The sequence below is a fragment of the Passer domesticus genome, chromosome 1 (assembly GCF_036417665.1).
Source record: "Passer domesticus isolate bPasDom1 chromosome 1, bPasDom1.hap1, whole genome shotgun sequence".
Taxonomy (NCBI): domain Eukaryota; kingdom Metazoa; phylum Chordata; class Aves; order Passeriformes; family Passeridae; genus Passer; species Passer domesticus.
In genome coordinates, this window is record NC_087474.1 from 13,714,003 (window position 1) to 13,858,181 (window position 144,179).

The 144,179-nt window shown below is 41.8% G+C and overlaps 1 protein-coding gene and 1 long non-coding RNA gene across 8 annotated transcripts; one reads left to right on the top strand and one right to left on the bottom strand.

Annotated features, from left to right (window-relative positions):
• The first annotated feature begins 23,245 nt into the window (after nucleotides 1-23,245).
• On the top strand, nucleotides 23,246-97,974 carry ARHGAP12 (Rho GTPase activating protein 12). Of its 7 annotated transcripts, none has more exons than XM_064400519.1 (18): nucleotides 23,246-23,401; nucleotides 28,882-29,633; nucleotides 54,838-55,101; nucleotides 60,157-60,297; nucleotides 61,871-61,951; nucleotides 70,135-70,260; nucleotides 73,522-73,596; nucleotides 76,348-76,409; nucleotides 77,999-78,080; nucleotides 84,479-84,583; nucleotides 84,928-85,026; nucleotides 87,595-87,697; nucleotides 88,440-88,559; nucleotides 91,432-91,530; nucleotides 93,560-93,637; nucleotides 94,424-94,558; nucleotides 94,828-94,930; nucleotides 95,351-97,974. In XM_064400519.1, the coding sequence occupies exons 2-18, from the start codon at nucleotides 28,965-28,967 to the stop codon at nucleotides 95,523-95,525; spliced, it is 2,517 nt and encodes an 838-aa protein (XP_064256589.1). In that variant the 5' UTR covers nucleotides 23,246-23,401; nucleotides 28,882-28,964; the 3' UTR covers nucleotides 95,526-97,974. The 7 variants fall into 7 exon arrangements, with proteins under 7 accessions (XP_064256589.1, XP_064256656.1, XP_064256445.1 ...); XM_064400586.1 differs by having other exon boundaries at nucleotides 84,482-84,583; XM_064400375.1 differs by having other exon boundaries at nucleotides 23,270-23,401; nucleotides 88,443-88,559.
• Nucleotides 97,975-122,980: 25,006 nt separating this feature from the next.
• Nucleotides 122,981-136,099, bottom strand: LOC135287345 (uncharacterized). The gene is made up of 4 exons (XR_010351079.1): nucleotides 134,667-136,099; nucleotides 133,071-133,279; nucleotides 125,613-125,812; nucleotides 122,981-125,069 (listed from the first exon to the last, which is right to left on the bottom strand). It is a non-coding gene; the product is annotated as an uncharacterized LOC135287345 (long non-coding RNA).
• Between the last annotated feature and the right edge of the window lie 8,080 nt (nucleotides 136,100-144,179).

Genomic DNA, 144,179 nt, shown 5'->3' on the forward strand with positions numbered 1-144,179 from the left:
CCAAGGATCCACTGCTCCCTCCCTCGGCCCGGGCCTCTGCTCTGCCCTCAGTCCGGACCCCGGCTCAGCCGGGCCCGGATCCGCTCGGGACGCGGCCCCGGCGCGGTGCCCGTTCAGCGCCGGGCATTCCCGCGGGGCTCCCGGCACTCCCGCGGGGCTCCCGGGCATTCCCGGGAGCGCCTCTGTTCCCGGGTTCTGCCCCGCTCGGACCGGCCGGGCTCACGGCCTGGGGCTCCCCGTGCATTCCCGGGATGTTCTCGGTTCCCGGAGTCCGTCCCTCCCGGACCCGGCCGCGCTCCCGGCGCCGCTGCCCAGCCTGGGTCCCTCTTGTCCTGCCGGGAGCCGCGGCCGCTCTGCTCCTTCCCCCTGAGCTGCACAGGATTGAATCCTGCCCTTTAAAACGCTGGAAAAGACGCACGTTATGTTTCTGAATAAGTACCAGAATAACGTGATAGGCATTTTCCACTCTTTGTTTAAACTACTTTTTTTTTTTTTTTTTTTTTTTTTTTCAGAAAGATATTTGGAAATGTCGCAGAATTTGGTTTTTTTTTATTTGAACTGCAAAATGAATAGTGTGAATTAATGGCAGAAAGTCAGACCTGTGCAGTGGGTGAATCATTATCAAATCCACTCATAGGTGAAGCTTGAGACATTTTTGTATTTTTCTCTCATTTCCAGCTGACTTGTCTTCATTGATCCACAGACACTTGAGCAGCACAATAGAGGTGGGAAGAGTCATTCCTGATGAGAAATGGATTTTTTCCTCCTGCGCTCATTATTGTAGAGGACTGTCAGTTTCCCTTGGCAGCCTGTACAATGGGCTTGCTCTCTAATAAATGCAGATAGCATTAAATTAACGTTTCATTCCCACTGTGACAAACAGTGGCATCCAATTCCAGCACAGGATAATTCAATGACAATATGGCAGCAGACATGTACCTCGCCTGTTATGGGCTAATCAGTGATGCAGTGTTCAATTTGGACTCAAAGCATCCACATAACTTGGAGTGAGTTTATTAGCCTTTATTAGCTGGTGAAAATGAGCTGGGAAGTGCAAAATGAGAGAATATGACTAATAAAAAAAAAAAAAAGCATAAAAGCATGAGTAAAATCTAACAAAAATTTTATTTCTACTCTTCATCTAATACTAACTGGAACCTATGCAGGAGCTGTCGGGGAGGAGAACTGTTTCCAGAACTGACTGCAGCAGTGTAAGCACATGTGGACATGAGGAAAAGGATCCTTGGTTCATATGCTGGGCTGATGAAGCTGGTAGAAATTGCACTGCCAGCCTGGGAAAGAATGCAGTTTGGTTTTGTCGTGTCCTTGGTCAGAGCTTGGAAATGCAGGACAAAGCAAGGCTGTGGAGAAGGAGACCCAGAGGTATCTGGAAACAGTTGCACCAAAGATCTCCAGCAGGGCAGAGCAGATTCCCACTGCAGGGAGACTGCAGGGGCCAGTGAAGGGAGAGCAGAGCCCCCAGCACCCTGCCGTGGTGCTGGGGAGGGAGCTGCTGGTCCTCAGGCAAGACCTGGCTCGGAGCCTCCTCTCTGCCCCTCCCCTGCTGCCTTTGCTCCTTCCTGCAGGTGCTTGGCTGGTGGGCCCAACACTGAGTGCATCTTTCTTTTGGAGTCACAGCACATGTGGGAAAACCCTCCAGAGGGAAATGGATACTGAGCTTTTTTGAGATAACTTGCAAAAATAAGAGATTTTGCAAGGACAGGAAATTCAGCCTTCACTTTTACAGCATGCCCCGGGGTTTTGTTCTGCTCATCAGCAGTTCTGCAGGAGGGAAAGGACTGGTGGCAGCCGTGGAAAACACAGGGTTCCCCTTTCACTTGTGCTCATCTTTCTGGGCTGTGTGCTTCTGAAAGGCTATTTTGGTGCATGCATTCTCAGCAAGAGCAATGCTTCAGTTAGTGCTTGGCATTAAATCTTACGGGTGCTAGTTGCTTTTTAATTCTCATCAGATGAGATATTTAAAAGCATCTCATTCGTGTCCCCTAGAATTAGTATGAAGATTCTCATCACACTTGGATTTTTATTAATGGAAGCTTTTGGAGACACATCTGGCATATTTTATTGATCATAATCTCATGGCTGGAAGCTCATCTTGGTAGCTATAGCAACAGAATTATTTTTTTTCAAACATCAACATAGCTCCACAAAAAGTGGAGTAAGGAGGAGCAGATAATTTAAATTGCTAGACAGCTAATAACTCCTTCTTCTGTAATAACTCCTTCTTCTGTAACCTGGCCTGCTCTGTGGGACAGATCTTTCCTCTGCTTCCAACTCCAGTGCTTGGCTCTGAGAGCATTCCTAGCAGTGTTTCTTCATCCTGCCCTACAGCAGCATCCTGCTAGCACTTGAAAATGGTGATGCTGGGACAGCCAAGTAAAGCAGTGGGTGGATGCTGTTGCCTCCCTTGCTTTCCCTTAGGGCTTTCCAGTAAGGCAAGTGGAGAACCACCCTCAGCCTCCAGCCAGAGCAGAAAGTCAGATCCAGCTGTGGCTGCCTGACTTCTTCAGGCAGCACTGCAAGAAGCTGCATATGGATATAACCAGTACTTCCCAAAGATTTCCAGACATTCAAACCTTCACATCATCCTCTCAGCTATTGACAAAAATAGGCCTTTGGAAGTGCTGAAGAGCACAGCCCTAAGAAAATTGCAGAGGTGAAGGGCAGACACCTTCCCTGCAAATGCTTCCAGGTAGGGGCTGGAATATGTTCCCACCAGCTCCATGGCTGGTGAGCAGGGCAAAACACTTTGGTGTCCTTAACTTATTCCCCCAACTGGTGATTGCATTCCCCAAATCCCGCTCCCAGTGAGGGGAATTTCCCTGGGCCCCACAGCCTCAGGCAGGGCTGAGGCTCTTGGCAGCACCCTACAAAGGGCCTAGGTGAGGATGATGGTGGTGGTGATGATGATGATGGTGACGGAAGTCAAACTCACAGCTGGCAGGCAAATCGTTCAGAGCTCTGCTGCTGCAAATGTCTCCTATTTGAGAGAGACCCCCACGTCTGTGCAGCCCTGTCCTCAGCCCCAGCAGCAAGGCAGCGTGAGGCTGTCCCACGGAGCCGCAGAGATCACCCTCTCAACACCCGGGGGGGCTGAGTTGGGTTTGTTGGCCTTTGTTGGTTTCTCTGTTTTGGGGTTTTTTTTGTTGGATTCTTTTCCATCATCTGGGTTTTCTCCACCTTCTGTGTTGTGTTGGACCCCTGCTCCCGGGCCGCCCCGGCGTGTCCCCGCGCGGGCGCTGCGGCCGCTCATGCGAGCTAATGCAGCCCGGGTCACCGAGCGGGAACAAGGCGAGGATTGTCCCCCGGAGCTGGGCAGGGCAGGAGCGCCAGGCACGGGTGGGCAGGGCAGAGCGGGCACGGCTCGGGCTGAGCCGCGGTTCCCGTTCGCCGCCGGGAATGCCAAGGGCTGCTTGCTGCAGGGAAGCTGGAATCGATGCTGCTGAGCACAAGGGTGGCTTGGCACGGCTCGGCGCTGACTTGGTGAAACACGTTTCCCCTGAGCTGCACCCTGGGAGAGGAGATAAGCCTCGGGAATACAGGCAGCGAGGCGCTGGCAGGGCTTTGACACAGCAGGATGCTCGCTGCTGCTCTGGGTTTCTGCTGGAGCAGGGCACCTCCCTGCCGGGACAGGCCCTTCCTCGCTGCTCCAACACTTCGGAATCCGGGGAGGTGAGGCCAGGAGAAAGCACCAATCTGCCACACAGTTAAGGCTGGGCCCCGTGGGGCTTTGCTTCCTGCTCAGTCAAGTGCATCACTGGGAAGAGTCTGTGCTTTTACATGGTGAGGGCGAACGTGGAAGAATAAAGTAGGTCCATAAGAGCAGAGAAAACCAATGCCTGAAGAGAATTTCAAAGGCAAAATAGCTCATGTGGTTGGGGAAAGTCAAGGGGACTTCTTCAGAAAATGAGTGTGGTGTTGTACTTGAAAGGAATAAAGGGGTACAGAGTGTTTCTTTGCTCAATTTAATTTCTTCCGCTGCCTTTACATTTCCTGAATGCTATCCCAGGAAACATCTTTCACCTAACCCAGAGGTTTTGCTGCATTATCATAGCTGAGGGCCTCTGGCAGGTCAGTGCTGGAAGAGTTTGCCTGGTGCTGCTGCTAGCAGTGGGCAGCATCACTGACAGGATCATCAGCAGAGAATTGAGCACCCACTGGGAAGTTCTGAACTCATACAGACCTGAGATATTTTAGAAAATATTAATGAGGCCACCTTTTGTTTTAATTCCCTTTGAGTCTTTATAGCTGTGCAGATTGCATACCACCCACATCTAAGAGGAGCTTCAGACAAAATCATAACCCAAAATTTAGGTGCATCACAGCAGCCTGCCCTGATCCAGGAGGGTTCTAGTTCTGTTATCTCCTCCTGTTCCACACTTGCAGACATCAAAGTCCCTGCATGTCTGTCACCTCCTGGGACACCACAGCTGGGGGGAGGGGAGGAGCTGACCCCTGGCACCCAGATTAGGGCTCAGTGTCCCAGAATGTGCTGCAGGCAACGTTACAGGTTACTTTATCTGGTATTCAGCATTTTCAGGAGTGAGGACGGGAAAGGGCTTTTCAACATCTGCTGATGAATGGTGACCTCTAGGTCAGGGACTCACACTGACCAGAAATATTTATGGACTCCATACTGAAGTGGAGAACTTCCACCGGTGGAGCTGAGAGGGCAACAAGAGCTTGCCACTGCCCTTGGGCAGAGGAAGGACCAGACCAGGAGTTCCCATGTCTTGGCTGCTTTAACCACAAAAAACTCCTAAACCAGAGGGTGAGTGTAGCAGCAATGAAAACCAAACCCAGAAGCTAAATGAACTGAAACAGAAAGTCATGACTCATGTATGGTGTATGGGTCTGCACAGAATTTCCTACTCTCACTTCCTATATACCCTCAAAGAGCTGTAAAAACCCTCCTCCCTTTTTTTTTTTTTTTTTTTTTTTTTTTTAAGCTGAGTTTAGAAAGAATATTTGCAAAAAACTCTTGCTTAAGCTCTCATGAGGAGCAGGGCTGGGCTCTACCCTCAGCAGCTATTTCAGCTCCTGCCTGGGCCATACTGCTCTCCCTGCACTGGCTTTTCATCCTGTGGGTACTTACCTATCTCTTCTGCATTCCCTGAGTGGTTGTGATATTATGAATGCTAGTCAAAAATGAAATATCACAGGGTGCTATTGCAGCCTAAATCATCCCCGTGACTCTGGTCTGTGCTTGTAGTTAGTTGTGTGTGATTATTGGAGTACGAATGTTTTCTAGGCTTGGAGCTTGTAAATGCCAGCTGGAGAAGGAGAGCAGGGAAATTAATTTAGCTGAGGACTTGGGTTTACCTTCTGTACATGTGACTGATATGATCATTTGTGTTTGACTCAGTCAGCAGTCATTTAGTACACAGGCATTAACAAACACTCATTAAAGTCAGGTAGAAGCTGACTGCTGATTAATACACCAAATACCTCAGGCTTCTTGCAGCACTACAAAATGATTGCACTATTTATTCACGTATATATGTGTGTGTGTAAATATATATATAGAGAGATATATGTATACACTATGTGTATATACACAAAGATGTGTGTAGATGCATGCATGTGCACGTATGTTTGGAGACTGTTTTGTTCTGCTGATCCTTCAGTACAGATTCATCCCTGTGGGTGCTCTCCAGCTGAAATTACCTCACTCAGTTTACACCACGAGTGTGGGGTGAGGCAGGGCTGTTCTCACTGTCAGTGCAGCCCCAGCCCACGCAGCCTGAAGTCAGCAGCAGCCCCACCAGTGCCCGTGGCCAGAGTTCCTCCCACTCCAGGGAGCAGAGCAGCTGTGGATGAGCATCCCTCTGGAAGGTGGGAAGGAGCAGCTACTCTGCCCCAGCAGGGCATTGGCTGCATGGACCAGCCTGGGGCAGCCTGGGCCGGGTACTAAGTGCCAGAAGAGCTCACATTTTATTTAGTGTGTGTTTCCAAGGCAGAGCCTGAGCTGGCTGCAGCCCTGCACTGAGAGCTCTTTGCTGCCCACTCCACGGGGCACAGTGAGCCTTCACCAAGGAGCAAAACTGCCCTGAATTTGCAGTGTGACTCTTCAAAGTGTGGTCACACCACCAGTGCTGGCAGCAGCAACCCACCAGCTGCTCTGCAGGGCAGACCAAGGGGGCACCTGCACTTGGGCAGCAGGGCAGGGGGTAGGGAGCTGTTTTGTGCCACCTCTCCTCTGCACAAGCACCCCCAGAGCATCAGCAAAGTGGGAGATCTTGTCCTGCACTCTGATTTACTTGGAAAAAGACATGTCACTAAATATTGACTCATTCTGCAAAGAGACTAATACTTTCCAAACAGCTGCAGGTCTCTCCTACCCTCTGAAATATTCTTGTGGGGGAGTGACGTGGAATATGTTCCCCTCTGAAATATTAATTTCATTTGATGTGTGTTCTAATGCGTGTGCAATACTGTCAGTGAGATTACCCCAGACTGTCACGTGTTGAAGTCTCTGTGCAATTTGTTTCTATAATGGCACTTCTTACTGCTGAACATTTTAAACTTTTTTTATAAGCAGACAAATAAGTATTGGGAAAGTCTCTCTTGAAATAGGGAAAACAGCTCCTGGGGGAAAACAATTTTTATTGTTCTTGGTTTATGAAACACTTAGCAGAGGTCAGACTTCTTTTCTGTGTAAAGATTGCACATGTGGGTACAGAATGATTTTTTGAGTCTCGCAGTGTGCCAGTAGCAGCAGTAGAATGCCATTATTAAGCATTAAATAATTAATGTTAATAACTAAGATGCTGATGGAAGGGATGAGGTGGTAGGGCTGTGTTCAGACTACAGCTCCTTGCTCCTGGTCTGCCTCTCAAGCTGCTCCAAGGCAGGTGCACACAGCATCCATCTTTCCCCTGCCTGTGACTTCAGCTGCCCTGAGCGAGCTCTGCCCTGACCTTCCCTTGCAAAGAAGGGCAGGCTTTTACCCACAGGGAAAGGCAGATTAAATGGAAACAAAACCAAACCAAAGGCAAGCCCCAAACCCCAGGAGAGGGCAGTTGCTTTGAAGGGAAGCAGCCTGCTCCCCCGTGCCCGTGACTCACACCCTCGGTGCTGCCAGGATGTGCTGGGTGCCAGGGGCAGCCATGGACACCTCAGAGGGAATGGCAGGTTCGGGGACACAGGGCCCTTCCTGTCACAGACACAGGCAGGCACAGCCCGGGCTCAGCACAGGCAGGGGCACTGTGTGCTGCAGCCATGCCCTGGCTGGCTCAGCAGGGAGGAGCCGGCTGCCCTGAGGCACAGTGACTCCATCCTGCTGCCCCCGGTGCCCTGGAGCTGCCCCAGGCAGGTGGGGGTGCCCCAGCTGCCACCGTCCTTCCTGGAAGGAGCCTCTGCTGCTGCTCCTCCTTAAAAATTAGGAGATTAGCTTGTGTGAAGTATTATTCATGGTCATATTTCACTACATACACCTCCAAGCTGGCTGTGATGCCAGGAAAGATGTGAGGTTAACAAACCAGGGAGTCAAAATCTGCTCTTCCCACTTGGTGAAGGAGTGTATGAATGTCACCCTCACACTGTGACTTGGGAATGTACCTCCAGCTGGCCCTCAGCTTTTGCTGCCACTGCTTGCCTAAGATTCACTGCAATTTTATTATTTTTTAATGGCTGGCTTGAGAAGAGCAAATCTCTGATGTATTCCTACCAGCCCTGTGTATGTGAATAAGATGAAGTATAGAAGCACTCACCAGGACAACAGTAATTAGCTGCAACTCATGAATCAAAATGCATAATTAATGCTGTGTCACATACTGAGTATCAGTCATGCAATGAGGGGGTTGTGATGGCAATTAGAAATTCCTGAGCTTTAGGCCCATTGCTGTGTCAAAACTCCTGCTCCACTCATACAAATTGTCTGGGCAGTATCAAGCCTTTGTGCAGCATCAGGCTGAGGAGCTGCTTCCACCCCACAGGAGCCCTGTTGCAGCTCCATCTCTGAAGAAATGGCAATTTTTCTGTCCTGGAGCACAGCTCTGAGTGATGAGTAATGCTGGGCCCAGGTGAGAGCCAGCTCTCCCCCTGCAAAAGGGGAATATTGAAGGTCCTCCTACTCACTTTCCTTGAAGTCTCGTCCTACACAAACACCAAGAGCTCCCTTCCTCCCTCTCACATGAGCTTCTCCCATTCCATGGAGCGTGGGGAATGCTCATGCCACAGCCCAGGGCTTCAGCCTGACGTGTGAATAAAACTGGTCTGTGCCTGCCTCAGTGCCCTGGCACAGCAGAGCTGGGCTCTGAAACCAGTGGGTGATGCAGCCTGTCCATGGTGTCCCACCTCCAGTGCTCCACATCCAAAATACCTGTCCAAGAGCTCAGACACCTCGGCAATGACTCAGCTCACGTGTTACCTGTCAATAACATTTGTTGTTTCAAAAGACAACATCCTGGGCTGGTGTCACCGTGTTTGTCCTCTGGCCCTGTCAAATGCTTCCAGCACCACAGAGGCACTGTCAGGTGTGTTTGGTTTGGGGACCCAGCTGAGGATTTCCCAGTATTTGGGTTTTCTCAGTCGAGATGAATATTGGGGAATTTTCATGGTCACATCTGGACACATGGAAAGGAAGGACACGGGGGACAAAGAAGAGGTGTCCCCACTGAGGCTGAAATTTAAAATCAGACTGTTTGTAATATGCTCTTATTGAAAGAGGGAGGTTGGTGCTGGTGCAGACAGCGCAGAGTCCTGTGCCTGCCAGAGGGAGGAGGGAAGGGTGGAAGGGTGATCTCCCCAGCTTCCCCCTTAGCACCACTCCCACTCTTTCTTACTGGTTTTTAGGAAACAAATTTCGTTCTGCATCAAACACCTCTCGCCTCTGTACCCCACACTCCTCATGGCCTGTTCCTGTTTTCCCAAAAGCATTTTGAACTGAATGCTGCTTTCAAAGGTGTCCCCAAGCCCTCCTGGTACTGCTGGATCATCTTTTTTAGCCTTCCACCCTTTAATAGCCCTCTTGCAATATTAATGGTTCACAGTTCTTATAATATGAGCTTAATCTAACTCTGCATTTTTTACATAGTAATTGTTATTAAATCTCTGTGTCCTGATGAAATATTATGGAGGGGCTTCTACCAGCTGCTACAGTGGGCAGGCTGGATGCACAGATCACTGATTTCTTTTGTTTTGTGGAAGATGTACAGGACTGAAGAAGGACCACTTATTATTTTTACTGCAGACTTTCCACAGGTCACTAAACTGACACCTACAGTAAGCACACCACCATTATTATTCTGAACAGGGAGGCAGCCCCATCCCAGCATTATGAACTGGTTTGAGAAAATTACTGATTTTTTTTTCAGTTCAGCAGCTGAACCAAAATGTTAATAAAAGAAACAAAGAAGCAATTACCAGAGTGAGCAGTATGTAAAATTTGCAGGTGTTTCTTTTAGCTAAAAAAAACCTTGCCCACAAAAACCATTCCATCTAACCCACATTAAAACATTTTATTTCCTTGCATTTGTAAAAAAAAAAAAAAAAAAAGAAAAAGAAAAAAACAAGAGGCTCCATACACAGATCAGTTCCTACACATTCAGGATGCCAGCCAGCATCAGCTGAGAAATCCTCCCTCAGAGAGCAGCTGTGCCCCCTGCACTGGGTGAATGACAAGGATCTCACACCGACCCAAAACGCTGCTGCTGTGACCAATCGACCAATAAATAATATTTTAAATAATGTCTTGTTCAGGGACAATCTCCTGAAGAGCCAGGCACTCGCTGCTCCTGGGCTAAGTGCTCCCTGGAGGGTGGGGATTCATTGGGAAGGATGTGAGTCCCTGCTGCTTTTTGGGTGAGGGGTTTTCAGTGCAAACTGAAACTCTCCAAGGGCGTGGGGCCAGGAGCATCCTGCAGTGTCCTCTCTGTTTAGTGGGGTGAATTGTCACCAACAATTACTCACATCTTTGTTTGCTTGCTTGTTATTTTCCCCCACAGATTTGGGTCAAATTGATGAACAGCTTTGGGATAACTGAATTACTTTTTTAGGGAGAATTTGTAGTTTCCTTCTAAGAAACTGCTGAGTTCTCCCTCAGCAGATTAGTACTATTAGCAACTCTGAGAATCCTTTGGGCAGCTGGAGACCATGTAGAAGAGACAGAAGTAAGACTAAACATTTTCCAAGCAAAGATATAATTAGGGATTAGAGAGACTGATCCCACTGCATAGTGTAATTAGGAGATTATGGTGTGGCATTGACTGGGATTAGATTTGACAGAAAAATCTGTGCCTTACTATATAAAACCTTCCAGGTTTTGAAATGGAAACCTATTAACAAAAAAAAAATCTTCACTGTCTTAAATCCATGTTCTGCAGCAGCCTGGCTGCATGTTGAGGAGTGAAGGGAAACTTGTGTGGTCTCCTGGGCAGAGGTAAAGAAACCCCTGACAGGAGCTGACCACAGCTCTGCCCCTTCCCTGCACAGAAACTGGTCCCAGCTCAGCCTCCCCTGGTGTCCCCAGCACCCCAAGGAAAGCCAAGCCTTTCTTTGGGCACCTCCTGCGTGGCTGCACCATGGGGCAGAGACTCGAGGACCCCCTGGTTCTCCTCTGGCTTCTGGGCAGATTCCTGCTGGGATCTCCCCTGGGGTGTGGGAAGAGCCTTGAAATGCCTCTGCCACCTCCCCAGCCCTGGGCACTGCATGGGAGGACAGAACCACTCTGCTACTCAGCAAGAGGGGCCAGTGAAGGCACCCTGAGGGCTGGAGGGCAGGGAGAGAGGGAGGAGCTCAGCTGAGCACAGGCCTGGTGTTGCAGTGCTCTGCATCAGCCAAGCCAGCCCCTAAACTCAATGAGCACCAGGAAAATTGTGAGAACCAGCTACATGGATCACATTCCCTTATCTCCCACCCCAAAGCAGTTCTAAAATCAATAACTCAAAAAAATCCCTAAATTATACCACTAGATGAACCACCAGCAGCACAGGCTCGGTGTGCTCACAGTAAATTAATTCCTGTTAAAAGTCAATAAAATACTCCAGTGAAGCATCCCCCAAAAGAAGCAGTAAGACAAATTCTGCCGTTCTGATGCAGTATCTTTTGTGTTGCCCAGAGACACAGATTCCCTGGGGAGAAGAGGGAAATTGGGAACTGTAGTGCTCCCCTGCAACTCCCAGAACTTTGCCATGGGTTTCTTTATCACACATTACAGCTGCAGCACCAAGACTCCCCAAATCCCACAGCATTTTCTTCTCTCTTTTATGCAGTATTAATTCTTCAGCACAGGAGACACCTTTTTACTGTGTTATATCTATTACCAGCTATTCCTGGCAGAGAAGATTGTAAATGTGAACAATGAGTTCTCCACTTGCCTCATTATATTCCAACAGGAGTTGGACAATAAAACAACAACTTCATCCTGTGGTCAATTAAGAGGAATAAATCTGGAGATGAAATACATGTGACAAACCCCCAGTGTGAGAAGGCACTGCAGCCTCTGCAGATACATTTTTTATTTTATCAAAAATCAATGTATTGCAAAGTTTCAACAGCCTTCACTAGAAGATCTTGACCAAATCAAAGGCTTCTTTTACTTTGGGGAGCATTGATTTTAGCAAGGTCAGTTGCCTTTCTCTTGCTGTGCAATCACAGAATGAAAAATTGCAGAATTTACAGAAAATGGAGAGTCATCAGCACATCATCTTGTCAGAGTCTGATTTGTCTGGAGACAAGTGACTGTCAGATTTCCTCAGCCTAGGAAATTAATCTGAGCACTATCTGTCATCTAGTAATTGTGCTAAACTTTCCAGCACTTACATCAAGCCAAACATTTAGGATACAAAAATGAAGATTAAACATGTGATTTAAAATAAAACTTATTCCAGAGCAAGTGCTTGGATTTTCAAATATTTTAAATTACTGTTTTGAATTGTTTTGCAATTTTATCTCTCATGTGAACTAAATCTTCCCATACACTGTAGGCTTGTCTAGTAAATATGGTTGTTTCTCCCCTACATTGTATTTTCCTTGGTCAGGATTATTACCCACTGGAGTACCTTACTTAGCCGTTTTTGCTATCTGACAAGATAATTAAAAAGTTACTTGAAGTTGCAAATAAAGAAGTAAAAGATTTAGAACTATAAAAAGTAATCTGTATGCTTCTATAAAAGCATGTCTCTGGGGGATATAAAATGACTGCAATGTACAGTCAGGAATAAATGGTAACACAGCAAATCAGAGCTGCAATTTCAGCTCCCATTAAGAGATTAAATAATTTTCCTTTGACAGTGATTGCAGTTGAGCCTCACCATAGCTGAGCTTCACACCTGAAGGACGGGACGTCACCCAGAGGGACCTGGACAGGCTCGAGCAGTGGGGCCATGGGAACACCATGGGGGTTGGTAAGAACAAGCACCAGGGGCTGCCCTGGGCTGGGGCAGCCCCAGGTATCAGCACGGGCTGGAGAGATTGAGAGCAGCCCTGCTGAGAAGAGCTTGGGCTGGATGAGAGGCTGGACATGCCCAGCCATGGGCACCCACAGCCCAGAGAGCCAAACGTGTCCTGGGCTGCATCCAGAGCAGGGGGGCTCCAGGGGAGGGATCCTGCCCCTCTGTGAGACCCACCTGGAGCATGGCATCGGCTCCGGGTTTCCAGCATGGGAAGGACACTCTTGGAGCAAGTCCAGAGGAGGCCACCAAGATGATTAGAGGCAAGGAGCACCTCTCCTGTGAACAAAGGCTGGGAGAATTTGATTTGTTCAGCCTGGAAAAGTGAAGGCTTTGCAGTGACCCAATTTCAGCTTTTCAGTATCTGAAGGGAGCCCACAAGAAAGATGGAGAGGGACTTTTTACAAGAGCATGTGGTGACAGAACAAGGGGGAATTGATCCAAACCAAAAGAGAATAGATTTAGATTACATATTAGGAAGAAATTCTTTGCTGTGAGAGTGGCCAGGCTCTGGCACAGGTTGCCCAGAGAAGCTGTGGATGCCCCATCCCTGGAAGAGTTCCAGGCAAGGCTGGAGGGAGCTCTGAGCAACCCGTTTTAGTGGGAAGCATCTGCCCATGGCAGGGGCTGGAACTAGGTGATCTTTAAGGTGCCTTATAAGAACATATACTATGGAAGCATGAGAACTTGTTTTAAAAGTGTGTTGACAAGGTACAGTAGACTTTTCCTCCCACATTTGGCCCAGCAGGACCATTAGGTCATTTGTCAGAAGCTGGAGAAATGTTCAGGAGCTCCTGAAATAGGAATTTCATTCCTTTTTTCCAGAGAAGGTTTTTTTGTCTTTTGTAAGATCTTGAAGATCTTACTGTTCCTAAAATACCTGCTTACTTTGGGGAATTTTAAATGTGAGTCTTCTCACTTGTGTTTATTTATTGAACCCTTGGGAGAAAGGAGTCTTCTTGTATATCTAACAAAGTGCCCTGGAAAGATCTATATTTAAAGCAAACCTACTCACCTGCCTGACAGCTCACTTCTGTGGAATAATCTCATTGCCTGGGGTTCATCCAGAGCCCTGGGGGCAACTTCTTCCCCCAACACCCCAAAGATGCCACTTGCACTGCAGTGAACCCAGGCCACCCACCCAGCTTGGGGCCCTGGTGCTGGGATGGTTTTCCTGGCACTGGGATGGTTTTCCTGGTGCTGGGATGGTTTCCCTGGCAGTGCCCGCTGGTTTTCCAGCAGATGGCAATAACCCACAGTGGCTGAGTGGCAGGGTCTGTGCAGCTGGGCCAGGAGTGCCCCAGCAGCCCTGCAGATCCCTGCGGTGTGGGGAGAGGGAAAGGCAGGGAGGAGAGAGCAAGCAATGAATAATAGATGACTAAAATCTAGCCAGCGAGAAAGTGCATACACAGGAGAGGGATAGAGTGCATAATTCATCTATAACTGCTTGGAGGGGGGGTTAAATAAAGAAGAGAGCTGGGTTTTGTTTCCCTTTGTTTCTCTTTTGGGTTTTCCAGCAGTGCAAATGTGTTTTCATTCACCTGTCTTGGCCTTAGGGCTCAAAGGTGACCCAGCTACCATCCTGCCATCTGTCAGGTGATGGGGCTGGTCACACATGAGAGGCCAAGGTGTGACTGAAGCATGACCTAGAAATGAATGTAGCCTATAATACTGCAGGCCCAAAGCGGTGAGCGTTGAGGATACACCTTTAAAAAGAACAGGACAAAATGCTGATACCATCTTGTCAATGGCTATTTCACAGCTCCTGAAAATACCCCGAAGGAATTTCTATCTTGTGATTCATGGTTAATCATCCTGCTCACTTTGCAAGCCATAAAATGTAGTGAGGTTGACTTTTGTCACAGCAAATGAAAACTTGTTTAACTTTCTCGAGTTCCTGCAGAATAAACAAGGGAGCACAGACTGGCTAAATTGGAGTCTGTAAAGGATGTTTCCTTGGGAATTGAGTATGTTTGTGTCTGAAAGTGATGATTCTATGTGATAACTTACACCTTGCAGCTGTAAAGATTAAACACCACTAATTCTTTTTTGTGTTGCAGGAAGTCACATAAATATAGGCCCATGGTCTCAACTCAGAGTTCTGTTTGTGCCAGTATCCTGTCTCTGAAAGTCAAAAAAATTAAGCTCTTCTGGAGGAATAGCAAGTGAGACAACCTGCCCTGGTTTCTTAATCACCGGGGGCAGGGATAGAAGGCTGTGGTTTCTGCTGTAAAACCTGAGCATTTGTGACTGCTGCTGCTCCAGGGCTCCCTGTGTAAAGTGCCTTTTGTTTTCTCATCTTGCTACACTCTTGGCCTTGGTGAAAGGCTTTGGCAGTAAGTTCCATGTTCTAGTTTGTGTGAAAACCTTTATCAGTTTCTGCTTTGTAGCATTTCAGTATCTGGATGTTCCCTTCTTTTTTCTTTTCTTATTATGAATAAATGCACTTAGAAACTTTTGATTTGAGTTGTCCTTACCACGATGACTTTTTTTTTATAGTTTCCTGGTACTGATATTTTCCAAAGATGAAAGTTTTCAACGTCTTAAAAAAAAGGCACAATAAAGTGGGAAGGATGGGTAATGCCCACTCAGAAAACACGCAGAAAACTACAGCAGTACTCACATAAGAGAAAGCAACACTTCAGTTTCTATGTTTCTCCTGTCCTCTTTTGAGAAGCAAATGCAAAGGGCTTAGGAAGGTAATTGTTTTGTGGGGATATCTGATTGCAGGAGCAATAGCTGAAGACCTAGAACTGTTAGAAATTAGTAACTGTTTATTATTTCCTCATTGCTGCATTAGCAGAAGTGTTTTAACTTCTGCTGTCATGGCAGCTTCTCAGCCTCCACAGCAATAACCTGCCTCATGCTTATTGCTGCATTATGGTGTGTCCAGCACCTCGCTAAACACTCAATTTGTGGCATGCACAGAGTACCTGCTCCAGGCTACCAGCTCTGCCTTTCTGCTGCTGTTCTGTTAAGATGGAGCTGATGCAGTAAGTGCCAGATGGACTGGCACAGGAAACTGCACTTCGAGAGATTTGCTCAGAAGTGACTGTCCTGCCCTTTATTTTCTGACCAAGAGATGACTGTAGATACTGTGGTTCTTTTGAGGCTAACTTGTGGTTATTAATGCACAAAACAGTTTCCATTAAACAGGACTGGAAACGGGTGATATATTTCCCAGAGAATAGTAAATTAACAAGAAATTTGGTTTCAGTCATTCAAAAAATTCAGATTTGATCTGAATTCATTTGAACGATGCCGCCTAGAGAGAGCAAAGGAAAAGCGATGTCATTGTATTCCTATCACAGAGCTGGGGGAGGGGAATGCCTCTTTTGAACATTCAGGCTTGGCATGAAAAATGCAGGTTCAGTATCTGCTTGAGGGGATTTAAGCCCCCTCTACCACCTATTTCTAGTCCTTCATCGCTAACAGCCACACCATTTAGTATTCTGGGGTGCCTGCAATCCTGTTGCTGCTGTTCCACTTAGCATTAATAATTAAATCTTCAATGCAGAGGGACTGAGCTTGAGATATCTTCCATCCTCGAGGAGTGCTCCAGGCCGAGGAGCATTCACACCCTTTGTTTAAATGACTGCTCAGATATTTTCCATGCACCAAAACTGTGGCAGTCAGAGGGACCAAAGGTGGCCCATTTAGAGTGACTCTTGTGGTTAGCAGGCTAATCTGGAAGAGATTATAACCATTATTTTAAACGCAGTTTCTGCTTCATTTGAACTAAACTACAAGGTCATTGTTTTGGTATAAGAACTCTAACATTTAAATTTGTTTTGACCCTGGTCAGGACCTGCTTTTAATTTCGTAATTTTTTCCCCTCCCCCCACCCTCCTTGTTTTTTTTTGTCTTGGCAGGAAGCCCGAGAACTCTCCCTCCCTCTTCATTAATTGCAAACATAATGCTAACAAAACTCTGAGCCAGTGAACACTTCTCACTTGGCTTTGGAGTTTATTCATCCCTAAGGTAGAGCTATTATTTCATAATTGGAAGCACCTTCAAGGGACTCTTTTATCAGTACTTTAATAGATACTTACAGCTCTGCCACTGCTTCCTTGTGAATCTTTCTTGGTGTTAACAGCCTTTATCTTGGCTCAGCTGTTTGCAACTGCTCTGGGCTCCCCCCTTCCAGGACATAGTTTCATCCTGACCGAAACCAGCATCCTACACAGCCTCACTGTGTCGCTGCCGCAGGCACGTGCTCACCATATTCCTTCCCATCCTGCAGGAAGGGATCATGACCTCAGTTATGCAAAACAGCGGATGGACAGAGCATATTATGTACCGGTGAAGTCATGACCTGGTATGCACAAGGTCTCTAGACTTTCTAATTAGGGACTGAGCTAATTAGAACTGGCTAAAATGCCCATGTAGTGCACACGTTTTTATTTCATGGGCTTCAAAAGAGATATAAGCCTCTAAAAGGTTTAGCATTTATTAAATTGAAACTTGACTTTTCAAATGAAGTCTGTGATTACATGAATCAACAATTTTTATGAGAGTTTGGGGATTTCTTTCATGACTTTGATAAGGGCAAGGCGTTTTCACAAACATTTTAGGGAGTGCCAGCTCAGTGGATGGCTGAGGCTGGGGAAAAGGCATTAGACCACAGCTATGGCAGAGAGGTGCAGTGCAGTGTCACAGCCAACACAGCCTCTGGTTTCTCCCTTTCTTTATCACTGAGCAATTGTAGTGGCCAAACCATGATCTACATGAAACATTCCAGGGGATCCTTCACATCAGCTTGGCATGTAAAACTAGGCTGGCTGAGCCAAAATACAAAAAATTTCCATTCTTTCTAATGAAACTTCTATTTTACTATTTTAAAACCACATGACAAAATAACAGACCCAGCCAATCCCCTTTTATCACTTTCTCCCATGGTTTCCTCTCTAGTGAAAAGCTGGAATGACTCATTTCTGGCTAGAAGCAGGTGAGACAGCAGCAGCATTGACTGTGTCACCTATGGTGTCACTGCTAGGCCAGCCTTCGAGCAATGAAATTCTTTATAAGGGTTTCTGTTCACTTTTTGGTGGAAAGAGGAAGGAAAACCAGCAGAGAAACTTGCAAGAAAGCAAACATAAGACAAAATGTACACTTGGATTCCTTAAGATATCTCTGTTTGAAGGAGTGATGGATTGGAAAGGGTTTGGGCCCTGAACTCCAGTGACTCCTTGGGAATGGCTATGATATACTGAAATTACTAAGAACTCTGAGCCAGCACATAGTTTCCTTCATACCAGCCCACTCAGGGACTTGAAATAACTTTTTTTTTTTTTTTCAGAAGCAAAACTCAGAAATGAAAGATAGAAACTCAGCTTGTCATGGAAATGTCGTGACCTTCCACCTGACTCTTTCTGCAGTAGCTATTGGTACAGGAGGATTGGTTTTTTTTCTTTCATGAAGCAGAATGAAATTTAGAAGAGTTGGTGAGGGGCTATGATAGAACAGAGGAAGTGGAGAAGGAAGAATAAAAGGTGGCATCTGTACTAGTCAATTAAACACAGTCACAGGTGCTGGAACTTAATCATCCATACTGTGAAATTGTGAAAGCAGTCCTCCCCATGGCTTTGGTGAGAGGCTAGCTTGCCATCTCCCACACACGTTCAGCAATGGGACCATTCCCAGCCAAGATTCAGACTGTGATTTGCAAGAATGTTTACTCAGTCGAATATCACAGTTAGCAGATTAGGTATTTTTCTGAGTCACTGGAATGCACAGAGTGAAATCTCTTCCACCAGGATAGCTCTCTAGTTCAGTTTTCAAGAACAGCCCCATGATGACCAGGCAATGCCTTTAAGAGAAAACATCATGCTTATATAACAAAAGAATTTGGAGAACATCTGAAATAAAACATATGTGTCTATTTTTCTTATGATTTCAGGCAGCTGAAAATTAAAGTCTAAGTCACTCATTTTTCTCTCATGAATTTGTCTAATTCTTTATGAGCATGAAAACTTTTGGCATTCACCATTTCCAGTGGCAGTGATTTCCACAAGTACATGAACAGACTCTAGAGTGCAACTAATCTGATCACATATGGGTGCCTACCTTAAGATGAGATGAATTACTCCCCAGACTCCTTTGATTGTGATAAATAGAAGTCCACTGAGTCTGAAAGGAGATTTGTCATCCATCTTTAATGTAGATACGCACTAAGAGTTCCAAAAACTTGGGCAGGATGAACCTCTCCTCTGACTTTTAGCTCTGTTTGTGAAGCTGAGGGGGAACCTATCCAGGCTGTCAGTTTCTGCTGTTCCTCAGAAAAAACCACCCAGTATTGACCAGACAACCTCACATAACTTCACTCTGACCATCCTCTGGGAGCTTTGCTGGACCTTGATGTCCCACCAGTGACTGGGTTTTTTATCAAGTCACACCAGACCCTTGTACTGAAGTAAATCCTGAGCTTCTGTGATTTGAGGAATTAGAAACTCCTCTGTGAATCTTCTCTAAGCCTGAATTTGGTGCAGAATAATAAAATCTACTTCAACATGATTAAAACATTTATCACACTAGGTTTTATTTAATTCTTCTTGCAAAGCCATGTATTATTTAGATTCTGCTTATCAGTGGTTGATAAACAACACTTGCTTTTCATTAGAAAACGTACAAGGTACATAAAAATTGAAGACACTTTTGTGGGGCTATCCTTAATTCTCCAATGTATAAATGGACATTTACTTTGTGCCTTTGAATGTGAGCACTTTTTATCATAGGTTTATAAGAATAGATATTACTATTAGAAGGATTAATTGCCTGTTAGCTCCAATCATGATGAGATCAAGGCACGACTAGCTGTGCAGAGATGACTAAGATTTAACTTAGGCAGAGATCTTAGGTCAAGGTAGCACAAAGAAGTGTCCGCCTTCATCTACTGTAGGCTTTAGCTATTCAGTCAGAAAATTATTCATTACTTTTCTCCACTTTTAATTCTGTGCTGTGACTCAGAGGTATATTTTAGTGCTCCACACAGAAGTGGCACAGTTTGGAATACTGTGCTCGATAAGAGAAAGGTGATAAACAGTTTAACTACGCAGGTAAGTAGGGAACCAGCTCTTGGCAAGGGCAGAATCAAAAGATCTGTTCAACCAAAACAAATCTCACTTTGTTCTTTAGTAAAGCTGACAATCAGATAGCTGCAAAAAAATGTCCTTCACTTGCAAATTGAGGCTGCAAATACAAACAATACCTGTGCTTGAATTTTTGTTACAGCCTCCACTGGATGCTCCGAGAGAGATGTGATTATTGAAGATCACAGTGGTGATGAGGCTAACAAACAGAGCAGAGTGAAAAAGCATGTGTTGGCCACTGTCCTAATACAATTTGTAAAAACAATCTGCAGGCAAAATGGAAAACATTTTACAAATTCCTTGCTTATTTTTCACAGTAAAACAAATCATCTTCTCTGAACTGTGGATAAAAGTTCCTCCTTAAGGCAGAAAATTCCTTTGTAGTGTCATGGTGAAAGAAGTTCTTTACTGAATTCATGAGAAATCTGGGTTCCTTTTTCTATAGTCTTTACTTTAGTTGTTCCCTCATCAATTGATTTTCATTATAATGCACAGTTATATAAATAAAAATGGCTCATCTATTAGTTGAGTCAGGAGATTGGGAGTAAATTGACAAGTTCATGCAAAAAGCCCACAGCAGCTGCACTTTGTGAAAAAGTGCTTTTGTAGTACAGAGAAAGAACAGAAAGAAGGAATTGATTGTATGTCTATGTGTAGGTGGTAAGAGTATTTTTAGCTAGAGGTGAGAGGCTGGAAGCTGTCAAAAAACTGAGAGTAGGAGCAGAGTACACAGGAGATGCCCCAGGTAATGTGTTTTAGATTAGGCAAGCTGAGCCATTGTATAAAATACATTTGAAAGTAGGATTAAAAGTAAAATAAAATATATTCTATTTATATAAAAATATTTGCTGAAATAAGTGCCTTTGTCTAAATTCAGAATGTTTTTTCTAGAGCATATCACTGCTAAGGTTATAAGACCAAAAAGAGAAAAGATCTCTAAAAAGGAGTGAAAACTTGAGGAAACAACAAAATGAGCAAGGTGGATATTTGCAGTATCTGCCTGTTAGAAGTGACAAAGCTTTTTGTATTTGCCTTCTTGGTCATTTCCAAAAGAAAGAATCAACACAGTTCATAATGAGATTATGTTTGGTAAGGAGGGGTGGCAAACAATGAATAAACAACCCGGATTTAATACCAATCACGTTTTCAGCAGCACATTTCTGCTGGTTACCTAACACCAGTTCTGGCACTGTGAGTAACAGGATGGCAGCAGCCACTCTCAGATACGCATTTCTAATTAATTAAAACATGACACACTTCTAGAATTACTGTGACTGAGGCATAAAATAATGCACAGCTGAACTTGCAGAGATTTGATATAGACTCAGAAGAAAAAAAATAGAACAGAAAAATATGGCAATTTCACCTTCAAAATTAATAGGCTCAGCTTTTTATACATATAACACTAGTACTTGAGAACTTTGAATCTGGGAAGTGAAAGCAACATTTCAATGTCTAATTCAAACACCAGAAATGGATTTTTTTCAAGACTGGATTTTCAGAACTGTGAAGTTTGTTTTCTATGCATATGTGTTTTATCACAGATAGTAACTATCATCTTTTTTTTCCCCACAGTTGCAGCATTTATAAAGTCACTTTCTTATGTGGATTCCTCTCCACCTCTATATGGCTGACCGCTTCCTCAGACCTTGCGGGAGCTTAACCACCTTTAAGGGAACTCCCTTTTGGCAAACACAGCTAAAATTGGACAAAGGTTTGGAAGGTTTGGCATAATAGAACAGATAGACACTTCAAACACTGATGTTTCATAAAGAATCAGTTTACAAAGAGAGAGATTGATGTTGTTGTGTGCAAGGTATGACACAGAACAGCCAGAACACAATAGATACACAAACTGAGTCCTGCACTCTCTACTATAGCTTGCATGTACTACATAAAGCAATTATAGTTGGCAGTTCTTTCAATCTGGGATTTGCGAGGTCAGTACATGTACTGGATCTTTCCAACTAATATACACATGCAGTCCCTTCTGAGGTATGAGTATGGCAGCATTCCTACATCTCTGGGAAAAACAACTCACAGTGAGAAAAGGTTGTGAACTTTAGCTCTTTCTACTCCAGTGAAATGGCAGAGAAATCCTTATAGGCAGAATACGCAACAGATACTAAAATTGGAACTTGGGCTGGACAGTTTATTTGTAATGTGGAATCTTTCATGACTGCACTTGGGCAGGGACTCAAAATTACATATCTTCTGGCACCTTCAGCTCTATTATGCCTGCTGATCTTATGTGGGACCATTGGTTCAACCCTGACTCAGAGGGAAGAGTGCCTCAGACTGAATCACTAATGCCATATCCTGCAGCACTCTAGTGAAGCCTTGGCAGTAAGGAAGGATAATTACAGTGTGGTTACTGTGACTGATTTTTGGGATGCTTTTATATACACCTCAGGCGTGTCAGCAGGTAAAAGGCAGTCAGCTTGTTCAGAAGTACCCAAGTGTCCCAAGCACATTATTTTTTACCACAAAACAAAACTGGGCATGCAGGTAGAATCCTACTGGACAGAAACATGCAGGAATTACTCTATACCTTTTTCATGAATGTGTAATTTACAAAAGAGTGAGCATGAATTAAAAAACTACTGTCCTTTTACACATTTCTTTTGCCTTTTAAAGGTAAATAATGGACATCTATGTACAACATGCTGTTTCCCTTACAATAGAAATGCTGGTGCCTAGTCTGTTTTTTCCAGACCCTGTGAATAACTGCTGAATGCATGGGTGTGACAATGTTATCAGTCTTACAACACCAACAGAATTTTAATAATTATGTTTTGTGAACAGAGATCCCAAAGTCAAATGATCCTTGGTGTCAAGGGGACCTTCTCACCAGTATTCAGGCTTGAGAAGAAGAAGCTTTTAGGTGTATGCAGTGTTTTCTACTTGTCTTGCAAGTTTGTTGCATAACATGCATGAGATTTCAAGGAACTATCAATACTGAAAGTTCAAGATGGACTGCAATTCCATATGGAAATATGTCTACATGTTCAATTAAACGTATTGATGCTGATTTCATTTTTTCCTCAGTAAAAGTCTGTTTCTTTCTCTTACTGGCGCTTCTCAGGTCTTTTCCCATTGCTTGTCCTTCCCTCAGCAAACCAGTTCTTTCCACCTTTTGATGGTTTTACTGTCTCCTTCCTCCTTCTGTGTGTTAAAATAGTCAAAGAAGAAGCTAGACCAGCATTACCCTTCATTAGATTAATAGAGTGCAGACAGTTTACACATCTCCATGCCATTGTTTCAGGCTGCTTGCAGATTCATTCAGATACCGCCGTATCAGTTACAGTCTGTTCATGCTTTCAAGGTTATCTTTGCAACCAGGAGAACTAGATACTGCTTTTTCAAAGAGAAAGATAAGATTACTTACAATTTGAAAAAGCTGTGAAGGCCACCTAAATATTTTCAAACAATGTTTGAAAAGTTTTTTAATATAGTAAGAGACACCAAGCGAGTTAACTCGAAATAAACGTCAAGGACTATTCCTTATTATTTCTCTTTGGACAACTATTTAAAAAAAGGGGTTTCTTCAGGTATGGTCTGTTAAGCAGTCAGACCGACCCCTGTTTGCGGCGAGGAAGGTGCGTGGTTTTTGCTTTCCCTCTGTCCGTTTCACCGGGGCAGAAAGGCCAGGGTATTTCACGCAGCGCACCACCTGGGCGCTGCCGGCGCGGCTCCAGCAGCCGCGGAGCGCTCCGGGCGCGCTCCCCGATTTCCCACCGGGGGCCGGGCGGGCCCGGGCGCCGCCCCCGCCCCACCCCCGCCCGGGCCCGCCCCGGCACGTGACCCGCGGTGACGCCGCCGTGCCCCGGAGCCGACACTCGCCGGGGCCGCGGCGGGAGCGGAGCGGGAGCCGCCGCAGCCGGAGCGCGGCCCGGCCGGCAGGTGGGTGGGTGGCTGCGCCGCGGCCCCGGCCCGCCGGGGAGGGCAGGGCAGGGCAGGGCGGGGACGAGCGCGGCGCTGCCGCCGCCGGGACGGTCGGGCAGGGCTGGGTGGCCCCGCGGGGGCTCGTCCGCGCCCGGGCCGGCCCAGGGGCCGCAGCCCCCCGGCGCCGCCCTCCCGCCCCGCCGCTGCCGAGGCGCCTCACGGAGCGCTCCCCGCGCCCGCCGGGGGTCCGGGCGGCGCCGCCCCGCGCTGCCCCCGGTGGCGGCGGCGGCGGCTCCGTTCCGCGGGCGGCGCCGGGAGCGCCGAGCCGGCGGCGCCGGGAGGCAGCTCCGCACCTGGGCGCTGCCGCGGGCCGCGCTGCCGGGCGGCGGGGCCGGGCCGCCCGCGCTGCCGTGTGCGAGCGGCGCCCGCTCACCTGCGGGAGACAAAGGGAGGCAGCGGCGGCCCCGCCGCCCTTCCCGGGCGCGCCCGCCGGGCCGGGGGGATCCGCCGCCCTTGCGTGAACTTGGGGCGGCTGGGCCGGGCTGGTCGGGCCGTGCCGCGCTATTTATAGGCGGCCCTCGCAGTCAACAACTTAACAAAGCCCGCACCGAGGAGCGAGCGGGGCTGGCAGCGAGCGAGCGAGCGGGGGGAGGGGGGGCGCGGGCTGCAGCGGCGCTGAAAAGTTGTCCTGACACTTGTTTAAAATGCATCGCTTATTCAGTGCTCTGAGTCACGGGCAATTATTAAATGGTTGCTTATTATGCCTCTAGCGTTTAAAGACGGGTGAGCTCCGGGTAGGTAGTTTACTTGCGAGCAGTGCTCGGTTTCGAAGTGTGTTTGAGGAAAGAGTGAAGGGCTAAGGTTGTTTTCATACAGCTTGTAAGTCGTCTGTGTTCTGCTTATATCTGTCATTTCCATTTGCCTCTATTTGTATGCACCTTTTGCATGCTCTCAATGCAGAGGGTGGCTCTTGCAGGCGCTGGTGAGGGCTGGTCTGCAGGAAAATACTGGCTGAGGAGTCAGGTGTGCTGGACAAGCAGTGGTGCCCCTTGGCAGGAAAGGTATCAATGGGGTTGGAGTCTGACAAGGGACCAGTGTCCTAGGCAGTGGTCATGCAGACACAGCCTGAACCTCTAAGAAAACTGCTCAGGGAGAAGCAGAATAATGGAGGAATCTCTTGAGGTGTAGCCAGGGTATCTCATCTGGCCTGAACTGTTAAGAATTTATCTTAATTTAGCCTTCATAATTGAGTTTATTTCTGTATCAGCACTGCGGAAGGGTTCATTTCAGTAGTGGGTGAAGTTTGATGCTGAAAATGGAAAAAGATTACACAAGTCAACTGCTGCTGCTTTGTAGGACACTGCGAACAAGGTCACACAAAGAAATTTAAGGCGAACTGTTGGTACTCTGTAGCATTTTTAACAATTTATCATCTGCTTGTATTGGAAAGTAAGTAACAATTCCCTGTACCCAGTAGGGTAGGGTTTTTTTTGTTTTGTTTTTTTCCTCTCTCTAGAGGAAAAGAAAATAAATAGTGAAAAAAGTATTTTAGGTTATTTCCCAAGACTCAGTTATCTGGCTCTGGAAGATGAGAAGCAAATGCTCTGTGCCTGATCATTTCAAAAGAGAGGGTGGGGGTGAGTCTTGAATTCTAGGATAGTGCTGAGGGTAGGGCTGATCATGTCTTGTGATACATGAGCATACTATATGTGCATCACATATGATCACATTTATGATTCTGTGTCTTAGGACCGTGCTTCTTTCAAGTGTTTGCAGGATCAATCGAGGGAGCATCATTCTGTAGCTAAGGCTGGGCGCTGTAAGGAGGAGAGGGTGCAGCTGCAGGGCTTGGGTTGCTCCGGGAGAGGCTGAGCCCTGAGCGGACCCACAGCTCCCCGAACCCTGCCTGCCTGGGGGTGACTGCAGCTGTCACATCGGGTCTGGATAAAAACGGCCTCGTTTTGTGGGGACGCACATGAAAACGTAGCTAGAGGCAAGTGTTGGCATGCCGAACCCCTGGTGCCGCGTGTGCAGCCGCTTGTGGGGAGAGTTCCCTGGAGCTGATCGGGCGGTACCGGCCCGGGTGGGGCCGGTCCGGTGGGGCAGGGCCGGTCCGATGGGGCAGGGCCGGTCCGGTGGGGCAGGGCTGGCCCGGGCAGGGAGGGTCCGGTGGGGCAGGGCCGGTCCGGTGGGGCAGGGCCGGTCCGATGGGGCAGGGCCGGCCCGGGCAGGGAGGGTCCGGTGGGGCAGGGCCGGTCCGATGGGGCAGGGCTGGCCCGGGCAGGGGCGCGCCCGCGGGCGGAGGGGAGGGGGAAGGGAGGAGCTGACCTCTGCGAGCACCCAGGGTTGCCAGCCTTAGTCAGCCTTAGCTGAGTAAGAGATGGGAACGGTTCCATCGCAGCCGGAGTCCGAAGCGATCTCTCTGCCCCGGAGTCCAGTGAAAGCCCTGCTCGCCTCGCTCGCACCGCTGCCGCACCCGGGCTCCGCTCCCGTGGGACAGCGGGAATGCTCCGTGGTTTGTGTGTCCACGTGGGGATGTGACCCACCTTAGATCACTTGCCAGTTGCGATTGAGGTTTTCTTCACCAGGAGAAAAGCGAGGTCTGAGTCTCTTATTTTCACGAACACAGATTTTCTTAGCGAGGCCATTTGTTATTAATCTCTCAATGAGATACTGAGATTTTATTTAAGGTATTAAGGTATGAAAGCTTACAGATGTTTTCTGTGGAAGTAAATGGTTTTTCATACTTATCACCCTCTAACTAGAGTAGTTCAACCTTCTTTACCAACATGGATGCCATCGAGCATGACAGGTAAATGGTAAGGAGTAAAGAATAGTGTGAGGTTACAGGGACTGACCAGCTGTATCACTTCAGCTGTTGGCTGGTGGCACAGTGAAGTCAGTACTCCAAGGGTCAATATGGTGCATTCTCACCTGCCTTGTGAGCCCCTTACAGCAGAGGTTTGACCAAGGCTCCCGTGGCTCTTTGAACTGTGTTCCACGAGACAGCTTCATGAAAGGGCATTACAGTTATCTGTCCTCTGCGCTGCACAGACAGTACAGCCAGTCTGCCTTTTGTGACACAAGACCTGCAATAAAAGTATTAAAGCAAAACAAAAATTAATGCATTTGAATCTGCGAAATCAAGGTAGTTGTTTGCTGGTCTTCATGGTTAATTTCCCACCTCTGCCATACATATTTCTTGTTTTTTTGGGTTGAGAAGAAGAATTAGAGCCCTGCTCGTTCCTGATGATGTGATCTGTTTGTAAAACTGTTTTAGTATTCTGGCTGAACACAGCCTGTCTCTCTTTAATCATATGTTCAACATTACCAAATGTTTGCTATTGACTTGATAATTTTGCAGCTTGGATGAAAGACCAAAAATTGTGCTGCTTATTTTTGTTGTTTCTTTTTTGTTGTTATTTTTTGGAGAGGGATTAGGCTGCAAAACTGACTTCAAAAGTGGGTAGAGCTATTTTTGTAGCAGCTCTGTTTTATTTAACTTGTATTATTCAAAATTTTGGTTTTTTTTTTAAACATAACATGCAACCTGTTGAACCTTTCTGTCTTGAAAATACATTAAGCATTCATTCTCAATAAGTAGTCATATGGAACTGGCAAAAAAGGAATGAAAAATCCAAGCTTTTAAACATTTGTTAGTCCTGTGGGAAACCAGAGGCTTATGTTCTCTCTTTGGTTTCTGTGTGCGAGAAAGAGATTTTGAATGGATCTTTGTCCTGTGGTTCAGCTTTTTGAGGTAACAGAGCTTTGAGGTAGACTGCAGCTTGGTAAGACTTGCATTTTCCTGGTGTCTGACCTGGAAGCTGTGAAAGGGGTTGATAGCAGCTTTGAAGAGGTGTTGGAAGGAGTCAGGTTTGCTAAGAAGAAAAAAATAGTGTTTGCATGGCAGAGCTTCCAAAACTAGGAAGAGAGTGGGAATGGCTGCAATTTGTTCATATTTCTCTTCTGCTGCTGTTGCTAAACAACTGCAGAGCTGCACTTAAAAACACCTATTTATGTAGAATAGCAGGTAAGCAAGTTGTTTTGTACTGAGGCTGTAAATAGACTTTGAATGTCAACCTACCATTTCATGGTAGAGAGTAAACACCAGAATCCTGACATTCTTTTCTGCTGCTTTGTGTTCCTATTATCAGCTCTGTTGAATGTGGTACCATCATTCCTTCTGTCAAGTCTTTAATAAAATTGTAAATCTGACTTTGTGATTCTGTTTGGAGCCTTGCAAATGGTGGTGGCTTCCTGGTTAACTGTAGGAAATACTTCTTGGAAGTAAAAGAGGATGGTCTGTGGGAGACAGACAGATTAAAGATGGGCACTTCTGTGTTGGTGTAATACTTTAGCTTTTTACCTTCTACTTTATCTCCGAGTTATGAGCCAAATGTATTTCTTCAAGGCTCAGATCAAATAACAGAAATGGCAAAAGAAAATTGAATGATCCTTAGCGGTTTCTGCTTTAGATCTCCCCAGAAGTTCTCTTCTGTTGTTATTTCTGTCCTTGGTCCCATTTAGCAGCTGAGTTCACTCTGCATGTGTGTGCCTGCATGGAATTGCATTAGTTCCACTCTGTGGCAGGGTGAAGGCTACAAATCTCATCAGAAAGTCTTAACTTGCAGAGCTGCAAGTTTCTACATAACTTTTCTCATTTGTGAAATGTGCATTTAAAAAGAAAAAAATATGTGTTTGTTAATCTTCATAAGATTAAATATGGTGGCATTTTACTTGAATTCTCCTGCTTTCTGTGTGAATGATGGAGATCTTACATGCTTTGATTTTCAAAGTTAAAATTCCTACCATGTTAATTTACAATATTGTGTTCAGTGCAAGTAGACAAGACTAATGCTTACCTACCTATGAATTTGGACATTGATGCTACATGATTAAATAGAGAGAATTTGTTCTTGGGTGTGGATGTAGTGGCAGTTGTCTGGATTATAAAGATGCTGAAAAGTACCTTTCAGAATTTTCATGTATTATTCATTATTTCATTACCCATTTTGGTTCATAATCCTGTTTGACACTGTTGAGGTTTTTGTTTGCATTTTAAGATCTAGCCCTCAAACATTCGGTTAGATCAGGTTTTCTGTGAAGTGAATAAGTCTTCTTTGGAATATTTTGATTAAAACTAGTGTATTAACAGTTTATTTAAGAAATTAAGCCTATATGTAAGCAAGAGATTGACTCAGATCAGCCCCTCACCAAATCCCCAATGATCAATCAATGTTAATCAGTAATAGAAACAATACTAATTAATTAATGAAGCTAACGAGCCACTTGATAGCAGGAAGCTTGTTTGAATAGGACAGTTCAATCAGTGACCTAAGTTGTTCTACTGATTTTCTATTTCAACACTCAGAAGGATATCTGAAAATACTGCGTGTTTCCATCAATTAGTCTAAGTAGGCAGGATTTTTTAAAAATTATTTTTATCCAAAGTGCTTTTAAACAGCCACTTGATTACATATACTTTTTTTTTCTTACAGCTCTGAACATTAACAGGAAGATAACACTGAAACAGAATGTCGCTTACCTTTTGTCTGAAAAGGTGAATTCTTTTCAGATAGAAATGGCTGATAAGGGTGGGAAGATGCTTCCAGGACAGTGTTACATTCAAGTGGAGTACGACTATGAGTATGAGGCCAAGGACAAGAAAATTGTGATCAAGCAAGGGGAGAAATACATCTTAGTGAAAAAGACTAATGATGATTGGTGGCAAGTCAAAAGAGACGAAAATTCCAAACCCTTTTATGTGCCAGCTCAATATGTGAAGGAAATACCCCGGAAAGCACTGATGCCACCTGTGAAGCAGGCAAGCATGTTGCCAAATAACACCTTGAAGTTGACACATGGATTACAGAGATCAACAGAAAATGTGAATAAGTCACCAGAGCTTTCTAGTTTTGGAAAATCTTCTCCAGTTCAAGTGTCTTGCTTAGTTCGAGATGCCAATCAAAATCTGGGACCGAACAATAGCCCCTGTCAGACTTTTGGTTTGAGTCTGGACCTTACCCAGAACAATGGAAAACTTAACAATGAGTTGCAATCTCCCAAGGTTTCCAATCAGTTTAGAACCATTTCCATGGGTCATTTCCCATGCCCGGAGTTCTTGGAAATAGAGAAGACCAGCTTTTTGCATGAACAATCTTGTGATTCAGCAGGAGAAGGCTCAGAAAAAATTCACCAAGATTCGGAGTCTGGAGATGAGCTCAGTAGTAGTTCTACAGAACAAGTGCAGGTAAGCTAAAAAATGGCCCCCACGTCTGGTTTGGGTTTTTTTGTTATTGCCATAATTGTCTGCTACTCTTCTAAGACTTACTTCCAAAAATTTCCAGTTGTTCAAATAAAAATGTCTTCTCTCAGCGTGAAGTTGTTACTAAAATCAAAACAGTTCATGTGCTTAGTTCTTGCAGAATTTCTGTGCTATGGGAATTGATTCCATTTACATTATTCTGTGATTTAAAGTTAAAGAAAGAACAACAGTGTTTCCCTATTAAGATTGTTTTAATATGACATGGGATTTGGGTTGTATTTTCTTTCAGAGGAAGGGAGCCTACTGCTGTAACTCCTCATGACTTGGCCTGTTGAAATGTACAAGTTACTGTCAGTTTTCCCTAAGTGTGTATAGATAACATAAGAACTGTAAATTAATGTCTTAGTGGGTTTAATTACGCTTAAGACTTACATGGAGTTGAATTTCTGGCTTCATCATTTTATTTGTGGACTGTTTTAATGAGTCAGCCCTGCCAATTCTGCTTCTCACAACTTTACTCTGGATTAAAACTCAAAACATGTGAGTTTGTTAATTAGTATGGAAGAATCTCAGGAATGATGTACTCCTACTTCAGTCTAAAACTGAGCATTGACGGCCTTTGTCCTTGGTAAAGCAGTTTCTCTCACTTCTTAATTTTTTTTTTTAACAGGCATCCCCCGCCCCCATCAAAAGATTAGAACTCTGACTTAATCAGGTCACTTCTAGTACGGGTAACCAAGTTAATTAGTGTATTGTAATCCAGGTTTGCTCTTAAACCAGTGGTGTATGTGTGCATACACATAGTTACATATTTATATATGTGTGTATGTAGATAATTCCCCCACCTCACACTCGCCTTCCCCATCTTTCTTTAGGGACCTATTATTTTAAATTCTGTTAAAAACTCCCGACTCTTGAACTTAATCTGTAGTATGAAACTGGTTTTACTTGGATAAAAACTGATTGTTACACTAAATCCCACTTGGCAGCATGTGTTTAGAGTACCAGAATATCTCAAATCAAACTTGATGCTAAGTTTAGACATGAAAAGTTTTCCTATTGAGAGCTGTGAATCAGTACTTTGCTAATAAGAAACAATGAAGACTAAGCTGCTTAGGAACGAATCAGTATGGGAAGATCTTAAAGATAAAAGATTGATTAGGTGAATTACAGAGTCTTGAACTCTGTGTGTATATATATTTACTGAAATACTCACAATCTGTAGCTTTTCAATATCCTACTGTATTCTTGGCATCATTCTGGATATTCAGAGTTTCTATGGTTATGAGACATCATGTCTCTAATATGTGCATATTTTATGTTTGTTTTAACTTCATCACCCATCCCCCAAATATTATGGGATGAATAGGATTACTGAATTTAATTTATTTTCTTCAGTGATGTCTTTCTTATGCAGTGTGAGTCCATGAGCTTTCTTGCACTTTCTTTGCAGCACTGCCCTAGCTCAGTGTAGTTGATATGAGCTACTCAGAACTTGGCATGATAAAGTGATTACTAGATATTTATTTTAGAAGTGTGTGTTGGCATGTTTCTGCCATATTAATCAATTAGCAAACAAATGATGAAAATACTAAGGAATGTTTAGAAAGTATATCCTACTTTAAATAGTTTACCACATTAAAATTTATATGACAGGGTAGGACAGTTTCTTCTGTGTTGACTATAATTTGATGCATTTCCTTCTCTAAAGCAGATGGAATTAATATTGCATGGGTGTCTTTTGTCAATAATAAATATATGGCCTGCAGCTCAGTTTCCACTGGACTTTTTGCCTCTTGATGCAGTGACACTTAATCTTTTCACCATTTTCCCCTCTCCTCACTATACTTTATTCAACACTACAACTGATTTATAAATTTGTATTTGAGTGGGGCAGCAATGCCTGTATTGTAGACACTGTGTTATGGGAGGTCTGAAGTGGGGGGTGGTTTTCACAGTGTTTAAGAACAACAAATGCTAAAAATGCTACATTTTGGCTGTGGAAAACGCGTGGCAGTTTCACTTGCCATTCTGAGAATCTTGGGCAACAAGAGTGCAGATGCTTGCTATGCTTTGCAGTTTGCCTTATTTTGTAACTTAATCTCATGGTGCATAATTGCAAGCTCTTTAAATACAATGAAAATGTTTGACATTTAGTAGCCGTGGGGATTAAAGCAGTGGTAGAACTGATGTCACCGTTAGCTCAGTCTGGATGTTCAGAGTGCCAGCCTTCTCACTGGAACAGCTTGGCAGTTTTTTTAGAATTCTTTCAATAATGAGCATTGTTTAGTAGAAATCAGCTGTGTAGAAATTAATGGCTCAGAAAGCTGTTTTTATTGCTCTTAGTCTGTAGTGAGAACATCAAGTTCCTGGCTTTCACGCACAAACAGGATTTCACTTCACAAGACTGACTGCTTCTCCCTCCCCTGCCTGCTGTGGAGTTCAGTTTTATGCAGTCTGCATTATAATAAACTCTAAGCTACAGGTGTTTTCTCTTAAATTTGTAAGATTAGAAGCTAGAATTACCTTAATGCCCTCATGTAAGTAATTTTTGGTGGTGCTGAGGTGATAGCATTCATCTTTAGCCCGACCTTCAGTGTATTTTCACTGCCCTTGAGTACAAATATATGAGATACAGAGGAATGCTTCTCTTGTGAGTTCTTTCTAAGTGGTTACATTATTCCCTGAAGATTATCCTCCTCCTTCTTTCCAGTAATGAAGTGCTGGTTCTGCAACTGTAAGTCTTGAAGTCATAGGTTTGCTGGCTGTAGAAATACTGGAAGATCCAGAGCCTCCAAAGTAATGCATAAAGGAAGGATTTTTTAGCAGATGAAATATGTGGAGGATAGAGAGTGGGCAGTGTGAGCAGAAGTATTTGCTAATGAAGATGTAGCAAGGGGTTTGGTCGAGAGAAACATCAGGACTGGATAATGAACATTCTTGACATTGTATGCAAAGAAATAACAACTGTTGGTTGCCGCTCTGGTGGATAAGGCATTGTAAGAACCATACATTATTTTATGGACTTGAACTGTGGGAGGCTGGAGGTAATGAGAGGAAGTAGAGCTTGAGAGGAAACAAGCTTCAGTTTGACCAGATGTAAATCTCTGGTGTTGACAGTAACTGCAGGTCGAACTGGACCTGAATGAAATGGTTTGAGTGAATGCACAGCTGGGGGTGTAAGAATCACTGAGACAATGGTGGCACTCAAAGCTGTGAGAATCAATGAAGTTCAATACAATTTTAAGAAAATGGTGTCAGGTATCATGTCCTGATCCCAAGGAAAAGGGCAAAAATATTCCTCAGGAAGGCCAAGGATGTGGGGAAGGAGAGTTCTGAAAGAGTGGTTCTTTAAGAGATATGGACAGTACTTGAAAGAAGCAGATGGGATGTCTGAGCAGTATGCATTAGAAGCAGAGACCTGGGTAATTGTTCTGAAGTAAAAAAAAGCGCTTACACGTTCAGGCATGCCTAAACAGGCAGGAAAAGCTGAAGGAAAAGAAGACATTAAAAGTCTTTAAAAACCACCCTGGGCAATGCTTGCTTTCCTACCAAGTTTTGAGAGAGAAGATATACAGACAGGGAGAGAGTTGGATAAGTTCAGAGATCATGTCAAGAATGTTTAGGTGATATCTCTGAGGATGATGCTTTATGATAAAATTGCAGACAGCAATTAAAATCTGCTTTTGGCAATGCTAATGGATAACCTATGGGAAATAACTTTGTTTTTGATGCATGTTACCTCTTTTGTCATAGGAGACACAGAATGTATTTAAGAGTAAATACATGGCACTGTCTAAATGTTACTTTTTATGCTTATTAAAAGTTACTTTTAGCAACAGGTTGGTTTTAATCATTATAAATATAGACAGTGACCTATTTGCAAAGATTGTTCTGTCTTTCATCCTCTTTAGTAATTGACTATTGCATAAACTGTGAAGCACTAAAGGGGATTATCACTAGGATGGCTGTTTTGCTTTGATTAATTCTGAGTAGTAAATATCTTAAAGAGCTCTTTCTGTCTTGCCTTTGCAATTCCTGTGTGATTGCAGTAACTTTTTAGTCAGGAAAATAAAATATTTTCTGTTTCTGTGGATGTCAGCTTATCTTCTGGAGGTCTTGGCGTTCTTGACTTTGTCACTTAGTTAAAAGACTAGTGGCAGATTTTTAGTGTTAGACTGCCTTGCTGGTCAAACATTAAACCTCTTTAATAAATGGCTATCAGTGTTTTGTGGGGTACAGAATCAGTTTGTTTCTATGATAAGAAATTTCATGCTGTTTTTAAAATTTCATTCATTTGTCCAAAACATAAGTAATTTGACAATATGAAGGAAGCATGCAAGATTTTTTTTCTTAATAAAACTGAGCATGTTTGCAGATTCATGGTGATATGTGTAATGTAGTAGTTTGAATTATGTTTTAAGTACCATCCTTTAGTCTCTTACCTTCTCAAAAACAGCATTTGTTATTCTAATGATGTTAAATGCTGAAATAATATGCACATTATAATGAGGTGAATTGCTTTCAATGACAAGGAACTAAAAGCTTTATAATTTAAGGAGTTTTATAAAACATTAATTTTTTTTTCTGTGATTTTGGTAACTGCTGCTAGAGCATTGTAAACAGCTTGAAATGTTTGCTAAATTACATTAATAAGTCAAGGGTTCTGGACAGGTAATATTAGGGAATATTTTTCCTGGCTGGTTTTGTGTACGTGGGTTTTTTTTTTCCCTACACAGTGTTGACAGGTCTGGATAGTTTCACTTTACAGTGCTGCTGTTTGTGATCATCTCAGCCTCTGTAGTTTTAATATGTAAATCAGGTTGCTGATAGTTCTCCCTCTCAGTCCAGGTGAGTAAATCTGGATTTAGGTGCCCTAAAATGAGCAGCCCTTGTGTGCCCCTAACGCTGCCTACAGCCCATATCCCATATGCTGCTCTGCCCATCCCTGCTGCAAATCAGATTGAGCTTCCTTAAAAAAAGCAAACAGCAAGCACCAGTGTTATCTGTGTGAGGCAGTTGTCAGAAAATCACGACCTGTGAGACAAGTTGGTTTTAGTTGACTGGCTTGTTCTAATACTGGTGTTGGAATGCTCGGCTGAGTAAGCTGCAGATCTGCTTGGTACATGCAGCTTTGTGTTGTGCTTTCAGACTTGAAACAAACATCCAGTGCACTGTCAAAATTCTGCAAGTGCCAACACAGTCTTTTGACTCTTGCACCCCTATTCACCCTAATTTCATGCAGAAAATGATGAAATGGAACTTTGAAGGCACTGATTTAAATTAATAAACCTTTGGCTTTTATCCTGGTAGAATAACTTCCTAGTGCAAATGAAGCTCAAGCTGCCCTGTGTAAGGAATACTAGTCATAATATGGAATTGATTTTTCTGTTTTTACCTAGAAAAGTGTAAATTCTACTGTGGAATTGTGAGTTTTGGTGCATGCTACCCCACCTGCCTTTTCTTTTGAATTTGTGCCAAGTGCCAGCCTCAGCAGGGCGATGACAGAGTTTTTAGGGATGGTGGAGTAAATGCTTTAACAGGAATGCAGCCCTAGGAAAAGGAATGGGAGTTTTGTCTCCCTGCTCCCTAAGTTGAAAGCAGCTGGAGATACTGGGGACTTCCTTTTTCTCATTGGCAGTGCTTCTGTCATTTGAAGTAGGGAACCACCAGACACAGAAAGGACTGTAATAGGTAAAATTCTGCTTGAGACTGTTTTGAGACTATTTGGTCATATCTTGTTCTCTCACGTAGCTCTGGGTACAAACAATTGCTTTTGCTATGTCTTTACCTGGTTACAATCTAGGCAGTTGTTTAATATTGCAGGGCTTGCCTATAGAACAAAGGTGCTGTTATGCTGTAGAATCCTAAAGAAAGTATCATTTGTTTCACAGCAGTGTGACAAAACATCAGGGAACGTGTGACTCTGTAGAATAAAATGCAAAACGCTTTTTTCCTTTTTTTTCGGCCAGCTCTCTGGAATAGTAGACATTTGTGCTTAAAAAAAAAGCAAGCAAAATCTGTGCATATCTAGTACCCAAACAGCTGATCTGTCTCTGACATGCCTTGCCAGGTATGTTTGATTTAAAAATGGTAGAGACAAATGGCTTTTGCTGTTATGTGGAGTTTGTTCTAAAGCTAAGGACGATACTTCTGGACAAAACAGTCGTTCATGATAGTAAGAACTGAGGATTTTCAAATGACTTCTGTGATCATGAGTAACTGGACAACATACTGTTAGAATATTTGTATCAATTTTGAATTTTGCCTATCTTAAAAGGTCTTCTGATCTAGTTCTTGGGAAAGACAGATTTCTAGTAGATTGTAGTTCTGTTCTGGTAGGTATGAAAGTGCTAGGTTAGTGCAGAGAGGCATTCAAACAAGCACAGAGAATGTCAGTAATGGGAAATGGTGCAGAATGAAAATGCAGAATGCAAATTTCATGGTGTCTCTGTATTCTAAATAACATGCAGTTCCTGGCCCCTCTCATCTTGAAAAAGAGGTAATTTTGGTATATTTTCCCCCCATCTTTTGATAGTTTGTCCTATCTTTGTAAACTCTTTTGACAGAGATTTGGAGCTTGTGTATAATGGTGTAAAGACTGGCATAGGTGTTTAGAGTCTGTATTTTAATACATTCTAGTTTTCCATCTGATAAGTTTTGTAAATGAAAGCTAGAAGTTGGGGAGCTGTCTGAATGAATTTAGGTTATTGCTTATGTTGAGTTTTGATGTTAAATTATCTGGCTTCACCTTCTGCTTATAATCAAAATCATGATTAGAAACTTGGACTCCTATTTTAAATCTGAAATTACGTATTGCATTTTGAATTTAAATACTGTAGTTTTAATTATTCCCTTTTAAAATAGTTTACCTAAGGCTTCTGGATGATCTTTAGATCATCTAGTTAAATTAAGTAACTTCCTTGTATTTTGTTTAAATGCAGTGCTGAAGAGCAGAGTTTTATGTCTGTTTTCTGCTGATGTGTAGTGTACACAGTTGCCGTCTTTTGCTTTTGTGGACTGTTGTTCAGCTGAATCACTTTGCTGCTCTAGTCACCACCTGGCTCTACAAATATTTATTTCCAGGGCTGCAGGGAGGTGGTGGTGCTGGCCTGGGCAGTGTTGTGACGAGTGTGTCACTACCTGTAAGGAGCTCCTTGATGGCAGCCTGGGTAGTCACAGTCTAGTGCAAAGTCAGCAGATGTGAAGGACTCGAGGACACAGTTGCCTTTTTACTGTCACTGATGTGATGGGACTCGGGCAACAAGTGTGCTTATGCAATACTGTAATAAAATGTTATGTCTGATAAAAACAGAAATACAGTTAGCAAACTTTCTGGACTCTCAGCTGGTTGTTCAACAAACATGTCTAGTAATATTGCATGCTCATTTGTTTTCTAGAGAGCTTGAAAGATCACCAGGATATTGTTTGGAAAATGATTAATGGTACAACAGAATGTTACACTGTTGCACATAACTATTGTTTGTCTTTTAAGTATTTAGAAGAAGCTTTATCCTGTACTAAAGTGTTTGAACAGTAAATTAAGTTCTTGAGTGACTTTGATTTGACTGTTTTTCCTACTGAAATTGAATGCAGGTGCTTCCCTCCTTCCCCCAGCTCCCACCACTGAAGATCTATCAACATGCTTGGGCACTATCCTTATCAATTCTTGGGCAGCTTCATCCAACTGGAAAAGCTAATAGGTGTTTGTCATGCATAACTGCGTGGTGCTTTAGGCACGGGGGACTGTGTGTGTGTATACCTATATGCCCATGCTCTCTGTATATATGAGATGTATTGCTTTCATTCTTCCTGCCTTTGCCAGCCTGAAGGGTCGTGCTTACGTGGCTGCCTGAGGAGACACAGGGTGAGGGATGCTCAACTTGAGATAGTTTTTCTTTTCATGCTTCAGTCTCAAAGAGAGCCCTGTCTTGGTGTTTCACAAGGTTGTGTGTTGTGTTCCACCAAGGTGTAAATTTTATTTTTAAGTTTTGCTTACTTTTCAGTTAATTATTTATATAAAGACTGTACTGCATCCATTTTTGCTTTTTGCTAGTTCATAAGTTGCTACTGTAACTATCATTTGAGCAAAACTTAGATATGTACTTAGGCTTGTGGTCTCCAAATCCTCAGTGTTATGCTAAAAATCTAGCTCTAAATTCTTTTTCTTCTTTTCTTGTTTTGTAAATCTTTAAAGCCTCAGCAGATTGTGTCCAAACCTAAGAAGTGATGATTCCCTGTGCAGCATTGTGAGGGCTGTAGAACAGCTCTTTCCAGCTGCTGCAGGTCTTTGGTGTGCTGTTTATAAAAACAATTGAAGTGAATGTTGTGCTGAGATGGTGCTACACTGACAAATTCTTTCTTTGCAATCAGTTTTCTGAGGAAAGTAGCTTGAGGGGCTGTATTTAAATTCTGTGCCCATAGATGGTCTCAGGAATTGTGTGTGCTTAACCTGCTCTCATGTCATTACTGTCTATCCCTAAACTGCTGCTTTGCTGCTCAAAGTATTGTGTTAAATGGTGATTTGAGCCCCGAGCCAGCCTTCTGTGTTGTCCTTGGTATGGATGGATCTGCTTGAGTGCAGCCTCAGAATTATAAAGTAAATAAATTCCACAAGTACTGACTCTTTTTAGATCTTCTTAACTGCCATCTGAAACAAAAATCGCTGATTTATATTCATTGAAGTAAAGTGGAAGTTGCAGAGTTATTTTAACATTTTCATGTTGAAACACAAAATTCAATGAAAAAGGTATACTTCTCTTTCTAGATACTGATTTGCAGAAATAGCTGTTATTGGAAATGAAACACATTCTTGCTAGTGTAAGGAAAATAAAGGGGAAGAAAAACTGCAGAAATGCATGGCTGAGTGTTTCATGCTTTCTGTCCTGACACTGGGTGCCAACAAACTGTCTGCAAGTAGAGAGAAACAGACCAAGAAATACAGTCAAACAACAAATACTTCTATTTTCAGTAGTTGTAGAGAGAAAAAAAGATGTAACCTGGTTGAGGTTCCCATGAGAGTTTTATTGCTTTACTTAATTCTGCTGTAAGCAGCACATGTAGTCTATTGCTGAGTATTTTGGGAATTTTAAGAAAAGTCTGTACAGTTGTGTACTTGGCTTTAGCATTTTAAAAAGCCCTCAAAGTTGATATTAAAAAAATCTTTAACTTCTTTAAGTTAGGCACAGAGGGTTGAATATATTCCTAAAAATGGTCTTCCTGCTATTCAGTATACTTTTGCAAAGCAGAATCCCAGTGTTAAAACTGGAGTGATCACAGCCTGTTCTAGCTCAGTTAAAAGCTGAAAATTAAAAATATCTTAGAAACACCATGGCATAATTAGGTTCAGGCTTCTTTTTGTGTGGTCTTAAACAGCTACTGAGGGAAATATTCCTGCTCTGCTCAAAATTTGAAACACCTCATATAACTATATAAATATGCTAACTGGTAACGCTTATTTTGCTCATCCTATTATGTCTTTTAAGGCAAAATTTTAAACGGAATTCTTGACCTAATGTTCTCTGTATGTCTTCTCTGGCAAGAGACTTGGCTTTCTACGTTATCCTTCATTAGCAGAAAGAAATGTTATACGTGATGTAATAGGAGGCGTTCTTTGTCCCAAGTCATTAAAATACATGAGACTGAGGGGTTCAAGCAGCCTAACAAAACCTCAGAGTTTTGCTTGTGTGCTGCAGCACGTACATTGTCTTGAGAATAGAGGCAGTGTCTTGGGAATTTAGAAGGCCTTGTGACATTTTGTCTTAATTCTTTATATCTCTCTCCCCTCCAGTATAAGTGACAGATGCCAATATATGTGGGATTTTTATGGTTTATTTAGAAACTTCAACACGCAAGCTAAACAGCTGAGTGCTTATGTATACTGGAGGTGACAATATATAAAGAGCTTGTTAAGAGCCCAGCTTATAATGGGAATTAATTTTAAAATTCTCTCTAGTGGAGCTGTGAACTTCATTTCCATAAATGCCAAAATCAGAGGTATTTTTCCTGGTCAGAGGAGTTTTAAACACAAAACACATGCAAAGTACTGGAAAAACAAAAAATATGTTCATTTTAATGTTAAGTATTTTTCCCACCTATTGCTTTTTGCCTTAAGGTTTGTTTGCTTCAGGCAAATGGAGCAAATTGCGTGTCCCATTCCAATATACTGGGAGACAGGGAGGATTCCAAAGAAATGCAGTGTCCTAAACCACCAAATACTCCTTTGAAAATGGAATTGTAATCTCCTCTTTAAGTCCTTATACAGTGACTTTGTCTTGCACCTTGTAAAAAAAGCCTTGCTGTCTGTCATAGAACCCACTAATTATATTCAGTGTTACACAGTAAACATGTGAGAGGATACTGGGTCTGAATACAGATTTAATAAAGAGACTAGTGGGTTTTAAAGACAAGAAAGTCTAATATGGTGACCATTTTTTGAAATCTGCCAGGTGAAAATTAATTTAGATTTCTAAAATAAGGGAATTTTAGATTATCTATTTTAATAATAAGATAAATGAGTGAGAACATGCCGTCTTAATTTTAATTTAACCATTTAAAAGATTGCTTGTTAGCTGAAATTGTTTAAATATGTTAAAAATTTTGAATAGTGTGGGAAAAATGGCTTTTGTGTAATCTCTAAGCTTCAGTCTGTATTGAAGGAAGGTTTATGTGGAGAAAGAAGCCTATGAAAAGCCATCAAAACGATATCAAGCAGCTTCTTGGTCTGAATCTTCTTCATGTTGAAGGATCTCATATTAATGCATTATGCTAAGCGTATCAATAAAGGCATGATTTATGACAAGTGACTTTTTAAAAAATTGATACTTGTAACTTCTTGCAGCTACCAGATGCATTTTGTCATGGTATGCCAGCCAGTATGGCCCAAAGCTCTGCACTGCTGTGGCAACAGGAGGCATAAACCTTCATTTTCTGCTCAAAATACACGAATCTATATGCTAAAATGGAGAGTATGTGTTCTTAGCAGAGTTTAGCAGTTTAGCATTTCCCTGCATTCCTCTGAGGGGATTTATGGCTGCGAGGCTCATCTTGAGGCTTCACTGGAGGTTTTGTTATGATTTCTGTACTGTTGCTGTGCCAGATCGTTTGCCTGTCCTCTAATCCCCATTTCAGTGGCAATCTGAAATGCACAGCCAAGCTTCCAGTAAGTGTTATTTGGGAGATAGAGCTAATCACCCTCCGTACTCAATTACTGCTCTTGTGAAGACAAAAGCATTTGGAGCAATGTGAGCCTGAAGCCTATTCAGGCTCTTAAATTTTCCCAATAAGCTTTTTATCTTTAATATAGCTGTTGTACTAAATGTGGCTGAACAGCAGAATCTTCAGAGTCATCCAGCAGAATAAGCTGATGCTGCCTGCAGTGTTGCAGAAGGCTCTCTGGGCAGTGGACTGGTCAGCTTTCAGCACTGTTACTCTACAGACCCCCGTGGGACCTGGAATCCAGGGCTCCTACAATGCCTGCAGTTGCATAATTCACCTTTTTATGTGAGCTCAGTGGAAATCTCACTGGAAAACAACATAGAAATCAACAGCAAAGTATTGGTGTATCCAGTAATTCAAAATACATTAATTATTAATTAATTGTTCTCTTGAGCCTCCCAGAAAGTTCAGCTTCCATTCCACCTGTGTTTTCTGCAGATGAGCACCAGCTTTCTGTCAGCTTGCAAGAACAGCTTCATGTGTGGAGCATTACTATATACTCAAGCAAACGTACATGTCCTTTAAAGCACTTTTCCCCCCTGAGAGCCTGGCAGACAGTGCTGCCATACTTTATTGCACTTGCAGTTCCAGTGAGAACGTTCTCTAAAGGATGGTGGCTCCAGCTGATCCGCTGAATGCTGAGCACGGAGTTGTAATTCAGCAGCACGGGGGAGGGCTGTGCTCGCTGCACAGGGCACCGCTTACTGCCTGTTGCTTAATCAGCATGAAACTATTAGCAAATTCTTGCCATCTCAGCTATAATGGGCTGCTAATAGGTTTGCTTTATTGCATAGGACAGTCAAAAAAGCCTGGAATGTTTTAGTAATTTTGAATAAGCATAACATTCCTCTTAATGAAGTTTGACAAGGTTTTCAGAACTCCCTCACGCTGTATAACAAGAGTACCATTGCACATTCCGGTGTACTGGTAATTTATTTGTGTCTTTTGCAACACAGCTTTTCTTACATGAAAGCTTTTACATTAGAATTTAAAATTATGTTATTTTACAAAATAGATTCCTTGCAACAAAAGCATTTGTATGTTTTTAGTCCGTTTAAACATACTCTCTAAATTTAGTCACGGGTTTACACTTGCCAGAAGATTTTGTAAATCCTACTTCAGTGAAAAAAAAGATCACAGAAATTACTTGGGGTTTTAAAAATTAATTTACATTCTATCTCACCCACCCCTCAGTATTTTGGAACATGCTTTGCAATCTGGAGCACTCACTGCTTAGGGGATATGTGTGTGCTAGTGTGGCCTCTTTCACTTGGATCATCAGGAGTAAGTTTCAGAGAGGATTGGTGAATAGCTGAATCGGACTTTCTTTTTCCTCCCTGTTTTTGTTTAGGGGCAGGTTTTTTTAGGGCAGTTTAATAAGTCCTTCATTTTACTGATAAATTGGAATGAATTTCTGATACCTAGGGCTTGGATTATTTTCAGTTTTTTCTTGTCAGCATTGAAAAATGGTGTTGCACGGCAGAAGGAATTCAATTATGTCAGTTCATTTTACTTTTAGTAAGTTGTGAATTTGTCTTGCAGTCATGGGAGAAGTGAGAAGGGTCACTGTGTTTCCCCACTCCCAGTGTGGTACCAGACAGAGAGCCCAGGCAGTCTGCAGGATGGGCAGGGATGTGACAAAGAACTCTGCTTCCTATTTTTATTCCTGGCTCTGGTTCACTTACAGCTGCTCTCACTCATTTCTCTTACTTGTGAGAGTCTTATCTCATTCCTGGAGCCCAGAATTCAAAAAAGGTTTTTATGGTCTTAATCCAGCAGTGCTGCTCATGGTCAGAATGGCTCTACTTTGGTTGCAGTGCCATCCCTGGGAAGACCAGACGCAGTCTTTATGATCAGTGCATCTTTAGCAGACCCTCTCTGGACTGGTGTAACTGTGACAGCAGGCTTTGGGAGATGGAGTCTACTTCAAATATCGAAACTCTTGACCCCCTTCCATCACACACCCCCTCCCCCTTTCTGGCAGGCCGTGCCTCTTTGTTTCAGCTCTTCCTAAGAGGCCTTTCAACCTCAAACTTTGTTGGAGAAGGACCTGCAAACGAGCAGGGGGATTTCTGTTAAACATTTGATTGCAGTAGATGTTCGTACTTGTCTGAGTAAATGAAATCCACCCAGAAAACTAGAGTAAGACTTTTTGTGTGTGTCCTGTTACTTACAGAGTTGGCATCTACAGCAAACACAGCATTTTATCTTGCATAGATAGTACCAAGCCTTTTAATTGCTCAGCAGTCCATGTAGAACATAAGGGACCATTGGGACATGTTCTGACACCTGTTTTGCAATGCATACCAATGGACATAATGCAGTGATTTTCTGTGTGGAAGATGTAACTGGGTTACATTTAAGGAATATTGTTGGAAGAGGAGAGATACTCAGATTTAGTTTTGGCTTTGGAGGGTGGAGCTTCTGGGGGAATTGTTGATGTGCCCATTCACTACTATTTTTTGAGTATTGTGGCATATATTCTTTCTCCCCCCCCTTTTTTAAAAACAAGTTTCTAGACCGTGTGACACTCTGCTTTAGTCCCTTCACCAATTTTTTGTGTAAGATAGAATAGACATGCTATAGGCACTATGCATTAATGCTGTTTTGTGGTTCTTTCTTGGTTACTGTAGCATACAATCAACGGAATTTCTTTTATCCTCATGGCCATGTAGAAGTTATGTTAGTACTGTGAAAATTACAATTAACTGCTTCTGAAAGGATGAATACTGGATTTTAGATTGCACTGCATTTACTCAGAAGCATAAAGAAGTTAAGCAAAAGCCCCAAAGCCCAGTTCATTTAGTTTGCAGGACCTCTATTTTGTATTACAAAATGCAGTTTGTTTCATCACTTGTGTATTTGCAACTTCTCAGGGAAGAAAAATGACTTTAAGTTTCCTGTCAGTGCTGCAGCTGTGAAAGCAAACCAGGGGGAAATGGGTCCAGTAAAACTACTCTTAATTAAACATGTGTGGTTTGCCAGCTCATAACATTTTAGGGTTGTTTTTGCAAATTGTACCTGGAATTGACTAAACAGCTGCAGTTCTGAGGATGGTGAAGTTGATAATTCACAGTCAGGGAAGTACAGTTGAAGCATAAGTATTCCCACTTGTTGGCACATTTCAGGGTATTGCCTTGGGTGACTTAAATTCTGTGCTGGTCAGCTTTTTAGAGGGGAGATGATTTTACTGCCTTTTTGATCATCTCTGGACATGGAGGTAGGTTTGTCCATTCTTGAACTTGCTTGTTCTGAAAAAATGCCTATTAATCCTACAAAGTACAGCATTGGGTATATTTTCTTTTCTGGTTTGTTTTGTATCTTACTAATTTTTGGGGGTTAACCACCTCAGTGAACTGAAAATGGCAGTATGTCTCTTTTTTTTTTTTTCTGAAATCTGAAAAACTTAATTGTCCATAACTCATTCCTCACATTTGTGGGAATGTCTGAAATTGGAAGGATGACTAGACCCAGTGGTAGCCTCTTGTTTTGTCCCTGCTAGTTTTGCTACAGGTTGAAGAAAATTGTCCTTAAATTTTTCTTTTTTGGGAAGGTGTGCAGAGAGAGGGGAGAGAAAATGTCCTCTCCTTACTGGTATGAATTTATGACACTTCTGGGTATTAACTTATTTTGAGTGTTGAGATACCCTGGTGGTTTGCAGAGGAGAGGAGAATATAGCATCTTCCCTGGCTTAAATTGATTTAAGATATTCCCAACATTCCTGACCCAGGTTTTCCTACTAAAAATTAATATTAGTAATAATTTTTAATTTTTCAAGATGCTGTGAGGAAAATGTTTTATTTTATACTTCATATGTAAAGTATTGAACGTGTTAGATTTAATGTTAAAACAGTTTTTCTCAAAATGCTGACAAAAACCATGTTCTTCAGAATTCAGTTTTTTCATTCCAAGTGTGGGACTTCAGCTAGTAAACAAAATATCTTTCTCTTCTCACTCTTAGCTTTTATCCTACTGCTGCGTTCTGTACTCTGAAGTGACAGGAAGAGCTGTCCTTAGTTACTTAAAAATACTTGTGATTCTCTGCCTGAGCTACTTGGGGTACTTATTTCCTTCTTTGATGGCATGAGGTCTCTTCAGCTTTATTTTTTGAATGCTTTGATCACCGTGGTCCTGTATTGCTCTTTCTTACTGCCTGCTGGTTTTTCTTAAGAAAAAACAAGGACTTAAACCCAGAATTTCATTGTGTATACTTGTACCATAAATCAGCTCCTTACTATATACTTTAATATTCTTCATTTGTTTCAGACTTCAGATGTGAATGTGCTGCTTTTCAGGATGAGGGTTAGGGATTTGTAATGTAGCCTTGTTTACAAAGCCTTATGGGAGTAAGGAAAATAGAGAACAACCCCATTGTGGTTCTTTCTCACTGCATAGGGACAGAAATAAGAATACCAAAAGTGCTATTGAAGGTTGTGGGCTAAACTGCACTTAAGCTTTCAAGGAAAGTTCCTTATTTTGTGGATCAGGCTGTTGCAAAATTTAATTGCTTGTTTGCTCCATATGTAACTTTTCCTCCCTTCAATCTAGCCATTTTTTTTTACCTGTCCCTGGGAGAAATAGTTCTTTTATTACTAGTGTTTCTGAAACTGATTCTGTTTTAGATACTTGAAGATAATTCCTTCTCTCAGCCACCTTTGGAATTTAATTAGGCAGCTAAACCTCCTTAAGAGCTAACACAGAGGTTCTGAAGGAGAAGGTCCTGCTCTCCTGTCACCTCAGTCAGACACTTCAGAGATGTCTCTGGCTGACCTTGCGGTGACCTGCAAACACCTAAGGAGTCTAAATATGGGAGGGCTTTTTGTTTGTTTGTGGGGGTTTTGTTTGTTTTGTTTTTGAAGTCTCAGTGGGGTTAATTTATTGCCATTCTGGTTTTTTCCATCCCTTTGCTACAGGGTCACATCAGCATTAGGGGTGCAGAGGGCAAGGGAGATGGAGTTGCTCCTTTTGGTACCTGGTAGCCAGTAGACCAGCATAGCTAGGTCTTAAAAATGTATCATTAATCTTTGATTTTCTGAAAAAAAAGAAAAAAAAAATTGTGATTTTTCTTGTTTTTAAACTTGCCTGAGTCCGTTGAACTATGTGCTTTATTGATTTGGTTACCTGAACTGAATTAGCAAAAGCATTTGCTGAACTTCTGCACAAGCAGAATTGTCAGTGTGACTTCTGCATTTCTGCACGAAGGAAATTCTTTGCTTGTGTGCATGGGTAGTTAGGGTAACTAACTAATTTAAGGTTACTTTGGCAAGCTACTTTTCTCTTGGCTTCCCTTTTTTCTAAGATTAGCAAACCAATATTTTCAAAAGGAAAAAGTGGAAAAAAGTGGTTTTGGTTTTTTTTTTTAATAGTAGACATTCTTATGTGTTGGAAAGGATACCTCTTGTGTGTACAGACTTAAGAACATTCTGAGATTCTTATTTTCCTAATCCAAGTTTGTTTTATATTAGAGTATGAATGCATTACTTGATGAATAGTTTTTATCATAATTTCTCTAGACTTTGGGTGTATAATTTGTGTTTGGTTTGTAACGGTATAGACTTAGTGGGTAAAATGTTCAAATCATGTATTTTGAAATTGTTTAGCCAGTCATGATCCCTAGAACATGCCTTTCCAGGTGTTCATGTGTATAAATTGAGTACTCTTGAAACTTGTTTCCCAAGATTTTAGTGCAATGTTTGTGGAAGTCAATGTGAGTAGGTACAGCTGCATCAGCTGTTTCTGAGGTTTATTCCCGAGTGGGCCATCTAATCAAGCAAATTGCCCTCTGGAGTTTTGGGGCACATGAGAGGTGTAGTTGCTTGTGAATGGTAATTGCAGGTAATAAACTCGGGGAATGCTTGGAGAGGCAGATGTGGAGGGTGACAAGGTAAAAAGTGACTGGAGCCTACCAGTTACCCAGCAGAATGTATTACTGTTAATATATTAGTGAGGCAAACAAACAGATGCCATTCTAGTATTTGCTTTGATGCTTTGCTTCCTAGGCCAGTTAACTGTGTTCTTCACTGGGGTTTGCCACCTTAATTAATCCTGTAAGATATTTCCAGTATCCCAGTAAGTGTGCTCATACATCAGCTTTGTTCATACTGTTTGAATACTGGTGATGTTCTGCAGCTGCATATGTTGTTAAAAACTTCTAAGTGTTGCAGTTCATAAGCTCAAGAAGATATTTTGAGATTATTCTAACACCTAACCAAGAAATACTACCATAAAAAATGCTTGCTGGATTTGCTGCCACGAGCAACATTTGGTGAAACAGTTTCACACGGGTGAAATCTGCTTTTGCAGCAGAGTAAAAGGACAGCAGCTGTAAACTGAGTGGGAGTTCTGCATTTTCTTGTCAAGTGTTTGGAATGAAATACCCTTTCTAAGAGAACACATATTTGATGACTGCTCTGTTTGAGAACTATCTCTTGCAAATTGTTATTTCCCCTATTTTTTTAAGAATCCCCAACTATCTATTGTGAAGGTGAGCCATTATAATACACATACAGAGTTTCTTAATTGTTCTGGACTTTCCCTTCTCTTTCTAATAGGAGAATATTACAGTTTTTGCTCTACTGAATGATGGGGTTTTGGTAACTTGTGTGGTCATATTTAGACTTCATTCTGTTCATTCAAGTGGTTCTCAAGCTATCATTTAGGTTTTTGGGGTTGCTCAGTACAACTTCAGTAAGTTGGGAATTTTATCAGAGGTGGTGTTTACTTTTCCATCTGCAGTTTCATGGGTTTCTGGATTTACGCTGCTTTGTGTAAGCACTGGACCCTCAAAAGTACACTTAAAGGCTATGGAATTTGTACTTTTGAAAATGTAAAGTGTAGAAAAAATTGCTATTCAGTTTGAAGTGACTGTAATGAAAACTTTTCCATGACCTTTAGGCTGTTATGAGTTCAAATAATACCATTGTACACTATTCCCACAATAATATTTCATAGGAGCTAATTTCTTAGACATGCTGTGTTTCTGTAATGGACACAACAAAGAAGTGTTCCATGAAGATTTTAATAATCTGCCTTTAAGAATACTTTCACCTCTCTGAAGCAAATGAGATGTACAGCTATACATTAAACCAGTTAAAACAGTAAATGCTTTGATAAGTGAGGAGTCTCCACTACTTCTGAAACTTCAAGAGATAATTCTGCTGTAACAGTTCTGAAACTACTGAAGTGCTTGTTGTGTTCTTGTGATACCTGCCATCTGAAAAGCAGTACCTATTGGCCTATTACAGAATAATTTTCCACTGGAGAAAGCAAGCTTGGCTTTTCTTGTGCTTTCTTAGTGTACTGTTTTAGTTTTTATAGAATATATCCTTGAGAGAGATCACAGATGATTCCCAACAGCTTTATTATTCACAAATCTGCGTTCGGACATGTACTGTGGGCTACACAGCAATTACACAATACACTGACAGCAATTGAGCTAAAATGCAGAAACAACTTGAAATTACCTTCCCTAAAAGTGGAGGAAAAAATAAATATGTAAATCTCCTTCTGTATGGCACATCCAGGTTGTTCAAGATGTGGGCTAAATTTCTGAATTAGGTTGCAGATACTTTCAACACACATAATAAAGTTATCAGCATTTGATCTAGTGAACATGAGGAAAAGGAATGAGGGAAATTTGCTGTCTGACTTTTGAATATTGTCAAATTTGGCTCCTCTTTCCTAGCTGGGGTAAGCTTGCTGTGTAAGCATGTATGACGTAAAGTGTTTCATATGGTATTGAAATTTTCTGCTATAGGAAAAGCAGCTTTGTCTATATCCTTGGACAAAAGCTTTTTTATGGAAGGGAGAAGCTAGATTGTGCAAGTGGCAAAGTACAAGTACTGTAAACACTGTCATCTTTGTGCATGTTTGACAAAGGATCCCATTGTAAGATCTTATTTCCGTTTTTTAAAATATTTGACATCACTGTTGCTGTCCTTCAGTATACTTTCTTTTATTGCTATAAACTTCCTGCGTTCATATGTCATAGTTTGCTCATGCAGTGAGCAACTGCAGGAATGTGAATGGGAAGCTTGCAGAGTATGCATGGAAAAAAAAGGATTTTCCATCAATTTTCTTTGATCGGTCACTTAGATTGGATGATCTGGGAGTGGTCTCTGGTACTCCAAGACCCAGCCAAGTGCTCCCTCCTGTCACAGGCTGTGTCCTGCTGCTGCAGCCAGTTTCCATTCCTGTTCCCAAGTGCTTGTCAATGTGGCAGGAGAAGCCACCTTTAGCTTCCTGTGCTGCAGGATTTTGCAATACAATTAAACAAAAAATTATCTTGATGAGTATGAAAGTAATTTAAGTTAATTCTTTTGGGCTGCAAAGGGAAGGAAATGTATTTAGTTTGAGGGGCTTTTTGCTTTGCACCTAGATATTGGTAGATTACAGTAGCACTAGATAAAGATTTTTATTTTTATCAACTATAGGAATTTTTTTTTTTTTTTGTATTATGAGAGAGCTAAAACAGGGAATTTACATGGCTGAAATAACACAAGCACATTCTGGCAACCCTGATGTCCTAAGACTGTTTCATAATCTGGTTTCCTTAAGCAAAATATTAATAGAAGTATATATAATAAAATTAATTGTATGCAACTATCTCCAGTAATAGAAAGAATTAATATCTCAGACTGTAGTTCAGTGTAAGTAAAATACAAAATTTCCTGAAAGATAAAATTAGCAAAGGTGAATCATGCTTAATTTAACTGTTTCCAGTCTAATAGGAAGTTACTGACTAGCCATTAAAAAATTATTTTGAATCGATCTGCTTAATTTTTAAATGGGACACTTTTAATCTTTATTAGGCAGATATATTTGAATGATTTGTATAGGATGATTTTATTTCTGCATTGCTTTGCAATGTCATTTTTTTCCCTACCAATTTATAATGGCAAATCAACCGAACACAAGAACTTCAATGCACTTAAATAATATTTGCATTACTATAGCTTGTCTGAAATTTATTATCAGCTGTTAACAGGCTTATAATATTTGCTCTCTTTGTTTTATATGTTCCTTAGACTTACTGAGTGAATTATCCAGCCTATGTTGGAGAAGGTTAGAGAATAAAAAATTGTTTCAGTTCCCGTTTAAATTTGGCTTGTTAAATTAGCTTGCTCTGTTCACCTCTGAGGTAGGGGAGGACTCACTGAAAAATCTCCCCTGTGTGTTTTTGGGTATAAGTTGTAAATATGCCAGTATCTGTTGAAAAGAAAACAGAGTCTGGAACATGTTTATAAAAATATAAACCAAAAGCAGAAAGAGGAAGGAAAAGATGAGCTAATTATTCCAGTTGAAGCTGTCATTTTATGAAAATGAAACTGTAGAGTTTTTGAGATTTCTTTTGTATCATTCCTGTTTGAATAAAGCTGGTATTGAAGTCCCAGGCCTTCCTAAAAGGACAGTGGGAATTCCTTGGCAAGAAGCTCAGTTGTTGAGGGAACTGGGATGCTTCATTCCCAGTTTCAGGATGCTGTGGGATTTGCCTGTTCTTTCTTCAGCTTGCTGCTGCAGAGACAGTATTCCCTTGCTTTCCTTCAATATAATGCTCCTCTTTTGCATGGGTATGGACAATCTGTTGTTTGTAACTTCATAAGGAGTATTGAGATTTGCCTTTCCTTTTTGTTTTTTTTTAAGGTTCTTCATTTTTAACATCTACTTACAGCAGTCTGAATGCTGCTACTGAAATGAAAGCTTTTACATTCAGGTTTATAGCATTAAAAGAAGCTGCAAACAGAGGCACCACAGTGAAAGCAATTCGATGTGTGGTAGGTCATGTTTTGCAGGCTAGCATTGCAATCATTCTTTAAGCAATTGTTATGTTCTACAAGTTTTTTTGTCTTGAATTTAAGTTCTATAAAAGGAAAAAGGTAATCACCAGTTGCAAGTGAACTTTGTTTTCTGGCTTTTTGTTGCTGGCATACTCTGACACTGCACAAGGTACTTTTCATTACTGAAATGTGTACGTTTGCTTTCCACTGCACTGAGTTCAGGTTTCCAGAGGCCTGATAGCATATCTGTGGCCTTTGTTAAAAATGTTGACTGTTCATTCATGAATGATTAACAGGTTGTTTTTTTTTTAAAGGCCCATATCTGCTTCCTACTGTGCCAGTATAAAAACTGTTCTGAAAATGCTGTGTGTGCAGTCTCTGAAGAATGTTGTGTGTTGATCCTGGAAATTTGGTCCTGCTTGCACAAAACTCTCTTCCTTATCAATTAGTGAGGATCTAGTCTGAGCAGACTTTTTGGAGAGACCGAGGTTAAACGTGGCAGATTTTTACAGTATTGTACAGAGCATTACTGGGCTCTGGGAGAGGCTCTTATGTTCTTGAAGTTGCCAGCGTGCTTAATTGGCTGTACAATTTTCATTCATGTTGTAGTGTCATAGAAGTATTTCTGCTTGCTAGTTTTCCTACATCACTTTTCTAGCAAGAGTCCTTCACTGTTCTTAGCAGGAGAAAGCAACATGTAAAAGTCTGAAATCAGTTTCAAATAACAAATGAATGTTGAAATGTTTGGAGTATAAGGCATTTAGTGCGTGCATGCACGGGCACGTGGAAGGACGTGTTCTTGCAATTCTGATAGTAAGAAGACAAGGAGTCTCTTTGGAAAGATTTAATTCCATGTTTATGAGCAGTCAGAGTTTGATAGTGAAAAAAAAAGGCCTCAGGGAGGGAAGTTCTCACTGGAAGTCCTGTTTTGTGTTTAGCATATATTTAAATCTCCCTTAACTGTGTATGATTTTGGGCGTACACCCATGAAAATGGTCAGGAGCTGTTTTGGTCTAGGTAATGCTTTGTCTATTTGTATTAATATATTGTCAGTGAATAATGATTTTGATAAATGAAAATTAAATTAATCTGCTTTTTGGCTTAAAATTATTCAAGTTTTTTGCAGAACTCAGTTGTGAGCTCACAAAATGATCACTTGAAAGGAAGGGGGAGGTGGTACAGTACCTGGGAGCCCTACAGGGATGTGCACTGTGACCTGCCTGCCTGAGGGGGGATTGACCTTCCTGCCAACGCTGGCATAGAATGTACACTGATGTTAATTTCAGGAAACTTTGAACTTTCTAAAAGCTGTTTTTCCTATGAATAAATAAGATATTGACAAAATTAGCCTTGGTAAGGTTGAGTGCTGTTGAACTGAGCAAAATCCTAGACAAAACAACATACCTCATTGCGTGGCTTGGGTATGAGGAAGTTTCCTTGTGTGCTGCAAGGTTATTAAAAATAGATCCTGATAACAAAGTCATATCCCTCAAAGACGTACTTATGAGCTAAGCTGCGTGTTGTAGTCAGATTGGTGGCTTTGCTTTTTCTTAATGCTTCACTGAAAGCAGTTAATTTCCGGACGTCTTTCAGAAATCATGCAGCTCTCGCTGAAAAATCAGTCAGAAGAGAAAACAACAGGGAATGAAAGTGGCTGGAGGGCTGGCTTGGCAGGATAGCTGGTTGTCTTTGTAGCTCAGGAGAAAAGTTCTGTCTTCTTGAAAACCAGAAATAGGTATCTTGAGTTTGGAAGCATTAAGCATTCAGAAGAAAACCCCTCATTTACACTTTCATATAATGTTATTGTTTTAAACAGTTTGTATGCTGCCTGAGTTAGATGGCAGTACTTTGGCTGTGAGCTCCCAGTACTGGCTGAGCACATCCGTGTCCTGCTGTTTCACCTGGAGTTGTGCTGGTTGTAATGCTGGAATGGTTGAAAACCTCTGTGTGAAGCCTCTGAACCATATTCCTATGTGTTGCTTTAGAAAATATTCCAATGCAAAAATATACCATTCTGTGTTTCAAGCTATTTGGAAAACACTTTTATTAACACACAGAACTGTTCTTTCAGTGATGACCCTTAACTGTCTTAATTAAAACAAAATAGTATTTGTGAAATGTGGGCCAGACAGAGGAGCTGCCTTATTGCTTCGTGCGGAAGAGGAGTTTCAGGAGGAGGTGAGGGTTGTGCAAGCCACCAGCCCCCCCTTTGCAGCAGCCAGGGCACTTGGAGGTGCCACTTTTGCCACTTCCTTAAAAGAGAGGAAGGAGCTGGAGGTTGGTGAGTTCTGTGGTGTCATTTCAATGACAAACCCTGTGGTTTAATGGCTGGCTGGTTTACGTGGGAGGTGCAGCTCTGCAGGCTCTTGGACACCAAGGCAGAAATGGTGCTCTTGAATGAGGAGACATCAAGATTGCTGCCCCAACATCACAGGGAATTGGTTCATCATCCCTCAGGACAGTAGGGTGGTCTTCATTCACAGTAGTGTTGTTTGTGCTCTTAGGGCCCTCAAGATCAACTCTCTACCAAAGGCAGCTGCTCCACCCTCCTCACAAAAATCCCCAAAACAAATAAAACAAAACAAAGTCAACATGTGTGACTTGGACAGTAGAAAAATATCCTTTTACTGATCATCAAGTTTTGTAACAGATTTTTTCCTTTGAATCAGGTATAGGAGTATACTGATTGGTTTTGGCTTTCAGATTTTGCCAGTGCTGCAATTTTTTTTGTTTTCAGCACTTGTGGTTTGCCTTAGATGTAGTGTACTTGCTATGTCTGGTAAGCTGCGTTGTCTCTTTTAAAGGCACACAAAACAAGTCCATGCCCGTTATAATCTCATTAAGTTCCTCTCTGGCTGTTTCCCCCTTTGGTTGTGGATATTGCCCATATTTGGTTCTACCTATGGTGCAATCAGTTTATATCTGATTGTGTGGTATGATACGCTGTCTTGCCTGAGCAAACCCTGATAATTTATGATTAGATGTGGCCTAGATTAGCGTCTTATGATTTTAATGTTTAAAAGTACATTATAAAAGATCTTTTATGCAATGCAGTAGCAACAGGAGGCACAAGGACTTGCCTACAGCAAAGCTGCTCAATTAAAACTGAGGGGATGGTATAAATTGTATAGTTTTCCTTCAGAATATGTAAATATTGTGCCCCAAAATACAGAAGTGGCAGTACATTACCAGAAACTCTTTAATTTGGTTTAATAACTAGCTGCTTTCACAATCTCATAATCACAGTTCTTGTGAAGACACATGCTCTTACACTCTGCATGGTGTATTAGACTTTAAAAATAGTACATTTGAAGATTTATTTCTCTCCTAAACACTGTAGGGGCTCATTTGGACATACTTGTGGTTTCATTAAGTTCTTTGGTCTTCTAACCATAATTTCTGCTGTCACATTAGCAAACTATTTATTAATAAGCAATTGTCATTAGTGTTTTCTTTTCTTATAGGTATTTGTTGTTCTACTTTTGTGCATGTATGTGAACAAAATCAGGTGGATAAGAATATCCACTTAATTTCTACAAGAAGAGAGGGGTAATTGAAATACTTGGTGATGTTGCCTAAAATATTTTCAAATAAGCATGTTTGAAAAGGCTTACAGGTGAACTGTCCAAGTGTTTTTCAGAATTTCTTAGTCACAACATTGTGGTCATCTTTCCAACTGAGCTGTCTGTTTAGACCTTGCTGAGAATGCAAAAGTGCTGCTTAACATTCACCATCGCTGTATCAACAGTGAGGTGGAAAGGTTGGGGAACAATCTTTGCCTAACAAGTGGCTTCTCAGAAATTCTATGTATTGTTGAACAAATCACATTACTTACAGTTTCTGAGCAATACTTGAACTGTAAAGCTGAATTTTTTCAGCAAAACATGGCAAGTGTATAATTTTTTGATGATGATTCCAGTGTATTTCAAATCCACTGTAAGACATAATTATCAGCTGTCATCCAGAGAAATGCTGAAAAATTGGTTCAGTATTAAATAAATATAGCTTGTGATATCTACCTTAGAATTAAGAATCTAATGTTCTTACACCCCAGCATTTTATGGCTGTCCTTTGTGCTTTTGTACTTAACGACAAAAAAAGGAGTTTGTTGGTTTGTTTTACTGCTGTATTCTGATTTGTAAGGGAGCATTCAAAAATTCATTTGCTCGTTAACAGTGCATTTCTTCTCTCAATAGCCAACTACTCCACCAAGCCAAGGGAGGCCTGATTCACCAGTTTATGCTAATTTACAAGAACTGAAAATATCTCAGTCTGCACTTCCACCTCTACCTACAAGCGCTCCAGTCCAAATAAATGGGGAATGGGAAACTCATAAAGATACGACAGGACGCTGTTATTACTACAACAGAGGATCACAGGAGCGAACCTGGAAACCTCCGCGGTGGGCCCGAGATGCAAGCATTAATAAAGGGGATTCCCAGAGCCATGCAGATCATGAGGTAGTTCCTTCTGAGATCAAAAGCAATGAGATTGTAATGCATGTGAATGGTCTTTTGCTGTGGAATTGGTATCTCTTGGTTTCAAGGCATCAAGGAGTGTCTTTCTTTGTCGTTTTGGTTATGTGTCTTGGTATGAAGTAGTCAACAGTTTCACTCTTGAGTTGCTTTTGTGTACAGGAATATGTACGTGCTCTGTGTGGAAGAGTAGCAACATGTAAAATGCCTGTAAAAACAGCCCCATAGCAGATACTGCTACTTTTGACTAGATTACATTCAGACCGTGAACATATTCTTTAGGTATATCAATGGATTTTTTTCATTATGTGAGAGTTCTGCTTTTGCAAAGCCTTTTGGGAAAACTTTGCTGCTGACCTTGCTTGAGATAGTTGAAGCTTACTGTGAAGTTATTTATGTTAAAAGATGATTTGGACTAATATCTGAGGAGCCAATTTATTCTGTGCAGCCAGTTGCTAGGGAAAGTCTGATTGTGAAGTGTGTTTATCTGAACTGCAGTGGTTCAGATAAAGCAAAGGAATAGTTGGGAGACGGATATTACTATTTAGATATGTTCAAAATAGTATTCTTGTGTCCAAACAGTACTGAGGTTAATGAGTTTCCTGATGGAAAGAGAAAGCAAATATTTATCAAAAAATCTTCTACATATTTTACTTCTATATACCCTTTTCAAATATATATATACAGTTTTGGTGGATTTTCTCCTGTGCCAACTATATAGAGTGTCTCTATATATCCTATATATATCTAAGCCATAAAACCAGAGTTTAGTTTTAAAGTTGACTTGTGGACTGATCAAAATTTTGTGATTGTTGGACGCCTGTCATAGAAGTCTACCTCTGGAAAGGTAGTAACAGGAAGAGGCAAGAAAGGGAAACCTTTCATTTCCTTTGGCACTGGCCTTCACAGCAACTGCGACATCCACAAACATTTAAATAGCCAAATTTTCTTGCCTCAGGCAAGTGGCAGCAACAGGCAAACAGATGGAATGTTTATCCCTATCCCTTCGGTATCTCTGGTGATGGTCTCTTAATTTATCACTGACTGTCCTTTTGCTGGATAAGACTGGTTTTAGTCTGAGTAAGCTGATTGCTTTTTTTGAGTAGTGCTTCTCCTTGTCCTAGTAATGGTTTCTCATTGTAGTTCCATCCCCTGGTAATGATTTTCTCATTGTTGTAGTTCCATCTCCTGGTAGTGGTTTTCTCATTGCTGTAGTTCCTCCTTCTTTTCATGGAAGGATTGCAAGAGTTCTTTCTCCCTCCCCATCTGCAAGCAATCCCTCTGACTCCTACTCATACATCTGTACCATCACTTCACCACATGGTTGCATCTTTGGAATGCTTGATTTTTAATTTACTTTTTAAAAATTGCCCAAAACTTCTTTCATCTCAGTTCTTCTGTTTATTTGTGATGCTTCAGGTATCACAAGTTGGCCATCAGGCAGTTATGTCTATCAAGTTTTCAGTCTTTGTGAGACCAGTGGACCATACATGTTTTGATTTTTAACTAGACACTTAAGTCTGTATTTCCAGTAGCATAAGCTCCTTAGGTAATTTGTGTCTTGACTGGGTTATCAAAATATGGGTCTAGGGAGAGATACACATTGCATGGTCATGTCAATCCACTTACCAGCAGTCATGTTTTGATTTTGAAGCTGCCTTTCCCCCACCCCTCTTTCCTTTTGTTTCTTTTCTGTTTCTTTTCTGTTCTGCATTTGGGAATATGCTTCACATTCCACTGTTAGTGTTCCTTCTTGGAACCTCTGGGTATTTAATCCAATATAAAGTAAAGATTGAGATCCAAGCCTAAGCTACAGGAAAATGTAGGGCATCTCAAATTTTGTCTGATTAGGAAAAGTTAGAGCTAACATATCTTAGCAATTATAAGTTGGCTTTTATGCTAGCCTGAGTTATACTCTTTTAATAATAGAAGAGTACATGCAGGAGGATTAAAAGCTAGTTTCTACTGATTTGTGCTCAGAGGAGCTTGTGTTGTATTAGGTAGCAAAATGAAAGGTGATGTAAAAATGAGAGCAGAGAGATCAGATATTCTAATATATGAGTAATATATGAAACGTGACACAGTTTATAGTTGGTCTTTGAACTTTGTGATTACAAAATCAGCAGAACTGTATCTTATTTGCCAAAGTAGCTAGTCACAGACATGGCAAAAAGAAAACAGTTGTAGGTCATGACAGTTAAATGGATGTTATGTGTTACATGGATGGGTTACGGGGAAGCAGTGAAGTCCTATGGACAGGGCCTGTAAGAAAGTGTATAAGATTTTGGAATTACAGATAAAATGTATTAGAGGCAGTGATTTGTTGATGTATCTGAGGAAGGAGTGCTTAACAGTAGGAGGAATTTGTCAAGTGAAGTGATTTAAGTTGAACTGTAAAAGGAATGAGATGTCAAAATACCAAAGACAAATCCTTAATACCTAGATAGGAAATGATAATGTGAAGTAGACATCCACAAATTACCCAACAGCTGTAGAAAAGCAATGGGTTTTAATTGCATTTCAAAACTAGATTTAAATCTTGTCCAGAATGTGATTTCCTTCCATGTTTTTTGTTTTAATATAAACAAATAGTAATAAAGGGATGGTAGCTTCCTTAATTAGTATTCTTCCTGATTATTTTCACTTTCACAAGTAGTAGCAACGTTAAAAGCTAGAGGGTTAAGTGATAGCAGTGACACAGATAGCTGTTCCTAGTAAATGCATGGAGATGAACTGGTCTCTGTCCCCAGGAACTTTCTATGTAAATAGAAAAAAACCAAGAATGACAATAGAAGCAATGCTGTGGGGGACCTTTTCTGTAATTCTCTTTAATGTCACAGCAAAGTTATTATAAGGTGTAAGGCTGGGCACCTGTCTGTTTAAGATGGATTTATTTAACTGTGGGATAGTGTAACTGGGGATGAGACTTGAGATAAAGCATAGACAATATGAAAAAAAACCACAACATATAGGCAGTTAATGCTGAAAAAGTGTTGAAAGTGAAATTGAAAGCTGTGGAACGTGGTTTAGCCAGTGTTCTCTAAACCCTGTTGATACAGCCTTAGCAGCTGTTCCTGACAGCTGAAAGACTAGGAATACCTTGGCTTGGTAAAATTTGTAATAACTCAGGAATTTTGTTGAAGTTTAGGTCTGCAAATGTACAGGATATGAGTTAAGCCTTGCAGCATCTAAACTATTATTATATGGATGCCATGCAGATAGACACATTAACAGTCATCCTTCTATACAACAGTGTTTTTTCTAGGACAATTTTCATTTTTAGGTCCTCTGTTTAGTTTTACCTGTGTAGGGTGTTTCTTCAGTATCAGGAGTTGCTTGGAAGAGGCAAATACCAATGTATTATATTATTAGGTTATAATCTCTATAGATAGTAATAATAAAAATGTCCAAAGTCTTCTACATTGACTTGCCATATGTCAATGCAATTAATATTTAACTATTAAAACCATGCAAACTTAGGTACATGTATACAATATTGTTATCCTATGAAATAGTAGTTCAAATGGGGACAATAGCAACCTTGGCAACTCTTCAGTATTAATTCTGCAAGTGTAAAAATGGGACTGAAGACTCCCTGTTCCCTCTGCTCTCCTTCCCTCCCCACAGTGGTTAGGAATTGGCAGATGAGAATTTCACATTGCCCCATGTGCAAGAGAGGTAGCATTGGTTAATCCACAGTTTATACGCTCACATTCTGTAAGCTGTAGAGAACGTTGGCATTTTTTAATGTTCCTTAATTAATGGTCTAAAAATTTCCTGTGGGTTTTCCTGTGCTTCGTAAACTGGGTCATGCCGGATAAAGGAGTGTGTGTCACACAAGTGGTAAGGTACTCAGAAAATTAACACCAAAAACCTACATAAAAATCATTTGGATATGTCACTAAACATACAGTCTTTAAACCCACTGATTTTTAAAAACTGGGGAGCTTCTGATAATTGAATATTTTTTGTAAGACTTGATTTTTTTGGGAGAGGTTTTTTCCAATTTAAAATTGAAATTGTGTCTCTCTCCTGCCTTGCAGTTTTTATCAAAACCCTTATGCTAGTGTTACTGAACATTGTATTTTATTCCTGTAGTTTCTGAGTAGCAGGGTGTCTTAAATGTTTTGCCTCCTGCTAGCTGAGGATCCAAGACGTTGTGAAAGGAAATCTGCATAGAATTCCTCAGGAGACCACAGCATAGAGATGTTGTGGGAGATGAAAGAAAGGAGATTTTTTTTTTTAATGCATGGAGTGGATGCTTAGAATAAGACTGCAGTGTGTTAGCAAGGGGATGAACAAGGTTTATGGGGGAACAGAAATTGTTTGATGTGTGTGTAAAATCTTTTCTCTGCATTACACATCAAACTTGTTCCTAGGATAATAATTGACTTCTACCTTCAGGAAACAATTTTTCACCTCAGCTAGCTGTACCTTGTGGAAAGCCTTGCTTTTGCAGTGCTCTTTGTCATGTGCATCAGAGTTGGAAAGAGGAGAATAGAAATTCATAATGTTTTAAGATGCAGTGGACAAATACTGTAAAATGCTGCCATCTAAGAAGGTGAAACTGGAGTTTCAAGTTGCCCTTAATTACTCCTGTGTTTTCAGATGTATTTGAGAAAAGGAGAAGGATTTAGGTATGAAATTAAGGATGATGGTAGATGGGATGGTGGTAGAAAACTGAGGTAGCAGGGCAGGTTTTTTTAAAGGCAATGCAGATTACTAAAGCTAACTCTTCATCAATAATGTAAATTTGTAGGACTGAAATTTGGATAGACAAAACCCCTGGAGTTTAAATTGGAGTAGTGAAATCTGATGCAGTGGAAATTAAAAAAAAAAAAAGTGTCAGTAAAAGCTAGTTCTAAAAATACTTTGAATTGTCTGCACTGTAAAAATGCATCTCATTCTCTCATAAGATATAAAAATGTGAACTCCCTGTTTTCATTACTATTCTCTTTCTAGTCAAATAATCTTTGATCTTTCAGATTTTAAAGCGCTTTCATTCTCAAAACTGCCTTGTATGTTTCTGACTACTTGTAGCATCTTTCATCAGAAGAAAACGACCACAGTTCTTGTTACAGCCAGTCAGATAGTCAGTATGGTTCTCCTCCAAAGGGTTGGTCAGAAGAGTTGGATGAACATGGTCAAACCTTATATACCAATGACTATACTAATGAAAAGGTACTTTTTCCTTCTTCTTCTTGTGTTCTAAATCTTTTCCACTAATTCACTTCTAGAAATGAAACCTGCATTTCCAAAAGTGAAGAGCGTACCTCAGCAGTAGCTCCTTTTGTTTTTTTTTTTTTTTTTAAATATGCATGAAGCTTTAGCAAGTGAACTGACTTTTTTTCTTATGTATGTTTTTGTTATTTAGAAGAAGTTTTATTTCCAGTTGTGTATTAGATTATATTAAATGAACATACCAGGTGTAATTTTTTTTAGTTCCTCCCCTCCCCCCTTCCTCTTGGTTATATTTCAGGTACGAACTTCATATCAAAAAGTTTTTTTTACTGTCTTTTAAGAGCTGCTCTTGTTTACATGGACCTTCTAGTTAAGATGTTTTTGAGCTGCTTTATTGCTTTCATAATTTCCTTTATTAGAGATTTTTCACTGCTCCTTTCAGATGTAGACAAACTTCTTAATTAAACTACAGCCATACCAGCAGATTTATGCCCTGTTCTTACTCTCTAATTGCTACTGACAACTTATTGGGATTCTGGGCATGCCATAAAAATTTCTTCCACTTAGGATAAATTACAGAATTTGTTTATATTTGTAAAGCAGTCCATTTTTCCAATTGTTCATTGAAGTTGCATTTTGAGGTTTTTTTAGCTTCTAAAGTTCACTGATACAGTATTATGTTATGGCACCACCTGTTCTTGAGTTGAATTAGGCAAGTCTTATTTGCAAGAATTTTCTAAAGAGTTAGATTTTTTTTTGTCAGTTTTAGAATTTTATTCTCTTTAATCAGTTTCTGACAAACATCTGTTAAGCACATTGCTATGTTTTAGCAAATATGCAGCCTTCTTTTTTAATTGCACTGGTATTGATAAAAACCAGCTTTCCTACCACAAACAGTTATAGAAAGGCAATCTTGTGAAACCTGCTTGAGCCAAGAGCCTTGCTGTGAGTGTCTCTGTGTTTTTCTGCAATCATCTTGTTGAATTTTGCTCATTACAATTCTTTTCTGTCCGCATGAACAGTCCCAGTTGTCATGGGTTTACTTCTTTGAGTGTGGGAGGTGCTTGTAGAGGTTACAGAAATTATACTGTCTTCGTCATGATTTCTGTAGCAACTGCATCTCATGTTTCCATTGATGTTTTAAAAAAGTTGTTCAATGAGTGCATGAATCTCTCATATTATCAGCAGTTGCTGGTGGAGCTGCTTTTTTGTAATTTTATGTATAAGATCTTGATGCAGATCTGATGGAAAAATTGTGCCTCCCTAAACTGACAACAGAATGTTGATAAGAATGAGATATGGCATCTTAAAAAAAAAAATCTGTTTATCACAGTCTCTTGTATATATTGCTGGACTTTTTTTCTGAGGAGTTACAGAAAAAATAAATCAGGATGCTGAAAACTGTTGCTCTTATTGCAATCTAACCTTGGTTAGTTAATGGAGGTTGTGCATTAGACACGGCTGAAGTGGATGGCACTTAATTAAAAATTAACTTTAAATCTCAGGTCTCAGAGATTTACTGTTGTGACTGTCACTCTGATTACATTTTCTATCATCACATTTCTTTCTGCAGTGGATAAAACATGCAGATGAACAAGGTAGACCATACTACTACAGTGCTGATGGTTCCAGATCAGAGTGGGAGTTACCTAAGGTAAGTGACCTAAAAAGAAACTTCAACAACTTGGGGCTTTCCCCTCTTCCTGAATATGTGTTCTATCAGGCCTTTAATGTGAGGTATTAACCACCAAAGGACTCAGATATTGCTCTTTGTTATTTATTGCATTTTTGTGGAATTTCTGATTATGAAAAGGAAAAAAAAAATGTACTCAAGGACATCAGAAATATATGTATGTAGTTTATTCAGATGTCAAAGGAGATCTGGTGTCTTTGCTGAATAGAGCAAAGGTTTTGTGCAGGGCTGCAAAATAGTATCTGTGATTTTGCTGTGATAAAGAAAACCTGTATAGGAAAAAGGAGAAATCTTCACCGAGAAACTGTAGTCTATTTTCAGAACCCTCCAAAGTGCTTATACAAACAAGTGTTGAAAAACAAAAGTTTCAGCAGAGTTTTGTGGTATTTTTGAGGAAGGCACAGTTTCTCCAGAATTGTGTTCTGGTGTTTATTAATTTTGTAGTGAAAATAGAAATGCATAGGGAAGTGACAGATCTGGGGACACTCGGTAGTCTGAGGATGTATCTAATACTATTTAATTCTCAAATTCACTTCAAAAAACTGGGCATTTGTCATATGGATGTTATGTATGTCTTCCCTGCTATTTGTTCATTACTACATAATAAGCTGTGGCCATTAACAAAGTTGTTTCACACAAAACTGTGTGCATAAATATATGAAAAAGCATCTTTCTCCATTATTGTTTTATCAGTACAAAAATCAGTGTCTTGATCACTTCCACTTAGAAAGGAGCATTCTTAATAGGTAGTGCTTTCATAATACTCGTGAGAAAATATTGACATGAAAATTATGAATGAAATTATATACTGAGCTGTTTTGTTATGTCAGTAGAAGAATGTGCATCTGAAGCACTGAAGAGTTGAGTTAGCTTTGAGAATTCTTCTGTGTCAGTCTGATGTGTTAGATAACTTAAATGTTGTAACATGTCAGTGTAAAAATCTAATCTGTACCTATTGGTTTTAAAAGCTGTTTAGCTTTTGATTAGTTACTGGATTTATTAGAAGTCTTAAAATCTGATAGACCAGGTTTTACCAGAAGCAATTATTACTTCTATATGTATAATTGAAATAACTTTGGGGAATAATGTCATGAGTACTTTATTCTATGACTTGTGCTGTGCAGAAAGTTTTGACTTGGAAGAAATTGTGTTTCACAAAAATAGATTGAGTTAGGATTTGAATTAAATAGCAAATTGCTTTTAGTCCAGTTAGAATAAGTCACAATGGTAATCCAGAACCATTACCTGAGGTACATTAGGAGGCATAAATGACTGGGTTCTAGTATTTGTTTAATAATGCATGTTATTCTAAACAAAGTCCGAGTTCTGTTTTATTAGTAGCTACTTCCAAAATGAAACACAGCCTTTGATTTGTAATTTGTGATCTGAAATTAATCACATATTGATGTTAAAAATTTTCCTTGAAAATTTTTTCTTATGATTCATTTGGATGGAATGTACTTTTTAATTCTTTCTTGAAACTAGTAAATCTTGACTTGCAGCAAATATAAGGTTAAGAGAAGAAAATGAGCAATTGATTCTTAGATTCAGAATCCTTGGCTTTTAGCTTTAAATTCTGTGGAATAGATTAAATATTTCAACAAAAGATTAAGCTAATTTAAGTAACTATATATTTGAAGATGTTATGCTTGTGAATAATTAAACGTGATTGAAGATTAGTGTCTCAAAGATCTTGCTGAAACTGGTTATAAAGTACTTAAAACAAATGAATTAAAGAACACTCAGACCACAAAACTGCTCTGAAGAAAAATAATCTATGTTGAAAGTTCTCTTGAGCAGTGAGAGAAAACCATAGAAAGATCTCAGCATTGTAACTTACTTAAATGAAAAGTAAGAAATCCTACTCTTGCTCAGGTTTTTTAGTTGGTGTCGTCCCCCTCCCAGTGTATTTAGCACAAATACTGCTTTCCAAATCTTGTGAAATAAAGTGATGTAATAGCATGGTCATGTAATACTATAAACCAGAAAAAGAATAGAATCTTTTTGTTAGATGGTCCTCAATAACCTGGATAACTAAGAATGTTACAGAGATTTCTGGAAATAGCACACTAGCTGAACTAATACTGTGACATTAAAAATCTTCAGAGTAATAGAATTAACTGTAAATGTGCACATGCTTGGGAATAACACACTGTTCTTGTATGTGTGTTAAAAATTGTGAGGGTATGTGTTGGGAAGGGAGGACAGTTACAAAACAAATTACTTTAGACAGTCTCACAGAAAGCCCTCCAGTCATGTGGATTTAAATAACATCTAGGAATAGCTGGATGCCTCTGGCTAAAAATGATGTTTCAGATGCAGTAGCTTTGACAACTGCTGAAAAGTCTATTAAAGCTCATGATGAGTGTGACCCAGCTTTCTGCAGTGGAAGAGAAGAACATACTGAATTAATCTTTAAAATGGATAATAATGTTTTAATCATAGTTTCTACTAGATCCTGCAGAGGACTGAGATTTCTCATCTGAAGTATTCTGCCATATTCAGTTTTTGTTTCCTGCCAATTATTAAAAAAAAAACAAACAAAAAAACCCAAAAAAGACCAAAACAACCAAGCAACAAAAAACCCAATGAAAAAGCAATTAAAAGTTAGAAGATAAAATATGCTTATTTCCTGTTTTGTGAAAGAATACTGTCTAAATTCAGTCTAAGAAGGGCTACAACCCTATTCCAGAAACCTAGTTTTCTAATAGGAGTTTTATGACTTAAGCAAATGAGAAATCTCTAGTAAGTGCGAGAGGAATTAAACTCATCTTAGGAGTAAGAGCTCCCTAATTTCTGAAGTTTCAAAAAAGTTAACCTATCAAAGTGACAAAAAAGGTGGGAAATCTAATAAATATCAAAATGAGTAGCTCAAATGAGAGTTATAGGGGAAAACCTAATAAAAAATAGAGTTTAAAAATCTCTTAGATACTTAAAATGCATTCCTAGGCCAACACCTGGCATAAGAGAATGAAGCTTGGCCTTCCTCTGAGTGAGCTCACTGATCCAAAGTAGCCTTTGGAAGAAAATATGTCTACTATAAGCCTCTGGAGTGAACTCAGTTTTAGTGTTAATATTTACAGCCTGTGATATTGAAATTGTCTGTGTTCTTCTCACAAATTCCTGCAGCATAAGTTCTCCTTGCTGTATCCACAGAGGAAGGAGTAGCTGGAGGAGTTTCATTTTTGGCAGTGTTAATGGACCAGCAGTCTGTTAATTCACTCTGTGCACTGCAGCATGGGGGGTGAGCTCAGGGGCCTCAGTTCTGGTACTTGTTGAATGGTTTTCCTGATGGAGACCTGAAAACTGTCAGAGCATGATAGCTGAAAAAATTACAGTAAAACAGGGGGCAGGTAATGTCAGGAACATATCATGCAATTAAACGGTGAAGGAAAATAAATACGAGAACATGTAAGTAAAACTTGGTTGTCTTATGGTAAATTTGTCTTTTCCTGAGCTGTGCTGCTGGATTTGAGATTTACCCTGTGTGCTGGCATTTGAGTCTACTGCAAGTCAATGCACTGGGCATTTTAATTAGCAGTAGTGACATTCTTCTGCTTAAATTTGGGATTGGCTAGTGCAAGCTGAGACAGCCTCAGCTGATGTGAAGATCCAGGTGGTTTTTACCAGCACAAGTTGTTAAAAAAACAACCCCGAGTTAAGTATGAGAAGGCAGTCAGAGTTTTTTTCCTTTCTCTTTATATTTCTACTCTCAAAACCTGGTCTGATCTTCCTCATTTGTCCTGGGGTTCAGTGGCTCCCACCTCCCCCCAGCCTTTGCTTAGGCACACAGTGGGACCTGTGGCAATCAGCAAGGACCTGGGGCTATCATCAAAGATGAGCAGTCTTGGTGATCCTGAGGATTAAAAGGGAAGCAATGGATGTGCAAGACAGCAAAGTGAACAAAGTAGGTTATCCAGAGGTGTCTTTCAGTCACTGGTGCATTTGAGCTCGAGCTGTGAGAATGAGTCCCAGTGGTCTCATTCTGCCTGGGTTCTGTTCCTCCTGTGTGGCTGAGGTCTCCATCTGCTGCCACCCTGACATTCTCTGGCAAAGAAATCTTCATTCCCTAGAGAAAGGAAGGGAATGAAGTCCCTTAAAAGGGCAAAAAGAATCCTTATTTATTTATGGAGGTTTAAGAAAATTGTGTTACCGATTTAGCTGATAAGAAAAGCAAAAGCTGTAACATAGGTGTTACATCTATCACAACAACAAAAAAAGTTTATTCAAAGCCAAGGACAGTAGGAGCACTAGAAAGTAGTTTTGTTCCGAGGCAGCTTTAATTTAAGGAAGGTTCTTCTATTTCAGACAGTCTTTTGGGACAACTGCAAATAACATATATGAGGTGCTAAAGGGTACTAGGATAACACAATGTTTTTAAATGCTGCTGTTTTGAAGTTTGATTGCAGTAAGGTTGTCTAAAATGCTTCACTTCAGGTCTGTACCAGCTTTCAGTATTAGTTGCTTCCCAGTCTTTTCTGCCTTAGCCCACCCAGTTCCTGTGTCTGGCTGAAGATGTTGCTAACACAAACCAAGAAGACTCTTTTTTCTGTTTCTTAAAACTGACAGATCTGTGCCATCTCTGCAAGAATGGGGACAACTGCTACAAATAACTTGGAGGTGTTAGATTTGTTTCAGTCACAATTAGGCTAGGACAGGGCCTTGAGCCATGCCATGTATCAGCTTAAAATTAAATGGAAATCACTCAGCCAGTTGAGAAGGTTAGAAAATTTTATACTGAGGCAAAGAAAGCCTTTAAGTAGCCGGAGAAGGTATGGAACAAATTCAGCAATGAAAAGAATACTCTGTGACCTAAATGTACACCACTGGTGTTTTTGAGCTACAGCAAGAACTGTTTCAACAAAATCCCTGTTTTGCTTGGTGTGTGCAGTCAGAGAATGAGCAATTTGCTTATGTGCCCCTTGTGTGATAAGAGATGCTCCCAATGAAATGGGGAGCAACCTGGGGTGATGTGCCAGAGGCGTTAGTGTAGTGGGACAAATAGTGGGACAAATTTGAGTGGAGGATTTCCAAGGAGTAGTAGTGTGTATGTACATTTGGAGTTGTGGTCTGCCTTTTAAAAAGCTTTAGCATTGGCAAACAAACACTGCCCCCTAAGAAGGTGCTGTTAAGGCACGTGGTGTAGCAGGAGTTGTCCCACCAGGCAGTGTGTAGTCTTGAATGGGTCAGTGTTATTGCAGAGGACAGCCTTGCCTGATCTCTGTCTTCAGGATCACACCAAGTCTTAGGCAGAGAAAGCATCCTTATGATTATGTAAAAACACAATTTTGTTTGAGGGAAGGCAAGCCCAACCTATTTCCTGATAAACAATTGTAAATACTGCAAATGCAGGAGGAGAGAGAGCAGCACCTGTGCAGGTAGGAGTCCTGTAGAGGATCAGGGAACCGACCTGAAGCTGTTCTGCAAGGCTTTTTGAACTGAGGTTGGGTGGGGCAGAGCAAAGGGTAGCAGGGTGGTGTCACCCAGCCAGGCAAGCCTTCCTGCTCTGGCCACCTCTCCCTGGCCAGTGGGCGCTGCCTGGTCTAGAGGATGGTGAGTTCTGCTGGACAGTGTGGAGTAGGAGGTGGTGCCTCTGTCTCCCTCTGATTCTCTTTGGGCATCACAGACCAAATAATGTATTTTAAAAATGGAGACTTGTCTTGAGCCCAGAAACACAAAACGTTTTATTTCCACATCACCCTTCCTCCCAGTGTGTTTTACTATTTATAATGAATAAAACAAACAAAAAACCTCATAGACATCTGAGAAAAAAAGATTTACTTGAAGTTTCTATTGTGAGAAAATGGGGTAAAAATGTCAAACGTTCCCTTTAAAGACATGTCAGTTTACTAACACTGTATCACCAATGCAAATTATTTAAGCTGCTAAGATGCATAGAGCTCAGTGTTCCTGAGTTATTAGCCATGCTTTGTTGATGAGCTCCATATACTGTTGCTTTGCTTTCTTGTTAAATATATTTAGTAAAATTTGAATTTTGTGTTACAGTTCCTTTCCCCTTCAAGGTGGGGTTGTCTGTTAGAGAAGTTAACTCCTGTGGCTTGTGACAGTATCAAAGGCACCGTTTAAATATCAGGAATCGCCTGTGCCTGATTCCTAACTTTTAAAATGTACTTAAAAATTCAAGATAAATTACTTTAAAACACATATTTGTTTATTCAATTCCTTGAGTTACTCAAACGGAAAGTGCATGGAAGATTTCTGTAAATAATGTATACCAGTGTCAGTAATGTGTAAATCTATTTCTGAAATAAACAGTTCTGTTTTATAACAAGAAATGTGTTGAAATTGCCCACCTAAATGGGTTAGAGCTGCTGCAAGGAATGCTGCTTTTGCACCCTTTGTGATTTAGACATACTTTGCTGGAGGTTGTTTAGGTTTTAGTTTTGCTGGCAGGCAGTTTTGCTGCATGTTGCTCAGCGTGCTGCTGTGGTTTGGGTTGCAGGAGCTCTGGCAGAGTGGATATTTCCTTAACAAGAAAGCAAGCCAGCACTAGGGTCCTTTCAGCGTGTATCACAGCTCAGCTTTTGATTTAACAAGGAGACAAACAGAGCTGGTTAAACCTCACCGCTGTGGGGAAGCAGTTGTCGTGTGAGTGGAGATGTGCTGAAGCCAGTACAAAGGCAGGCTCAGAAGTGACTTCTTGCAGCAACAGTACTACCAAATTTTATTCTCAGTACTGCAACATCCATTCGCTTGGGAGTGTTTTACTACTCTTGTGCATATTAAAATAATGTAATAAATGCTAAAGTTATTTAGATTTTAAGCATCTGTTAGCTTATTGGAGGATTAACTCTCTTCATAGTAAACTACAAAGCAAGCTCAAGCATTGTGAGTGCTATAGCTGTAGCAATGCTGTTCTTTATTTGGGTAATAAATATAGCTGTATTATGCAATTTTGTTTAGATTTCATGTTTATATTGTTTAGGTTAAACCTTTCCATGCTTTTGGTATGTGCAGGTATAGATTAATCTGTCTTTGAACACCTGAGGCTCTGAGCTTATAGCAGGCATCAGTGGCAAAACTGTAGAACTCAGTGTCCTTGCAGAAATTATTGCTATAGGTAGAAGGGGCACTTCACTTTCCTTTGTTATTTCCTGTTTAGTGGATTCTAGTGCTTTACGCCACTCCACAAATGCTGCCTTAAGTTTCTTTCTATTGCAGATTTCAGTCTTTTGATACTGACTAAAAACAATGAGATTTTAGTAAATCACTTAAAAACCCTATGCATTGATGTTGTCTTTTCTTGTTTGTGTTTTCAGTGTAACAGTTTGTCTGAAATATTGTTAGAATTTTTTATAGTATATTGTGGTCATGTAAAATGGCAACACTATTAATGAAATATATGCTGCAGTTGTGAGATCTGGTTAAATGCTGTGTCCTTCTCATGACCCTCACATTTTCTCTGTGAGTTTGCATGCTCTTGAGTTGCTAGAAAACCTATGTTATGATAAATATGGTCTCTCCTTGGTGTTACAGCTCTGCTAAGGCTTAAAAGTATTTCCTGCTAAATATTTATCTTCCATGCTTATGGAATGTGTATGTTTGTATGTGATAAGTGCATTCCACACCAGCAAATTACTTTATAAGCAATTTGATGTGTTTATTCTGAAAAAGCAAGTCCTCACCCTCGTGTCTCCTCATCCTAGGCACCCCAGATCTTTGGGTCAGAGTCATACCAGGCAATCATAACAATCTAAATATCCTACTGCAGGATAATAGGTTTACTTTTTCTTACACAAAAGCTGGTTAGGTGCTGTAGTACTGTTAATGCAATATTAAGAGTGAATGTTTAAATCTTGTATTTCCTGTAATTCCTTGATTGTTCTCAGTACCTGTTGGGTGGCAAAATCAGCAGTATCTGCTGCAGAAGAAATCAAACATCTCTCTGCCAATTGAGAATATTATCCCAACACACCAGTCTTAGCTACTGCTTCAGAGAGGACTACAGGAGAAAGGATAATTCTGAAGACTAAATGCAGAATAAAACCAAGGCTGTTTTCACACCCTTGGGTGGTGATATCAGGAGTGTGAAAGTTTGCACTATTTAGGCATTTGAAAAGTATGTCCAGGTCTTGTTTGCATGAATTAGATTCTACTTACAATTTCATTTTTCTTTTCTTCAGTATAATGCTTCACCCCAGCAGCAGAGAGATATAATAAAGAGTAGGAGTCTGGACAGGAGGCTACAGGAACCAATAGTTTTAACAAAATGGAGGCACAGCACAATTGTGCTGGACACCAACGACAAGGTAGGAGCAAGTTATCAGCATGCTGAAATGCCACTTGTTTCTGATATGTGACATATTTAATGTATCAGAAGTTACCTTGCCTGAATTTCTGAAATTTCAATTTTCTTTTGGTCTCTTGTATAATTTTGTATAACATGCAGCAAAAACAAGGGCTGTTCAATAACTTCACTACTGTTACTTTGTGAATAGTAGCTCTTTTATTGTCCTTGAAGTGTTTTAACTGGTGTTAGTTCAGGGGAAAAGCTGTGCATGGTTACAACAAGGTTGTTATATTGTTTTTGAAGGACAGAGGACAGTACTGAAAGTGCTGAAACACTTGGCTTTGTTCCTCTTCACAGCTGAGCTGGTGTTTAGTCTGAAAAATGCTGTGGGTCAGTAACAAAAGCTGTTTTCTGCCCATTCTTAGGGCATGTTCTTGATATTTGGGCTGTACAGTAAGAGGTGCTGTTTAGGCCAGCAAGGAGACAGGGCCTTTTCCTTGCTCATCCTCTGCTTTGACCTTTTTCCTTCCCATTTCTGCTGGTGCTGGGCCATTCTGCCCGTGGGTCAGGAGAGCTGACGTGAGCTGGGCAGGGAGGAACTGAAATGGGTGTTGTACAGTGGTGACATGCTGGTCTCTGTAACTTTGCTGCAGTCCTTCCCAGGATACCTGGAAAATGAAATGACTTGGCAGTGCTGAAATCTTAGCACAAACTTCTCAGGATGAAATACCAAGAAATGGCATTGTGATCTCCCTTTTCCTAAAATTCCAAGAAAAAAAATGAAATTAATGCAGATTTGAAAATGTAAGGAAAAGCCTGTGAGTGGTAATCACAAATGTCAAAACCAAACTTGAATGGACAAAACACCATAGTTGTAATGACAACAGACCTGCTGCCCAGAACCTTACTTGCTCAACCTGTTGTATCCATTTTGATGGACTTGCTTTCCATGAGTTGACTTAGCTCTTCAGAACAGGATTTATTGGATTTGATCTTGAGCTTTTGAGTTGTCACTTTGGGAAATATCATGTGTGGTGCTGAGGAGGCAGTGGGCCGTGCTTGGCTGGAGACTTTGCACCTCTCAGTATTAGTTCAGCTCCAGCAATTCTGAGATCCTGCTGCTGCTTCTTTCCCCTCCCTCCATCCTCCTCCTCCTCCTCCTCCTCTGCCTCATGCATCCTTCTGTACTCAGCGTGTTGTGGCACTCCATGAGACACAGCCTAGATGGAGCCCTGATAAATCAGAGCTGAGTGGACTCTTCTAGCCTCATGTGCAGTTTATGCTTCAAGGTATGAACGATTTTGTTGAAGATAGCTTGAAGATCTGGCTTCACTTTTAAAGGAAGACTTAACTCTTTATTTTTTGGCATAATATATACTGTTGTTTCCATTTTGGAAATAACTTTATGTAGTGCTGCACTGAATGAAGAAGCTTTTGTAAAACATTGAATAAGTGGAGCTGTTTATATTTCTTCAAGGCTCAGTGTTCATGTTTCGAAAACTTAAACCTAGTGAAGCAAACATGGAAATGCACAAATGTTATGGGTAATAACCAAAATAAATTCTATTTGACCTGCATTTTTGAACTCTTAAATCAGCAGCCTAAAGCTCCTTTGACAGTTTCTAAACATGTAGGCAGCATGTGATTTTTTTATTGGTAAGAAGAAAATAGTTTATATGGGGCAGAACATTAAGGCTTTGAGAAAATTTCAGACGTGTAGTGGAGCAATAAACTAATGTTTTATGGAAAGATAAATAATTTGTATTTCATTAATGCAGCTGTTTTATTACCACTAGCAGGCACACTGTTAATATATTCTGCTTGAAATTAGTATGTGGAAAGGGAATGTTTCATTACCACAAATACTGGATTTCTTGTTCCAGAGTTGCTTTTGCTGTATGCAAGCTACCTCAAATTCAAATGAAATGGAAAGGAAAGCAACTGGTATTTGTCTGGATGGGCACATGAACCCCAAGCTTTCTTTTTAACTGTCTCCTAGGGAAGCTGTTTTCAGTTTTTCCTTTTTTTTTTTTTTTCTGGAAAAACAATGGAACTCAACTGTATGAAAATAGGGCAGTCAAAAGAGTACTTGAAATGTGTCAGAGTGAAGTATGGGTTGCCAGGGCTCATGAGAATTTGATGATACCAAACATACTGGTTAACAGTTTATTGGCTGTGGCACATATCTGGATATGGCCATCAGCTAAAAAATTTGATAAGCATAGGAAAAAAATACCTTCCTGGGAGGGACAATTGATTTTCTTAATTTGAACTTTTTTTCCCACTTCTTTGCAGACATCTGAAAATACGGAACATTTAGGCTGTTCTACTTAGAAGTGCTAAAGTTCTCTGTTATTGTGCTACTGAAAGAACTAGTGGGCCACCTCTCTAGGTAGATTTGCAAGTGAATTTTAAAGCACAAGTGTGCAGAGTGCTATGTAATGCTGCAAAAGCAAAGTGGGTTTAGGAGAGCTATCAAGGGATTTAAAAAGAGAGGGGGAGAAATGTGCTAACAGTAACAGAGAACAAGTGATGTTTTTCTTCCCTTTGAAATTCTTTACCAGATTTTCAAGCAGTGTGTTTGTGCAAGGCAATCATTACTAATCATTACTTCAGAGAAAACACACATGCCTTTTTTTTTTGGTTGCTCCAGATGGGCAATTTTTCTAGTTTTCAGAGATTAAGTATTTTATTTTGGTCTGTAGTTAACAGTTCAAAACAAAACCCCAAATCTGTAGAGATTTTCAGTGTTTGATTATAAGGAGATTAATGATCATGAGTCACAAAAATTAATGAAGTTGATATGTGTTTTTCTACATATATAATTTTTTTAATTTTAATTTAATAATGCTAATCTTGTATTTACTAACCACACACAAGCATATTGTATTCTTTAAAATCTTAGTATTTGTATATGGTACCTTGAAATCAGCCATTATTTTAAATATACATCATAATTTGATAGCAGTGTCATACAAAAATCTACCCGTTATAAGGATGAAGGCTTTGCTTGAAGCTGATGCAGCATGTATTAACATCTTTTTTCAAATGATTATGTACTAATTAACCCAGTTTGAGTGTTGTCTGTAAACCTTGTAAGAACACTGTTTAAGTAAGTTTAGAATGTAATTGTCTGAGAATATTATGAATGCCTAAAATAAGTACTTCTCTAATCTGTGAATGTGTAAAAAGAAAAAGAAAGCATCTTTAGGTTTAAAAAAAATATTTGTATGAAAGATGATAACAGTATCTGTTGACATTGACTGTTTGAATTTTATAGGAATCATCAACTGCTTCTAAGGCCAGTTTTCCAGAAAATGAATCATCTCCTTCTTCACCAAAGCATCAAGCCACAGTCAGTATGCAAAATGTTTAAATAACTAAGTAGATGTTGTAGAAACTGAGCTGTTCATGATTAGAGAATTGAGGGCAAACCTTCTTGTTCTTGGGAAGAATAGTGGGATGAAACTATTTGAAGGCTTTGCATTTTAAAAAGAATGCATTACATCCAGATCTGCTTTTGGGGAAAAAATGTGAACGTCCTTGGTTTAAATGCAACTTAGTGATAGTAGATTAAATTGGGAAAAAATTCACTGTGACCATATTGCGCCTAATTATGTAGATCTCACTTTGCTTCCTCTGGCAGTCACATATTACAGAGCATCCAGAAAGGTAAAAACAGAAAATTCCCCCTCTTCACAGAATCCCTCACTGTTAGTCAGTAATAGTTGATATCTCTAACTCTGGCTTGTGTTTCAGTCTGCTTAAAGACACATAAGGGACCTGGCAAAAATAAACTGTGTCCTTTTGATTTAGTAGAAGAACTTCTGGGAGAAAAACCTTAACCTGCTAAACAGCTTTTTAAATTTCAGTTTATATTTTAAATGTGATCATTCCTTTTTAAACAGTGGGAAATGAATAAAAAACTTCATTTTTCTATTTTTTTTTTTTTTAATATTGGAACTGTACTAGAGTAGCACTGAAATAAGTAACTTGGTCAGTTTTACCAGCCCCTTGATAGGAATCTCAGAGCATTAAAGGCACAACTTCTCCTGTTTCTTTCTTACTCTGTGTGCAGGGGAATAGTTCTCTGGATTAGTCATGATAATCCGTTCTCACAACACTTCAAACAGTTTTTCACAATAAAATAAACATTGTTTATTAAGCAAGCATAGCTGATAGCCTTACACAAAAGCAATTAGTGCTGCATGTCATCTGATTTCTTTAAATATGGCTCAGATCTTGAATTTTTGAATCTGTATTTTGCAGAAGAGCTCACTCCTTATTTAGGTAATAGAAGAAGCATCTATATTTTCTTTAGCTGTTCCCTGAGATTTATATATTCCAAAGAAAGCTGGTAAATTTTTGAGAATTTTGATCCTTAACCTGCTTTCCTCTTTTTCCTGATTCCATTAATTTTCCCGTTAGTACCCCCTAGTGTTGCTGCTAAGTAGGGCAGTAGGATACTTTCTCTGAATAATTCTCTGGAACATCCCCCCTGGTTCCACTGTAATTGACTAAAACCATGATTTATTTTGGGAAGTGAGCACTGGTTGCTCAGTCACTGTGAAAGTTGGCAACAGGCTGTTCTGCTTGTTAAAAGCCAAAGGCTGGATGAAAGGTCCCTGGTCCACATAGATCACAAACAGAGTAATCTAGAAAATGGGTTAATTCATTTGTTTGGCCTTTTGGAGAGTGGATGAGGGAAGGGGCTCACTTCTTCTGTTGAAAATACCAGTTTTGGAAAATAATTAATTAATCTGTCACTGGCTTGGAAAAGCATTTCAGCCCAGTGAAGATATTAAACTGAGTAAGAGCAGCAGTTACCACTGGACTGAAGTAATATCTGATCCACCAGCTAAACACCTTTGTCCTTGCTAATGTGTCTTCTCTGTATTTTATGTGCTGGGCTTGAAACATGCAGGTAGGATTTTTAAAGTCTATGGAAAACAGAGCTATGTCTCAGATAAGAGTATTGTCCATGGTATCCTAGCAAAAAAAAAAAAAAAAAAATTCTTCAAAATTTTATTGTGCAGTTATGGTCCATTTAAATTTGAGATTTAGAGGAAAATTCTGAAGAGGATTTATCTTCTGTTTTCATTGGATCTAGGATTGAGGTCATTTTTTTAATGATAAAACTAATTTGGATCCATTCCCTAGTTGATTGTTTCAACTAATGGCTTATTACATACATTAGGAACTGTTAGAAGCTGTTACTGAAAATGAATTGATGATAAAATAATTTAGCATTCTTCTAGCACCACTGGCTGGTCGGGCAAGGCTGGGGTGTCAGAAGAAAATGGTAGGTTTTGATACCTCATCTTAAGATGATGGTTTAAGTGAATCTTTTTATCCTAGAATGCTTTTCCTTCATTTTATTATTTTTAAACAGAGACTATAAATATTCACTTAAAATCTTTGAAACTTGCAGACAGCCTTCTTGTTCAGCAGTGTTTTCCCACCAATCACTGACTGGTGTTCAAATTTTTTTTTATAGCCATGCTAATATAGATGGTTTTCATAAACAAGACATAACTAAGTAGTTTAAAATTCCACTATTTTCCATGGGGATGGGAAAAAAAGAGGACATCAAAGAAATGCTTCACTCTTCTGTTTTAACATGAATATGTTAATTTTTTATGCACTTCAACCATGTTTTATTAAAAATAAGAAATTATATTAAAATTAATAGGAAGAATTTATATGGGAATCAAGGCTTTTTTTTGTCAGCCACCTCCTTTTTTAGTAAAACACTACTGTGCTATTATTATATTACTATTATGCAAATAATTATAAATTTAACAGTCATAATTTTTACTGTCTACTATAACAAACTATTTAATTTGGCTTGTCCAAAGAACCTTGGTCTTCATGAGGGAAAGCTTTTAACCCTCTGAATGATAATAAGTACTTTCTCAGAGGAATTTTGATTTTGCTGATCTGTGAATATTTAAATATGCTTAAAGACAGTTTCTTGAAGTTATGGCATGAGCAAAGATGGCTCACTGCCAGAAATGGATTATTTGGGGGATTGAATTCTGTGATGTGATGTTAATAGAAGCAGACTTTCTTTTGTATTTCTTATGTCCTTACTCTTATCTTACAGGGTCAAGAAAAATATGGGTTATTAAATGTGACAAAAATCACAGAAAATGGGAAGAAAGTTCGGTAAGTCTTGGGCTTGAAAAGTGCACATGCTTAGGGTTTATGAAAGGTCTTTTGAATTAGGACAGCATACCGAGGTTTGCAACTTCTTACTTTTTGTCTGAATTTGCCTTAGAGGTTTTCCTGTATGATACCCCATGTTTGTCCCAGTGAGCTAAAGATAATGGACTGCAGAGAGCCAGAGGCTCTTGGATCAGGGCTTCACACAGGCCAGTGGTTTCCTGGAGGTGTATTGATGAGAGACAGCTCTTTAAAATGGGATTGATTGATTGATTTCCTGAAGAACAAATCTGTATAGCTTATAGTGTGTTTCGTTGCTTGGATAAAATCAGTGTAAGAGGTGCTTTCAGACTTTCACTTGCTGTCATTTAATGTCGAAGGAGTGTACATCCATGTGCTCCCTAATTCTTCCTTCACTGTGCTTGTGAAGGGTTTGAAGCAGTGTATTGCCCAATGTCAGTCTCCTGTAGGTGATGAGTGACCTCATTTCTAACTTTCCTCTGCGTCCCAGGCAGCAATTTGCACTATAAATCACAATGTGTAATCAGGTGATGCTGTCTAACTGCATTTCTGGTGTTTTGAATCAATAGCAAATACTGCAGAGGTGTGGCACATCCTCAGAGTTAATTTAGATTTGCTTCTTGTCTTTTTTCCCCTTTTTATTGTTTTTGGTTAATTTAATCTTTTAGATCTAATAGTGTGTTATACCTAGTTCAGTGTTTCCCAGAGCTGTGATACTTGAAGCTTGTTCTGAGGATTAAGTAGCCAACACCCAGCTGTTATTGTAGACCCACCCTGACCTAGTCCAGTCTGTCTGGGCAGCACATCTGACCTCCAGTCTGGTTCTCAGAGTTCTTCTGAGAGTCTGCTAGGGCTGGGTAGGCAGCAGCATGTGTGAGCTGCTGCTGGTACAATGTGCTGTCATCATTTACATTGCATCTGCTGGAATCATTGATCTGGATTGTTGCACTGCTGAACAGAAAGATGCATCGTGGCCATCCTGTCACTTTGAATGCTGTTAAGTAATAATTCATGTTGGGCAATGGGAATAGATATTCAGGGCTTGTCAAGATTTTTTTTTTTAATAATCTCAGGAGGATGGGTCTGCTGGCATAAAATCAAATAGTCAGACAACTGAAACAACTTGTTCTTTCTCTTAATTTTTTAGATGTGTAGGAAGTGCTTTTTTTTGCCAATATAAATGAGCTTATTGCATAAAAATGGGACAGTTGCATCTCAGATGAATGAATTTCAGAATTATGCAGTAGTTTGGCATGATCTGTTAAGTACACAGTGAGCTGAGCATTCCAGATTAGCCCCTTTGAAATTATAATTGCATGGTGTTTCTCTTGGTGTACTGCTTCTACTACTAATTAGCTTTGTTTGATTTAGACTTTGATGGTCAGGCTGGGATTGTTAACATATGTTTCCTTCTACAAATATGATAGCAATTAAGACTTACTGATGCCACTAATGACTATATATGTGCTTAACTATATTAACTTCCAGGTCAGCTGAGCAACAATGATCGATGGTTTGAATATCTGCTTTCAGAGTCAATTTATTTTATGTTTATTTACAATTATTTACAGAAAGAATTGGATGTCATCATGGGCAGTGTTACAAGGGTCATCGCTGCTGTTCACTAAAACCCAAGGAAGTGGAACTGGCTGGGTAAGCCCAGGAACACCCCCACCCTCACTGAAGTGTTAGTCATATAAAGCTCAATAAATGAAAGCCCTCTTATTTGCAAGGTCTAAATACCTATATAGATACACCCAATACAGAAAAAAATACCTGTGTAGAAGTTGGTATAAAATAGTTTAACATAACCATAATGTAATTATGATGTAGAGTAAAAAGAAAACCAGTTGTATGTATGTATTCTTGACAGGCAAGGAACTGATAACATTCAGGTGCTCCTTAGGCTTGAAGTTATTTCTCCATGCCAAATACTTTTGTGTTCTTTACTAATGTGTTTGTCTGAAGTGTTTGTGTGTTTTACCATTCTTGGATATTTTTTGGTAAACAGTCCAGGTAATTTTGGATGTGATACATATAATGAAGAAAATAGTCTGACACATGGCTTCTTGCCTTGGCCTATTTGAGCAATGCAGTGTTGTTGTCTTATGATTTAATCTTTGTCTTGCTGGATTCCCTATTTTGTTTTAGTCTTCATAGTGCATGACAAGTACTTGTATTATTTTCTTGTCTGATGAAGACCAAAAGAGAAACATCACACTGAAGATGATGATTATTCAATTTTTTATCTCCTCTAGTGCAGTAGCACTATCTAAATTTGCTATGTTTATCCAGCTGCATTCCTGCATTAATAGGTATAGAAATGGCTTTTTATCTATGGTTTTCTAGCCTCTTTTGGAGGTCTGACCTGAAACTGTGTGGATCTCCTGTAATAAGTAAAGACAGGCCAGAGCCAGTGTTCATTATTTCCATGTATTGTCATGTGAATTCCAGCAAAATTGCCTCCAACAGATCTGTGCTATCTTGCTGTGCTTTACTGGTCTTTCTACTTGGCTCACTTTCTCCTGCTGCTTCATTATGGATAATGAATTGGAATTGACAATTCCTTTCTATAGTATTGAGTTTTTTCAGACCTGTAAATATATTTTCCCCCCTTCTACACAAGGGATGGTTGGAAAAAAATAGGTGAGGATGGATAAATAAAGTTTGGAGTAGAAGAGAATGAAAAAGGTGAAGTTGGGCAAGATGGTCAAGCAGAGGGAGGAAAGAAAACAATAAAGGTGAAAGGCATGAAAGAGAGTAAATTTCACTGTATGGCAGGAGGTGGATTTTGGTGACTTCTGTGATTGACTTTTGCAGCCAAAGATCCAAAAAGTGTTTCAGTTTTACAGATATTAATAGGCATATTGCAAAGTAAAAGTTTTGCCTGTGTAACTAGTCAAGTTCCAAAATCTCAATTACAGCCACTAATATTCTTAATTCAGGTGTGGCTGTAAATCAAAAGAACTGTCTTTTCCAGCTGCATGTTGATATCATTAAAACACAATGCTGAACTGTTCATGAATATATGATAATGTTATAAATGATGTGTGCCCAAATTAATTACCCATAACAGATAAGCTATAAGCAGAGTTGCATGATTTATGGGCACTAGTGTAAGTCATGTTATGCCAGATAGAATAATTTAAAAATAAAAAAAAATCTTGACAAATAAATTTAAAAATAAAAATGTGTAAATTCTTTTGATAATTTAAGTGGAGCAGAAGTCAGTCTCACATGAATATTGAGTCAGAATATTTCTGTGAGACACTATCAATTGTGTGTAATGTAAAGCACTAGACTAGGGTCAGCAAAATAAATATCAACAGTACAAATAGAATAAAATGAAGCTGGAAATATTAAAAGAGAATCTCAAGGACCTAATGTTTTACACCTGCATAATCACAGCTGACTTTGTAGATATATAACTGAGTGTTCAGCACACACTCTTCTTGGTCTCTGTAGGCAATTTTTATTTTTTAGGTATTCAGAATTCCACCTCACCTCTCAAACTTTGTTCTGTGTCCATATTTTGATAGGGTGAAGTCAAGTCTAAGAGTTTGACATATGATAAGAATTGCATTTCTTCTTCACCTTACGAGGATATTTAGCATTCATCTAGTGATTGATATAACCATATCTTCTTTTTTTGTGCATTGTTTTTTGACTTCATCACTTTTCTTCCTTTTTCTCATCAAGTCATTTTGCCAAGGGGGCTCAATTCCTGAGCTCTTGCTCTCGCTGCTTTCTTCTTGGAAAAATGCTCTCAGTCATCGACCTGCTGTCACCTATGTAAACTCTGCCCAAGTTTCAGCTATCACTGTATGTGTTCTTGTTGCATGCCTCTTGTCACTGTAAGGCTACTTGCCACTAATCCTGAAAGTAAACTCAAATTTTTCCAAGATTTAGTTTTGACACTTCATATAACAGCTCACGTATCTTGTTTGCTGTTTTTGAAAGTCATCCAAGGCGCAAATTAACACAAGTTTATTGCAATAATCCTGTAACTGTTCCACTGGAACAAAGTAGAAAGCGTATCTGGTTCATTGGTGCTAGAATTATAATCCCAGATTTGCCTACTATATGAACCACTAGTGCCTCGACTAATAAGCAGCATGATATTCTGAGTTTTTTGACAGATATTTTGTCTGATTCATTCTAACACAACTAATTTGGAATCTTTATATGGTGCCTATGATACCCTTGATACAATGGTGTACGTGTTGTTTGATAATTCTAGCTGTAACTGGAATACCCAAAAAATGTAAATGTTATGCATGAAGAGGTGAAAGGAAAAGAGCACAAGGATGTTCTGGCTATATTCCACATACAGAAAGCTGATGTAAATTTGTAGGATTTTTATATGTAATTTAAGCATCTGTAGTTCTGTTTTGAAAATGCCAAGCACAGAAGAGCTGCCTATCAAAAATTCATAAATTAACCTTGTGTCTAAAATGATGCAACTGTCTTTTTCTTGTTTGTGAAATTAATTGTTCTGTATGTGGAAGCTTGGAACAGATAACTTGTGAACAGTTTGGTAGCCTTGTAAAAGGCTACTTATTATAAGAAGATCTGGATATTTTTTAAAAGTATTTTTCTCTCAGTTCTTGGTGTAAATGTATTATTGTCAAAGTGACAGGGCTTCATAAACCAAAGAAAATGGTAACTGCTAAGAAGGATTTATCTGTCAGCTTTCTGTAATAGGGCCATGTCCTCAGTGACAAGAACAGTGGTGGCAAACCAAGCCTGTAAACATCCCAAACATCAAGGCAATAGATCCTCTTCAAGATTCATCTGAGCAAACTCTTGTTGATGTTACACAACTGTGATTTTAGCCAAGGATGTTATGTGTACATTACAACAGTTCATCGGTATTGCACTGCTCATTATGCAGGAGCTCAGATGCTTTTGTGTAAACAAAAATGCTCCTATCAGTCTGGTTTAAAAACAATCCATCATTTTGCTGTGATGATAAAGAATATATTTAGAATATATTTTCTTTTTTTTTTTTTCTTTTTTTCAGTTTTTTTTCCCTGAAGCTGTAGTTTTGAAACTCCCCTGCCAGCCAAAAAGGTGCATCTGTCTCCACAGCTTTCTTTCCATAGTCCATCCATGGATGAGGAGAACTTGAAATTAAAGCATCCTACCAAATCTAATTAGAAACAGAATTGTAAGAATGTCAGGTGTCATTTGTACATCCAAAGTCTTCCCATAAATAATTTCCAGTTCTGTTTCCAAAGAATGCTAGAATGTGTGGTTTGTCCCTGTGCAGGCTTCCAGGACTTGGAGAAAATCCTGAAAAGATTGAAAAGGCCTTCTATTTATTGATGTCAGTACACATCTTCAAGGCTGTCCTTAAGCTGCACAGCATCCTCTCTATCTAAAGCAATGAAAGCACCCTATTCTTTCCAAAAAGTTACCTCTCCCATACAAACAGCATAAGTACATCCCTTGACTATGTTTTTTGTCTAAAAAAAGGTGTGAGAAGTGACTGTAGGACAGCTTCATATCTAGGGCAGATGGCAGCACCACATATGGACCTCTCTCTCTTTCTGTCTTACACTGCTGCCCTTTCCAAAATTCCCAGACAGCTCAAAAGAGAAATCAGTAAGAGTGGTCCAGTGCAGGTGTCTGCTCAGTAAGAGCTGGATTTCTCTTGACTGGTGCTGGCTAGGTAGCACTGTTTTGTGAAAGCAGACTTAATATCTGTGTGGCAGCAGATGCAAAAGGAAAGGCTTTTTTTTTTGAGTTCTGTCAGCAGAATCTGCTGGCTTCAGGAGGGTTCAATTGCCTTCAGCAACCTTTGTGTGCAGGTTGTGTGAGCAGCCCTGTGCAGCACTAGCTCCTGAAAGCTTTAAGGCGGGAAATGGCTGCTGGCATCTCATTTTCATAGATGTGGGAGCAGAAAAGAACCTTGACAGGAAAGCTCAAAGGAGAGCCTGCATGGTAAACTTAAAATGTCCTTGAATAAAAAGGTTGTGACAAGTATGTAATATGTTGGTATTTCAGAAGAGATTTGCAGGGTAGCTGGATTATTTGCCTGGGTTTCCCTGTCCTTGGCTCTCACACAGCAGTTTGGCCAACATTTGAGTGAAGGAGTGGTAAAAGTATTTTTTCCTTTTTGGCTTTAGTTTTTGCTTTTTCTGTGCTTCTTTGAAATGCTCAGGGGAGTCAGGCCAAAAAGATGGGTACAGTGTAAATCTGTAGGAGGTAGTGCTGTAATCTGTCAGGTGTGGATTCAGCAAGCTAATGTAGTGGAGAGCTTTTCTTTGGGTCAGAACAGCACTGGCAGGTAACATTTTTTTCTTGTTGTGTGCTGATGTCACCTGTAGCAAGTCCTGTCCTGTGGTTCTCAGCTTCCTGTGGGCCATGGTTTTAACTAATCACCCTCCTGCCCCAATCCTGTAGAGGACTTTGGCACTAGTTTCCCATTCTCTCCAGTGCCAAACTCTATAAATTGATTTAATTTTTTTTCCAACACGCAGCAAGATTGATCTAGACTGCCAGGAAGTGCGTCTGGGACACTTTGGATGTGTGTGCAGCAGTTATGGGACTTTCTCTTGAACGGGCAGCTGCTGCCAGAGCCAAAATGGCCCAGAGATTGTTCCTGTGGACTCTGCTGCTGAGCTGGGCTTCTCTCAAAAGCTCTACTATAATTAATAAAAAATGTTCTTGGATGAGATATCTGAGAATGAAGTTAGAAAGTGAAAGGTGATGGGGATTTTTTTTTTTCCCAAGTGCTAATTGGCATTGGGTAAATGAGAAGTACAGCCCTATTCTGATGTTTCATGGGTAAAAGAAAGAAGTTAAGATGCTGCTTTCTATTCAAGACTTCATTGCCCTTAGGACTCTAGATGTGGAGATTTTCCAGTGGTAAACAGCCTTTCTGAAACATAATTAGCATTAATTAACATCCATGCTGGGAGTTTAATCAGAAGCAGCAGATTAGTCCTGTTTTCTGAACCATCTTTTCTCCCCTTGGGTATGGCTGTTGTTGCACAGGCTGGAAACTTGGGTTTGCAGCAAGGAGCTTGTCCTGTCCCCCAGAGCTGTCACAGGAACTGCACTCACACATCAAAGGCTTCAAGAAGAAAAAAGAACATTTCTGGGGGAGCAGATGCTACAAGCTTTCCCTGGAACTACAGCAGGAAATTTCTGTGCTATCACTGAGGGACTTCCAGTTTTTCCTTTTCCATATTTTACTTGTGTCACTTGCAATTAGAGCTTTTTTTTTTTGTGTGGGCCACTGAACTGGTTTCCTTGAGGAATTACATTTCAAAGCTATGTGGTGCATGTTGAAATCATAGTAAAAGTACTTTATTTTACAAAATTCTGATACCTGGTCTAGATGTGAAAGTAGGAGGTAAGAATAGATCCCTGAAGTTTTCCTCCAATTTGTTTGAAGGGTTACCTGTGGGTTATTTTCTCTTTAGTAGACAGACAGTGAGTTCTGTTTACTTGCTAGGACATACTCCAGTTTGCAATAGAAGCACTACAGAAAAGTAAAAGTGTTGGTGGGGGGGGTAAATGTTTTTAAAAAATTATAAATAGACAAATAGAGAGTTCTCTTTGAGTGTGGAGGGATGTGATTCTCGTCCAGCAAGCCTACTGTTTCTGGTTTGATTTTTGGTTTTATATGCAACCATTGATTAAGTGGCAGAATGTTTGGGGATGTTTTGTTCAGTTATGTATTAGATGGTTTTGTTTTAAGTTTGGGACTATCTTGGCTAAAACCAAGCTACAGTCAAATGTTGTATGGATTTCTGCCATTTGTGATAGGAAAAAAATTCCTGTTGGAATCTGATTGGCATTTAGATTTGTGGAATTTTGAGGGCTTTAAGCTGAGCAGCTTGTAATAGATGTGCTTAAAGGTTGTTCTGTGGAAGGGTTTTCGTTTTCCTGGTGACATACCTGTTGGTTGGTGGCAAAGTACTGTATCTGGTCTAAGCTGTATAGACTATAAATAACACATATTATATTTAAAAGATTGCAAGACTGTAAAGAATTTCCTCAAGTTTAATTTTACCATCACTGTTTGTAATTTTTTCCAGAAGTTTGGTGTTAATCAGTCTAAGCCAGAATTTACAGTGGATCTCAAAGGGGCTTTGATTGACTGGGCCTCGAAGGACAAATCCAGCAAAAAGAATGTTATTGAGGTAAATTATCTTATTTAAATACAGAATTATATGCACTTCAATTAGCAATGTATGACATTTTCTTTAAGCTTAAAATAAAAAACTCATAAAACTGAATTTAATCTATTTCTACCTGCTTAAATGTAACTGTTAGTACCTGCAAGAAATGTCCATTTTTAATATGTCTGTATGGGATATGCTTTGCAATTTTATGCAGACTGTTAATGGCTGTTCTCTCTGGTAAATGTTCTTGAGTGTCTGTGTATTAGCTAACAATTTTGCCAGTGAGAAGTTTTAAGTGATTTTACTTTTGAACTGTGGTGTGTTTATCAGTTCTGATGATATCTGGTTTTATTTCTTTAAAGCTAAAAACCCGCCAAGGCACTGAGCTCTTAATTCAATCAGATAATGACAGCTTTATTAATGAATGGTATAAAGTTCTTAACTACACCATCAATAATCAGGTATGTATTTATATCATTAGTGTTCTATTTTCATGGTAATAATATTTAGTAAACTAATTGATATAACAACTTCTAAAGTTTCATGTGCATCTTCATTTACTGATTTTCTTGAGAGCAGGCAGGTGTTTGAGGATATGGCAGTTCCTGGTGGTGGTGAGTGAAATATAATTAATAGTGGCAAAGGGAAAAAGATGGTCCACTGTCTTAGGATGCAGGAGGTGGGGGCTGACAGCCATCTCAGAAATGAACTTACTTCTGCAGCCAAATACTTGTTCTGTCTCAGTGTAATGAAAGGTTCTGACAGAGAGGGAATGAAAGGGGGAGGATGGCCAAGGAACAACTTATTGACATACATTTATTAGCATTTAATACTGCTCTTCACTTACTATGGCTGCACTGAAGTGCAGATTAAAAGTCTTGGCAAAATACTGTATTATCTCTTCTTATCTGACAGCATAATGCCAAGTATTTAATTATCAGAGAAGGGCTCAAGCATTTGCTTTTGATATTGCCAAATAGGATTAACAGTTTTTTAATTCAGAAGTTGAGAAGATCTTGGAGAAAATAATCTTGGAGAAGATCTTGGAGAAAATATCAAGTTTACTTCTTGTGTATTCTTACTTTTTAATAGTTCCAGGCTTGGCTGCTGTCCATAAGTTTTGTTGCTTTCAATGCTAGTCAGTGGTTTTCGTTTCTCTGAGGTCTGTTAGTGCTTTTCACATATGGGTATTTTTCTGTCAAAACACAGCAGGCTAATATGAATGGTTGAGTTACTTTCTGAGCACTCGTAGTTTAGGTTCCTAATGTGCTCTCTCCTGGTATGGAAATGTAATGGCCCTTAATAACCAGGCAAGGCAGTGTCACCCAGTCACTCAGTGACCCCTTCTCCTGTCTATCCTGTGTTACACATCTGAGGCCACTCCTTCCCTGCTTAAAATGAGTGAAGATGGAAAGGCTGAGATATGCTGAGATGTGAGGTATTACATGTTAGGTTGAGGAATGGTGGAATAAGGAGAGTTTTATCAGCACTCTGGAGGAAGTGGTGATGTATACTGCTGGGAGCTGGTACCCAAGAGACCCAAGACTACAAGGCATAAATCAAGAAAGTGCATTAGACTACCTGATAATTTGAAGCACTTAAGCTTTGGGTACAAAATCCATCAGATCTAAGGCCAACTTTTAATTTTGGAAAGTTTATGGTAATAGTAGCTGTGATCTCTTTCCCATGGCCAAGGTACTGTTGCAAGCATGACAAGATCTTCCTCAAAAGAAAGGGCAGATCAGATTCTGTTCTCTTTGCTCCCTCAGGCTGCTGTTGTGACGATATCCTGTACTAGAGGAATAGCTACCTGCAAAGGATGTGGCTGCTCTTTTTTTTAAACACAGAAATTTCCACGTTATTATTTACTTATCTATAAACTAGATCCCAGGTGACTTTTTTCCTGGGATTAAAAAAAGCATTTAATAATTTAAAAATATTCCAATCCTAAAAAGCTTTGAGGGCCCTTGAAGAGGGGCAGAGGATCCTTAATGGGGACATTATTTGGGCAGTTGAATATATTGATCTGTGATGTGTAAAAAGGCTATCCAAGGTTTTTGAAAAGGAACAGCAATGAAGGTGTTTGAAGGTAATACTGCCCTACAGGTTAAAGTACATCTTAGTTCTGGAAGTCATGCTGCTGCTCAGTGCTCTGGAATGCACAACCCTGCCTCATTTTAGGGTTTCCTTCCTTGTAAAAGAAGGCACCCTGCAGTCAGATTTTGGCAACTGCGTGGCAGTCCAGTTCATTTCAGTTGAAGTGAAGTAAGACACACAGTTTGGGAAGGGAATGTGTTGTACTGAAGCTGAGGAAGTTTCTTTCCCCGTTTCCTGGTATGTCTGCAGTCACGCACGTAGCCTGGGCTGCAGGTAAGATCAGCAGACGCTGGTATCTGCCTCCACACTTCAACATGATCTGTGTTTTCACTTGTCAGTGTTTGATGAGAATGTGCTGAGATAGCAGGAACACTGGGAAAGAATTTTAGACACTGGTACACTTATTTTTCAGAGTGAATTCAGTGTATGTTTTGACAGTAGTGAGATTTTCCAGCTAATAGTTCAATTTTCTATTAAGAAAATTGTACTTATAGAGAAAACCAATTGGATAAATGCTTTAGAATTTTTTTCTGCTCTTTCAGTCAGGAATTTCTGTGGCAGATCATTAAATAGCTGATGTTTGTCTCTTGGATTTGGAAAATAAGCCCAACCAAAAATAATTTTTGTTGTTTATTGGTTGATGTAATGAAGTGTTATCATGAAAGACTGGTTGCACTTTGTTCAGTGTCAGCAACATTTTCTTTATTGAGTCTTGTGATGAAATAGTGTTTCTCAAAGTTACTCACTCTGCAAATCAGAGTGGTGTTGTCCCTGAAGATGTTTAACATCTAGAGTTCAGGAGAGAACAAACTGAATGTCATTTTAGGGAGAAAAATTGTGTATTGTAGAACTGTCTGCAGGAAATGTGTGTGTTAATGCTGTATTTTCTCAACTGGCCAACTGAGCACTGCATAACTTCTTAAATCCAACAGGTAATAGAGTCTGATGAAGCATTAGATGATGAGGTACCAGATTCCCCTGGAGTGGAAAAACAAGACAAAGAGAAAGAAAATAAAGATTCTAAGAAACTTCGTTGTGAGTTGAAAATTTTCCATTAATTGATTCTAGCAATGGCAGTTTTCATTTTCTGCATCTTCAGTATTATGTGTAAATAGGGAAGAATTCAAAAGGACTGCTAAAAATGAAACCACTGAAGTTTGGAAACAATCTTAATATAGTTCATTCTACTTCTTGATGCCACTTGGTAAATTTTCTTCCATGTTTTATTAATCATACTTCAAAAAAGGAAGAAGAAGAAAAGAAGTGTGAAATGTATTTAGCTCCTGTTGTATGACACATTTAAAACAGGGGAAAATAAGCAGTGGTGAAATTAATTATTTTCAAAGTGTTGTCAAATGTACAGAAATAGTATCTGACTTACCAGGCAAACTGTTTTCTCTCCTTTCCTTCCAGGCTCTCTATGTAATTTTCAAAAATGTATTTATTTCTTTCAAGATAGTTAACCTAACGAGAGGCAGGACTGGTTTTGAAACATAGCTGCATTTTTAAATTTCCACATCAATTCCATGTGTAAGCTACTGTTTAGTTGGCTTTGCAATTTTTTGGTGACAGGGTTGTCTCTTGGTAGTTTGAGAAATGGATGGTATTTACAAGAAGTTCCAGGAAGTTAAGGGAAAAATTAGGGATGAGTTGCAAATTTGAGTAGGTTTTTTGCGTGCTGGAACATCATTTTTTTTTCTTTTAATGTTAGTTCCTTGGCTGATAAATGCAGTGTTGGTTCTGTGGGTAGTAATGGTAAATATGTTTCTCTTTTCAGCAGTGAAAGCACCCAGCAATATAGACTCCACAGATCAGAAAAAGACCAAAACGAAGCTCAAGAAGTTTCTTACACGGCGCCCTACATTACAAGCTGTCCGTGAAAAAGGCTACATTAAGGGTAAATGAACCTTTTTAACAAAGGACATAATTTGAAAAGCTGAATTTAGTAGTTCATGTGTAAAATGGGGTTAAAATGGTCTAGTTTCAGAGTAAAATACATGTGTATAGTTGGTTTAACAAAAGTCTTGGATGTATAGTGGAACTGGTGATTGCTGTACTTCTGAGTGCTGTTACTAGCCATTAAACTGCTCGGAGGATGCCTCTCCTTCGGCTCAGTGCTGGCCGAACTGCAGTGAAAACTGGGGGCCCAGGAGCCCGTTTGGACTTGGACTCTCTAGCTAAGAAGCACTGCATTCCACCCTTCTGAGCTGGAAATCCAGATATCTGACCCTCATTTGTGCAAACAGGGGAAAGAGCAGCCCGTTGGGTACAAAGCTGAGTGCGTGTGCTCACCCGTTTCAAAGGGTGTTGTAGTCCGTGTGGAACCAGACAATCATGTGCCATATCATAAGAAATGAAATATTTGGGAAAACCAGGATGAGGTTACATGAGTCTTTACTTAAACATCTTTTTCCCATAACCTTTTTTGAATGTTTACATTGTTTTAATTGTTTCACAAAGAGTGTTACAGATACTCTTGAATCAAAGTTATGAAAGATTTCTTTTTGTCACACTTGTAGAAATTTGAGAGAACAGTATTTGCACAGGTTTAAGTTAATGTGTTTGTGTAAACTATTGACTTGGTACTCACTGTAAAACTTCATTTATTTATTTATTTGTATGCTTTAGCAGGACTTGTAGGTGGTGTTCTACTAGGGTCAAAATAGCATTTGGGTAGGCAAATACCAGACCAAATCCTACTGTGATTTGCCTCACCGCATACTTTTACAGGTGTGCTTCTGTTGCATGTGGCATTTGATATATTTGTGTATCTGCAAATATAATTTACTTGTAAATGATGGAAATTTTGTTTGGAATAAGGGAACATTATTCCCAGACTTTGACATTTTGCTCTGCTTTACAACTTAGTATTCATGTCATGGCTCAGTGACGTAACTTCTGACCTTGGCAACAGTGAACACTAAGCCAAGTTTAATTTGTACATGTGCGTGCTAATGATTGGATTTTTAATAAAGGCATTAAGGAATGAGGAGTTTGTTTTTTATTTAAAAGCATGGTGTAAGTTTTAAAAGTTGGATGGGCACTGTACAGCTTTACATTTATTGTATGAATGAAGAATACAGAAGTCTTCATTTAAAAGCCCAGTCTACTTTTGTGGCTGCTGCAGAACAAGCTTAGTAAATGGAAAGCTTGGCAAATCCAGTATGAGCAGAAAAACTAGTGAAAAGTTCTGGAAGAAAAAATCCACTTGAAGCAGCATGCAGTAAGTGGAGAAGGAACTGTGTTAAAGTTTTGTTACACAGAAAATCAAAAGTACAGACATTACTTTTTAAGATGTGAAGAAAAAATACTCCTTCTGTATATGCTGAAATTATTGAAGTTGAAGGCAATTGTAGCAAATTACTTTGTTACATGCTACTATTTTCTTCTGCTACCTAATCTGCATTGCTTTACCTGCCACAGCTGCATGCTAGCCTGGCTTTCTGCTGCGTGGGCTTTTTCAATCCTTTGCTACTGATTCTGCTTATAAAGCTCGCTGCGTGAGTAGCTGCCACAGCACCGAGGTGGTGTGGACCACTGACCTTTATCACATCTAGCTAATAATGCCATTAAATGCCCATTTCCATACTATAAAATTGGTTTGGTGTGCTGTTTGGGTTTCCCAAAGCACTAGTCAAGATGCAAGAGTTGTTATCTACTGAAATTATTGAACATGAAAAATGGGCTACATGCTGTGCATGATGCAAATGCAAGAGCAGTCTCTCTTTTGCAGAAGCTCTGAAGTAAGATACAACAGATTCTGTGAAGATGGCCACTTATGTACCTAATTTAACAGAGTAAACAACAAACAACCCTTTCCTTTAAGAGTGGAATCTTTGCTTCTCTGTCACAAGACCCCATGTCACTCTCATGCATCTGAACAGAAGAGGCCATCTATTATTTGGGCAACTTTGGTGAAAGCCATAGAAATGGATCTATCAAATATTTTGGTGATAACAATCTGAGCAAGAAGAATTGACAAGCTGCTAAAATTCACTCAGACATCGCAAGATTCTCCTCTCTGTCCAAGCTAATTTTCATTTTTCCTCCACTTTATGATGGAAAATACTCCCCCTGGATTGTGCAGTTTTGAAAATAAGATTCAGATTTACCATTGCCCATAAATATCTGTATTTAGATTCTGACCTTGCAGCCAGGTTGCTAATGCATGGTCAGACTTGCATCCATTCAGAGCTCTGAGGTTGAAGTCAATCATTTACAGATTTGTGTCAGAACTTAAAAATGTCAGAAGACTCTACAATAAAGTAAATTAATATATAATGCTGTGTTAAACAGTGGGTGCAGTGAAAGATGACATTTGCAGGGTTTTTTCCCAAGCAATGCCAAAAGCTTTCACTCCGGTTAAAGTTCATTATCTCTTTGAATTTTAAACAAAGATTGCAATAAATGCATGTTGAACTTGGGACAGGAATGGAGTGTAACAGGATGCATTTGAATCCATTGCATTTCTTATAACATTATTCATGAAATGACTCTTAGAAGTATCACCTGATGGATAAAGGATTTCAGTAGCAAAACTTCCTTTCTTGGAGGCTCACATTTGTGTAGCTGCTGACTCTCTTCTTACTGGGAGCTTTTCTCGCTGGGAGCTGCTGAGAACTCTTTTCAAAACTTTCCTATTTCCTCTCCAACGCTGCGACAATTGTATCCTGTAGACTTTGCCCTTTGTAGAGGTTTGTTTTAACCTGAACTAGTTCTGTCACTCGTGTCCTGTTCCACTGTAAATCAGTCTCTTTACTTGGTTCCAGATCAAGTTTTTGGTTCAAATCTCACCAGCTTGTGTCAAAGAGAAAACAGCACGGTGCCAAAGTTCGTGAAGCTGTGCATTGAGCATGTTGAGGAACATGGTATGGTTGAATTTTTTGTTTACAAATCTCTGTAGCTGACCATTCTTAATGTTGAACACTTTAATTTTAAAATGCTGTTGGTTTATTTGGGGAAGATAATCTGAAACTTGTATCTGGAGTTAGTATTGGGTTTTCAAGAGCGAGGACATAGGTGGGATCCAAAGTGGGGAGAGGGGAGGAAATTGTATGTCTGAGAAACGAATCTGCTTCAGTATATTTCAAACTGAGGAAAGGACAGGACAGCCTCCTGGCAGCAAGGCTCCTAAGGAAGAGGGATTACAAGAAGTAGTAGAAGAGCTCAGCTCATCAAGTTTTTTTTTTTCAGATTAAAAGTGAGAGTATTGAAATGCAACTATTCATTTTTAGAAGGTTTAAGCATGCTAACAGTCACTTCTGTTAAAACTTCCTTGAAATGAACTTTTAGGAAAAAGTTCTGTTCCTGCTCTGTGTATGCACTGACTGCCAGAAGACCAGCCTGTTGGTTTGATGCCCTTCAGCCAGTTACATGAATTGCTGTATTTTATGCAATTCTGGAGATTATCAGTATCCACATGGACTCAGTTTTTGTTTGCTTTGATTGAAAATATGTATTTCCTACCTAACAACTGAGAACACTTTGTTTGAAAGCTACATGTGACATTCTGGGTTTTCTGCTGTAAAGCACACCTTCACATTTTTGCTGAAAATTTGTTGGTTGTGACTCCAAACTTGGCTGTAGTCTCTGTGGGTTTTCTTGCCTGTTTCTTGCTGTTGTCTTTGCCTTATCTCTTGGAAAAGATGACTGAGAGGGGATTATGGAATCTCCATAATCATCATTCAGATATTTACCAGTCTGTTAATCTGAGAACAGTCCCTTGAGTATCAGGGTAAGTGTTACAGGGGAATACATGTGAATTCTAAGGCATCTTCCATGGGGAACTTCATTTAGCCTGTAGTCCTCTTTGTCAATGCTTCTATCTTATGGCCTGGGAGGGGAGAAAAACTGCTTCTGTTGCATTACTCCAGTTTGACAAACTGCCACCTTGCTTGTGGCTGCAGGCTTTATTCCATTTGTGATCTGAAGACTGTGAGAAAGGGGTTATTTTTCTTTCTTCATTTTTTTTTTAAAATTTTTTTTTATTTTAAAGGCAGGACTGCAGTGAAGATAGTGAAGTTTTCCTTTTTTAAATACCTGAGGGGAAGCTGACAGAAATGAACAGCTTTTTTTTCCTACCTCTCCAACTCTTCTTCCTTCTACCAATACACTTCAAATCAGTTCTTTCTGTAAAGGAATTTGGGGAAAAGGGATATGTCAGATGGTGCTGGTAACTGTGCTGTGTTGCATCAGACAACTCCTTGAGGAGCTACAGGGACTTGCAGGTATTCTGGCAACACTCACCCTGTCAGTGGCACTGACTCACCTGCTGCATCCAAGTGGCTTTGCAGATAAATTCTGTACCTCCTAATCACTGCTGAGTAACTGCAGTAGCAACTACAGAGACACAGTTTTCTTCTTTTCTGGTTGAGTGTGCAATCCTGTAAAGCCCTGTAAGGGCAGCCCATTTTAGTTCTGTAGGCTGTTGGGTAACTCTGAGTGTGCATGTGCATCATTCCTTCTCCATGTGAACCTGGTCACTTGACAACTTTGAGATGCTCTCTATGCATGACTTGATTGGGTTTTTCTTAACCATACATTAAAAATTGAACATTGTATCCACAAAATACCTGGTTAGTGCATGTTGGACTCCCATGTATTCCCTGCCCACCCACCAAGAGCATCTTAAACAAGACATCTGATCTCATTTGGGAAACTTGGAGCTGTTGCCTTATTACTACTTGAATAGGAAGTTTTAGAGATTACTTTGAGCTCAATGCTGCCAAACTTGTGTCAGCAAATTAAACCCCCTCTATTTTATATGCCCTGTCCTTCAAAACAGGATAGTTTAACTTTTTATTTCTTTGTTACAAGGTGGGTTTCCTTTGCTTCAGTTTTGCTGAGTAGACCTATACATATATAAGTTATTAAAATGGATTTATCCCTTTGTTTCAGGATTAGATATTGATGGTTTATACAGAGTTAGTGGCAATCTTGCAGTGATACAGAAGCTGAGATTTGCAGTCAATCATGGTAAGCTTCCTCTAGTTATATTACAATGGCATATATTTTCAGATTGTTGAAGTCCATAGAAAGCTAAGGAAAAAGATTTCTCTGTAACTGTAGTATATCAGGAGAAATGACTGTCATCCTCAAAGTAAAGTTACTTCAGAATTACAGAACTGACTAAGTAACATACATTACATGAAAAACCCAATATTGTGGAGGTTTAGTTTCATGTGAACCATAGAGGCATTGCTAGAACAGAATTCTAAAAAAATATGGCAATAGAATTTGAGGAAGGGGAATTATTTCAAATGAAATAACTCACCACCTTATGGAAAAACAGTTAACATGTTAAGCTTTCACTAGCATGAAAATTGTAAGTTTATGGGTTTTTTAGTGAGATTTGCTACTGCCTTTTAGTGGGGGGAGGGCTTAGCTCCTCTTCACTGTACTCTGTGTGTAAAACTCTTTCTTCTGGCAGTATCTTAGTGTAGCCCCTCCAGAATCTGACCTCTCATCTCCTGATTGACAGGATCTAACAGTAAATTTTGTGTTATGTCAGCAGCTCCTGTTCCCTTCTGGAAAATGCCCTAGGAGTAGGGGAACTGTATGTAGTGCAGTAGGCAGAGTTTAGCCATCTCCATCTGCTGCTGCAGCTCTGTATCCCAGATTGGGATACAGAATGTGCTGAAGTAGGGCAAGTCTTCATTGCTTTGAAATCAATAAATACAGAAGAATAGTTGAGTTTATTAAACAAAAAAGAGCTTTTATAGTCGAAGTATTATTATTAATTATTTTTTTTCTCTCTCTCAGATGAGAAGCTGGACTTGAATGACAGTAAATGGGAAGATATACATGTGATTACAGGAGCTCTAAAAATGTTCTTCAGAGAATTGCCAGAGCCGCTGTTCACTTACAACCACTTCAATGACTTTGTCAATGCAATTAGTAAGTCTGTAGAACTTGCATATGGTGTTTGGATAAGTCCTGTACAATTCTAAAAATGATTTGGGACATAAGAAGGATGATTTGGGTGTATACAGGGTGACTTGTCTGGAATTGCCTGTCCGTGCTGCCGGGGCCGGCCGGGAGGTGGCAGTGTCCTATCTCGGATTAGCACTGCAAACCATGGCTTTCCTTCCCAGCCTCTTAAATCTTATGCTCAAGTTTTAAACAAAAATACTGAACTTTTGTTTCTCAACCTCACCCTTTTGCAGAGCAAGAACCAAGGCAGCGTGTCCCTGCTGTTAAAGATTTAATCAAACAGTTGCCAAAACCAAACCAGGACACGATGCAGGTACTCTTTAGGCACCTGAAAAGGTAAGTAACAGACAGAAGGAAGGGCTTTGTGTTGCTAATCCTTCCTTAGAGATAAAGAATCCAATTTAAAGTACCAAGTGAATGTTCTTACTGCATTTTTTTATATTGGACTTGATAACAGCATGCATCAGTCTGTTTGGATATGAGCTCGCAGAGCACCAGACTTGAGACAGTATGTTGCATAGTTGTGATGTTTGCTGCCAAGTCCTTTAAGAGGGACTGTGAGAGGACCAAGAATGACATTTCAAAACAAAACTTTTTTCATAGAGAGGGGAATTACAGCAACAGTATGTCCTAATAGCAAGACTGCTCATTAAATAAATACTCTGAATAGCCATTTGCTTTGGGATGTGTCTTTTTCTGTCATCTTGTTGTCCTAACACTGATTAATCTCTTCTTGTGTACTGTTTTCTCTTTCAGAGTTGTAGAAAATGGAGAAAAGAACCGAATGACCTATCAAAGTATAGCAATAGTTTTTGGTCCAACCCTATTAAAACCAGAGAAAGAGACTGGTAACATAGCAGTCCACACAGTATACCAGAATCAGATTGTAGAGCTAATTCTGCTGGAATTGAATTCCATCTTTGGACGCTGACATTTTTCTTGGAGAAGAATCTGGAAGTGAAGAGTTGGCAGCAGTACTCTATCAGAAGGAAAAGCTCTTGCTGTATATGATGTTTTATGTTTGTGGACCAAGCAGCAACTTGTTTTTTGCACTTTTGGGAATGGGAGAAACAGGAGAAATGTTTGACCACTTTAATGCAAATTAAAGACCACACTTCAGATTTTTTTGGAAAGTTCAATATAAAAAATTAATTGAAAAATTTATAGTTTGCCTTTGTAAAGTATCATTGGAAAAATTTAATATAGGTTCATACACTGGATTTCTTGGAGAGTAAAACTAATAATCTCAGACTGGATAATCTGGAATTTAATCTCAAAATTCTTCCATATGATGGGAAAAGTCTACCATTTTTCCTCGTATGGAAAAATTCAGTGAAGTTACATCTTAAGCTTGTTTATTACAACCTACATAGATCTGTATGACACTTTTCCAAGGGGTTTCTGCATGCTGTGACTGTCCTAGACTTCTTGTGCTAACAGTTTGGTTTAGTTGTTCAAATCTAATTCTTCCCTTGATGTCTGCTGCCCTCTGTCCTTCTTTTTCTCCTGTTTTTCTGTTGTTGGGTTTTGTTTTGTTGGTTTCTTTTTTTGTTCTGTCCTTTTTTTTTTTTGTGGCGCTTTTTTGTTCGTTTGTTTTCTTTTTTTTGTTTGTTTGGTATTGGATTTTTTTTTACTTCTTTCTTTCTTCCTTTTTTTTTCCTCTGCAGCCTCTCTGGAAGTTCTTTGCTGCTTCATAGAGCAGCACACTATTACACTATTTCAAACACTGAACTTGTAAGAATATCCAGCAGTGGTTATTTGTCGTGGGGCATAATAGAAGTGATATTTAATAAACATGTTCATTTTTTTCAGGGTATGTTCTGAGCTAAGTTTTGTGTTATACTGATCTGAAGCTAAAGTCCTAAGTAAATACCGACTGTAACACTGTATTGAGTTCTTGGTATGATGCTGTGGTAGTGGAAGTTCATTCTTGATGTAAATACAGGCTGTCCTTTTGATTCCTGTACATAAGTCAGTTCCTGTATAGTTTAGAACACTTTAGTCACACATTTCTAATCATGGGTAGATTAGCTACAGTAGCATAATGTTTCCAGTGGATGTCTGGGTTTCAGCAGGGAAACAGGTTATGGGGAGGGAGGGAGATCTAACTGTGTGCACTTTTAGATGTTAATTACATTTGCGGGCAAATAACTGTAATGCAAATGGTACTGGAGAAATACTGAGTGTGCTTGCTAAATTGTTAATGCACTACAAGAAGAGCCTTTTAGATTATTTAATATGTACAGGATACATTAGAAAAATGTATTATGAATTCTAACATCTGCAGATAGTGAAAGTCATGTTTTGATAGATAGATGTTTGATGGAATCCACTATGCTAAATTTAAGATTTTCTTTTTACATTAATGTAGAATAATTTGTAAAATTGGTTTTGAAAGATTTTGTTACAGGGAGCATGGTCTGCTGAAGATTTTTTTAAATGTATTTTTCTAGACTAACTGCTGTATCTGACATATTTGTTATGTCTAACCTGAATAAAGAAAACCAATAGTTCTTTTAGAGTTTACCATACCCACTTCAGACAACATGAGCCCCTTTTAAACAAAACCAATGTATGTTACCCCTTAGCATGGATGGATACCACTTGTGACAAAGAGCTGTCACACTGGACTGAACTATGAATGCCTGCTTTATAACCTGACAGTTTTAGGAACTTCCCAGTCCCCTTCTTTAACAACTTGAATTCTAACATAAGCTTCAGAGAGGGCAGAAGTAATTTATGGATATAAATTTGCAGTCTTTAAAACACATCCCAGCTTGGAGCCCGCCGTACAGGAAACAGTTACGTTGAGGAGGGGATTGTGTCAGGAGCCTTGGGTCTGCTGTGTCCCTGTCACACACAGCCCTGGCTGGCAGCAGAGGGGACGTGCGGTGACACACTGAGCTGGAACCAGACTGATGGTACGAGAATTTCACGAGCATAGGGCTTGCATGAAAAGTTTTTGGAGATGAGCGAGATGATTAGTAACCTTGTGGCTTTCTCAGTGTCTTCTTGTGGTAATGGTGAAGTCTTGTGGTTTGTTGCAAAGCAGCCTGGGTGAGAACTGTGAAAGCCCTGTCTCAGAGGTGTGTTGTCAGCCTCCCTCTGGGCTGTCGCACCGAGCAGTGCTGAGCCTGTGCCCTAACCTACTAGAAAATATCGATTGAGTTGGAATCTGTGGCTGTGCATTATTCAAACCCTGCCTTTGGCTGTAAGGGAGGAATTCCTGCTGCTACATGAGAGGGCTTGTTCACTGGTCACCTTTTGTTGTGAGTGTTACCTTTTTCAAAGGAAGAATGCCTTTTTAAAGCAATTTGATTATGAGGATGTCACACCTTTCCTTGTATTCCCAAAAAATAAAGCATTTTGTTATTACAATATCTAGTATGGTTTTGTGCAGTGAAGTTGTCTTAATATTCTATTTATTAGTTTGGAGAGGGGAGAGGATCCTTTTTAATTGAAAGAAGTGTAAGCAAACACTTGAGACATTCAGGAAGTCCAAGCTAATGGTACATTTGTTGTGACCAACATGAAACTGTGTATGTCACCACATTGGGTTTCTTCGGTGCTTGAAAGATCTTGTCTGGTTCCTGCAGTTAGCTTTCTTTTAAGAAATCAAGATGAGGGATCTGCACAAACACATCAGGGGAAAGCTATGTGTATCAGATGAAATAGTTAATTTTTTATATTCCTCAGATCAGGCTCTATATCAGATTTGGTTCTGGTTTAAAATCAGTTTAAAGCCTGAATATAATTTTTTTGGGGCCATGACCACTCAAAGGATACTGAAGGGCCAACATTATGTATTGGTGCCAGCTGAAATTTTTGTTCCAGCACTAGATCTGTGTTCAGCTACACAGCAGTAGCACCAAGCAACTTTCAGCCATGCTTGATCTGTGCTGGTTACAGGTTTCTTCACTTTGAAGCTGGAAAGGGAAGTGGACACAAAAAGACAAGGCAAATATGCACAGTCATTTCACATAAACTAATTTTTTAAGTCGGAGTTGCATGCAGGAAGCTTTATTTACTTGCAAGTGGATAGTCCAGGCTCAGGAAAGCCTCCCTGTTTTCACAGAAATCCATGATAAATTCCCTTTGTACTGAACTCCCTGTATCCTGGCAAGCGAATCCTCGCCTTGCAGCATGAGAGAGAAGGGAGTTTATAGTTATAGGTAACACAGTATCAGTTTATTCCTGGGCTGAGCCCTGCCTTTTTTCCCCTTGAAGGGAACAGCTTTATTTAGCCCTAAAGTAGTGATATTTTCAGAATCAATTGGTTAATTCATAAGGCATAACGTAAGCCAGGCACAGCAGGGCATTCTGCCGGGCCCAGGGGGAGGGACAGCATGTCTGATGAGGCTGCCTGCAGCCGCTGGGGAGAGGAGAGCTCCTCTGAGGAATCTTAATTAGCCTCCACAATTGGGAAGTTTTGTGGGCAAGCAGCTGGTAGGACTGGATCAGGCCTTTACAAAAGTAGCCCTATGTGAATGTGGGGCTTAAATGAACATTCCCCCCCCTCTCCTGCTCCCCCAGCATTCTTGTAAACAGAGCACTTGTAAAACAAGCTCACACTGTGTAACAAACCTGCATGAAAGACATTCAGAGGGACTTGGCCTCTCAGTCCATTTTATTGCCTTGAGAATTAAATGGCAGCTCTAATATTAGTTTCCTACAACTTCCCCAAACAGATTCTAGTTTCTTAAGGTAGTCAGCTGCTACTTTAAAAAAATAAAAAATCTGTGTTGTGTTCAGCAAACTCAGAACGCAAAGTGGAACAAACTGGTATAGAGTCAGTTTTATTTTTCATAAAATCTCATTTTACAGCTTATTACACTAAAATATAGTGGGCTGGGGAAGGGGAGAGAGACTCTGAGTGTGGGAATAAATAAATGCAGAACACTGAAGGCACAAAGCAGGTGTGATGGACAAGCAAGATAGCAAAGAAACATTCACTCAGAACTGCAGGAATCCAGGCCAGAGACCTGGGAGAGAGCCAGGCTGCCAAGACTGTGGGATGGAGTTGCTTTTTATTTTTTCTTTTTCTTCCTTTGCGTGTCTTAAAATACAGATTAAGGCCTAGCTATATTTTTTAATAATTTGTTCTGCAAACAGGTGGAGTTAAGTAACATTGCAAAGCAGCAATTCTCTGCCTTTCTCCATATTTTCTGGAGTGGCTTCTATGTGTCAGCTCCTCAGGGATGCACTTGTGTCTGACTTCCCTGGACACAAGACCTGAGTGCTAATGGGAGTCAAGAACTATGTCCCTTCAACCAGCATCTGTGCAATACAAAAATAAACTTGTTCTCAGTTAGGCAATGTTGCTCTGGTGGCACTGAGGGCCCCATCCAAGATCCAACCTTTGTGGCACCAGATCCTGAGAAACACAGGTGGTCCTGTCTGCTACAACCTCAGCACACCAGAAGAAACAAATGCATGAAGCTCAAAAGTGGGAGTATGCCAAAAAAATAAAGCTCCAAGCTAAACTATCTTCACAGCTAGTTTAGATCTGTTTGCACAGTACAAATCTGCTCAGAATAGCTTGTTAATTCATAATGTGAAAGAAAGAGCTGTCCTCTAAAAAATTAAGTACTGTAATTAAAAGCTGTCATTTCTTATATCAGGCATTGGAAAATACACGTTAAACACTGGTCAGCCTGTCTAGTTCATCAAATTCTGCAGCCAAATGACTGGAATCAAAGCACTGGCAGTGTTTCCTGGCCACTGATGTGCCAGTGCTCTCTGCCTTTACCAAGAGGGTGATGCTGAGCTGGTGGTGGCTTGGTGGCTTCCTGCATGCAAGTGTCCAACTAGGTAGTTGTTCCAGTAAAGGAAGTAACTTACCTAGAAACAGAACTGAAAAATCACCTCTTTACAAGAAAACCTCTCCTGGCAGCCGGGGCTGGGCGGTGCTTGGGCTGCAGGGGCTTGGCCTGCACGGTGCTGTCCCCAGGCTCTCCTGTGCTGCAGGGATGTTCTCCCCTGCACTGGGTGACTGAGTGCATCTTCTGTGGGTGCTGGCCTTGCCAGGCCTCTGCCAACACACACGTGTGAGCTGCTCACCTTCACGGCTTTCTTCTGTGAGGAAAAACTGAGACGTGGTTGTGCAAAAGGTGGTGCCCCTCCTCTGGCAGGTTGAAGGATGCCACTGCATTTCCTGCTATGACAAAGCTGTTTCAGAGCTGCAGTGCTGTTCTCACTGATACACGAGTCCTGCTCGGATCCAGCTTAGACCTTTTGCTTCCTTATTTGTACAAGTGTGGAGCCCTGGAATGTGCTGTGCTGTGCCCAGAGCGCTGCTTCCCTGGCGCAGCCTGAGGCACGGGCCACTCAGCCATAGACACTTCATCACAAAGCAGTGTAAAACCATGGGCTAGAGAATTAGAAAAATGTTCCTTTGCAGGTAATAGTTCCAGCAGGCTGTGTGCTGCTCCGTGTCGCAGAGTGCCTCTTCTCTGGTACTGCAGAAATGTACGTGAGCTGAGCAATCAGGTATTGCATTTGGCACAGGACTGGAGGAAAGCAATGTGTTTCCATGCAACCTTTGAATCCCCGTCTGCATCGCTTGTGCAGGCTGAGCTGTCAGCCAGCTGCCAAGAGGACAGCACAGTCTTCAGGTTTGCATTAAAACACTGCAGTTCTAGGCCAGGATCATTCTTGTTGCTTTCTTTTGCCCGAGCTTCCCAGCCTGTCCCATTCAAATGCATGAAAATTAATAACTTTCTGTCCACCTTTCCTATTTATGGAGTACAGCAGCTCTGTGCAGCAAGCCAAGTGCTCAGGGCCCTCGGGTACAGCTTCTTACCCTGTATATACACAATTTAGTTAAGAGGGGGAGAAGACAGCTTATTATAAACATTGAACAGTGGGCGGCATCATTAGCTTTTAAAAACCATAACTAACTCCCCAGGTGGTTGTCCTAATGTGTTCTGGGCTTTCTTTGCATCCCTGAGATTAAAGAAAGCCTGAGCACGTGAGGGCAGGATGCAGCACAGCCAAATGTTGAGTGCTGCTGTTGGTGGCACAGCAAATCCCACTCTGCCAGCATCAGTCTCAGAGGGCAGAAGTGCTGCCCAGGTTGTACAAGGCAGAGGCTGGGGACTAGAGCCTTTCCCTCCTTCCTGCTGCCTTTCTCATTTGCTTGGTTGTGATCTAAGGCTCTTGGCATGTTGCAGGCCAGACATCATCATTGTAGCAGTCCTCCCGGGTTTTGGAGAATCTGTGAATGGAATTGGCAGTACCCTCCTGTTTAGCCATGGGCTTCCTTGTTCCTACTTGGCCATTCATGGTCTCTAGCAAATGAAAGCACTTCTTCTGGCCAAAGGCTTCCTTCCCATTTTTGTCCTAGAGGAACTCTGCTCAGTTGAGCAAACCTGTCTCATCACCCATGGCAGCACTCACAGCCCCGCTGCTGTGCAAATCACTCTGCTTGACATCTCCAGGGATATATCCTCGGGAGGAGAAAAGCTCGCATTAACAGCTGATATATCAAAGTGCTCCAAAATGTACAAATCTACTCAGAAGTGTTGGCAAGGAGAGCTGGCATTAATTATCAGGGAGCAAAGTGAAAACCATCATGGGCAGCTGCAGTGGGTCTGGGCAGAGGAGCTGTTTACTCTGACTCCTTTCCAGAACAACAAGTTTAGGTGATGTCAACACTCAGGTTGGTAACTGCAACTCTTGTTATCCTTGTGAACCAAAGCTTTTCTAAAGTGCCAGGGACCAGAGCACTGGCAGAGCACTGCTCTATAGGCTGGGCTGTGTGCAAGGGTGAGGGAGCCTGAAGCAGCACTGGCAAACCAGGGCACTGCAGGGGGACTGCACTAACCCCCAAAACCAGACTTTGGACAGGGAAGAAGAAGAAGAATGGCTTTCAGGAGCTGTCACCAAAGCAGCAGCCCTGGCTCACCCTGCTGTTGTCTCCCTAGAACACCCTGCAAAGCCTTGCAAACATCCTGGATGGGGCCAGGGCCACAAAATGGGAAAACCCTGGGGTTCCCCTTCCCTCCTCTTGTCAGTACCCTCCCCTCTGTGTCTCCCACAGTGGTCACCATGACAGCTGCCACGCTGTCCTGCCCTGCTCTGTAGCTTCCACAGGTCAGGTCACCTGGGCAGGAGCTGCCCCACCAGCCGTGCACTGGACAGACAAGGAAAAGCTGGAATTACCTTTCTGCTCATGGCATGAAGGTCAGCATTGAAGAACCATGTTGTTAGCTACCTTGTGGCAGCTGGAAGAGGTTTTGGACACAGAAACACCAAACACATCTAGCTTGGTTATTATTTTGAAGACAAAGCTTGTTGTGACAATGAACTATTTAACTTTGTAGCGGGTCTCAGCATCTTGCAATTATGTACAATATTTAAGGCTCTGAACATTCAGAACCTTGATTAAAATAAAAATAAGGTACTAGCATATTTGGATTAGTTCAGCAGATTCGGCTGACAAATCAAAAGAATGAACAGAGGTGCTATTTATTACTATTTTATGTGAGCTAGTGATCAGCACTACCCCTGCAACAGCAGGAAGAGCATGACAAAGCTGAACTTCCTGTCATTTACAGGAACCCATGAAAAGCCTTTAATTCAAACCCTGTAAAGTCATTCAGTGGTAGTTTGGGGTCTAGCAATGATTACCCCACAGTGCATTGCTGTGTGGAAGATACGGCCAATCCCCTTCCTGACAGAAATTCAAGGTCTGCAAAGCAGAGCCTCCATTTCCCTTTTTATTCACAAAAAGTGGTCCCCAAACAAGTCACCAAACCCTGGGTGAACTTGAAAGAGCTGGAAATTATAACCCAGGGCAGAGCAGATGGTGCAGTCAAAGTGAGTGAGTTACTGCTCCTTTGATCCCACCATCTGGGCCCCCTCCCACCTGCCCTGCAAACAAACCCTGGGCGAAGTTGTTGCCCACCCCCAAAGCTCTGCTCCCACCAAGCTGCCCAGTATCTCAGAGTCTTGCACAAACACATTTTATAATTAAAACACTGAAAAGAGAGGGAAGACACAATTAGGAGGACTCTGGTCCTCTTTTTGCAACCTTAACCCTGCTCCTGTTCAATCTGGCAGAACAGCACTGTCACCTTTCCCCAGGATAATGAACCTGGCTCTGTCAGACCCTTTGCTAGGGAGGTGAAATATCTAACAAATCCTGGCCCCTGTTACCCATTAAGCACAAATTGCTTCAGAATTGCCTTGACCTGATCACATTGGTCATCTTTGGTCCTGGGCATCATCCTCATTACATGTCCTGTGCAGAGCACACTTATGAATGCTGCCAGGCTGCAAAAAATTCCCTCTTCTCATCCTGTTTCTGGAGTCAGACACTGGATGCAGCTTCCCATGGGCAGGAGAGCTCCAGGCACAACAACCAGGGCAAAGTTCTGGGTTGGCCCTTACCATGATGGGCACGAGCAGGAGGCACAGCCTGGGCCAGGGTGGGCTGGATCCTCTGACTGAAGAGTCCCTGGAGAGGACAGGCAGTGCTTACAGGCACAGGAGCAAGTGGGTATTCCAGGAAAATTCCCAGGCCAAGTTCTCCTTGCCTGAGACCTCACACTCATTTCCTGTTTGTTTTGCTGTCCAGTGGTTGGCTACAAGTAGAATGAAGGTCCCAGCTCAGTTTGTTAAAAATACCCACCCAGTTATCTGTTGGATCATATTTATCCTGTATTTTCCTGGTTGTAAGCAGTCCTGGAAGGTGCAGGACCACTCACCTCAGTGAAGGCAGCCAGTCTGGGAGTATGGTGTTTTATGGTCACCTGCTTTCTCCCAAAAAGTGCCATGTGAGGGCTCTGGTCTCCCTTTTAAGGGGTTTCATAGTCTTCCCTTAAAGCGTGCTGCGAGGTCTCTGGCACAGAGCAATCTGTTCACAGCATAATTATTCTCTGCTGAGGCCTCAGAGACCATGAGGCTCCTGACATTTTTCACTGCCTGGAGAGGGGTAATTTTTCATTGCTTTCCTGAGGACTCTTGTACTTTGCAACAGTAATGGAGCATCCAGCTACACCGAGCTGCAGCCCACAGTTTATTTTTATCTCTTGATGGGCATGAGCTGAAGGACTTCCAGCTAAGATCAGGAAAATGGGGAGGTATAAGCAAAGCTAGTAAGTACACAGAAGAAGCCCCTAGCAAACCACAGATTCTATCATGGTACATGGAAAATGTTTTTGAAATTGTGTAGTAACAAGATATGCTTTACTAAATACCAAGTAAAAAGTAACAGGAGAGACTGGATGTCGAGTTACATTAAAATAAATAAACTCTGAAATACAATCAGCAGTATCATACATGCTTCTAACTTCACCTGTCCCCAGCAAAGATCCAGAGGCCAGGCCCAGCTGCAGCTGGTATGGGACTATGTCAGCTGAGCTGCTGGTTGGGAAAGACATCACTTCATCTCTGGGATACACACTAAGGAAAAAAGAGCCCAGAAAATGTTCTTTGGCAGGATCTGCACGTCTCCAGCTAGTTATTGCATTTTTTCACGTTGTCTGTTTAAAAGAAAGCAACTGTAACATAAACCACTCTTGCAAGCAACTGGTAAAAAAACAACAAACCAAACAAAAAAAACCAAAAAACCCAAAACAAAACAAAAAACCACAGAGCAGAAAAGGATTGAAATTATAGCTTCTATTTGAAGGGCCATTGCATGAAAGAAGTGTTTTCAAATACTTCTGAAATCTAACATCTAATTTAACTTAACAAAACAGATAAGCAACAATCTGCAAGTCTGAGAAATAAAAACATCTGAGTTTTGCCAAACCTTTCCAGTGGTTTTAATTTCAAGCTCTAAAAATGGAATTATTTCTGAGAGTGAATATTTAAAGCAAAAATCAAACTCTCTTTACTTTTTTTTTTTCAGTAGCATTCCCAGTGCTGCTGCTGAAGGGCAGCAGGCTGGGCTGCCTGCTCAGCCTTACAAAGAGTGTGGGTAGAGGGAGGAGGTACAAACAGGGCTGAGGACACTGCCCTGGGCAGGGCAAATCCCTGCTCCTGAGACAACTGAAAACCTTCGTGCCCTGCAATTACTTCTCTCTTGTATTAGACAGTCTGCACTTAGGTGACAGAGTAAAAGTCAGTCAAATTTCTTTGGCACAGTCCAGGGCAAAAATTAGGTTGATGCTGTTTGCTCCAGACAGGGTGGGTTTTTTCTTTTCTTTTCTATTCTTTTTAACCCAACCCTAAAATTCAAATTAGGCTCCAGCTCAAAGCCTTTACCACCAGGGCATGAATGCTAAATAGCCTGTTCCCAGTCCAATCTGTTCACTGCTTGGCTAATGATTATTCTCCATAGAAACCTCACCAGAGTCAGTTATTATTCTCTCCTCATGCACTTGTATCTCTCTTGTATTTATATAAGATTAAGTAGCCCTGTTAAGTTTTTACCTCTCTGATTGGAGCTTATTTTAACCTCAATTAAGCCATCAGCCCGGGTTTCTGAAGGCAGAGCAATAGCATAGCCATTATCATTCTCTCCACCTTTTGTATGAAAATGATGCTGAGGATTGGTTGCTTTGGGGATTGCTCTGTGGCAGGTAACCAACGCCGAGAGTCGGGAGGATAAATGGTGCCAGACTCCCAGAGGTGCCGTGGCACTGTGTAATTATTGTTCCAGACAGCTGAAAGCAGCAGGGTTTCTGGTTCCCCTGCTTAGTTTCAGTCTGCCATGATTGCTGGCACAGAAAGATGCTGATTGTAAGTAAACATCAATTATGCCCTGCTACCCCACTGCTAACATCTCTGGGCTTGCAAGAAACAGAAGCACAGGGCTGTGCTTGGCTCCTCCTACCAAAAAAAACATCTATATGGATTTCAACTTCCAGATTTTTGTCTTGCTTGGTCAAGGGACATTGCTCCTAAATTCCATCTTCATGAATAACAAGAGTTATGGTGCTCTTTGTATCACTACTTATGTGCTGTACTTCAATGCTGTTGCTAATATAATGACTAAAGTACTTAGTCTTTGAAGAAGGCATACTCAGATGATGCAGCAAGCAATTCTGTTATCTGCTCTGGAGCAGAGGAAGCATTTTAGAGTCTTTAAAAGAAAAGGAAAAAAAAGCAACCCAGCAACAAGGCAAATATAACTTATCAATCATCCTATATGTCAAGGTAATTTTTTTCAGATGATGTGTTTTTTTAAATGTCAGCCTATTCCTTACCCTTTTTTATGCGGCTTTGGGATTTCTTTTTTCCTTTGCTGAAGGAGGCTTAAAAATGCAGAGCCCCCAGTGTGGCAGATGACAAGCCCTGCTCCTCGGGTTGTGTGGACAGTTACAAAGCGATTTCTGTGGCACTCGAGATGCAGCCCCGACACTGATGGAATTTCGCTGTGCTGTGATTGCACCGCACTGCAGTGAAATGGGTTCAATTTGATTATCTGGCTATTCCATTTCGCCTATATTTACAACCTGCCTGACCTCTGGGGGAAGGGGAGGACAGGCAGCCAGTCATGCTGGAGACATTTCAAAAGGTCAAAGCAATACAGCGTTTACCACTATAATTCACAGGCTCTACAATTCGGAGATAGTGCTCTCACGACAAAAATTGGCAGACGAACATAGTTAATGTGAAATATTTATCTATTCCCAGAGCAAACACAGAAAGAAGAGAATGTTTTAAAAATTCTCCCCTTTCTCCTTTTGGCACATGATGATGTATAAGTGCATAAAAGCAGTGTGCAGACAATACCTTCTTTTTGAGAAGTTGCCCTTGGCTGGTTTGCGTTGGACTGGCTACCTTGTTCACAGCCTTGGTGCTGATGTTAACACATCTACAGCCCCACAGGATGATTTTGAGTGTGGTGTTGCTGCTGATGCTGCTCCCAGATGGGTGCTACCCTGTGCATCTCCACCATCTGTGCTCAGCAGTGAGGTCTCAACCTCCCTGCAGTGTTGTACCAGCAGCTTGGGGGTGGGTGAGAGCAGAAAGTCCTCTGCAAATCTTAATTAAACTTCACATGCAGTCCTCCTGCCTTGAGGTACAGACTCATTAAGGTTGTAAACAATCACCACTGATCCCAACTGGTTAACTGATAAAATGGTGTGTTGACTCCAAAGCACTATTTAAAAATTCTTGTGTACTTTACAGGCCCCAACAGTCAGAAAGTAGGAGAAGCATCTTCATGCTCATGAAGTCTGTGCAGCTGCCTGTTTCTGAGATTTCCATCCCTCCCAAGCCTGGACCCCAGGCCTGGGTGGCCATGAAGTCTGGATCTATATTTTGCACCTCTAATCTCTTTGTTTTTAAACACTGCTTGTTCCTAAATGTCCCACAAAGTTAGGCCTTCTGGTAATGGGGACAGCAGCACTGTGAATTATATTAGTTTAGTTTTATTTTGAAAGCTGGACTGGTGTTTTATTTTTTTTTTTTTTAAGGAATGCTTTGTATGACATTTCTGAGAGCTGCTATCATTTTACATGTTATTTGATTAATATATAAGAGAGAGTGGAGTCTGAGAGGCAGCTATAGGACTCACTTCTTAACATCTTTCATCTTTGCAGGAAAGATATTTGAAAGTCAGCCCAAGAGTGCAGAGCACCTTGAAATAAGGTGCATCCTCAGCTCTGTGAGTCAGCACAGATCAGCACTGTGAAGAGGTTCACACAGGGAAGCATCTCAGTCAGATGCTGCATCACATCCCCAAAGGATCACTCAAGGCTCACTCTGTCTCTCCCTGCAGCTGCCAGGAGCCCTTGGTCCTCTTCTTAATCCCTAACAGAGGTCTCTGGTGACCCCCAGACCCTGCACAGAGCCAATCAGAGTTTTCTCTGTGGGACAGGGACAAGCACTGGCTTCAGTAGTGCTGGCCAGACTCTTTCAGGCAGAAAATATTTTGTTTGTGTGTCTCCTTCTGCTCCAGTCAGCACCACATCACCATCTTCCACCAGTCCCCACCTGGGTATTGGATGACTCACCGAAGGAACAGCAGCTTGCAGGGAGGGGAAGAAGAGGAAATGAGACCTGTGTGCTGTTGGAGATGATAAACCAAGTGAGCAAGGAAGAAAAAGGAGCGTGCCAGGGGCACAGGCCATGATTATGAAGTGTGTTCAGTTCCCACCCACAGAGCATCTCCTCTGCAGCCCAGCTCACCCTCACAGAGCAGGACTCCAGCTTGGGCCAAAGAGCAGCTCTCTGGTTGAAGGTGGTTGAAAGAAGCTTCTGCTTAGACACAGGACTTAAAGAAAAGCTTTGCACCAGAGGAAGTAAATGCTGCTTTAAGGTCACAGCACCTGGCACTAGCTGTGACTTTCCATGACCAGGAAGCAGGACATGATGAAGCAAAGTGCTTTAGGGTGTCTCATCCCAGCTCAACCACTGGCACACTTTTGGGGTTTTCTCCTACATTGTAAAGGCTGCAATATGCCTTTACCTCTAGATCCTTTTAATAATTCTTTCTTTTCTCTGTTTCCTTCCATTTCTTTTTCCTCACCTTGCATTTTATGTTTCCCATCATTCAGCAAGAATCACTCACCTCCCTCCACCCCTTTCCCAAGGCATTTCAGCATTTATAATTATGAATACTGTGGGCAGTACAAAGTTCTTTAATACAAGACCATTTTCCAGTGGATTATAAACCCATAAAGAGCAGAAAAGTTTGACAAGGTTGGCTGTGTGGGATTTCTACTTTGGTTTGTAATGTTTGAGAGGGACTGTCACAAAACCTGCTCAGAGAAACCTCAGAAGGAGCTCAGGGGAAGACCCTGTGGTGACAGGCCTTCACTGGGGAGCATTAGCACATCTATTGTTCAAGGCAGAAATTCAGAAACTTGTTGAGAGGTCTCATGTTAGTGATGGGATTTTGTCATTTCCATGCAGCTTGACCAAATTTGGCCAATTTTTGAGTCTGTGAAAACTTTCAGACTGCACATGGGCAATAAATTCCAGCTGGAGTTTGCCAGCTAAAATATCTTTGCACTGAACATGCAGTGCCCATTGAGGGGCCATGAGACGCCAGATGAGCTTTCCACACCTCCCCTAGTGAAGCAAAAGCACTGAGGGGGGGCAAAGGACCAAATTAACGTTATTTCAGAAACCTTAATTTTAGAGGTCACTTTAATTCATTTCTTGGCTCAATGACCCTACTCAAAGCTGTGCAGACAAACAAGATGAAGATGCAAACTGTAACAGAGCCATTGGAGAAATTAATATTTGCTGTATTAAAAGTATGCAAAATAAAGCTTTTACAAGAAACATGTTCATATAAGCAAAAATGTCAAGGGTATGTCTTTATTGTTTGTCAAAAGAATTGTTTAATTATTTATTGCTCCACACTGCATTGCCAAGATTTACACACTAGCTCAAATAAAAGAGTTGCTTAAAAGAGCAAGATGATGTCTTCACAGAAAAAGCCTGTGCAATTGTCATAAACTCATCTTGGCTGGGCTCTGTCATGGGTTGTCTATAATATTACATTGCCAGGACACAGGGTAGAAAAACCCATCAGGCTAAAGCTCGGGGTGGGGAATGCTGAAAAGGGTGAGAAACAGCATCTGCAGGAGTTTCTCCCCTCTGGAAACCAGGATCAGCAAAAGCCTTCATAAAATGAAGCAAGTAGTAAAAATAACAAGGCAATAAAGAAAATGAAAACAAGACAAAAATATCCACACCAAGAAACAAATGCATCTCAAAGGCAGGATGAGAGAGCAACTTAGGGCATTTTTCTGCAGATAAGAGAACTTGATAAAAACTCTTCAGACTGTCCATCCTGCAAGTCATGCCCTGGTGAAGGGAGGATGGAGGATTGCACAGACTGTGAGCACAGCCGCAGCTCACCCACGTGGGGAGGACACTGTGTGCTTAGAGCTCACTGAGACCACGGCTGCTGCAGGAACTGGCATGCAACAAGGGGTCAGAAGGTACAAATCTCTGCCAAAGCCACTGCCTGAACTGTCAGGCATGTGCACACTGAGCAGAGCCAGTGGGAGGTGGGTGGTGGAGCCACAGTCTCCAGGTGTGAGGTGGCCAGAGGAAGCCATTTGGGCCAGGTGAAGGAATGAGCAACAAGAAGAAATGTCATACAATTGACAAAAAGTTGCTTATAAAAAGTCTACAAAGGAAAAAAAAAATACCCTGTAGTACTTCTTATTAATAAAGCTCCTTTCTTATTTTTCTTTATTTAATTCCAGCTGTGAGCAGAGGGAAAAGCTTTAAAAAGGAGGCAAGCAAACCTCTAACCCTGCATAGATTCCTCCAGGCTGTTAACAGCTCTCCAAACAACTACAGCTACAGAGCCTTGACATTCCTGATCTTTTACAACAAGCTGGGCTTTGACACAAGATTTTCCATGTTTGCTTCTTCATGTTACAAAAATTAGAAAGGAACAAAAAATTACAGGCTGCACCAAAACACACGGACCCAGAGGGACATTCCTGAGCAGCCGCCCTGTGTCTGACCCTGGTCTGGCACATGTAACTCGAGCTGCTCTGGAAATGCCAGCCGTGTCAGTGGCCATCATGAGTTTTCCTGCCAGGGCAGTAACTCCAGCACCAGGTTGCTGAAGAGCCACAGAAGAACTACAGGAACTTTGTGGTACAAATGGGCAGTCAGTGCCACCATTCCTGTCATCCACGGCTGCAGGCTCTCTGGACCTTTGCCCTGATGGGAGCAGTCAGCACCAGATACCACTGCAGAGACAAGGCTGGAGGGGTCTTCTGCAGGTCAGCCAGGGATGCCTAGAGGAGCTGCCTTTTAAATACCTCCAATGATGGAGACTCCACCACACCCATGGGCACCTTGTGCCAGTGCTTGGTCACTTTCACAGTGAAAAAGTGTTTCCCCACTTTCAGAGGAAGCCTTGCACTAACAAAAATGTTTTGAGCACTTAGGCTTTAGGTTCTTGTGAAGAAGAAGGAGCAGAAGGGAGTAAAACCTACTCTGCCACTGCTTCTTTGGCAGCTGGCAGGCAATGAGTCTCCAGCCTCCTCCTTTCCTATCATGATTTTATTGACTACTGGAATAGTGGTGTGCCCATTGACAAAACAAAAATGAACATTCATGCCCAAATTGTTAACAGAGGTTGGGAACATCTCAGAAAACACATGAAGCCCTAAAATGGTCTTTCACTGAGATCAATATTAAAATGTCATCCCGGCATGGTGCAGTTCACAGCAATCTGCCAAGACAAAGTAAGCCATTTAAAAAGTTAAGGCCGTGCTGTAAATCCAAATAAGGGAAGAGAAAAAAGGAAGTTACTCTAAGCTATCCTTAGCTCACCTTACTATGTCTGGATGTGGCAGGTTGTCAGAGAACTCTCCAAGAGCCTTGGGAGCAGGTATGCAGCAGATCAAGATTTTCAGCTCCCAGCTGGGCAAGACGTCACTGGTGCTTGCAGGCTGGAGCTCACTGGGAACCTCAGCTTAGCCTGGCTGGATTTTAAGCCTGTGTTTTTCAGTCTCCTGACATATTTAGGCATGGTGTGAATTTGCAAAAACCCCAGCACCACAAGTTTTATACAGAGAGCCATGGGACTTTTGTTACTCTCTTGCTGTCCCTTCCAGGTGTTTCAGAAGAGTCTGAAGAATGCCTCACTAAAGAGACCCCACAGAGCATCCTACCACTTGTTAGCTGATTTGCAAAAGGAACACAGTTAAGAATCACCTTAAGGGCAATACAAAAACCATGAAAATTTGCACTGACTATGATTGGACACCACAAGCTGCCTACTACACAAAACCCTTACTTGGGAAGGAATATTGCATCGGGCAAGAGTGAGAATGTGTATAATAGGGTTGTGGATTCAATGACTTCAAAAGAAAATGGACATGTTCAAAGAAAAGGGGTGTTTGAAGAAAAATTTAGTCTTCTCCTACACTTTGGTGCTTTTTGAAACTATCCTGGTGTAAAAGAATTCTCTTCAGGCACAGATTGTTAAAGAAAGGTTTTGAGAGGTTTTGCCTTAGAAATTAGTACTTATGATGCAGCAGTGAAAAGAGATCATGATGGGCAAGAGCTGATTACAAAGAAGGAAAAATATAGAAGCCAAAGGGAGCTGGGAAAGGTCAATAAGCACAAGTTGAGCACAAAGCAGACTACAGGAATTACAGCATCATTCTGCTCTTATGCCAGTACTGTACTTTGTTGAAAATATGGTGCTTTTCTGTTCCCTGCAGCTAACCCACAAACTCACGGGATTGCTGTGCCAAAAACCTTCAAGTCAACATGCTGTGTATTTATACCATTAAAGAAATAAGAGGCCACTTCATTCATGGTATTTAAGCTGATGTATTCAAGACATAAACATGTTTTGAGTGACAAAGCCTAGTAAAGTTATTCCATGGTTACCTGCTATGAAATTTCTCCAGAACTTCTGACCAACTGTTGCTACAGGTGCATATGGGTACAGCTGGAATACTCACTACAGCAAACTCGTGCTCCTGCAAGTCTCCATATTTGCACACATCCCTGTGCTCCCCACATCCCTGTGAGATCAAAGATACCACCGTGTCCTGGTTCACGACACAGCAGGAGCTGAAACTGGAAGTGACACGTTTAGAGAGTGGTCCTTCGGCGCTAGCACAGGTGCCATGAGTTGCCACTCATCTTGATATTAAACAGGTGTTAAACAGTAGGCAATTTTATAAGTTTCTTTTAACTGGAAAGTGTCTGGAAAGCAATGAAAACCTCACAGAGAAGTTTTTGTCAGAGCAATGTCAGAGGGAAACATCTGTTATTTGAAAACCTAATAGGAGGGGAGCGCTGCAGTGAGAACTTTCTCTTTGGCGCATTTTTCCCGTGCTGGGAAGTGCTCCTCTGGGACTCTCACCCTTGCCTGCTGCAACGCTGCTGGCTGAAGGTTTTGCCTTCAAGAGCTGTGGAATCTAAAACTGCCAGAGGTTCAGGCAGGTCTTGGGCCACCAGAGAGCAGATGGGGTGAGGTAGCTCAGCCTTCCTAGGAGCACAAGGCCACACAACTTAGCACCACTTTGCCTTTAACTTGTTGCATTTCCAGGAAAACCTGACCTTTAAGCAATACTGCTGTACATTAAATTATGTCACTTGGAAGGAAAAAAAGTTATTTCAAGGTCTGCCACTCAAGTTTACTGAGGGCATCAAGGAAGATTCCAAACATAGAGAATAACAGGTAGAAATGAATCAGGAGCACTTACAGTATAGACAGATCCAACACATTCTTCCTCTAGCATTTACTACTGACCACCACCCATAGGTCACTGGGCAACTCAGACACAGCTTATCCTAAGGGATAAATTTGAGATGGCTCCTGAGAAGCTGTTGCTTCTGTTGCACGTGCAGCCCTGGCTGCTTTGCTGGGGCTCAGGGAGGGAAAATGACACTTTTAGAGGATCATGCAGTTGGTATTTCAGCCTGCCCCAACATCCTCTGTTGCCCCAGCCCCAGGCACAAAGGTGCTGTGGGTCCCCACTTTGTCACAGCTCTTGACAAGAGCAGTTTAACTGGTGATGCAATGTGTCTTAGGAGAGAGAAAAGGGGTTGCTTTTCCATTTAGACCTAAGGCTTAAGCTATATACTGAGCCTGGTGTATACCTCAATATTATTTATTTACAAACCCAGGAGGTCTGAATTAGATCAAGACAAGCAAGACAAGCCAGACTCTGTCAGATTCTCATTTCTCCAGTAATTTCTTTATTTTTCAACTCAGTCTGAGGGTAGCAAGGGCTGGTATCCTCTCACACCAGGGGAGACAGGTTAGCAGGAGGAACTGCAAAATTTTTCTCTCTATCCTATGAACAGGTGATGAACAAAGCAGAAAACAAACCCAGTCTTGGAAGACTTCTGTTAACTCTGTTCAGCTTAAGGCAAACTCTCAAAGCCCAAGAAAGTGGTTGTTTACTGTTGTGCTGTCAGCTTTTGACTGCTTGGTGTGACTGTTTTGGGTAGAAGAAATAGCTTTTGTTCCATTCCTCTGCTGCACTTGGCTCTTGCATGTACTTGTTTATTGGATTAAAATGTATAGATTGAGGGGGCAAACTAGCCAACAACAGGCATGGAGCTGCACTAGGCTGGGGCAGAGGGTGGTGCAGGCTGCCAGCATAGAAGCATCACTCCTCCCTCGGCATCTCTGTTGGGGCACCACACCATGGGCAGCACCACAGCTCACACCTGGGTGAGGAGTCACATCCATGCCTCTTCTCCTGGACTCTTCTTCTGGGTTTGTGTGGGTCCATTTGTTCTGTGTCTGCACCTGCCTAGAGATCTCCTGGCATAATTTTAGACCCTGACCAAGAACTTGCAAGTCTGTCCTGGAGAAAGCCTCAGGTGAACTCAGTCCAGGGCCCATGACACAAAGCCCTATAAGTGGGACATGCAGGCATTGGTTAGTCACACATTTTCATGGTCCTATGTAGCCAAAACAAGATGATTGGCACAGGATGGAGTTAATGTAGGAGGCAAACCTTCACCAGACACCCCTGCACTGATTTTCCCTGGGCACAAAGGCCATGTGCTGGTGTGCAGGCAGCATTGAGCCACTAGCTGACACTGGTTTTTGTAACCCTCCAACCTATAAACAAGAAAAGCAAAAAACCCTGACAAAAAATCCCCCCTTGATTTAGGGGGGTTGTGACCTGCGCACACACAGGCACTTTCCTGCTCAGGCAGGGGCTCAGCCAGGTATGCTGCTTTTCCTCTGACTCACCTCCAGGGACACCACACTTGAGTTGTGCCAGCTCTTTGCACAGGCTGCTTGCTGCTGTGTTATATCCCCACGGTATTTGCCATAAGCCAGGCTCCTAAAAGGCTTAGCATGAAGTCCCTTACAGCAAAGCTATTTGGCATTCATCTGCTGCTCATTTCCAAGGTATTTACCTCTGATAGGCTGCAAAATCCTGATGAAATACCTACAGCTTTACATTACAGAACTAGCTCAGCTCCTCCCACCTCAGAGCCTGCAGGAGAAAGGCATCAAGTGTCTCCACAAGCTTCCTGCAAAGTGCTCTGCCCTCCCTGGCAGCAGAAAGGCTGCTGTGCTCACAAAATCACAGAATGTTCTGAGTTGGAGAGGACCACCAAGTCCAACCCTCAAGCAATAGCCCCTGCTGGGATTGAATTTGTGATACACAGCCATCAGCTCACAAGGCAGGCAGTGTCCTTGAGCACAGAGGATTAACTTCATGAGTGACAAATTAAGAATAACTGTCCCATCTTCATTATTATTCTAAACAATTCAGAATGTAGCAGGAAATCTGAACTCCGTAATTGCCTTTTTCCCCAAGGCAGAAATCACCTGAAATAAAAAAGGCTCCAGCTTCTCACCTAAAGGCATGCTTTTAGCCTCCTGCAAATACACAAAGATGATGCAAAATGCCCATATTTTATCTGCAAATGTTATGTTGGGCTAACAGCCCAGGCTGAAACAGATGGGCATAGGTTCTAAAAGCAAATAATGTGTGCTGAAACTCTATTTCAGCATGTGTTCCTTTTAGAAATATGGCCTAAAGAGAAATTCAGGATGCACTGATGGACAACTGCTTCACCTCTGAGCAGAGTCAAGCCTGTGCTTTCCAGAGCCACAGCCTCTGCTGCACAGACTAGAAAGCCCAACCCTTTCCTACCTGTGCTGTGCAAGCCACTTTCTCCAGCCTCTGCCCCTTTTGTCTCCTCTCAGGTGTTTTGATTTTGTGGACTGAAGCATTTGGACACTTTCTGTAGGAGCCTTTTCCCTTGCAGAACCCCAAATCCTGAGCGAGGTCACGAGCTTTGCATGAATGGCTTGGCCTCCACTAATTAGGAGCCCCTTTTTTAAACTATATATTTTTTAGGCTATACTGACATCTGCAGGTGCACCATAATGGATTTTGGAAATTAGACATGCTATCGTTGAAGAATCAGCCTCCAGGTTTGCAATGAAAGGGATGATTGCATGGCTGGGAGTGAAGGGGAGGAGGAGCAGGGCCAGCCCCACGAGAGGGTGCTGCACACTGCAGTGCCCAACCCTGCTACCAAACCCTCCCTGGTGCTAAGGGCAGCTTCACTCCTTGCTCATGGAATTGTTCTCAGGCCAGTAGGTCACAGCAGGCCAGCTTTATAAAGAACCTGCAAGGTGCAGCTGCTCAGAATTAGCAGAGAGTTGTATTTAGTGGTATTTTGGCTGGTGTTCAAACTTGTGTTGATCAATGTTGGCCGAAGTTTAAACAATAGCTACAAAAACCTATATTTGGAAATATGCAGGATATTGTAGATGAGAATGAGGATCAAATTAACTTAGGTCATTGTTACTTGAATTTATAAATACCCATTGAAATTGTATTCAGCCAAAGCATAATGTGCTTTGCAAGTATTCTCAACTTTCTACAGTTCTGATCTTAAAGAGAACAAGTGAACATCTCTGATTCTGGAGATGTCACTGCAGCAAAATGTCACATGTTCTTCAAAATCAAGTGGGGTTCAGAGTGCCTTGCCTTTAATGAAGCTGTAAACAAAAAATCCATGAGAGATGCCACTTGAAATAGTTGAAGGACAGGTGCCAGGACAGGTGGGAACTTCTGCCACCCAATGCGTGCCTGCAAGCTGCAGAACTGAAAGAAATTGGCTGAAGCTTAACTACCCACAACATTGGTATATCATAACAGTTTTCTAAAGGTGAGTTTTTCTTAGATTCGTTGTTTGTGAAGTATACAAACACACAGAATTATCCTCATTTACCTTCCAAAGATTTTTCTGGCTTCTAAAAATATTCTATTACCAATACAGAACTTTCTGTAGTATCTCATTCTGAAAGTATTTCAAGGCATAAGGATTTGGACAGTCATTATGTTGCTTCTAGGCATTATTACATTATGAGAAAAGAATAAATAAATTAACAAGATGGAGTCCTTTTTGTTTAAACAGAGAAACTTCCAGTATCTAAGTTGTGATTTGTTTGTCTCACATCAAATGAAAACTTGGGCTGTTTGCCCACTGTTTAGAGGATCTCACCAGACACCCAGGCCTGCCTGACCACAGGGAAGCCTGAAGCAGGGCTCTTCAGGGACACAATTCCCACTTTATCTTGCAAACTGTGCTTGTGCAGTCCCAGGACCTGCACCTGTGAGCCCTCCAGACACCTGGTCACTCATGAGAGGGGCAGCAGGGACTGGTCCTGGGAGCTGTTACTTTTTAAAATGAGATTGCCATTGTTGGGTACCAGGAATTAGGTGACATACAGAAGAACACAGTAAAGCAGAAGAAAACCTGGGATGAAGAAACTACACTCTTCTATGTCAAAGGTCAGGCTCTGCTCACTTTGGCTTTCCAAGTAGTCCTACTGAGGGTAAAGCAGATCCTGGAGGAGCTAAAAAGAGGAAATTGGACAGTGAGTGTGCTAATGTTAGAAAGCCTTTCCCCCTCCCAACCAAGACACTACATCTGAGTGCTGCTTCAGTGCTCCTGCAGAGCTGCATTTGTACCATTTCTGGGGGCTGATTGAGCTGGTGGGTGCCTGGAGAAGGAGCTGAGGTGCCGTTTCCACTGTGAGCTGGACAGGAAGGGGCTCGGGCACCTCCTCTTCTGCTGAGGTCTCAGTGCCCCAAACACAGCATACAAGGGGAGGCAAGTCAGCCAACACAGCTGCACAGTGCCTGAGAGTCACGACCCAGAGTCAGAGTGAAGCCTTTGAGCAACTCTCAGAAAATTGCTGCAGATCTTAAAAATGAGCCCAGCATGTGCTGGTGCAGAGTGCCAGCCAGCCATGGGTCAGGGGCCTGAGAGCATGGGAAGTGACCTTCTACTAACACCACACTCGCAGTGCACATCTCTCAGGGCAAGATACACAAAGAAGGTTTTTAGGACCTTATCTGCCAACTAGAAGTCATGGCCCTGAGTTATGTCCCGAAGCTCTCTGCACACTGTATGACTGCAGGAAATCAAGCCCCTCTGAGTCTTCATCACACAAGGAGTGATGAAAACCAAGCTGCAGGGTAAGAAATAACCCTGCACAGCAATTAGGAAACACTCAGATCTGTCTTGTGCACTGGCCCATGTACCCAGCAAACAGAGCTCCTACAGCAAGAGCAGTGGATTATCTCTATCTGAGGTTCACACCCTTGGAACTACAGAGCCTATATCCCTCAGGCAGAGCTGTCTGCAGCCTTTTATAAATCCTGCAATGGCACATTGCCTGATGAGGTAGGAGGCAGAGGTACAGCTCTCCCTGGCTGTGGTAGCTTCAGGCATGCCCTTGCCAGCCCCAGGTGCTCTTGCAGTAAGGGTCTGAGCTGAGAGCAAGGTGGCTCTTCCAGTCCCTATAGCAGAAGCCACTTCTTTCACCTCACAATAGAGGACAAGGCTGGAGAGTTGGAGCCTGGGTGGATCAAAGAGACAGAAAACTCACTCCAAAAGTCAGGTACAGCAGCTCTGAGGGAGATTGCACTGAGTGTGAGCTTCTCTCTTCCATCCATTTAACCACCACCATGGAGTGCCTCAAATGGAGAAAAGCTGATCCTTCTGACTTGGCTGTACTGAGGAGAGAGACTTTCAAACATTCTATGGAGACAATGAAGGATAAAACCACTTGAATATCAGCAAATCTTTAGTGTCTTCGCTCAGTTTATACTGGGCATCTGGACAGAGATCTTGCCTTACATGGGAGCTGTGGAGCAGCTAACAGCACACCAGGCACATCCCAGAATTCCTGGTAGCACAGAATCTCCCAGGAGTTCATTACTTAGCCACAGTTTTGCCATGTTGTTGTTTGCATCCTTGTTCTCAAATTCAACAGTGTGACAAACACAACCTCAAACCAAGCAGAGTGCCCATGGACCCACCATTCCCATCACAGCTTTAAACACATGTGGAGAGAAAACAAACCTCCTGTCTCTTGGATTCCACAAGAAACACATCATACATTGTGTGCAGCATGGCTGACAGCCATGGACGTGAGGCAATCAAGAAACAGAGGAGGAGAGGAGAGGATGGGTGCTGTTCTCACGTCCCAGCAGTGGTGGAGACCTCGGGAGGTGGTGCCCAGGAGGACACAAGTGCCAACTTCTTGCTTCTCAGTGCCAAAAGGGTTGTAGTACAAATCACCTAACAGACAGAAATATAAAAACCATGGCCCTAAAGGCCAGGGCAATCTTTCCTATTCTTCTGTTATGAATATTAGACATTTAATAAAGCCAGGAAAATTGATTACATGCAAGACCTGTGGAAGGCCCTGAGTTAAGGACCTGGCTCACTTGCTGACTTGACACAGATTTAGTTCAGCGAAGAGGAACCTGAGGGCAGGAAAAATCCTCACCAAACTCTACTTGGTGAAAGTGATGGGGAGAAAAGAAAGAAAAAAACTGAGTCAGTAGCTAGAATGTATATTTTGGTTTGTGTTTTGTGATAGTCTAAACCTGAAGTTTGATCTGAAAACATCTGAAATGCAAGGAATTTAAATTCAGGTATGAGTTCATATTTGGATCCACTCCAAGCAAAACAAAGAAAGACTGTCTTCTGCTGTTTGAAGATGAAACACCTTTTTTCTGCCAAACTGTCTATTACCAAGCACGAATTTAGCACAATTAAAAAAAAAATTAAATGGGTGTGGGGAGCAGAATACATTTACTTGAGTTTTAAACAGATATTAAATAGTCTAGATATGAAGGTGTCACCTATGGAGACATCAGACACTAGCCCAGCTCCAAAACTGGGAGTTTTCCAATCTTTTAAAAAAACATTTTACACATTGTCAAAACAAACCACAGATAAACAAGCATACAACAGGTGAAAAATGTGACTGCAAGGGCTGTGATGACAGTTTTGTTTGCACAATACATTCATTTCAAGGTACTTGAGCATCTGTTACATATTTAGTTCTTTCCTGCTAAAGACAATAAAGCAGGTGAGCATCACTTACACCTAAGAGACCATATGTTTGTGAGATGCTGGGAGGTTCACTCAGCAGAGAAAGAAATGTATTCCCTTCAGGAGAGAGCAAAGCAGATCAAATTTCTTCTTTGTACTTTATTATAATGACATTATTAATGCAAGTTATATAAAATAATGTACAGAGAATACAGCATCTGGGTGAAATGCTTCCTCTTCCTTGCTGCCAAGACATTAGAAAAGAGTCTTGCTTTGGGTTTTGTGGACAAATAAAGTAGAGAAATGAAAGTTAAGAGCAGCTTATTTCCTCTACCCTTTGTAATGGATCCACTTGTGAATTATTAGAAGGAGACATTGGGCATGAAAAAGTGGCTTCCATGCAGGTTTCTACTTCTGAAGAGAAACTCCCAGATGCTCAGCTTAAAGCCTTAGCTGAAGACAGGAAAATAAGAGGTTGTTTTGATTTGAAAATTCTTGTCTATGATGCCCCCATTCCCAGAAACACAGCAATGGCTGCTTTTGCTACCACGGTTTGAGGCAGTTTTTCATGTTTTGAGGAAAGCCGTGATTAACCTTTATTTAGAATTATGTACACTGGGAGTGCCATGTCCACTTTTGGACTGCCCAGAACAAGACAGACCTTGATATACTGAATTGTGCCCAGTGGAGGCCACCAAGATTGTTGGAGGCTGGTGCATGTGGACGAGGAGAGGCTGAGAGGGGCCTGCCCAGCCTGGAGAGGGATGGCTGTCAGGGTTCCTGCTGCTGTCTACAGCTACTGGGGGGCAGGGAAGAAGGAAGAGGAGCCAGACTCTTTTAACAGGTGCACAACAAAAGGCACAGAACACAATCTGGAAGGTGGAAAATTCCACCTAGCTACTAAGTTGGATGTTGTCTGCTGTAAACAGAGTGAGATCTCTCAAGGTTACTTCTGAATTACATCATTCTGCAATGCTAGAACTGGAGGAACAATCCACCCTCTTTACACCTCAGTTGTGATGGGAAATGCAAAAGCAAAGGAGAGGAATCATATGAAAACAAAGATGTGTTTTTCATTTGACTATATGGTGTCCAGGACAATTCAGCCAGAAGGGCACAAGCAAAGAAAATCTCCAATTTCTAACTTCTAACAATTCACCCAACTAAAAATCTTACCAGGTGAATGCGTCTCCTCTTCATTGCCTACAGCTCTGCTGAGACAGACAGGGGTCTCAGCCTGGAGAGAGGTTGTAAATTTAGAAATTAAATTTAGGTCTGTGCACTAATTGGCCAAAAGAGTTTGTGTTAGTGTAGGTGCAAAAGCAGAACTCCAGGGGAGTCTCACTGCAGCTGAAGATGCTGGTCAAGTCATAACAGGAAAATATTGTTGGCTGTGAAGATACCCAGCTTGCTTGCTGAAGGGGTTTTGAAGTGTTTAGGTAACAAATAAGATGATACTCTTCTTTTCCAGCTCTAAGAAATTCAGGTCTAGACTGCAAATTGCAGTTATACTAAGAAGACAGGAAAATTACCCCTGAAAGACATTTGGAGAAGACTGTGTTTCTTTGTGCATACTGAAGTACAGAAGTGCAAGTGCTGTGATGTGACCTTTTACTCCAAGTATGTGTAGTGGTAACAAAGAGGAAATTTTGTATGAGAAAAGCCAATGGATTTACTGCTTGAATGGGTTTTGTTTGAAACTAAAGCACTGGTATTCTAAATAGTACTTACTGCGGGGTTTTTAACAATATATTAAATGTTTGTTTGGCAAGGAACTGAATGGTATTTCCTCATTGGTGCTAACAGGAACTCCTGACACCTTCAGTCAAAAACAGATCTGTGTATTGCTCTCTGGAAGGACAGAAGTGATGCTGACGTTTCAGGAAAGGGTTAAACAGAGATCCTCAGTAAAGGAGAGCTGGATGGCTACAGTAGGACTGGCAGTAAAATGGGATTGCACAGGCATGCAAATGGGAGGACAATTACTACAGCTGAGCACTCTCTCACTGCTTCCCTCTTACCAAATGTTATCCAAGACACGCCAGCTCCTTACTGGACAGGAGATCTCCAGCCCACCAGAAAAGGACCCTGAAAGCTGCAGCAGGCAGACAGGACAGAAATGCTCCCATGAGGAGCCAGCTGGCACAGGATGAGAAGTGGAAACCACCACCCATCTCATGTCTCATTCCATGAGAAGCAATGGTGTAAACAGATCTGCCCCACAAAGACTCCTCTTTCTGCATGGGCTTTACCAACTGGGGGGTTTCCACTGAGAGAAAGAGCAGAGGAAAAATCTCTGGGAGCTATGCAAGCCACCAGCATTGTAGAGCTGGCAATTTAGGATGCACTGTTAGCCTCCCCAGCTCCTGGGGACAGGAGACAGGCAGGCCTGAAAGGTGTTTTACTGGGCCAAAGGGGTGGTGCCTGGGCTCCTGCCTCCCCCCACACCAGTGCTCCCAGCAAGGCAGGGATGGCAGAGGGGAAGCAGAGCTGCTGGGCTGCTCTGCTCAGGCACACTCTGGACTAAAGCATTTGTCACCCTGGAGCATTTAGTGGGGAACAACCCAGCTGTGTGAACTCCCCAGGGAAAGCCAGAGCCAACCTTCACTGTGCCCTCTCTCTCACCTGCCACCTCCTCCTCCAGGCCCAGAGCCCACCGAGCCCTCTGCCTGCTACTTATTTATTTATCTTGTAAAGATGAGCCTGGGGCGTTTCATATTTCAGCCTTTTGTGCCCTTCAGGGAGGAGATAATGGAAGACCTGGCAGGAGATGCACAAACTCATCAGCCCAGGGGTCCCCAAACCACCCTTGCAGGAATTCCTGGGAGGGGACCACTGCTGATAAATATTTATCAGCAATGCACCATTAATCCATATGCTTTTTAAAACAAAGAATGAACATAAATAAAGCTGGGCTAAAGCACATATATAAAATTTGCAGGAAACACTTGAGACTTGGAGAAGCATCTTTCCTGTTCCTTCTGCAAAAACACAACAATAAATAAGAAGTACTTCAGCTAACAGCTATAAATAGCATCTTGTGTGCACACTCAGATGATTTACATGCTTGTCCTGGAGTGATTGGGCTGGAATGAGTTGCAGCCTGTTCCTCTTCCTACATGGCAGGAGTTCTCTCATTACCTAAGCTTCATTGTTTTTGCACTTTTTATTCCAGGCCTTCACGCATGGCTTGTTTGCTGCTCAGTTCCTTCCCGTGTCCAGCTTCCCTCCTTGCCAGCATTTCCAGCCATGGAGATGACACCTGATGGTGACCTGATCAATGGCTGGTTTCCTTCCTCTGAACTCACCCAGTCCCACACACACCACAGTCTGTCGGCTTTGCAGATGTTCCCACTTGTTTTCACGGGATATTTGAAAACATTTCAAATCCACCAGTGACTGAATGAAAATAATTCATGCCTGAAGCAAATGTGCTGATTTTAATGGTATGAATCTTGTTGTAGAGAGGGACACACACACATGCATATACATTTCACACTCTTTTCAAACATGTGCACGTGGACATGTTTTCTTATGCAGATAATATAAGCAATGTGGTTTTTCTATTGGTTTCTCTTAGTATGAAGCAGTACCTTTAGAGACAGGAAGAATTGTATAACAACGACATGAAGTTTCTACCATTTGAATTTTTCTGGCAAAGGCACTAGTGGAAATTTCCCTCGGGAAAATACACGGCATCCGAGATTTCTCCCTCCATTAAAGAACATATAAAAATGAGTCTTGATTGTATGAATTGCTAATTGAGAAGATACAATGTAACTCTCCTTGCTATCATAGCTGTAGAATTGCATTTGTCTTCTTTAAAACTTTTGTGCTGCCTCAAGTAAATAAAGGCCAGAGAACATGAAGTACCTCAGCAAAACACACCATTGTCCCAGAACAGGAGTTCACAGGCTTTTAAATCTGCTGTGCCAACTCTCAGCCTTTTGAACTGCAGCTTCACAGACGAGTGCCATCTCCTCTGCAGCCCACATGTTGCTGGAGGTGGTTCAAAGGCATATGGGGAGTGAGAGCCTGCTACAAGCAGCAGACAGCACAGCTTCTGCTGAAGGCCAGACACAATCCAACTGAGAGCCTGTGCTGTGCAGATGAAGTCAAGGCTGTGCCTGCTTAGCCCTGTGCTCTGTCAGCCTTGGCAACTCCCACAGGCCAGCACAGAGTCACAGTCATCAACTGGGAGCTGTGGAGGCTGAGGAGAAGTCACCCATTGCTTCATCATTTCTTGTAAGAGCACATGGAGACAGACCTCCCAGTTTATCCCTGTGGAGCCCTGTGGAGATTCCTGCTCCTCAAGCAGCAGGAACAGCTGCCAGGGGATGTGCTTGTGCTGAGGCTCCACACAGCTGCAGGGCTCTGCAGAAGGCTGGAGGCACTCCTACTCACAATGGTTGTTTGCCTGCAGCTGGATTATGCACATGGCTGCTTCCAATGTCCACAAAAGGTTGAAGAATGCAGAGAAAACATCTTAGACAATTGTTCATTTGTTTTCGAAAAAGGAAAAGAAGGAGACTCTCTCAGTGGAGAACATTAATTCATAGCCAAGTACCAGTCTTTGAGAGAATGAAAGGTGTCTCCACCAAAGGAGATGAATGCTGGTATCTCCTGCCAGGCTGGGCCATGACACCACCTCTTGCTTTTGCCTCACGACGAGTGGCGGGACAGTCTCTCCCTGAGTGAAGTTCAGCAGAATTAGGGTCTCAACCTCTTTGGGCATCTGTCAGTAGAGGGCAATGTAGTTACAAACAACCGACCTGCTCCAGGTCCCCACCCAGCAGAAGGCATAGACCTTACCTAGTATTTTATATTGCCATGTGTGACCTAATAGTGTATCCTGCTGTTATGTGCCGTGTTTAACATACCAGCAACACTATGTCATGCAGCTGATACTAGAATTAAGGTCTAGGGTATTTGTTTATGAAGGCAGGTTCCCTTGTGATCACTGCTATTTGTGGCAGGGGAAAGGAGGGGACACAGCCCTGGAATGGGTTTCCAGTGGGCGTTTGTTTACTGTACTTTCGATGCACTGGTTTATCAGCCCAGGGAATAAGTTATAGCTTCCCAGCCTGCCTGTCTGGTTACAAATTCCAGTCTGTTCCTCCAGGCTGAATATAGAGAGCAGCTGGCTGAAGCTAAATGAATAATACTGCCTCACAAAACAATAGTGCTGGGCTCAACATGTTGCACAGACATCTATTTTGAGTTTGGATATTTAAAGACTAAGGAGGCATGACAGGCACATTTATGGGGCAGCAATTACCCGCAGTCTGCAGACTGTGCCTTGGATGTGAACAGATTAACACCTTCTTCTCTGCGTGTGTCAAATACTCCGGTAAAGAGTTCACCTTCACAAAGAAAGTGTCTCTGAAGAGTTGACAAGTCCTTCCACTTCCTGTACATCCAGCACTTTCCTGTTGGATAACCTTAAGCAGGAACTTTCTGTGCTACAATCAATCCAATCTACAATAAAGAGGTGAAATGTGCTGCTGTTATTTTACTCCATTCTGTAACTTTTATTGGTGGGAAATGGTAGAAAGATCTAACAGATTTGTTAGAAAGATCTCACAGATCTTTCTGGTTATTAATTTTCTAATTTCATACTGGTCTAATGAAAGCACTAATAACCTCCTTATCTCATAAGGTACCTCAATGCTCAAAAGCAACCCCTGCTGTTTGAAAGCCAATGGAAAAGGGAGGTAATTTTCTGCCTTTCAAGACAATCAGAGCTAGGACATAACCAGATACATAGGTTGCTTTTGGAGATACTTCACCTCTTTCAGTTTCATCATCTCACTACAGCTATGAGCGTCTGCATAGACCAATAATCCAGAAGGATGCTGGATTCCCATTTTTGGGTACAACCTGATAGCCTCTATTCATTTCAGACCAAGCTGAATGTGTGCAGAAAAGGGATTTGTATGGCTTTGTGGCCTGAACTTGCAAGCATGTACTGAAAAGCACAGCTTCAGGACACTGTCACGAGAGATTGAGACACTCTCATGCAGGGCAGTGCAAGGATGGGGCTTTAAAATGGATTTTTTTACAGTTCATGCCATAAAATCATATTCATTGCCTGAGGTTTTAATAAGCTCATAGTAGCTTCAGGTACTCGGAAGTTCTAAACTTGGACTATTCTCTCCAGCAGGAAGGAAAACTACTCTCAATTAAACGGTGCTTAAGGGAAAAATTGAGTCTTTCTTAAGAAGTTCACTGGCCAGTGACTCTGGGGTTAGAGAAAACTCTAGATCACAGTGGGAGGTCACTCAATAACCCAGGTTTAGGGGCTCAAATATAAATTAACATAGGAAAAGAAAGCTCCTGGCCTAATCTCCAGCTAAATTAGCAGTGTGGACTGGCCTGCAGATAGCTTATGCACTGATGGATTAATAGCTTCATGTCAAGTAACTAAAAATACCTAGGAGAAGATATTGAGATGGTTTGATAAAAGAATGCTAGGAAATGCTAAACTGCAATTCATGCCAGAATTTTTTCTGCAGTTTTAAAACCAGCACTGTTCTCTCATCTCATCATGTAGTTCTGCATACAGCAAATGACTGGGACAGTGAAAAAAAGCAAAACAGAAAATCCCATTGAGAAATACAGTATATCATACTTCCGACTTTTGTCTGAAGATGTGATGTGATACAAGTGCTTTGGTCTAACTAATAATGTCTGTAATCATTAAGCTGTGCATGTGTTTAAATGCTTTGCAATACTAATAGAATTCATCGGAGGTTTTTAGCGAGCTGAAAAATAAGTATACAATATTTTTTTAAGAAACAAAAAGATTCAGAAATCAGGTTGTGATTTCCAGAAAAAGGAGGATATAGCAATTTCAGTAGAATTAAGCATTCATACCTGCATTTGTGTCATCAGGTTTACAGATAATTAAGGAGCATATTCCCACAACCAATATTGCACACCTATTTATCCATATAATCTCACTAAGGTCTCAATAAAGAGTAAAAGCCTTCTTAGTGGTCAGTTTAAAGAACCTAACCTGGAACTGTGCTCTGGGACACACGCTTGAAGAGACCAACTCAGCAGTGAGCCTGGACAGTGCCTTAGAACCACAGAGTAATTTACCTTGGAAGGGATGTCTGGAGACCATCTTGTGACCCTGCTGCTCAGAAGGGGTCAACTGCAGCGTGCTGCTCAGTGTTTGGATGAGCTGGGCTTTGCACATCTGCAAAGATGGAGACTCTACAACCTCCCTGGGAAAGTTGTTACAGGGTCAGGACTTTCCTCTGCCCTGCTGGTGAATCAGGTTTCCCCACTGCCTAATTTGAATTTCCCATGTTGCAGCTGGTCTGCTGCCCATCACTGTGTACCACTGAGGAGTCTGACTCCATCTGCACTTTTGTGGACCCCCTTCCTGAAGCTTTCTCTTCTCCATGCTGAACAACCCCAGTTCTCAGCCTCTCCCCATACCTCACCTGCTCCAAACCCCTCACCATCTCTGTGGCCTCCTCTGGACTCAATCCTTTTTGTTGATGTACTGTGGAGCCCAAAAGTGGACAGAGTGCTCCAGATACACTCTCATATCTCCCCGCCTGCTGCCTCTGCTTTCTGCTCCCCCAGCTCAGCATGGAGCTGGCTGCCTTTGGTACGAGGGCACACTGCAGCCTCATGTCCCACATTTGGGCCACAAGGACTCCCAGATCCTTTTCTGCCAAATCAGTGTCTGTTTGCTTCACCCCCACCCTGTCCTGCCATGTGGGGTTGTTTCATCCCAGGTACAGGACTCTGTGTTTGTCTTTTTTGGGTGCCATGAGATTCTTCCCAGTTGATTCTCCAGGTTGTTCAGTAAAGCCCTGAAGCACAGCATATGATTTATCCCTCTCCCCCCATTCAGTACCACCTGCAAACTGCAAGGAATAGAAGAAAGGAGCAGTTAATGGGACAAAGCAGTGTTTGAGGTCTTCTCTGTGCAACATAGCAGCAGCCATGCACAGACCTCCTGTGAGTCAGCACTGGGAACACTCACAGCACCTGGCAGTGCTGGGACAGCCAGGACAAACTTCCTGCCCCTAGCAGACAGCCTTTCTGGGTGCCTGTCATGTTTCAGGCAGACAGAAGTGTAGGGCTACTGTGACTGAATGTCTAGGGAATGTGTCTGCTCCATCTGAAGGATTTATTTTTGCAATAATGTAATATTAGTACAGTAAGCAGGAGATAAAATGACATTATATATTTTTTATCAATTTCTTTGCCATCAGACTGCACTGTGAAATTTTTTCCATGCCCCAACAAAGCAACATGGGAAATAAGAATCACTAACTGAGCTGGCAGTTTCCCCTAATTTCAGCTATTCCCTATAGCACTTTTTATCCAGATTTTGAGGTTTTTTCCTGGGATCAACTGTGTCCTGCACTGAAAAAGTTGCAGCTGGTCCAGATCTAATGGGTTAAATGCCCTGTTCCTATCTCTGACAATGTTTTACTGCTCTGGAAACTCTTTCAGTGCCATGTGTCCAATAAAATTCAGTATGTAGATAGTGAAGCAAGCTGCGCAGAGAGCACTGAGCCTGGCCTCTGCTCACCAGCACTGCTGGTGCTGCACAGGTCCCGGCCACAGCCTTCTGCCAGGATGGCTGGAATGGCTCTTTGTGTCCAGAGGAAGATACCAAACCACCCCTGTACCAGGGAGAGCCCTAAAGCAAGAACAAACCACTTGTCCTCACCTCATGCAAATGTTACTCAGCACAAAAGGCTGTGTGGTTTCTCAGGGATGCGATTACAGACCCGGGGGGATGCACATGCTCTGCCTGTTAATCACCCCTCGGGTGGTTAGAAAATGTAAATCTCCTCTCTGTGTGCTGGGCTTTGGCAGTGCCAGCCACAGAGAGCTCCAGCTTCACCCTGCAGTGTGCACAGCCCTCCCTGCCTCCACATTAAATAGGCTCCCACCTGCTGCAAGACCTGAGGAGCCACTTGGCATTGCTCGCTTATAAATAGCACACACCTAATCCCAGCACCAAATTAAATTAGACTTAAAATATTCACACAGTCTACACCTGGTTTCCTGCTAATGGCAGCTAACAGCTACATTACTAAATGTTCTTTTTCTCTACCAAAGCTGTCCCCTCCAAGGCAGATCTCACAGAACTCTTTGCTCTGAGCAAGCATGACTGGGATAAGGGATGTGCTCTGCCTCTGCCCCTCATTTGAGCCAAGTCTGCCACCCAAGCAGCCACCCCTGAAGTCTCCTGGCTTTTTTTTTCCCCAAGGAGATATCTTCAGGTTTTTTTGTTTTGTTTTGCATCATGCACAAAGTACCATCTTCTTTTAATTTTGAATATATATATATATATATATATATATATATATATATATATATATATATATGTGGGGAAAAAAGACAAAGAAGGACACCATTTGCATTTTCAGAGATGCTGGCAGAGTGTGTACTGGGCACTTCTGAAAACACAAAATCGTATCTATTCAAAGTGTCTAACAGGTCTGTACCTGAAGTCTTCCATTTTCTCAGTGACACACTGAATAGAGATTGATGACATGACTTTATGTTGTAAAGATTGCTGTATAATTGTTTCCATACAATAATATGATAAAATGTGTTGCTTTTTTTAGCACCTACCTCTGGCCTAAAAGGCAACTTGCCCTGCTAGACTTCCAAGGAACTGCTGCAGGAGAAAACAGCTACTGCCATACAAGTGGTTCAATAAGCAGAGCCCTTATCTGAGCAGTGCTGTTCAGGATGCAGCAGCTGCCTCTGCCAAGCTGGATGGTCCAGAAAATTCAGGACATTCGCATTTGTTAGTAACTGTGAGCTGTGAACCACCTGGGCTGGACCCTTACAGGCTGCCCCAAAACAAGAAGAAAACTTTGAAGCTTCTAGATTATTCATTCAGGTATTTTAAAAACTCAACATTTCAAAATTTTATTTAACCTTGATTTATGGTTATCATAATGGTAAGGGCAGGTGATTCAGAAAAAAAACAAAAAAACCTCACCTTTATCTCTGGCCTGAGAAAAATATTTGGGAGTTGACTCTTTTGTAACAGTTTTGGCTGCCAGATATATATATATATAAAAAATTCATATACCTCTTTTCAGAATCTATCAGTCTACATGTCCCATATGGCAAGGTTTAGGCTTTGAGATATAGTAAATATCAAATATTTATGGAACTTTGGAGTGGGGGGAAGACGGAAAGACTAAGAAACTGTTTATAACTCAGGTTCTGTTTAATCCATGCTAAAAAGTAGACTTTGAAAACCACTGTGGAGGCAGCATTTAATCATGCAAGTGTTTAAATCAGAACGATATCTCCTGGCAAGTTGGAACTGAGTAAGAGGCACTAAAACCAGCCTTCACAAGCTCTATAAAGCCCTTGTGCAGTTCCTTTCTGCTAGTAGTTATGAGCCTTGCTCTTAAAGATGTGGAAGATGTGCCAAAAAGCTGTATCCATGTAAACAGGACTTCTGATTTCATCATTTTGGAAAAGATAAAATAGTAGCTACACTCAGGGCACCTGAGGAAATGACAAGCAAAGTTTGGAAAAACTGGTATAAAATATTAATTGTTTGCAAATTGCTTATTATTTGCAGAGGAGTGTGTAAAAATAGGGAGGTTGCCTGTTCTGGCAAGACTATGGACTTTTTTATTTTAGCCAGGAGCATGAAGCCAGACTGCTGTGGCTGAAGGGGAACCACTGCTTTAATCTGCACTTCTCACCAGCAGACCTACACATTAAAAGCTGCTGCCTAAACAGCCAAGCCACCCAGTAGGAAAGATGAAAGGGAAACCAGGATTTGGAAAACAGTCTTTCTATTCCTTGCTTTACCTCAGAGACTGTGGGCAAGCCAAAGGCTCATGTTCCCCATCTTTTAAAAGCTGGTGACAGCACTTTGCTGCCCCGCAAGGATGATGAAGATATGTACATTTAATACTCTGAGACTCTCTGGCACTAAAAAGAGAGAAGCATCCTGAACGGATATAGAGTAGACAGGCTGCCCTGGAAAGGAATGACTGAGGAATGTGGCTTAGTATTTGCAAATTACAGTTGACACTTTTTTTAGGACTTAGTATTTTCTGGCAATGATAATGTTCTCAAAGGAACAGACCTACAGTCTCTTGCAAATCATGCACTAGAGCAGATGTCATATTTCTGATATTTCATTCCATTACATTTATTTTTGGAACTCTAAAAATTCCTAAATCCTCCAAATCTAGACTGAACACCCTGTGTTGTGTTGTAGCATAAATATGCATAGCTGAAGCCCTGGTTATGACTGTCAATACTAACTAGAGATCCTTAATGTGCTTAAATTTAAGCCCACTTAATTTGCAGAAAGCTATTCAGATGCTGTCAGTCAAGCTGGGAATTTGAAGAATATTTAAGTTGTTGATTAAGTACTTAACATTACAGGTTAATCCAAAATTGTCTGTCCTACTTTTCTTGTGGTTATATGGTGACCTGTATAAATACTGGAGTTCTGCCTCACTCCTTCCAGTGCAATCAGATCTCCTCACCCCAAATTATCCAGGGCTAGAGGAGGTACAAATGTGCATTCCTATGTCAGGCTGCTCACTAACAGCTCCCTCGTGCTGCCCATTTGCTCTCACTGATGAGATGCAGATATTCACTAGTCGAGTGTGTGAGGCCCAAATAAGGCAGGAGGAGGAGGAGGAGGAGGAGGAGGAGGAGGAGGAGGAGGAGGAGGAGGAGGAGGAGGAGGAGGAGGAGGAGGAGGAGGAGGAGGAGGAGGAGGAGGAGGAGGAGGAGGAGGAGGAGGAGGAGGAGGAGGAGGAGGAGGAGGAGGAGGAGGAGGAGGAGGAGGAGGAGGAGGAGGAGGAGGAGGAAGAGGAAGAGGAAGAGGAAGAGGAAGAGGAAGAGGAAGAGGAAGAGGAAGAGGAAGAGGAAGAGGAAGAAGAAGGTGCTCAGAGCTGCTCCTCTTTCCATACCTGTGGTGAGGCCTTGCATGGGCAGGGAGAAGGTCAGTGCCAGCAAAGGCACACGTGGGAGCAGGCACGCTCTTCCGAGAGCCTGGCTTTTATTAGAGCTCCACAGTGCTGGGAGTCATGGTGAAACTGGCAACACTAGATCCCTCTCTGCCCAAAACAGCTTCCATCTGAGAAAATCCTGACCCTGTCATCATTTTGCACATGAAAGTGGGAAGGTGAAACCCTCTCCCCTCTAGAGACTGGGGATTTGTGTGCAGGACACCAGGTCAACATCACAGAGCAGAACAGAGCATTTGTGCTGCCAGCACCAGAGCTTTCACGGGGAGGCTTTGATTTCTTTTTTCTTGAAGCCATAGGCTTTGCAACAAGGTTTTACAGCATGTTTTTACCATAAAACAAACTAAAATACATACAAAACTCCTCACCAACTTTCTAACCCTTCTTCTTACAGAGAAATGCCAGAAAAGATGAACAAATGCCATGTAGCAGACTTAAACTCAAAAGTCTCCCATCTTTGTTGTGGGCTATTGCAAAAGCTTGTAATTTTAAGCAGATGGACAGGCTGAAGGTTGAGGCTGCCAGCACTACTTTGTTGAACACCGTGCAAGCCAGGGCAGCTCTGTACTTCTGTAGTTCTCTCCAGCCATGGTGATAGCAGAGCTGTGCTACAAAGCTTCTCTGCAGGTGTGTTTCTTGTGAATTTCATGTAGAGAAGAAGACCTTAGGTGCCCTCTGTTCTCACAGGCTTCACTTGAGGTGCTTGGGGCCAGGAAGGGTTCACATTTACCTACCTTTGATGCTGTTTCAAGAGATGAAAAAATGCAGTGTGGTGGTTGAAACTCATCAACTGGTTGGAGCAGAGATCACGCAGTGACAATATCCTCCAGCACTTCACATTGTCACAGAACCCACCTCATCTTCTTCAGCTACCATTCCCACAGCTGCTGCAATTTCCTGCTCTTCCATGAGACACCAGGGAAGAGTATCATTGATTTCTTGCCTGTTTTAATGGAGCTTAGCAATTAGAGGAGAGGTAGAACAAACATTGCATCTTCAACCAGTTCTCACAGATAAGCACCAACTGATCCTCAAACAACAACTGGGGTAGCAGTTGGTGAAGATGAGAGGTACAGACATATCCACAGATTCAACATGATGGAGGGGTTCCTGGTACAAAGCAGAGGTTTGAATTTTTGGGGTTATCTGCACAAACCCTGTGTCTTTAACAAGTTACTTTCTCTGCAGTTAAGGAAATCAGATTACAAATTGCCTATTTGCCTCCTGGACAGTAAGGATGAATGGGTTGTTAAAATGATATATGCTTTAAACATGATCAACGTGCTTATAAATGGCCTAAAAATCTAGGTCTAGTAACAATGACACATGGAGTATGTGCCTTTGTGTTAGTTCAGTATTAAATGTACATGGGAATTGAACCAAATGTTCCCTTCAGTGTTAAAAAAAAGCTCATAGCTTATCTGTAAGTGTTTATTCTAGTATGTGTTCACTTCTCTGGGAGTTAGTTTTTTAACTGTACTCCCAGGGTAGTCAGGATGTTGGTAAATATTCATTGGCAAAAACATCCCCTCATGATTGGAATTCACTCCCAGCAGGCATTAAATTGGAACAGAAGAACAAAGGGTATGCCAGACTTGATCAGACCACTGGTCTGTCAAGCCTGGTACCCTGCCTCTGGCAGTGGCCCATTCTTTATGCTTCAGACAAAAGAAAAAAAGACAATTAAAAAAACAATACACCTGCCTGGAAATGCATCCCAAATACCTAACTCAGACTTACTACCTCGTCTCAATGTACCAGGACTAGAGTAACAGAGAACAAAATAACTTATTACAGTACTGCAGAGAATGATTGTATTAATTTTATTTTTGCTTCACTTTATTGATAATTTCTTTAGCAGAGGCCTTACTTTAATATTTATGCAGTTCTGAGTATCCCTGTCACTGCTGAAAATGAGCTGTGGCTTCTCAGGGATAATTTTGTGGGTGAGTGTCTCAGAAATCAGATTTCACTCTGGCAGCTTGACACACCAAAACTGCCTTTCACTTATGGCTCAAAGGCCCCTGAAGTCACCAACCCGGGTGGCCTCAGCAAGAATTGCTTGATTGCAACTATTAGGTTCTGCTTTTATTATTGCTGTTTATCCTCTATTAAGGTTTTATCAGGTCACCCTGCCCAGGACCCACTGTGGTAGCCCATGCACAGACCTATCTCAGTTTTGACACCCCCTTTCAAAGGCTTTACTGTCCTGAACAGAATCTGTGGCAAGTGAATGGAATAGGTAACCCAACAAGGAAGGTGAAGGGCAAACTTCTACATTCATCAGGAGGAAATTAACAGGATTCTCCCGCAATGGTACAATGACTGACCTGATCTGCTTGTTGAGTATGTGGTTTTATTGGCAGTGTCAGGAGAGAAAGTGAGGTTTCAGTGACATGGAAGCTGAGTGGTGATCTCAGCCCAGGTATAATTGCCTTCTGGAAAAGATCCAAGGCCTGCTGATGAAGAAGGTGCTGATGAAGAAGATACCCAGCCTTGGCTGCCAAATAAAGGCTCTTGGCAAATCCTAGAGTCCCCCAATGCTGTATTCTTCGTGGGCAACACACAAATAATACAATATGTTTCGTTTTTGTGCCGGTCAAGTCTCCTCAGGCCTGTGAGCAAGCAGAACATCTCTGTTTCCAGGTGAGTAAGAAGGGCATTTACACAAACTTCCTGCACCCTTTGAATCCCCCTGCCTCAGGCCACTCTCCAGCACTGTAGCTCAGAAATCTTTGATCCTCAGTGCACTGTATCATACAAAGTGTATGTGTCATGAAGTCCTTGCTTTTGTCCCCAGTAAATTGTATGTCCAAGGCAGTGCTTTCTCAAACCAACACGTGTGAACAGCGGTGCTCACAGACGGGCGCGGGGGACGCCACCGGCAATGAGTGCCTGAGTGCTGAGGAGCCAGGCCTGGCGGAAGGGAGCAGAGCTTTGACCTCAAAAGCTGCTCTGAGCACGTCCAGTCTGCATGGGAAACTCAGGCAAGAGTGGACATCTGTGTTTTCGGTCTGTTAACTTGTATTTGACAGCTTGGGTTTTGGCAGCCCGAAAAGATTAAAAAAGCGCAGCCCAGCCAAGGCTATCCTTGCGCGGAGGCCGATAGCAGTGAGGGATTAGAGGTGGAAGGGAGGCCGAGGTGCCAGGCACAGCGGTGGTGGTGGGCCCAAAGCTATGACAACAGCCACGCTGCTCACTTTTCCTCAGCTGGTAGCTGTTTGTTTGAGGATTTGTGCTGCCTGCCCCCTGGGTGAGGGTTTGCAAAGTGCCTGCTTGGAAAACATTTCCATCTGCGTTTCTGCACACAGCTGCTGGAGGAGAGGAGCATGGCCTGGGAGTCTGACCCTGCTCCACACACCCCGACTCCCTCAGGCGTGCCCTGGCCTGGGTGCCTTCATGGCCAGATCCAAGCTCTTCCCAGTGCCTTGAGGGCTGAAAGAGCTCTCCCCCTGCACCTACAGAGTGCTCACCCACTGAAGGTAATTCAAAAAAGGAGCTCACATATCTGACTGCCATGGGGTATAAAACTGGCTGAGAAGGAAAAGTGTACAGCCTCCAGTGGGTAATGAATTTTTGAGTCTGTATCTGGGGTCTTTTTTGCAGTAAGGTTTTTTGTTTCATTGCCGCAAGAAGGGAATCAAGATTTTTGCCTGATTGAGCCTGCAACAGGGCAGCAGATTTAGAGAAATGTACTTGTCCACTTTTTGCTGCTGGAAGCTAAATGCTGAGAGAGAGCTGCATGCAATACTCACAGCAAGACCTTTATTAACTCCTGCCACTGTTAGAACTGTGTCAGGCCAAAACATCCTCTGTCACATGAAAGTGTCTAATACTGATGAGCTGATGGTATGCTAGGGACAAGGATTTTGAAGGCATTCTCCTTCCCCCAGAAGCAAGAATCAAGAAGCTGAGAGTGCTGTGTTGCCAGAGCATATCCTGGTAAAGAGATACCTCAGACAGGAATGAGATAGGAGCTCAGAGTAGTGTTGAATGTCATTCTGAAAAACGTTGGTTTTGTGGAGGGGGCAACTGTTGTCGGCAGTGCTGTCTTCTGCTGGTGAGATGGAGGCAGGAGCCAGCTGGAAGGCAAGGCTATGCTGCTCCAGAAACCCACCCTCCAGGGGAGCAGCAGGACTCAGCTGAACCCTCCAGACCTCGGAGAGCCTGTGACCATTCTAGCTCAAGGTCATTTAGCAATAGCAGAGAGGGCATTTCTTACAGGCTAAGTTGTGATTAAATATGTTTTGTGACTGAAAAACAATCTAGTCAGTAAAGAGCAATAGGAAATGCCAAGCTTACTGGTAATTTAATTCAATAATTTGTTTAAAAATGTGACTGGTAAGAGGGCAGGGTTACATTCCCAACATCTGTAAGACTTATAATAAACTACAGAATAGAATGGCACCAAAACAGCCCAGTTCTAGTTTCTGGCAAGGCCAGAAACACTGAACATTTGGAATTATTTTTGATTACTCCTCTAGAACAGCATGCACAGCCCTTATGGAGTGTCCAAGCTGCCATGTGTCTTGTTCGGGGGAGTCGTGAGTGTCTGAGCAGACATATGGTGAGGCGAGGAACCAGCCGGTGCAGGCTGATGCAGACACTGCCAATTCACTTGCTGCTGCTGCTGGGCAATTAGGCACATCAGGAACTCAGTCAGCTTCTTTCCCTCTCTGCTTGTTTGTAAGTGAAAAGACAAAGTGTCTGCAGGGCTCATGCACGCTTTCCCTGCCATTGTCTTCATCTGAGTCTCCCCTGGCAGTCACCGAAAGTAAGACAAAAATAACACTGTTTGAGCTGAATGTATCTCTGTGCAGAGAGACCCTGTAATGCCTTCCACAGCATTCAGGCCTTGCCTTGGGACTGCATATGGCTCATGGGTGAAGCAGCCGTACAAAGGGGGCCGTTGTACTGAACAAGTTCCTTTGGCACAATGAAAGTCTCTGCCGTAAGAATAAAGCTTCTTTGTGCCAGGAGAAGAGCACTTCCAGTGTGTGGCAGTGGAAGGAACACCCCTAGGGACTGGGCAGCATCAGGCATCCTTTCCCAGCATGAGGCATCTTCCTCTGATGCTGCAGAGCACACGGCAGTGTTGATTGCAAAGATTCAGGCTATGGAAAGGGGTTTATCCTGTAGCTACCCCTGCCCCAGGCCATGGCCCAGCCGTGCCTGGGTGGTCATCTCACTGCTCTGTGAGGGAGCTTGGGGCTGCAAAGATGAGGACTCGCTGCTGCAGGGTTGTCTCTGAAAATGTGAGGTGGCTGGTCTCTGCTGCTCTAGTGCAACCAGGCCATCCTGGCACTCTGGCAAGGATGCCAGGACATCAGGAGCTGGTAATCTCTTCTCCTGCATCCTGCAAGGCCGGGGCTGTGGGTCAATGCAGGCTGTAGATCTGGAAAGCCCCAAACAAATGTTCATACCCCAGGCAGAAATGCCACTTCTTAAATGTTCTCCTGCTGCTGGTCCAAACCCAGCTTGTGAGCTGAGGGGGTCCCTGCTGCCACTCAAATAAAAAACACTGTACAGGCAGCAGCACTTGTGAGGCTGGTGCTTAAAACCACAACTGAAAACAAACCATGTCAACAGAGTATCATTGACTACCTCTGAAATCACATGCAGGTCTGACTTCAGCTGAGTCTGACAAAGTGCATGGCAAAATGGCTGGTGTGGTCACATTTCCTGCTGTCCCCAGGCCCCAGGGCCCGTGAAGCAGAGCATTCATCCCGGGGAGCAGCCAGGGGATGGACCAGCCTCTGGAACCTTGGTACAAATGCTCCCAGTGCTGCCAGTGCCCCACAGCTGCTCTCCAGCAGGTTGTCCAAGTGCTCAAACACTGAGCTGGGAAGTGCAGCAAGACCTGATTCCATCTGCTGGCATCACTACAGTAGGGCATTTGTGGGTGGGCAGGGTGGTCCCAAACCATCTTGGTATGCTGAGCTGTTGGTGGCTGAGGGCAGCAGGTCCTGTGGGCACTTTGGCATTCTGCTGAGCAGCCCAGAGAAGGTTTTTTATCTGGCTTTAGCTGCAGCCAGAGCTGTGGTAGTTAGGAGGACCTTTCACAGGGGCTTAGAGGATTCAGGTAGAGTCTGTAGGTAGAAAGAAATATTTCTGGATTTCAGATTCACTTTGGTTTGGGAAAGAGATGTTGATGGTGGGAAAGCTGGGCTGAAGAGGGGTCATGACCTGCCGTGATTGCTCCTGTTGACACTGCAGGGGACACAGTCTAGTCTCCTCTCCTTGGCTGAGGGAAAGGCTGCCAGCTCCCGGATGCTGTGATGGCAACTGCCAGGGCTTTGTCTGTGAGCAGCTACTGTTGTGCACCACTGGAATGCCTGGGGAATTTCTGCCTTAAAACCCACCCTGTCTCCACAGCAATCAAGTGTCAGGATGAGAGGGACCAATTAGAGGGACCAGTGGAGAGTGGGAGAGGCTGCAATGTTATTCACTCTCTGTCACTTCAAAAGGGTTTTATTTTCTGTATGTTTAATATGCAAATATTTAATGGGGTGTATTAGAGCATTACAGCCATAACTTGAGACCTTTCAGTCAAGAGTAAACAGGTGCTGAGTCTTTCTTTTCAAGGCCAGGCACAGCTGCAAGCCTGCCCTCCCTGGTACATGATTATGGGATGCTGCTGGGACTTTTTCCACATCCCTCCCCCACGATGCTGCACACGCTCCTGCAAAGACCCTTTTTTTTTGTCTTTCTGCAAAAGACTGTCCTCACTGTTCAAAAGGAGCAGGAAAAAAGAAATGTGATTTATTAGCTCTGGCATAGAGGGCAAGGTTTTGACCTCAGGTGTGAATCTGAGAAAAATACTATTTTCTTGACAGCCAGCCCTCTTGGAGTGAATTAAAACTGCTATTGTGAGGAAATGGATTAAAGCCATTTCAGCTTTTATGACAATACAAGCTGGTTACTTTATAGACCATCTAGGATGTAGACTCGCCCCAAGGTGCTTTATAATCATCGGTTTAAAGGGAGAGAATTTGCCTGCAGAGATGAATCAATGGGTGTATTTTATGAAACATTAATGATTGCTTTTGTAGATGTAAATTTGGGGGTATGTGCCTGCATCTCTCTGTGCTGTCCTGCAGCTGCAACTTAAGCTCTTTTGCTGTTAGTGAAGATCATAATCCAGCAGTGCAGTTTTGCTGGAGGAGCTTTACATCATCTTGTAATGTAAACAATATTGTAAGAGAGCCCGACAGCCCCACAGGATTTTCATTGAGCTATGATTGATGTGGAAAAGGATGGAGCTGCAGTGATTCTGCATCAGTCACAGCTCTTGCCTGGCTCTAAAACTGACCCTGTTAGCACAGCCTGACTTGGATCATTTGTCTCAGAAGTACCAAGGGATTTTAAAACAGCTGTGGATTCAACCATTTCAAATGGGAACATATTTTTGGTTTGTGGTAAGAACAACATAAACCGTATGTGTTTCAGAACTCGGGCCTCAGCATTCCTGGCTTGTTTTGTCAGCGCGTCTTCGCTCTCCTCGGCAGCATTCACACGTACAGGTCCATGGAGGCTTTTTTTGTTTGGTTTTGTTTTTCCACTTCAAGTCTTCCTCCCTTCTTTTTTCCTTCCATCCTCAAAGAAACACAGACAGAAAGACAATGAATCACCTTTGCTTTTTGGAGCTAAGCAAGGTTTAAGCTGAGGCAACACTTAAGCAAAGGGACCATTTGTTTTTCTGTCTTTGATATATCCCTCATCTCATGTGTTTTCTCCTAAACTCTGTAGAATGTGCAAGTGCCCAGTGGTAAAAGCAAGTACCAGGCACCAAGGTAGAGCCCTGAGCAATGCCTGCCCTGTCTCTGTGTCCAGATGGGTAACCTATTTCAGTCACGCAAATTATTCTGCTTTTCTACTCCTCAGCTCTTTCGATCACTCCTCCCCTTCTCCTTCAGCAGGTTCCTTCCCCACTGACATCTGTTCCCAGGAATGATGAACTGAGCTTTGCAGCAATTACCACAGTTTGTATTTTCCAAACCAGCTTGCAGCATGTGTATTAAAAACACCAGCATTAAAAGTCAACAGGGTGTAAAAGGTAACGGAGTCTCCCACCTCAAAGCTAACAATGTTTTGCCATGTGAACAAGAGCTGTGTATCCTAATTTGCAGGCTCCTTTCTCATTTGTACAATTTTGAGCCTTTGTTTAATGAAGCCCGTCTGGTTCCCATGATGGGAAATTATATTATCAGAATGCTCATGTTAAAGGCCTTATATTTCACCCCAAGCACCTGTGGCTGCACAGCAAGGAGGAAAGCTCTAATGTGCCAACTTGGATTCAGATTCTGAAGCAGGGAAAGGCTGATTTAGGAAATGCTCCTCTGCCTTCTCTGCAGCCAAGCGCAGCAGGGGCTGGGGAGCTGGTGGGCTGTTGGGGTGCCTGCAGTCCAAGGCAGCTCTGTGCTGCAGCCAGCAGCTGGGGATTAATATCACAGAGAGAGTAAGAGCTGAGTTATTTCCGCAATCCCTTCACATAATGGATGTGAATGTCAAGATGTCGCCATCTGAAGTATGAGCACCTTGGAACAAAACAAAAAATTACTGGCAGTGTCAGCTTTCAGGAATGCTTTTCAGAGGTGGTGGAAAGCTGCACACGCAGCACTGACTTTCTTCAGCATCTTCTTTTCTGAATAAAGGACGACCTGGGCCTTCTCCTCTTCCTCCACAGGCAGTCATGCACAGGTCTCTTATAAACTAAACAATATGCACACTTACTGCCATATGAGCAGCTATTTGGCAGGCAGCTTCTCAGGCAGGCACCCTGCTCCGAGTGGATTTGTGGCTCCAGTGTGTGTTCAGACTCTGCCAAAGGGCTGTGAACAGACCTGAGCATCTATAAATCCTTCCTGAGGTTTTATTCCCCACTTTGCTGCAGACTGCCCGGAGCTCGTGTCAAACAGGTGACATGGGCTGATTTGGCAGTGTCCCATGTACAAACACAACCTGAATCTGTAGCTCCAGGACCAAAACAAAGCTGGAGCAAGGTTTACTGCTACCCAGGAGATGGCTGTAATCACACTGGTACTGAACTGAAGCACTCTATGCTCAGGAGCTTCCTGGCTGGAAGTTTAAGTACTGTCCACTTTGTCACCATCAGTGCAGTTGGTCAGAATCACCTACTCTGTGAGCTCTGATTATACTGGAGAGCCAACTGCTTTGCAACTGCTAAAATGCTTCTTTCTCAATCTGGGAGCACATGCTGGGAGCATATGCATTGATACATCTTGGCCTTGGATGCCCAGCAAGCCTCTGCCCCCAGGGCCCTAGCACTGCTATATGCCATTAGCAGGAAATTTTGCCTTGCATGTCCCATAGAAAAATGCTACTGACTTTGCTGTGGGTCAGTGTGTGGAACAGTGCTCCTTCCCATTTTTAAAGGATACTGGCACAGGCCCTGTAAGAGCTTTGTAACAGGGCCATGGAGAGCAGAGAGGAGTCTTCACAGGATCTCCTGTATTTGGTGCCTATGAAATGCCTGTTGTATCAAAAGAGCTGTGAAAATCAAAAATTTCTCTCAAATAGACGCTGCTCCCCAAAAAGTAGGGAAACAGCAAAGCTGGGGTATCACTCCTTCACCATCCCAAGACAGCTGCAAGGAGATAGCTGGTATTGAAAATATTGGATGCAAAATAGATATCTGATAATTGGATCCATCCCTGTCCATGGTCTGTCAGGATCCTTCAAGGGCGGAACAGTACTTCCCATCTCCCACCCCATGTCACCAACTTTGCCAGCATGTAAAGAAGTTTCATTTTCAGGAGAACAGAAGTGCCCTGGCATTCAGACCTGGCTGCCCAATTTGAATTTAGATTATTTCATCAAGGTAATAACAAGATCTGGGATCAAAATCTGCTGGAATAATTTAGAAAGCCATGTGAGGTCACTGTTGCTTCTTACAAATAGAGCTTAGACATAATTTACCTGGCAGTAACTTGACCTGGAAGAGAGAGGTTTATCTTCTTGGCATGCTGAGTCTGAGTAGCTCGACAATCTCTACATAAATTTGAGATCTTTCATTCTCCAGCTGGTTGTTATTACTTATAATCTCTTAATGCAAAAAGTATTCCTTCCAGGGGCCCCCTTCTTTGCCTTTCTTACCTTTGCTTTTTTTTTTTTTTAAAAAAGATATATTGCATGTTGGTTTGCCTTAGGATCTCAGGCCCATGTCCTTGCAATAATAATTTGGTCACTACACCTAAAACCTTTGTTATGTCTTAGGTGCCTCTTCACTTCTTAATGTTTCACTGTATTATAACATAAAATTTTCAAGAAAGATTGATTAAGTGACCTATATTGAAGACTTTGCATTGTGGACACACCCCATAGCTTTGCTTAGAATCCCTTTTGTGAGGAGATTACAAGCAGAACAGCAGAATTGCAGGATTACAGTAGAAACGGGGAAAAATTGTTGCAGAGATTTCTGAGAGAAGCCTGGTGCTGACCTCTCTTAGGGCAGTAATGGTGCAGTTCTCACACATCACACTCCACTCCTCTTTGGGTGTTTAGGGCTGGCAGTAGGTTGCTGTCTTCCCTCACTGTGCTCTTCTCCATGTCTTGGGATACACTCCCTGTCTCTTGTCCCCTTCCTTGGTGGCAGCAGGGTCACAGCAGCTACTCCTCACAGCCTCAGCTTCCTGCCAGCTGCTTCCTTCTGATGTCTGCAGTGCTGCTGCCCTTCTCCCTCACCTACTGCTGACACATCGGGGGATTTCTGCTGCCCTTCAAACCTCTCTGGCTGCTGGAGCATGAACCACCTCCTCAGCATTTCCATGTTCTAGAAAGGGTGGTTTCACTTCCTTTTGGGGTTTTTGACTTTTCTTAACTCCAGGAGGGCAGCCCACTGCGGGTTCTGCTTGCTGCTCCCTTAACCAGAAAGAGCCAGTGCAAAAAAAGTGCCTCTTCCTCATGACCAAACACCGTGGGGAGCCCTGTGCCACCCTCACCACTGCACAGGGAAGGAGGGAGAGACAAGACCAGCTGGAAGTGAGTTGTGCCTCTGGTGTCTGCCCAGGGCTGGCAAGGCTTGCTGTGAACTGACTTATGTGTCCCGTCCTGGTCACCAATGGTCCCACAAACATGTCATGGCTGTCCCTGGCTGTGCACCAGAGCTTCCCTCTGGGAATCCTGGAGGCATGGCCCATGGCCAGGGCACATGCAGGGTGAGTCCCAAAGGACTGGGATGCTGGGAAGCCTGGTGGGGTCAGCCTGCCAAGAGCCAGCCCAAGAACTGGAAGGCAGCAGATCCCTGGTGTCTGGTCTCAGCTTCACTGTCAGAGCAGAATCAGTGCCCTGACGTGTCTGGCACCAGCCCTGGGCTTAGAGCATGCTGACCAAGATGCAGCCACCCTAGAAGAGAAGAAGCAAGAATGGTGCTGCAGAACATATTTGCATCAATAAAATGTACTGTAATAAAAACATCCAGTTTGATACATTCATTATAGTTATTGCCTGTGCCTCTGCTGTTTCTGACAGCAATATTTTCTCTTTTCTTCTCTGATTATCTGGACCCCAACCATTACCAATATCCTTCCCATTATCATTGGACCTCATTTTAGCTGTGACAAACAAGAGCAGCCTCAGAGATGCCAGTTTTAACATGACTAAACCCTCACCCACACTTTCAAACTGGGACAGCTGAGAAAGAGCTTTTATGTAAGATGATGCACAGCATTACAGCCATCCTCATCAGGTGCTGGCTTTTTTTTTTCCTGTTTCTTCATGTTTGCCTGAAGATGTTGCAGTTTTAGCTTGTATTTGCTTTTCTTCCAGCTCATGACTCCACTTGTGACTGGGAGGCACAGGGCTGGAACGGCTCTGCTGATGTC

Coding starts and splice junctions, on each gene's coding strand:
- ARHGAP12 (XM_064400519.1), top strand. CDS start 28,965: ATGGCTGATAAGGGTGGGAAGATGCTTCCAGGACAGTGTTACATTCAA. Junction 29,634..54,837: donor GTTCTACAGAACAAGTGCAG/GTAAGCTAAAAA, acceptor TTCTCTCAATAG/CCAACTACTCCACCAAGCCA. Junction 94,559..94,827: donor TGACTTTGTCAATGCAATTA/GTAAGTCTGTAG, acceptor ACCCTTTTGCAG/AGCAAGAACCAAGGCAGCGT.